Source organism: Salarias fasciatus, chromosome 20 (genome assembly GCF_902148845.1).
Source record: "Salarias fasciatus chromosome 20, fSalaFa1.1, whole genome shotgun sequence".
Lineage (NCBI taxonomy): Eukaryota > Metazoa > Chordata > Actinopteri > Blenniiformes > Blenniidae > Salarias > Salarias fasciatus.
In genome coordinates, this window is record NC_043764.1 from 16885892 (window position 1) to 17021659 (window position 135768).

The following is a 135768-nucleotide window of genomic DNA, read 5'->3' on the forward strand; positions in this document are numbered from 1 at the left end:
TTTCGTTTGGGAGAAAACAAGAATATGCGCGCCATACTTCACGACAGTCCTTTCTATTGCTGTTGAGATTGTTTCGTGGAGAGAGAGAGTCGCTCGCGCTGGATATTTGGCAGATCTGTGATATGTTGACGTTTGGTGGCTGCGGGGGCTGAGACCGATGCATGCACATATGTTGAAGGATTACGACGCAGCATCCCCTCGTCCGAACGGCGCCAAGTAATCACATCAAACACAAATGATGCTTTTCTTTTTTAAACTCCACATTGCAAACAGGCTATTGCACCTTCCCTTGTGTTCATTACAACACTCATGAAGCTGGCATTGCATGAGATGTTTAGTCAAGTGTAAAGGACTGGTAGAGCAGCATTTCTTTTCGCACAGACCGAAATGTTGACGTCCGTATTTCAAAAAAAAAAAAATGTTACCGTTGGCTCCTGATACCATCATGCCTCCTCCTTTTGCACCTTTCAGACGTCAACATTTATTGGCTGTTTCGTGTGATATAGCTGTTGAGATGTCAGAGTCTGGACCCAATATGTGGACAAACTTTGTCAGAGCGGTTAAAAATGACATCGTAAAAGGAGATTGTGGAGATTGTGCCTCCGCCGCCAGGATAACATACTGCCGAAAAGAAAGCCCCTCCTGTGTCTGACCATAAAAGTCTTTTTTAACAGAAATAATAAAGGCAGACATCATCAAAAGTTCATTGTTGTCTTTTAGTGGACAAGTGTGACATAATAACAAGGGAACCACTAGTACATCATATAATAAAGGCGGAAGAAGAAATTACAGGAACCGAACACAGAGGAAGAATAAAAAGACAAGAGGACGTTGTTAAAAAAAAGAAAAGGAAAAAAAAGCAGTCGTGAGCCACAGTATAAAACTTACAATACTTTGAGTCATTGTGCTTGTCAAATCCAATAATACCCAGCTAAATTCTCCTTACTGAAGCACATAAAACCCCCAGAGAGGCAGCGAGCCAAGAGGCGGCTCACAAAGTGCTGAATGGCTTAGATCAGGGTGCATCACAACATATTGCTACTCATTTGTTTGTTTGCAATGAAATTTGATAGACCCATAAAATTGATTAAAGAAGTATTTATGTGCTCCGCTCCGAGTCCAGCTTCCTGTCGGACATGGCGGCGGACACTCCACTGCTCCCGCACTTTTTGGAAAAAAAACAAAACAAAACACACACACACAGCAGAGGCCGCGCGTGTGCTCGGTGTGGAGGTATGATGAACAGCCTGTTGTGTGCTGCAGCAGTCTGCATCCATTTTAGTCTGTTTTTGGAAGCAACGAGCCTACCTCCTAAAAAAGCGCCGGTATATCACAGCCAGTGGGCGGACTTTCTCCGCTATGGATGCCCGTGTGTTTCCCGAGCTCATATTCCAAGTCAAGTGTCCAGTTAGAATGAATTAAGGGTTTTGGGTGACAGTGTGGGTGTCGCAGTATCTGGAAGATGTGTATGTGTCTGCCACAGCTGGATGCCTCCACTCCTGCCTGATGACTGTTTTGACAGTTTAGTAATAGCCTGTGTTGACAGTCAACGCGGGCTTCCACTAGTGAAGGCAATTGAGCTTGCGCTATTCAGAGAAAAAAAAAACCCTCCTCTTTCACTGTAATTAGATTCTTGACTAAGATGATTTTGAATCCCTGGGAGCCCTGGCAAACCGGGAAAAAACAATTAATCTGGGAAGGGAAGTGCATGCTTTAATTGAAGCCTGATGGAGTGTTTTGCTTTGGAGAAGGGCAGCTTTTCAGGCATCAAGAGGTGCTTCCGTCACATCTGGGTAATTTGTTGGAGCAGCTCCGTATAATTTGCAGAAAACAAGACAGACTCGGTCTGGCTGATTCACACCTTTCTGTGCAAACCGGAAATTAGGTTTTAATTTTAGTGTACTTGGTAAGGCAGCTAATCTGGGTGTATTTTTCAGGATACACCAAAGAAGAAGAGGAAGGTCCTGCCTCTGAATGTCGAGGACTGTGTGCATTTTCCCCATTATGAACTGCTGAGTTCTCCAATTTTCAGTAAAGCACTTTTCATCACAATGTTAAAATGAAACGTGGGATTCTAAATGGCATCAGGGCGCTAACTTGACTCTTCCTAAATCTGATGTGCTGTCAGATGTTTTAACTTGCAAATCATATCAGAAACAATAAATCCCGGCCCAGCTGTGCGCGCTATGCGAGCGAGAGGAACCAGATTAGAGGGAATTAAAATACACTGAAATCGACAAAGCACCTGGTTTTTATCCTCGTTGTAATCTCCTAAAACCTAACCCCCACTCATCACACCATTTACCGACTCTCACACACGCGGTCTCTGAAAACACCGGGTCGCCGCAGACGCTGATACCAGCCGTTACATCACACAGGCACAAAACAGCACGTTATGTAATCCCTGTTCAGAAATTTAAATGTTGCTTACCCCTGTGAAAACGGTCAAAACTTTGCTAAATATAACGAGTCAGTAATGACGTGATTAAATAGAGTGCGGCATTACAATACAGTGCTCTCTTGGCCTAACAGATTTCTGCTTAATCCCTGGGAGTTTAATAGTGATGAAACTCATTGCTATCAAAGAGCCTGCTCGTTCTAGTTTCATGCACTGTTGCCCATTCGATTTCAGATTCCCACCTCTTTTTTTTTGTGTGTGTGTGTGAGTGTGTGAATTTAGATTCAAGATGCATAACAATATATTAGCCTCCCCTGGCTTAAAAGGAGTCAAGTTTTAATTAAGGATTTAGAAATAATCAAAGTCTCCGACTCCAACGACATGCTCTGCTTTGTCAGATGCGGGTTTCTGGGGACTTTTCATTGACATTATATGAAGGATTACGTCTAATCCTGTTCGGTCTTGATGCAATCCTTAGTCCCACCCAGTGTTTGCGTTGAGATTAAGCGACAATCTCACAACACTATAGATGCTTGGAGTTAAAGAAATGGATTTGTTTCTTGCGAGGCTGCTGTTCTTTCACTGGGTTTTAAATATCTCTTCATCTCTGACCGTCCATATGGTGTCTTTCATCCCTCATGTCGTCACCTTAATGTTCTCATCCCACACACTTATGTTCCTCTACAGCGGTGCACGCAAATCTGTCATCTGCATCTTTTATCTTTGTCTTTGCACTCTGTAAATCTGTCATTTGAAGCATGTTACCCTGCATTTAGAAAAAAAGAAAAAAGAAAGAAAGAAAATGTAACAACCAAAAACAAAGCCACGCAGAGTAATGCCCCTTTCAGGTTTTGTGTCAGGGCTGCTTGAAGAATTTGTCACTTCAGTTGAAATTTACTGGTTGTGTTTATTCCCCAGTGTTCAAAGTGCTCGGCGGTGTTTGATCAGAAAGATGGCGCCTTTGAAGAGCAGCCCAATCGCTGTTTGTTTCTGGGTTTGTTGACACTCCTCACTGTGATACTTCACTGTTTGCCCGATAAGCACGGCGCAGGAAGATTCACTGTTTTTGTTGCTGCCAGATTAATGCAACAGGTCTGCTCGCGATATGTATGTACATATATATGTATATGATGAATCACAGTGGGATGCACCTCTGCTTCCCGTGAGATAAGAAATTCCTGTGTTTGCTGTGAGCTATAGCTTCTGCGCGGAGATATTTTCAGAGGTAATAACAAAATAATTGCCTTCAAAAAAAAAAAAAGAAAAAAAAAAACCTGAGCAGCACAGCCGGCCCTTCGATTTACAGGGACTGAATCTTTTATTAGGGAAATGGGGAAGCTGAAGTTTGCAGGAGTTGGATTCACTCTTGGTGCTACATGCTCAAGCTACACATTACAAGAGATATGAGCAGAGGATTTCAGGCCGTCTCCAGCTGATGTAGTGCCGCTGCCGATCTCTCACACACTAATTACAGAACCGAAATACACTCTCCAGTCCGTACAATCAGTCTCTGTAGGAACTTTAATCCACGTTAAACAGTTGGTGAGAAAAGTGAGTCAGATTTATTCTCTGATCTCGGGAGAGAAAGTCCCCCAGGTGCCGTACATGAGCACACCGAGAAGTTATTAGCTGATTTTGAGGACAGATAATGGCTCGGCTGTGATTTGGCAGTGTCAGTACTGAGGGTAATAAACCAAAGTTGAAACTTTCATTTCGACTACCTGGCCGTACGACTGAAAAGAGCAAGAAATGGAAAAGGAGATATTGCTTTTTTTGTCGGGATGCCTTTTAAGTGCAGCGGCGGCGGTCGGCGGGAAAGAGACATGACGTTCTTTTTTTCATTTACAGCACTGACACTTGAATAACATCTCACAGGTAGTTCCTGAATAAGGACTTTGTCCAGAGGTCTGCCGTTTCCTCGAGAAAAAATAGAATGAAAGAAAAAAACACTTTGTCCTCGATCAACTTTCCAAAGTCCATTGAGTTCCGTCTTCACCAACCATCGGCTCTATGAAAGCTACGTGCTTATTAGCCTGAATCATCGCCTGCTCTCTCGAGGAAGAGCAGAAGACGGAGGACAGGGCGCCGGGATCGTAGGGCGCGACCGGGATGGCCGGAGGCCTCGGCTGCTTGCAGCAGCTGCAGCGACACGGGGTCAGGTACAGGTACATGAGGATGAGGATGGTGGTCACCATGCAGCCCAGCAGTGTGGTGTAACCCGTGTTGAAAATCTCCGCTGTAGGCAGGTGCACTGTCACATTAACCTCCCGAGTCGCATTCAGTTCCTGTTTAACATCCACCGCTGTGCACACGTACAGACCTGAGTCACTGACCTTGGTTGCTTGGATTTCCAAGGTACCGTTGGGAAAGAGGCTAATTAGCGTGCCGTTGGAGCTGACCTGGGTGATGTACCCCCTGCTGGGGGAAAGCCATGTGAATGAAAGGTCTGTGCTATTTAGAGATGTTTGACAATCGAGATGTATGCTTTCTCCCTCGTAAGCAAACACGCTCGACAGGAGAACAGTCACAGGTTGTGAGACGACCTTCTCCACGGTGCAGTTGTGGAAGAAGCGGCTGTACTGCATGAACTGGACGGACCCCTGCGGCTCCCCAGAGATTGTGCAGACGTGCTCCGCTGTGAAGTGTTTGACTGTGTCGTAACCCCGCAGATCCCAGTGCCAAAACACGCTGTACATGGTGCAGTCGCAGATAAGGGAGTTGTTGTGAAGATACAGCCCCCGCTGCACCAGCCGGGGCAAAGCCTTCACATCCTCCCACGGCAGACGGGCCATTCGGTTGGACGAGAGGTCCAGCATCGTCAGGAATGGATGGCTGTGGTCTTGGATGGAGAAGAACGGGAAGTGCGTGATCTGGTTGAGGCTGAAGTAGGCTTTCTTCAAGCTGCTCAGGCCGCTCAGTGTGCCGGCCTCCACCTGCGTGATCTTGTTGTTGAAGAGCAGCAGCTCCTCCAACCTCCAGAGGCCTTGGAAGTAGTGGTGCTCCACCACGCGCAGCCTGTTGGAGGACAGGTCGATGTGCCGGAGGCCAGATGCGTTGCGAAACACGTCGTGAGTCAGAGTGACGATCTGATTGTGGGACATCCGCAGGTTTTCCAGCCTGGGCATCCTGTCGAAGTTTCCTGGTCCGAGCCAGGAGAAGTGGTTGTGGCTGAGGTCGAGGGTGACCGAGAAGGTGGGGATGGAGAGAGGGAGCTTGGACAGACCGCTGGAGCTGCAGCTGACGGTGTCCGATATGCAGAGGCACATGGGTGGGCAGGTCTCCTCGGAGGTGTGGAGGAGAGGAAGCAGCAGGAAGAGGCGGAGGCCCGGATAGAGTCTGCAGGTCATGTTTCTGGGAATCAGATCCAGCAAGGTGTCTAATCCTTCTTGCTCTTTCCCCCTGGTGGGATAAGAATCAAATACGAAGCAGCATGATATATTAGAAAGCTATTCTTTTGTGTGAGCTTCGAGCTCTTCTGCAGACATATAAAATGACCACAAGGTTAATACTGAACAGGAGCCTTGAGTGTCTGTGGCAGAAGATGATAAATGGTACAATACCAGAACCACAAATCCATTTTTACCCTCAAAAAATCTTTGCCTCTGATTCAGAAATACTCGCACTCGTACAGAAACAAAGGAGATTCTGTGGTGTCATCGTTCTCGGGCTTGAAGTTATTTTCATCATCTATTAACGTGTTTATTGTTGTGCTTTAAAAATCAATGATGCATTAAACTCTCCAATAAAACACTTAAAAAAGGAAATTTGACAAGCCTGACTAAGAGTCTTGAAGCGTTGTTTTTCTTTATAAATGAGACACATTCATTAATCATGACAGAAAACAGTTCATGTTGACAAATCGCTCACAACTTTGGATCATTAAAACTTTTTAGCACATAATGAAAGCTTAGAGTTTAAATGTCATACGCACCGAGGTAAAATGTCAAGATCAACAGATGTTTCTTCTCAGCTGCTTCCAGGTGACAGGAAACATTTCCACCCTGAAGCTCAAACAGATTTCCCGTCACTGATGTGTAAAGTCTGTTTGAATCTGGGGGCATGGAGGGAAAGAGTTCACAGCTCTGCCAGACAACTGAGCAATTGGACTCACTTTGTTAATCCCATTCTCCTCTCTGAAAAACATCTCACAACCACGAATCCAAACAAACTGCTTAGTCCCAACTTCCCGACGTGTTTTCCCCTTTTAAAGTCGCGTCCCGTCGGCGGAGACCCGCAAACCCTGCCGCCGTCTAATCCTTTATCTTCGTCTGGGATCGTCCTCCTCCTCCCAGGGCGCTCCAGGAATAATACGATACTCCAGCCTTTCTCCTCAGCCAAGTTTAAGGTCCCTCTACTGGCTTTCCCTTCGTCCCAAATGAGAGTGCCGCTGAGCAAACATCCCGCGGTGCTTTGCAGTGTATAACAAACAGCACAGAGCTCACTTAATCTCCCTCAATCCCCCCCATCCCGTCCCCTCTCCTCCCTCCTTCTCTGTCGTTTACAGACCAGCCCTGTGTCTCCCGCTCTCATCATTAAGACATGACGCTGGTGGCTTCCCTTCTCCCGCTCCCCCTCGCTCTCATTCAGCATTTAGAAAAAAAAAAAAAAATATCAGTTGTCCCACAATATTTTATTCATATTCTCTTCCATTAAATTTTTAGTATTTTGCTTACTAACAGATTAGCAGAACCTCAGAGCTTTGCTCATGAATATTGCATGTGTTATCTGCTAACCTTTCAATAATCCCAGAGGACTAAAACTTTGCTACACCCACTGTATTTTCCATTTTTCATTAATGTGTGTGTGTGTGTGTCTGGATGGTGCTTTCCCTATAGCTGTAAATATTCTCAAGTTTTGACAAATTCAGTCCACTCTTTTTACATTTTTTTTTTCCATAATTGGTGACATTTTGTATCAAAGGTTTCTCTATTTTTGTTCTGGCTTATACATAAGTGCCTTACGCAGTGCGTCCCCTTCCTCCCCCCCTCTCCACAGCTGGGCTGCGGGTTTGACTGGATGTCCATGCTGCTTGGTCATGGTGGTCCTCACAGCTCTGATTTTTGTCACAGTGAATTAGTTTTGCCTCTGAGACGCCCCCTCCTCCCCGTCGTGTGTGCCCCAGGCTTTGTCTGACTCCCACTCACTCACTCACTCACTCACTCACTCACTCACTCACTCACTCACTCACTCACTCACTCACTCATCAGTTCATTCATTTACCTGCACAATTATTGTCTTCCATTCTCAAAAACTCAACTCTCTCATTCACTCACTCACAGATCCATATGCTGTATTCAATCTCATATTGACTCATTTTGCTCAGTTGTTCACTTCTTCACTCACTCACTCACTCACTCACTCACTCACTCGGCTGAGGGGAGATGTTGGGTGTACGGCTTCAGTCAGTAATGGAATCTCCTCCTCTGCATATGAGAAAGGGATTAAGGGTGAAAAAAATACATTTGGATGTATTTATGTTAAAATAAACAAGCTATCACCATCTTTGGCATTGTGGCGTTACACACAATCTTGTCCCTGGGCTAGTCATCGGCTTGGCTGCAACATGTAAGAAATATATACACCCACTCGTGTGCATCTGAGATATGCTAGAGAGGGATTCAGAACAAGCCCTCCTTGTAGGTGCGATGCTTATGTGGGCTAACGTTCGGGCTCAACTGGCCTGAAAGCCATGTGTATGTTTTCCGCATACTGAACCTTGTCCTGCAGTTAAAAGAAAAACCTTGATCTGTACACTTGCTAAAATATTCATGTCTCATTGATTGACGGTGTTATATAACACGCGTGTTTTTGAATGGAATCCTTCACGAGTGCAGCCTTTCCCCCCCCCCCCCCAAGTCCCCAATTGTAAATGGATCGCATACGACCTATAAACTAGAGGGCATGTCTGCGTGAGGCTGTAACGATTCATGGCTCGATGCGTGACACTTTCAAATAAGGCGTGTGATGGTGCCGGCATGATGTTTTTGCTGCAGCGTAATTGTGCACAGAACATGCTCTTTATCTTCGGCAGCTCTTGTTTTGTTGCCGTTGACGTAGCTCGAGCACTCCGGTGCCTTATTATTTTCTCTATTGACTTCTTTTGTGTAAAGGATCCATCATTTTTTTGTGTGCAATCATTTATCATTGTCCTCAAACATCAATTCAATCAAAGCGTGAAGTGGTAAACAAGAAGACAAAGCAAGTTATGCTTTCTGTGCAGCTTCTCCACTCACACTGTAAGATAATTAATTTAGCCCCTTTTTACACTGATTGGGCCTCATCAGTCTGTGTTGTTTCGGGCCGAGTGGGATTGTTCGGGAACGTCAATATTGCCACCTTCCTCATTTCTTGCGTCTTTTTTCACTCAGGAGTCCATCACGAACCTGTTTTTGTCCCTCTCTGTGTCTGCCGTCTTCAGTGTGTCTGTTGTAGAGCTAACGTGTGTGTGCCGCCTCCAACCTGCTGTTCAGTAAAATCCCAAATGTAATCTGCGTCTTTATATCAAACTGCTTTGCAAAATCCCAGTCGTCTTTTCATATATATATATATATATATATATATATATATATATATATATATATATATATATATATATATATATATGTATACACGTGAAACAAAATATTCTGTGGAATCAGCCAGGTTCGCAGTGGACCTCAGAGCTTAAACCCTGACCCTGACGCATCCTGCCCCCAGCAGAAAGTAATTTTCTCTTTACCATCTGCTGCAGAGGCGAGAGGGGGGAGAAAAAAAAAAGAGAAAAAGAAACACGCAGGAGCGCGGGGAAATGTCTGCTCCTATCTCGCCCTTGAGAAGCAGAAAAGCTCACTAAGAGTTGATAATATAAAGCCTCACATTGTCAGATGTTAGAAGAGTATTTCTGTTGAACACCAACGTAAAGCGGAGATGCACAAACGTGTTTAAGACCGTCTGTGTTATCATTTTTTCCTCCTCACTTAAAAATGCTTATAAAAACTTGCGTCTTGCATTTTTTTCCCTACATTTTCTAGGCAAAAAAAAAAACCTCTTTGAGATCAGAACTCTCGTTCAAGAGCATCCTGTGAAGACAGGCAGCCGCAGAAGAGGAAGAGAGGCAAACAACATTACACAGAAATATCTCAGAAAGACGTCACAGCATCAGAGCAAAAAACACTGCGGAGGAACTTCCAAATGAAAAATATTGCAGGCGATGTCATAAAACATGCTGTAATGTGATTTGCGAGATAAATTGCGATGAACAGGAGACAGGGAAATAAACAACGTCAAACTGGACGCTAACGCTTGAGTAAATGTTTTGATAGAATGACACAGGAGCAGGTTTGATAGCCTCACAAATGCAATGAGATATCCACCAGAACCTCAGCAAACCCTGCAGACGAAGGGTTTCCATAGCCTCTGTCTGTCAATTATGAACCCTTGAACCTGAATCCACGCTCGCTTGTTGGGTGTTTATTCTGCCGCTCAGCAGCTTTTTGTTAGCATGGCTGCCAGCCAGTTTCTCAAATATGAATGAGTCAGTGCCTGGATAAAGATTTGGAGGATTGAGTTTTATTTCTCTGTGCTCCCCGGGTGAGTTTGCAGTCTGGATGAGCTCTTTGTTGAGAGGGAGTTTCAGACAGTATGAGATTGTTTGCTTGTCACGCAGAGCTGCGCTGCACGCTCAGTATGCTTTGTATTTATAGTCATTGCCACGCATTATTTTACAAAATCGCACCCAAAACAGATGATCTGGAGGGAACATGTATTTTTTTTTTTTAATGTTGCACAATCTGAATGTGTACATTGCACAGTGCAACGCTGTCTTCTCCAGTTTGACATTTTCTCTGCTCAATCCATCTCTTGGATTTAATGTGAAGAGACAAGCACACCATCTAGTGGTTCCAGACTCAACTGGAGCGTTGAAGCATCCAATGCACTGTCCTCTTCTCTCTCACAGTCAGTGGCTCTTCAGACATGAAATTTGCATGACAATTTGTTAAATGATTAAATGATTTGAAAAAAAAAAACAAAAAACGAGAAGACAAATATTTCTTAGTCATATCTTTATAAAAACTTGAGCTGATTTTCAGTTTACTGTCCTAAAGGAGTAGTTCATTTATTCTATTTGTGTCTTCTATTTGTTTTTTTTTTCTTTTTTGCTGACAGAACAACAGTGTTTGTTTGTCATATGATAATATATCTTCATAAGAGGGTTACAAACGCTTCCATCCATCCATCTTCCATCCCCGCTTCACCCAAACGAGGGCAGCGGCACACAGCTGGGCTACATCCTGAACAGGCTACCAGTAACACAGAGAAACAATCACTCATGCACACATTTGTTTCCGTGTCATCAACTAACTCAGCATCCATGTCTTTTCAATTGTAGGAAAAAGCCCAGAGAGAAAACACACAGCCTGGATTTGAACCCAGGTTTTTTTACACGGAAGCTAAAACCACTAAGCAGCTTACATTTGTGATGTGAGACGGATATTTGATAAGTGAACCTCGGTGTTCCACGACATTATTTCCCAGGCAATTGAAAGCTGTCGTACACAAACCTGAACTTCCGTGACGCCTCACAACAAGAAGCGCCGACAAACATCATCACAACTTCATCAGGGAAACCTGTCAGAGAGATGTGGGTCAGAGCAACCACAAAGACATCTGAGATGATGAAAAAACATGAAATCACTGAATAAATGATGAACGAAACATTTAAAATGTAACAAGGATTTCTTTTACCAAACATTATTTTTACTAGTGAAGGAAAAATTAAATATTTGAAAATATGATTGTGGCTCTTTGGACATGTTATTTTGACGGTTTCTTTGGATTTGATCAAACTCGGCCTCTTGGGATTAAAACAGTAGGTAATAAGTTGTTACTGGATGTGTTTTCCACCTGCAGGTTAGCTTTCTGCAGCTCCAGTCTTCATGTTTCAGGTCAGGCTAATTAACTGGATGCCGGCTGCGGCTTCACATTTAACGGACACAGAAGAGAGTAGTATTGATCCTCCCTTCATTTCAACACTCATTTGTTGATTGTGTTCATTATGGCATTGACAAGCCTTGGTAATTTTCCCTTTTCACGCCGTCCTAATTCACACGTTTCATAAGCCTTCAGAAACCAGAGCAGATTTTAATCCAATAAAACAGATATTTCTCTGGACAGTAACGTCTCACCTAGACACTTAAATGTGAACTGGGTTCAGCGCTGTGTGGACACTGTTGATTATACTCCAGACCCAAGCCTTCACGCGTATCAGTGCGAAGAGCGCAGCGGGCAGAAAAGGAGGGCATGGGGTACAAAGAACCTCGTGTCTCCTCAGCCTCTATTATCGGAGTTGATTGTTAACGGATTTCAATTAGGACTCACAGGAGTTAATATGATTGCTTGCTGTTTACCCTTTCTTGGTTCCTACCATGGAAGCCAATTATGCATGAGTAGCAGTAGATGAGCAGTGGACGCTGCTAATGGCTCTGCTTCTCCCTTTGTGTTCACATTACTGAAGGATATGGGTTGTGAAATGAGATCGCTACTGACTACTGTGCTATCAGTGATTGTGCTATAAAACATTATGGGCCAGAACATAGTAAATTGTATGACGTGACTGTGGGGTGGCAGGCTGTCTGCTCTTCTTCAGCTCTTTTATCTGTTATCCTCTCATCTACTTCCTCTTCCTCGCCCCGTGTTTCTCTCCTCTGTTCTCATATCTCCTCTTCTCTCCTTCCTCGCCGCTCATCCGCTAAACCTTCTTTCTGTTCCCGTTCTTAGCCTCTCGCCTCCTCCCCTCTCATCATTTACTTCTCTCTTTTCGTTTATCCTCTCAGCTCCTATCTCCCCGCATCAGTTCTTTACACCTCTTCTCTCCGCTTTTCATCTCCTGGCCTGTGGTTATCAACACAGACAGGCAGGACATGAGTCAAGCCTCTTGCCTCCTCCAAATCACTTATGATAGATTGACGGCTCTTAAAAAAGTCCATTATCCTGCAATCAATAAGTATTATCGTATATACCGTAGACATTTTATATGAAATACAGCCATAACATTAATTATTATCTTATTACTCAGGGAATCTGCTGCTCATTTATCATCTGAAGTGTCTGGCTGGATGACTGTGTGGGCCCTCATGCATGGACGTCTCTGTCTGGACGAATCAGTAGAACTGAGAGGAGCGGTTACTGCGCGAAGCAGCAGCTCGTGCTGGTTCCTGCAAAACAAGGCGCCGAGTACAGGAAACCGACGTTGTTTCATGTAGATGAACGACAGAAACACCCATGTCTGTATAAAACAGGTCTATCTGGCCGCCCTCCTGGCCCGGCGGAGACGCCGTGATGGATCCCGCAGCCGGCCGTCACCGTGTCGCCGCTCCGCCGTCAGACTGACACCGGGGGACACGAGGGCTGATGAGCAGTTAGCGCTTCCATCTAGGATCTCCGGGGCCATCCGTGGAAAATGAAACCATCTCTGAACAGGTAACTCAATTTAACTTGTGGCCGCCTTCACTGGAGCTACAAGCACAAATACTTTCCCAGCTGATGAGATGAGGTAACAGAGCATGGCCGGAGCCGGCGAGCGCAGAGGGTGAAGCCCACTCCACCCAAATTGCCTGGGCATGGCCAAGGTTTTCTACTTCTTTTACAGATGGACAGGCAGACACTGAAGAGGAGAAAGAGTCTCAGCTTTTTTTCTTCTTCCTTTTCAATCAATAACATAGACCCGCTTTAATCATGGAGCTATTGAGTGCTGAAGCCAGCAAAGTAGATAGTTGGTCCTCTGGAAGCATTCCCAACTTTGCCCCCCTGCTTCAAAGACATTTTCCTGCACAGGAGGGAAGTACTGTATTTGGTCCGATTTTGTAGCAAAGCCAATGAGGTGGCAAAGCTTTCAGAATGAGCTTTTCAGTTTGAGTTTGTGCTTCACATGTGGAAACGAATGACTTTTTTTTTTCTAAAAGGATGTCAAGAAGAAAAAAAAAATACCATGTGCACGTCTGACAGTTTCAAGATTAGATCCAGTGATAAAAAAAATATTTCTACCCTTGACTTAAATCCTTTGAAAACTAACATGTCGCCTCAGATAAAGATAATTTTGTGGCACATATTTTTCGAATATAATATTGGGATAAGAAAGCATCTATCTATCTTTCTATCTATCTATCTATCTATCTATCTATCTATCTATCTATCTATCTATCTGTCTATCTATCTATCTATCTATCTATCTATCTATCTATCTATCTATCTATCTATCTATCTAATCTTTTCTGAAGGTACTCTGATTGTAATTCTCCGCTACTTGCATTACGTCCACTCTGGTCAAAGGTTTCTGTTCAAGGAGTCACCGGGTGAAGATGAGGGTAAACTCAGGCAGACTGCCAGTCTCTCTCAGGACTAACACAGACAGACAGATGCTCTCTCTCTCTCTCACACACACACACACACCTTTACACTCTTACAAACAATTTAAGGTTGCAGTTTATCCTGACGTTCATGTCTTTGGACTGCTGGAGGAATCAAGCACACCTGAAACTGGCCACATGGAGAGAATCTAAGCAATAATGAGCAAATACTTCAACCAGGGAAGGTAATAAAGATATATTTGAAAAGCAAATTTATAAAAAAGTAACTAGTATACAAGAATTATATAGTGATCTCATATTATTGGGTTTACAGGGTTATTTTACAGTTATAAAGATCATTAAAGAAACACAAGATACATCTGTGGTCATTGTGAGAGCAGAAATCCCTTCTTGGAGGAAGTAGTCTGAGAAAAGTGACAAGAGGGGCAGACGCATTCACGCTTCGGTCCAGGGACACCCTCGGGCAAGACACATTATATTTCCGGGTCGTTTGTCCGTCCATCCATCTTCAGTGCCTTGAAGTAATTGCTTTAAATCTGGCACACATTCATGGGAATTGCGCCCCTTGCTTGAAAATGGCCAAAGGTGAATTTAACTGTGACCTCATGTGTGTTAATATCTCCTGAAAGCCTAAAGGGGGCTGCAAACTTCTATTTGTGTACCAGAAAAAAAAAAAAAAAAAAAAACGCCACCGACATATTTTTCCCTGTGACTTGAAAACGTCTGAGAGCCTCACCGATCTGAACCGGCAGTAACAATAGAGCGGAGGTGAAACAAGTCAAGCCTGAGAAACATGAGATACTCCAAAGAAAACATTTGACTCCATCCTTTGACTTAATAAGTAAAGACCTCCAGGCTGTTATTGAGTGTGGAGTCACGGAGTGGTAGTGAACTCAGGTAACATTGATTCTGAACTCCAGACAACAACCTGCTGGATGAAAACTCCTCTCTCCTGACAATCACACTCCCAATGATCAGATGATTAGTGCTGGGCTCTGACACACACGTTGATTGAGTTCCTGGGATTGATGGACCTTGCTCAAAGTCCAGCCGTGACAGAAAGATGTTGTGGAAGACAAGATGATGCCTGTCTGGTTGAATCTCCTCATCCAGCGAGCATCAGTGTGGAGTGGAGCCTTCATCCTCTGGAGTTATTGCTGGTGATGGATCAGTTCTCAGAGACACGGAGCTGTCGGCCGTGCACTCAGTCTGCCGCTCTCGCCTAAATGTATGTACTCCCAGCTTCCTGTTCGACGTGATGAGGACACTGTCAAAGCTCCGCCACAGCAAAATGTCTTCTCACGAGTGCAGTCTGACAGACCTTCATGTTTCCATCCACCTGCTCTCTCACAACGACCTCAATATGTTGTCTGACATCTGTTTGGCTGTTTTGTGTTTGACAGATGGCGTCAATGACCGCATTGATGTTGTGGTCCAGATTGGTCTCTTGACACATCTGGGGAAGCCTGCTTGGATTCAGCGCTCCGTCTGTGTCTAAACCCCCACACAACATGCCTTTGGGGACATTCTGACAGGTACAGATGAACAGACCTTCCTGTGTTCCACAAACCGCCGTATCGGGAAAACCATCAACCTCCAGGAAGAGGCAGCATGACCCACATCCCACATCACAGCCGACTAACATGCCAAATCCAGGACTGATATATTTGCAAAACTTGAAGTTTTATGAGAAGTTACTAACTTCATTAATGAAGGAACTCTTCAGCAGGAAGTATACTTGTGATAGGCAATGCGATGGAGCCTCTCCTCAATGTGCCCTCTTCTAACAACAGCAAAAAATGTTTTCGCTTCCTCGCAATTACCAATATTTTTATGGCTGGAGATAAAACCAGGAGCCTGCAAGCTGTTTCTAAAGATTGAGGAATGCAGTGCACTCGACGAGGTTAAAGCTTTGAAGTCTGATGCGAATTAGAGGGCTTGCAAGAGCCAAGAGCCTCAAACCTCATTGAGAAAAAGACTTCTCGGAAAAGGAAGAGACAGTGGAGTGCGTTGGCCCAGAAGCAAATAGTGATGGTTCTCCGATAGCGAAAACCACAACACTCTCCATTTCTTAATGACTCTTAAGAGCTTTACTATCAACGGTATCTCCCTGCAACTGTTTGTCCTTTACGTGACCGTCAAGCTTTGTGTTGTCTTCATGTTTTTCTTTTTGCTTTTTTTTTCCACAGAGGTTTACTCGTTTCACAATGACCAGCAGAACCTGTAAATAAAAGAAAACCCTCCAGGAATCGCTTCGAAGTTCAGATCAGTCCAGACCGCTTCCCTCGAGGGAAAACCCCGGTTGTTTCTGAAGGTTTGCATGTTCTGCTGTGCTTCCTCTAGTTTTTTATGCTTTCACCTTGCTGACCTGTTCGGGGTAAATGATGGAACGTTTTCATATTTTCCCCAAACATTCCTGTGGACTCCATAATAACCTTGATTTTGGAACTGCTGTGCTTCATAAAAACATGAATTGTGTTTTCTAAAAATCTGTGTGATTCTGACAAACCATGTTAAAGGCAACCTTTCTGGCTGGTAGAGGCAGGCGCTCATGAGCAAGTAATTCCAGTTTTGCAAGAGGTTATAGGCGCCAGAAAGGGTTTTGAACTGCAGGTTTAATTTTTAAAAATCCTTTCAATTTTATGAGCTCTCGCATGTTTTTTTCATATAAAATTCTAATCCGAAAAGAAACTCGAGCTGGCAGGAGAGGAGGAATAAAAGGTGCAATATTTAGTATGTCATGAATACCAAATGTCTTAAAATGAAAATACATAAGAAGTACAAATAAAGCTGCTGCTCCTGTTGTAAAGAAACATGCCATGCGACTATCTTTTCCAACCTCTGAAATGGATCATTACGCCGTGCCAATTACATTAACTGCATAAAGGAGGAGCTGTCACTCTTGCAGTGCCCATTAGAAACATCCCTTATTAGTCCATTTTGTAATTGTTCTTCAGCTAAATTATATAACGATCGCATTGACCTTTTCACAATTCTGCTCAGTAGCCTAAGTTGTTGCGTATCGGAAAGTCAATTTAATGAGTGCGATTTAATGTGTTGCTCAATATCGCTTCCCCTTCACTACATTATTAATCATGATAAAAAAGTTAGCTCTGTTAATTATTGCAAATGCGCTACAATGAAAACGCCAATGTGATTTGAGAGCCTGCAGGTATTTCAAGAGGCAGTGATGTACGGCGCATGCTTCTGGGATGAACTCCTAATAAAATGGCTGCTGTTAACGTCAGCTGCGACTGCAAATAGATATAGCTTGAGCTGCGGCCCGCTGTCTATCGGTGAAGTCTGCATGACTCCATTAAAACACATTAGATGAAACTTTAATGTTGCCAGCGGGCAAATTGGGTCATTACACCTTCATGTTAGAGGGGAGCCGAGAACAGATAGCATGTATTGACGTAATGCATCTACTATAAGGGAGCAATAAAAGACTTTCCTTCAAAGTCCAGGTTCAAGCCTGTGTCACCGCTGCATTTCTTGCTGAAGTGTCCTTGAGCAGGATGCTCTTCCGCACCAGCTTCAGTTCTCTTGTTCAGCCACTGAATCGGAGCATAATGGAGCCATAGAACAAACACAACAAGCTGACAGACTGGCGTTGATCACCTGCAGTGATTCTCATTGATTATTCACTAACGCAGACGCTAATTCTACTTGAAAACAAAACGCAGAAGCAAAAAAAATGATGTGGTGCCGTGGGTCCTGCAGCGGAGCGGGGCAGGCGCATACATCACGCCTCCCCGTCAGCCGCACGGCCGGGAAAGTCGGGCAGAAGATGAAAAAGAGGAGGGGGGATGGGAAGCAGTGGGGGACAAAAACAGGATTGAGTGAGACTGATTGTTGCCTGCAGAGGGAAACCATTAAGCTCACCAAATATCATTATCAGATTTTCAATAAGGCTGCAGCCATCAGATAGTGAATACAGACAGCGCTGCCGCTTCTCCGTCCTGCTCTTGTTGCACCAGGTGCAACATGTCTTTGCAATTCAATCTGTCTACAAGGCCACAAGGAAGCTTTACTTATTGCTTAGATCCCAGAACAAATCATAAGGCCGGGGAATATCAGGGGCCGGCCTGCCTGGGGAGTGGCTGGAGGCTCTGAGGGACGGGGATGCGTACTGTTGTTTGAGTGATTACACAGTGATTACCACCTGCTGCGCACTATTGTGCGGTGTGTACGCTGTGGTACAAGGGCATTTTCAGGATTTACAGTGTTCCTCATTATCAAAATTTAAATAGCTTTGTTGATAAAGTCGTTCTTAAATGAAACCATATTTCAATAGATAATCCCCTCCTTGAAAAAAAAAAAAAAAAAAGCCCAACTCTCATCACAGGCCCAAAACTAATGAGAGATAAGAAAGTGGAGATAAGAGAGTTTGGGCTTGCGGGGCATTCTTTCCCTTTATTGTAAACTAAGCGCGAAAGTAGCTGAAAGGTTATAAAAGACTAAATAGTCTCTGAAAGCCGGCAGATATCAACTGAGAAGTGCGTTGGTTGGTTTTGGATAAAATAGAAAGGAGGGGTACCGGAGAATAAAAGTGGGAACCCATCTGTCAGTGCAGTCTGGCTGAAGTTGGCCCTCGCCTCTCTGTTTTGATTATTTCCTTATCTCTCTCTTACTGGCTGGCGGTGAGTAACAGTGACCCGCTGGATTGCTTCCTAGACCATATTTCCTGGTCTGACTCTGGCGTTGCAATCCATTCCTAATGTCAGTGGATTTATACGGAGCCTTAAAATCTCACAAAGCAGCAAAAGATTGACTTCTCCATAAAGAAAACATGATAAAACAAACTGCCATGTTGAACATGGGTCTCCAGGCAGTTGTGACAAGGCTGAATGTCAATGAGCGTGATGGTTAATTAGAGGCGAATACCAAATGCTCTGTTTTTTTTAATGACTCTCGCAGCATTATCAAAACTACAATTCAAAATCAAAGCCCTGCCACGCTGCCGCTCTAAAAGCTCCCACTTCCACTACCGCCACTCCAGCAGTCTCGCCAAGTTTATTGCATGCAACACCATGCAACATAAATTTAATAAACTTGGTGCGACATTATGTTTGACTGCATGATGTCAGCTTCTGGTAAATCGAAGGAGACAACTGTTTTCACGTGCGTCAGGGGCGCCCACGCTATTTCATCTGACAAGCTTCTTCTAACGAGAGCAGGTCAATACGAAGCGTTGCTGCTCCCCGACTCTTCGTTTCATACATGACACGTTTCACGCAAAAGGGACTTCGCAAACAAGCAATTATTATCTTCTTGATGATCCTGAGCTGAAAAGAGCGCAGCGTCTACGAGGACATGATTTTCACTCACTTTGAGCGTCAGCAGCCACCGGCGCCGTCTGACTGCGGAAATCAGAGCGAGCGGCGCTGTCACACCTGTTCAACACGTGACGTTTCCCGCTTCTTCGCACAGTTCTGTGACAACCGCACGAGACAACAAATCCATTACGAAATTTATTGCAAACACTAAATAATGTTGAGCAGGCCTGTGCCGTGGCGTGTTACAGGAGAGCGCTCAGATTGATCGCCCTGTAAATCACTGAGATTTACACATGTAGACAGACAGATTTTTTTTTTTTTTTTTTTTTTGAGTGGTTCGCAGTCTTTCGGCTGTAAATGATGGCGACCCCTGACATATGGCGCTACGCAAAAATAACTTCATCGAATTACTCTGCTGGCGCTGTCATGGGACGAATAAATGAAGCGATTCATGAATTGATCTGTTGCTCCTGTTGTACTTATATGTGTGAAAGAAGCTGAAAAGAAAAGCAAATGAAGGACGCGGAGGGATCTCCTACGTGTTGTTTATGTTTATCCACCTTTGGCGCGTTTTGGTTTAATTGGTTGACAGTAGCCATAGTTACAGGCGTAGTGAGACAGCAGTCCTCTTCTTACGCTGCCAAAAGGTTATTTAAGGTTACTTTTCTTTGCACGACCGTGACAATGGCTGTCCACCAACCCCCCGTCTGACTGCATGACATTAATTAGAGCAACACGCCATGACGAGAGATATCGCCGCGATAGCTCATCTATTGTCTGGTACAGGCCTAATCTATCCACTCATCCTTAGAACTCCTGTACAGCTTTATCTGACTTTACACAGCGCAAACACGTCTTAATACCTGGGACCAGTCTTACGAAGCAAAGCTCAGACATCAGGCTCACAGGGGTATATATAATTTGCTGCGAGAAAACCTACAAATTGCCGGTAGACTTTGTTGATAATTAAAATTTTAAGGGACTTTCAGTATGAAATCTATATGAAGTGCAGATTTGTGACAAGGCTCAGTGCTTTTCCAAACAGTTTTTTTTTCAAGAAATGAAGACAACTGCTTTTCTAAAAAAAAAAAAAAAAAAGTTTCCATCTAGATTGAGCGCATCCCACAATTTGGAGCCGGGTTTTCCTGCTTTATTTTCTATCTTTTTCTGACAGGTCAGCAGGTGTCACATACGGTAACCATAGAAACCTGCCAGCAGGTGTCTGCGATTGTTCCCATAGAAACAATGGTCAGCAGGTGTCTCAGGCTGTTGCCACAGAAACGTGACTTGGGTCCCCACACACGTCCTGCTTGAAATGCTTTTGGACGAGTTTCAACGCTAGAAAGTTTTCAAAAGGTGCAAAAAACTGTAAAATGTCCTGAAAAGTCCTTTTTTTTTACTATCGGAAAAGCACATCACGTCTTTTTACTTTTGTCGGGAGCGAATTGTCAGATCTCTGAAGCAGCTGGCAGCTGTAATTAGGGACCAGATGAAGGAAAAAAACGATAGGGGTGGGACTGTATGTTCTACTAAGTTGTGCGCTTTTGAGCTTTTGAATGTCCTGAAAAATACTTAAGAATTAATTTGCCCATACTTTTTTCATCAGTTGCACCAACATGGCTGAGACGAGCACGTCCCGCAGTGGAGAAGGTCTCCATCGCACAACACCCAGATGCTAATCCCTCATTGCTGGGCGTCTTTTCTGAACCCAATACATTCTGTTTGTCGTGACAACAACTCCAGATATGCAACTACAGTCATAAAGACGTAGCTTCGCTGACAAAAGGAACATGCTTTCTAAGATGCACGCTAAGCGATCTGCTAAATATCCTGAAAAGCTGTTAGCGGCGGGGGAGGTGGTGCAAAGGCTGGGACACATTATTCTGAGCTGTGTTACTGTGTGAGTTTGATGTTCACACCCATACCTTTCATTTCATATAGGCTTTTAATATGTTGTACAGAACAGAATAGAAATATTTTATTAAACCCAGGGGGAAATTCTAAATCTTTAATGTCTTTAAAAACAATCTTGTCAGACTAACCTGTTTACTAATGGAAATTGTACCATTTAAAAACATTAAATCTCCAATAGCAGAAGCTGCCACCTGAATCTATTTACAAATTTAGGTACAAATGTTTGAATTCCCATCCAGATGATACAAGGCAGGCTTCCTTCTGCCCAGAGAAATCACCACCAGCACACAACAAAAAACACAAAGGTGAGTGGAGGACTTGAGACAATCTAAGAAAACCGGTGAAATCTTCCCTAAAGAAAAAAGGCCAGCAGACAATTGGCTATTCAGTTTGCTTAAAAATTTATAGGGAATTTATTGAAATACTACACCCCAGAAAGTCATTTCAATCCTTTTAACATGACTGTAAAACACCCATTTGAGCCATTTACACCAGATAGAATGTTTCAAATCATTACACTGAACAAAAATCACTCGCAGTTCATCATTTATAACTGAATATCTTATTTCACTCAAACACAAACTCACTTCTCTGCACTCTGGACCACCATTGCTGCTACCTTAATATCTCCATTTCCATCTCTGCCTTCGTTTCTGTCTCCATCTCTTCACTGTCTCTAAATCAGACACATTTCTCACTGGATTCCTGTGATTATTTATCACATGCCGCTGCATGACACTATATTATACTACTTTAAGTATGACTGACTCGAGGCACTAGGGGATTATTTAAAAACTTGCACATGTTTTATATGTGCAAAGCTTTGCTTTCATACACAGTTTTGTTTGCACATATTTTCATTTTGAATGCTTTAATTACCAAGCAGCTGCTCTTGTTGCCCAACAAATAAATCATTTTAATAATGTGATTCATTGCACAATTATAAGCTTAAAAGAAAAATGAAGAAATTCTAGTTCTAATAAAATATGGTCACTTGCCTGATAAAGTGATAAAACAAGAGAGAAAAAAATAGGAAAAAAAAAACAAGCTGCTGAACCAGACACAAAACTGTGAACTGCCATAAAGAAATTGATACTATTCCCAATGTTTACAGTATATATAAAGTCCCTCTAATGGCCCAGGTTTTTTGAAGATGGCCCAGCAGTGCGCAGGGCTGGTAACAAATTCAAACTGACTGCAGTTTGAAACCTGGTGCGTTAACGGCCGAACCAATCTGCCTCCCACAGGCAGAGAGGCCACATAAACATCCCTTATGACCCAGAGTCAAGAAATAATATTTGCCAATGGAACAGGCAAAGTTTTTCTTCATTTGTTCTTGCTTTTAAGGCCTGAGAGTTTCAGAATAAGCACACGCTTACTAGGTGAGAAACCACAAAATAAAATACACGCCCTGATTTATGTTTGACCCGGGATTGGCATTTCCGCTTTAAAAATACCAGAAACAATCGATTCCTCTGATAACATTTATCTAATTGTTTCCTCTGAGTTGCACGGCACAGCCTGACTTTTACAGATGTCTTGCAGGAGCTGTTGCACACACTCGCGCACAAACAGCACCCATCATTTACCAAACAATCCCTCTCTGCCTTGTTGGTCGGCCGCTGTGATTTTTCTTCACCCAGATTGTGTCCTGTCCGAGTAAACAGTGTCTTTGAAGTATTCTTCCAATGTTAATAGCCACGGTACCTTTAATGATGAGGCAACAGACAAGGCCTGGGAGAAATATTAGCTCAGCAAGGTCAAAGCAGACAAGGTCCCATCTGTCTCTTTGCAGCCTCGGTGGATCCCAGGCCCTTACATTACTGTGGCCCCGGGGCAGGGGAAATGGATCATCAATCTGATTTAGAGTGTCTCCGGCCAATGCTGTCATTCCCAGGCCGAATAACACTAGTTTCTCCTGCCATCACCTTTTGCAGGTAAATTCATAATGGCCAGCGATGTTAAAATGTCTCACGTTTGGCGTCGCCGCGGCCCGGACCGTCAGAGAGCTTCACATCGCGTTACATCACGGCAGCACGCTTCACCTCGGCACGCCGCGGCCGACTCCAGCGTCCGGGTTTTAGTGCGGCACCGCAGAACGAGGCATTAAAATGAGAAACAGAGCAGGAAAAAAAAAAAGGAGTAACAACCATCCATTTTTATTTACTGGTGAATATACAGCTGCTGTGTAGAGGAGGGTAATCCTCGGTGTGAAGTTCAGGTCTGTTGGTAAACTCGGTGGCCAATCACTTTGCTCCAACTTCAGGAGTCAGACGTAGTGGAAAAGCGGATCAGCCATGCCTTTAGTGCAGCCATTTTGTGTGCAGCGTGTGCTCAACACAGACACACACAGACGCACACAGACACACACTCACCTGCCATGGAATTTGGTGTTGTGGCTGACACAGTGGAAATGTGGTGTAAACAACGGGCCTCTATGGCCACACAGCACTGTTGATAATGAGTCTGTAATCCATTTGATAGCCTATAAACAGGGTGAGATTCTTCTGAACCTCAGCCAGGAAAGACTGCCAAACAGCACCCCGGGGACGACATTACCATAAAGGAATAAGCATGAAGTGGAGCACCGGCGTAGTGAAGGCAGGTCACCTCTGCTCGCACCTCGCCCCGCTTTGCGGATCGCGGCATGAGAGACGCTTGAAAATAAAACGGATAGGAAAAAAAAAAAAATCCCACTGCTGTTTTCTGTCATCTCCCTTTTCACACTGGTTTTCCAGTATCCTCCAGTCCCAGCTGTCGTCTTATCAGTCATGCCCACCTATGAAGGCTCCTCTGAAGCAGCTCCGGCACCAGGAAAATGTCACGTTTGTCTGCCAGTGTAAATTTGCTTATCTTATACAGAATGGAGCCTGTGAGCAGGAAAGGGTTGTCTCCACGATACGGGGCCTTAAGGGATCTTTCGAAACCCAGTTCTTTTCTGCTCAGCATCCCTCTAATGTGACACAAATCCCTCTGACAGAGAAATGGCTCCTCCATCCTGAGGTTTGCTCCAGGTGTATAACTTATTTTCTGTCCTGTATGTCATGTGATGTATTTCCGCGCAGCTGACAAACAGCAGGGGAACCCCCGGCTGTTACCCCTGGCAGGGTTTTTAAAAAACCTCGGCAGCGGTCCAGCAAGCAAGCGGGTGGCCGACTGATGCTTGCTGCGGTCGCGCAGACTTTGAACCTGATTCCTGCAAATCCGCGCATTGCTATTCACCTGGAACTTGTGTTTGGTTGACATCCAGACCCAAACAGCATTACCACAGGTCTGTTCCGCGCTCTCCCCAACATTCAGCTCACATCTTTATTCCCTGCATCACATCACGCTTTCATACCGAGTCCAAGCGTCCCTGCGGTATTCACTCCTTCTGCACACAGCGGTAGTGAGCTTTGTTCTCTCTGGCAAGGTGAATATTGTCAAGGGATCGTTTAATAAGAGAAGGATTGCTTGGAAAAGGACAAGAAAGGGCCTCAGGTGGAGAACTTCCTTTTGATGAGGATTAGTTTTATCCCGCATAATGCAAATGACATTGATTAAGCCATAGAGCATCCATCCCCTGCTATAGTGTGGCATTCCTTTTCCTGCAGGTAATCTCATGAGAGAGTTGTGCAATACAGCCTTGGGAGACAATGCTAATAGCCAAAGATGAACTGCAGTCATCATCATCATCATTTGTGGCTCAGAGACAGGGGTAGAGGGAAATTACACAGACATGCCATTGAACAACTGGTGTTTGTTTTGCCTGATCTGCATGCCGATTAGCATGATAAGTAACATGCTTCTCTGTTCTCGACAAAATGCAGTGGATGTTTCCTGCAGTCCGTGACTATACACCCTTATCGGCTCCCCATGCTGGGACTTTTAACGTCTTAATCCCTCAGCATATTGCAGGAGATTATCTTTCTAAAATTAACTAGCCCCTTGAGACTGCGGAGATAGCAGCTGCTTTTTTGCCACTTGGCGAGTTTTCAACAAACAAAGTGGCTTATTGCAAACGAGAGAGCGCGTGCTCACATTAGCTTTTTAAAAGCGGCACGATTTCAGGACAATTATGCAGTCTCTGATGCCTTCGAATAGAGGGAGTGTTTGAGTCCAGGTTGGAGGATTCCTGAGATTTGTTGTTGCACAGGCTATTTGGCAGCATATGTGCTCTGCATGCTGTTGCTGTAATGGGAAATAAGAAAGAAGGAATTCTATAGTTCTCTCAATCCAATTTCAATCCCATTTTGTCTGGGAGTAATAGAGGGAGTCGTTGTAGAAAACTCAGAGGTGCACTTTTCTTCCATATCCTTTCAAATAAAAAATAAATAAATAAATAAATAAAAAATGCCGGATTCTCCATGTTTACAAGTAAACATGATTTATTAAGTCACATTAAATTTATCTCTGTTTCTAAATTTTCCACGGAACTCTAGATAATCCTTTGCATGGCCAACTTTTCAAATCCACTCTACTGACTTATTTCTTTTATATCCACTGATATTTTGCTGCACAGTCATACTTCTGCACACTTTCCTGGCCTCTTAGAAAAGGACTAAGTCATAAATATTGCACATTGTCATGACTTTCTCACTTTATAATTCATCCGGTGTCTGAGGCTAAATGTCCTCTAGTGTAAGCCTTCAAGTCCGGAGTTGTAAATGTTAATAGATTGATCATAAAAAGGATTTTGGACTTTGTAGGTCTTTACCAGGATGAAAGTGGTCATATTGTGCAGTAAAGGAATATTCCCAATAGATTCGGAAGGAGATTCCTGCCGCTTCCTGTGCTGAAAAGCAGCCGTTACTGTCTTTATATAACTTAAAGCTGATCTGGAAAGCATCATCCAAGAACTACAAATTAATTGTGCATTTATAAAAAAAAAAAAAAAAAAAACTTTAATTGACTCAAAATCCTTTCACTGTATTATATCAATATAATAATATCCAATATGTTTCCTTTGAGCTCGAAGGCACCATTTTCTCTAATATTCCGGTGTGAGGTGATATAAAGGTGGAGCTCGGCAGCAGGTTTTGTGACAGCTCGCTGCATTAATGTGTAACTATATGTGCAAAATCCATTCATTCTCTCTAACTTCTCATTCTTATTCAGGTGCCTGAGGAGCTTTTCACAGTATTCACCTGAATAAAAGCAGGAAAAACAACCTGGATAGACTTATTACACTGTGATCGCTGATTCACATAATAAGTCACACTTGCACCTATGGGTAATTTGGAGTCATTAATCCTCCTGATTTGCATGCATTTAGACTGTGGGAGGAAAGCTTCATGAACAGAACAAATGTGTTGTCAGCAGCAACAAGTGAGTCACATATCACAGAATTTATTCAAACACTTTTTGAGATTGGAAACTAATTATGTGGAACTCCAGATTTATCTGATCAGAATGATTGTTTTAGTATGTTTGGAGCCTGCAGAAGTCCCATTTATTCGATTTATGAGAGCAGAACCTTTTCAAGTGCGCAGACTTTAATATTTTTCAATGTGTCTTGCATGATTTTAGAACCTTAACTGGTCAACAGTGTAGCATTCGGCAGTGTGTAACATTCACAGAGGAACTTTTTAACACTAGTCGTCACAGGGGGCATTTTCATACATGATTAACTTCTGATCGTCTAAATTTGTTCCTTCACAACAGGTTAGACTATTCTTGCGTGCACAAATTTGGATGTAACTAACCAGAAAATATTTTCTGGTTACTTACAGCAGCACTTCCATACTGTTTATGAATAATTATGATCTAATCGCACGTGATGCTAAATCCACAGGAGACGTTTTAATCGTTCAGTCTAAGTGATTTGCATTTTTCAATATTCCAACAACACACACAATTTAACCTTACTTGAAGAAAATATTTATCATAAGTGTTTCCCAGAAGCAGCAGTACAATGTAGATTTACTTCACCATAAGCCAAACACAAATTTGTGCTTTTAATCATGAAAATTTTTTCATATATTTGCCCACTGGAGTTGCATTTTAAAGCTGGCCATCCATCCATCCATCCCTGATGATTTAAGTGCTTTTCTCTCAAACGCAGGGATGTTTCCTCATCCGTGAACCATCCTGCAGTGATTAGCCCTCTCGCTGTGAGAATGCTATATGTACAGTATATTAATATGAGTGTTTGCCCCGCGATGACTGCAGACCTGTTCGTTGTGTAACCAGATTATCAGCTGAGTCAAATAAACAATGGATGGATAGAGACGTATTACTTTGTCTCAAATAAAAGATGTGAATACCCTTGCAGTATTTTACAGCCCCACCGTCAATATGGGTTTCTGTATAATAATGTCAGGCCCATTAATTTTCCTGCAGCTTTATTCTCGGGTCCTTTTCTCTGCAGGACAAAAAAAAAAAAAAAAAAAAAAAAAAAGAAATCTGCGATTCTTCCACTGTAAAAAAGAAAGAAAGAAAAATCTGGCACACGGGCAGATCTGTGGTGATTAGAGCTTGTCTGAAGTGGCCACTTTAAAGATGTTAACAGGAGTAGGCAACTGAAGCCAACATAAAAACAACTAAAGTGGACCATCCACTCCAAGAGTAATGAAGGCTTCTACGTATTTTTAACCTGGAACAGTATTTCCTTGGTCCTTTTTGATCGAATTATCATCATTATTCACTATTTGCTGCTGATCTGTGTTCCGCATCATCCCACTCTCTGGTAATATAAGCTATTTTATAGAGTGCATCTATTATCTGTAATCTGATAAAGATTTCACAGCAGTGTATGGCGGCTCTCCTCCAGCCTCCTTTGTGTGCCATAAAGCTAAGACTCAGACAAGTGAGTCATGTTGGAAGTGACAGCAGATATTTATCACTGCCACTGTTTATGGTGCAGCCTGCATGAACACTTTTCCTTTTTTTTTTTTTTCTCCTTTCCCCCCTCCGTCCTGTCAATCTGCAGTCTAAGCAGGAGAGTTGAGCACTAATAAGACAGCTTCAGTGTTCATCTCGCTCACTTCCCTCCTCTCCTCTGTCAGATGAAGGAGAGATCTGAGCGCGTCCTGGAGAGCCTCCCCGGTGATTATGGGGTGGAAATAAAGCCGATTGCTTAAATAAGTAAGAACAACCACAGCCAGCTGGCTGGGAAGATGTGTAGCAGCGGTATAGTTCGCCCTGAGCGATGTTTTAATGTGTGAATATCAAAAACAGTTACAGATTTTGCATCATATACACAGACCAATGGGAATTGGGTTGTGGTGCATGCCGGGAAGTGCCGCTTTTCAAAATTAGGGCTTGCTCCCATATCAGTGTGCTTTTTTTTTTTTTTTCCTTCTGAAAACATGATGAATAATTAAATATTAAAGAGCGGGAGCAAGTAAAATGTCATCAATGCCCGAATTTCATTTATGCACTTTCCTGAAGTGAGAAAGAGAAACAAATATCTTCCTCATTCAGTTTGTTCTTGTTAAATCTTAAACATCACCACGTTTCCTTTTATCTTTGTTGCTTTCCTCCCGTCTGTAATCAGATTCTGTAAGCAGAGGCTCATGTGAGACGATGATGAATGATGTTTACCTGGTTTCTTCTCACAACGGCCTTTGAGCCAGCAAGTGTCCTTCCCCACACATTTGTGTGTGTGTGTGCGTGCGCGTATTTCATACGGCTTAATGAAACCCTGAAAGAAAGCAAGAAAAAAAAAAAAACGTTCACTGCGAAATGAACTGCACAGAAAATTACTGACCCTGAAGGGAATGAATTTCTATTTGCTTTTGGTCTCAGCCTGTGATCATGATATACCCACATCCCTGCAGCGGTGCTGTGATTGCTGAGGTCATCTCCTAATGGTTTGCTGTTTGCTTTCAGCGCACTTTCGATTCACTTGTATCACCTTGTAAACTTCGGCTCGCATGTTTTCTAAAAGCATCCCGGGAGAAGATGCGGAGCTGTTGTTGCTTTGCCGGAGTCCCTCGTGCGCCTCGTGTCTCCGAGGCCCTCATCAATTATGTCCTCCAGGCTCAATCTACCAACATATTTCCACTCGCAAATGAATGGAAATCTCTATTATTTAGCTGCTAATATGGCTTCTGATGGCCCCTGAAGTCTGACAGCGGGGTTTTGTGCTTGATGCTTTCCTGCACTCCGGATCAGCAACCACGTAAAAAGGGGCCGACGGTGGCCGCACCGGTCATTTTATCTGTTCTCCTCGTTTCCTGCTAGTTGCATTAGCCTGCCCGCTGGGCTTTCTTTTGGCACATTAAAACAGATTTGAGTTAATAATTGATGCTGCGATTTATGGACTCCAGCGCCTGAGGTTCAATTGTAAGCCTCCACTTAAAAGGAAAGCATGTCTCTCATTTCTGCCGTTGCCTCAGAGTGCCGCGATTTATAACTCCAGTTTGATGTTGTGCAATTTATTGTACTGGAGTCTTTTGAAGGAAAGAAGCAGGCGTATCATTTTTCATATAATGGTCATTTTGATGTGATTACGTTTGAGTTTTGGATTTCTCATTCACCCATCAACTCCACAAAGGAAAATATTGATCTATGCACCACGGGTAGTAAATCCACTGGTGTTTGTGCAGCGTGAGGCTCGTGGCCTTTCTTTGATTGAGAAATGTTGCCTGCAATTAATGCTCAGTATCAATACCAAGTTTTGACATAATGTGAAAAGATCCATAGGGACACAATCAATAATATGGCTTAACTGATCATACAGACTATGATGTATACGCAGCCATTAGGCTTGGCTTTAATTAAAATTCAACAAAGAGGCTGTCAGGAATTACACGACTCACAGTGTTTGGCTGAGACTGCTTTTCTTTCCACACAGATGTGGGAGTGGGAGTCATGTGTTGCAGCTGAATGTGTCATTTGTCAGATTTCAGCTGAATGTCGTCTCGGTGTGTTTCATGCGATGTCCTTCTGAGAGGAAAGTCGGACTTGCTTCGTTTTATCTGTCACAGTGAACGCTCTCCTCTCGCGCCGATTTCAGTTTGGTTTCTATGTGGAGTTAAGATGTTCTCCCTGTGCGTGCAGGAGGGGGTCTTCACCAGTTGTTCCAGTTATCTTCTAAATATATTAAGGTACTTTTTGTGCCTAGTTACTTGTCTATCTCTGTGTTTTACCCTGTGATGGATCAGCGACCGGCCCAGTGTGTATCCCGCCTTCACTTACACTCAGCCGGGCTCGGCTCCAGCCTGCTGTGGGCCCGACGTGGATGAAGTGGCATGAAATATTGATGGATGGATGAAATACAGTCTCTAGTACTCGAAAGCTAATGTCTTGAAAGAAACAAAAAAACACAACAATTTCTTGTCAAATCAAAGTACAAGTTCTTGCCTGTACTTTGATTTAGCGCACCCACCTCTTCAATAAAGGTCTTTCCTCGCTGTGTGACTCCAAAATACTATAATCTAATAACCTACAAGTTGGAAAGTTTGAGCTGGAGCAGTTAGCAAGCACAGCATCCCCAAGGGCCTTTTTAGTCTCATTTTGCCACTTTTCAGCCGCTGCCTTTTTTGAGACACATAAAAGCTTTAAAAACAGGAGCAGGTACTTACTGACAAACCATATTTCAGGCATCCAGCAAAAAAACTCCCTTCAAAAAAACCTTTAGACTTCAGGAAGAGGGGAACTGGAAGTGTAGAAATGCTGACTTATTTCCTGGTATTAGGGACTATTTTTCTGCAGCACTCGTTATTTACGGGCTCCTCGGGATGAAGCCTGGTTGAGACTTTATTTTCCGTCTTGCGTCAATGTGAGGACCGCATGTCAGAAACATAAACTAAATACCTGTTAATCTTCCACGGACGCTTGCTCATGTTTGGCTCTAATTAGAAATGATACACGGGAATACCTTAATGGAACCTGATAAACATGCTAAATACGAGCATTTCAGTGTTTTTCCAAGAGTATAGGAGCACGAAGCGCTGCGGCGGCGTACAGTCCTGCTGCAGCCAGCTGAGCGGTCACTCGCTCATGAATGGTACTTTAGCTTGTCGAGTGTTAACAATTTAGTTTTCTTAGTGATTGCACCTTGTCGATTCATATGCTTTTATGTAAATTCGGTTCACACTGAAGGTCAGTCAGCAACTTAATTCAGCAGCAATATTTTAGGAAAACACAACCCGGCGAGCAGAGGCAACATCAGATGATAATGTCACTTTTAAAGAGTCTTGAAGCAGGATGTTTTTTTTTTCTGTTATTATTGAATTTTTATTTTTTTTCTTCTACATCTGTCCTAAAAAACCTTTTGGATTTATCAATATATATATATATATATATATTTATAAAGGAAAGTATCAGTCATACATTCTTGGCATTTCACAGACTATAATTTCTTTGCCTTTTCAAATAAATTAATAAAGCGGTGGGAGATTCATTCCCGGCAGATAAGAATATAAAGCAGCGGGAAATGTTAAGAAATGCACCTGTTTTCAATCCTCAGAAAAGAGGGATTGCTAACCATTCCCAGCTCCATTTTAATTTCCTGTTTATTTCACTCTCTGAAGCTTTGGGAACTCTGAAAGGATTTAAATGCCCCTTCAGTCCCCATGTCTTTCTCCCATTGCCTTTGATTTATAGATTTGATTTTCAGCTTGAAAGCAGGAAGGGAGAAATTCCAAAAGGAGAAAAAACACCATCATGACACGGAGGAGCTTAAAGCGAGCTGAAAGGTGGGGGAAATAGAAAGGATATAAAACTCCCATTGCCAGCTCCACGGATGAAATATGAGGAATTGTCGGAAATCATGTAACAAAACGTGATATGCAGCAAATGAACTGGGCTTTATTCAATCCCAGAGCAGCCATAAGAAGCCCCATTCTGCTCCGTCTGTATTGTGCTGTGCCCTGTGTCGACAGGACTCACTTTCACTTGACACTGTCGGGCACCCATTAAATGTTACAATACACAATCATTCCCCCTCCAAACTCTGTAAACACGGCGCGCTCCCTGCTCCTCTCTTTCACTCTGAAATGTGATTCCTCAGCAGGAGATGGCACCCTGACTTTACCGTGACTCCTCTTATCTCCACGGCATATCTTAAACAAGCCGCGGCTAATGTGGCCCCGGTCGATGGCTCCGTATGAATTTATGAATTTCCTCACCTTTCCTCTTCCATGTGTGAGAGATCAGCTGGGATGCTAAACCGAGGGAACCCTGTGTGCCGACAGCGTGTCCCCCCCTCCAGGGAGGGAGCAGCTTTTTGTGACCCACGGTTCCAGCTGCAGTGTTCCTGCGGGACCACCGGGCCGTGGGGAGTCGAAAGGGAGACAGACCGAAGCTGAGAGACAGAGGAGGCGGGGGGACCTGGGGACCATGGAGGCTCTGAGCTCCCTGAACAGATAAACCCTGGGGATTACCGTCAGGCTGTCTCTCCTCGGGCTCGCACACGGTCAAAAAAAAAAAAAAAAAGGGAAACGGTTTAACTCGGACCTGTTTTAATTGTGTATGGCCTCCAGCTAAAGGAGGTGACATGAAGCGCACGGCCATAAGTGCCGAGCTAACCATACGGCTCTCAGACGTAAAGGTAGTGATTTATGATTCCGCCTTATGTGATCCTCCTGCACAATAAGTTGAAACGCCGTTAATTTCCGCTTAATGAGCGAGAGAGATTAATTCATGTGCGTGATGAATTGCACAGTTGCGAGCATTCAGACTAAGCAAATTCCTGCTTGAAATGCTTGTGTGTGCGTGTGCGTGTGTACCTTTGTGTACGCTTTTCAAACTCTGGTGAAGACTGCAGGGGCACTTATCTGAAATAAGTAGGCCTGCCCTCCACCGCAGTCCTCGCTCGCAGCTCCGTATGGTAATGAGCTGTATAAGATGAAGAAAATATGTTTTTTCTTTTTTTTTTTTTTTTTGCAACACAAACAGCACCACAGTTAATTCAAGGAGCAGAGGCATAATCCATTTTCACCGGTTTAATGACAGCAACACTTTTTTTCCCAACGTAAAGTTCATGTGAAAAATGGAACAATGAGCTCATTTGTGCAAAATTACATTTCTCAATTCAGGAAAATCAAGCAGCTCAAATTGAGACGTGTGCAATGCAAATATGAGGCACGTTATCTGTCTGTAGAGGACTGCGACCGGCTGCCAAAACATAAATTGAAATGAATAACGAACTGGGAGACTCGCCTGCCAAAGTGAAAGGCCGATGATGGGGTCATGACGTCCATCTGCAGTGTGTGCAGCGTGTTCATTAGCATGAAGATTGTCTTAATCCGCAAAAATTGTGCTGTTGAAACCAGCTGACATTTCACGGTTCTGCCTCTTGTTGAATTCAGAGAAAAGGAGAGCGAAGATTCAAAGTGCAGCTTTGCATTGTGTCAAACCACAAATGCATTGGGACCATTAATTCAGAGCCGCCGTATGTTCTTTAAAGAGCCCCTGCGCTGCTGGACAGTGTTTACAATGAAGAGGGAAATCAATTCCGAGCAAGAACAAGCCTTTGTTGAATACAAATGGTAATCATATATCAAAACGGCGTAACTGTACTCTTTGTACTGAGGAAATGTCCTGCTTTTCATCCCGGTGCAGGTTGCATCCCTCATTCTCTCCCTCTCTTTACACAGTTCTGTCAGGCTGGTTGTGAAAGAAAAAAAAAAAAAAACAAAACTAAGAAACCCTGGGAAAATAGACGAGGCGTTACGCCATAGCCGCCAGAAATGATAAATAATGATGCAGTGAAAATGATGTCAAGTAAATTTTATCTGCTCAGTAAGTCACAAAAAATGATTGACTATCGGCTGATTGTAATTCATGAGCTGCAGCTATCAGTTTCCTGTCAGTAGGCTATTGATTCTGAACAGCTTCGGAAATATTTGGTTTCAGAAACTCCAATCAGCATGCTGATTTCGAAATTGTAATGAGCTAATTATGAAGTATAATGTCATTAGAAATTATTCAACCGCTCACACAAATTAACTCTTTTGCCGACGGTGAAATGAGAAGGCCAGTGTCGAACATCGGTGTTCGGTAGCTGACTTTAAATTACAGCTTTCCTCAGTCCACACACTTTCTGCAAAATACATCAGAGAATACAGAAATCAAATGACTGCAGTCCAAGACGGGAGCCTTGGTGGCTTAACCCTTAAAGTCATGGAGCTTTTTTTTTTTTTCAAGTTGGTGGAAATTTTGAGAAAAACAGACACATTGCAGCTTTCTGTGGAGTTTTATTTTCAGTATGAATTTTCAATGTGGAATTTAGAAAGGGCGGTACAGAGCCCATGAAATGGAAAATAATAAAACCACTGGTGACTGCAGTTTATACCTTGTGTCTGTGCTTTTTATAGTTCATTTATTTTGTCAGTTCACTCTTTCTTGGAGTTTCATCCAGCTGAGGGTCAGAGGGAATTGAAGATGATCCCTATTGACTCTGGACGGAGGCGCAGGATAACCAGTGAGACAAACAACTGCACACACTCACAACTACAGGCAAATTAGATTCACCAATTAACCAGGAACATGTGTTTGGACTGCTGGAGGAAACCTCTCATCCAGAGAAAATCCACTCACACACAGGAGAAACATGCAAAGTCCACACAGAGAGCTCGCCACTGGACTCAAACCAGGAATTCTCTCATTGTGAGGCAGGAGCGTGAACCACTACACCACCCATATGTGAACATACCGAGCCAAGGTCTTTAAAATTGTGTATGTTTGTATTTCAATTGATCACGAAACATGGTTTGTTTAACAGTGTTTGGGTTTGTGAAATTTCAGATGAGTGTGAAGGGATTCATTTGGCCGTGTTAACTACTTTATGTGGAAAATCCTCTCCAAACATGATTCTGTTCCGGGAACTAAAATGAAGATTTTTGTCAGCTGGAAGAGGCTTGTAGCGACTCTCTCTTCCATCTGCTTCACAACAGCTGACTCTCAAAGTTTTCCAACAGACTGAAGCAAAGTCTTGTGGCCTCCATTCACGAAACCATCCATCTTCTTTTACCTGCTTTATCCAGAGCAGGGTCACGGATGGCTACAGCCTGTCGCTGCTAACCCAGACTACAGCCCGGGCAGATCGCCTGTCCATCGGAGGCTTAACAAGGAGAGACACACCATCACATACGCACGGTGCAAACTGCTGATGGGTGGGATATATATACCCATATACCCCCCTTCTGGTCAGTATATCCCCTCCTCTGCTGAATTTTGTGGATAGTGGTTAATGCCACCTGTAACATATTATATTTCATATTATCTGAATTACATCCTGACACTTATAATATGAAGTTGTGAAGCTTGAGTGTAAAATTAACATTATTTCTAGTTGGTGTTCTTTGTTTTTTGTCTGAATACCTTTCAACCCCCTCACATACCTATTTCAAAACACCCCTCTCTTTTTTTTTCTTATCACATATTGCACACTGCCCACACAGCAGTCACACATCGAGATACTTTATATGCACTAATTAATCCCACAAACGTGTCTTTGGATTTGTTGGAGGATGCTGAAGAGCACAAAGAAAATCCTTTCTGTCTCCTTTATTTGACAAACTCAGAGCGGCTGCTGGCAGGGTTAAAACCAGAAACCTTCTTGATGTGAGGTGACAGTGCGGACCGCTTCTCCACTGCGTCGTTGGGCTTTACAAGAGAGTTAAAACAGATATTAGCTAAAGGAGAATCTCCCTTTAGTTCTAAATTGCCTTTAAACTGCTGCCTGGACGTTATCTTGACCCTTGTAGCATCCAGTGGGACTTTGTTTTTCATTTCAAGGTTTAAATCAGTGAATTAATCAGTGCCATGGAAACTATCTGCTCTCCTGCTCTTCAGTAACCGGACAGAAAAGTGCATGAAGTACAGAGAAGCTACAGAGAAAATACGCTGATCACAGTATTTTTTAAATCATCCTTGCTGCTTGATTGCGGGACGATGTCCCAGCGGTGAGAAGACCAACAGACTGATACCTTTAATCCCGAACAACAACAACAACAGAACTTGTTTTCTTTACATTTCAGCTTTTCATGCGGACAAAAACAAATGAGATCTAATTGTGTGTTCGTCAGATTTAGAGGAGCTTTGGGACTTTGTTACCTTTGGACGGAATAAAAGTGACTGTTTCCAGACTTTATGTTTTGCTGAGATAGTTTCATGTTTCAGCTACAGAAACCAACAAAGGTATCGACTTTTTCCTGTCTTAACGAGTAAAAAGGTGATTTCAACGTGGCCTCTGCTTACTTATCAATATTGTTTGTATCATCCTCGATTCAGAGCTATCAGAGACTTATTGATTTCTTTGAAATTATCTTTCACCGCCATGTTTCTTGGCAAGTCTCCCCGTGTACAGTTGCAAATTGTTAATGAAAAGAATGAAAAGAGCATTTGCTGTGTGAGCGTGATCGATGATTTGAGCTAATGTGTATTTTTATTTATCTTTTTTTTTTTTTTTTTAATATTGTCCCCTTTTTCCCTTTGCGTATAAAGAGCATGGTAATGGATAGTCCGGTGAGCCGTCCTCCTCGCTCTGCTCTCTCACAGCCATGTCAGATCATCCCTGCTTACACACACAAACACACACCGAGAGGGATTCGGCGGGGCGGTGGATAAAATCTCCTCCCTCACACCGCGCCGAGAAGACACTTGAGATAAAATAATTCACAGTGGTCCAGGGCTGCTCAAAAGGTCGCCTAATTAACAGACACAAGGCGGGAGGCATTTGCTATCACAATCAAATTTGTGGCTAAAGTCCTCCTGGCTAACTAACACAGCTGCACCCACTTATCATGTGTGCCCGGTGGAGCGTGAAGTTAGCCATCAAAACAAAGACCCAGTCACCCTCTAATAGGGTCTCTGGAAAATTCCAGGACTGTTGGGTAGGAGGTCAGCCCCGTTGGGTCCATTACTGTCATATATAATTCCTCTAATCATTATCGTTACCCGAGCGGCTCCAATCAGGAGCAGGTACATGTCAAGTCCATAGGAAAGAGAACCAGCAGCAGCTCCGAGGTAATATTTTCTGACGTTTCTTTTTCCCACTTGAACTTCTTCGCTTGTCTCCACGGCCTCATCCCCACATAACTTATAATCCGAGTGGACTCTTTGTCATATAACCCATGCATTTCAAAGACATCCCGGAGAGGAAGAACCTCCTGTTACCAGGCTACCCTCTGCAGTTATGTATTCCAGTGGTCACTTGTGCATTATCTATCTATCTTTCACATTTCAGAGTGTGAATGGGTACTGAGCTCACAGCAGCAGCTTTACAGAGACATAATTAGAAGGGAGAAGGTATGACAGATGGATTACAATCGTAATTGAGAGTGTGGAGAGTCTATCGTGCTAGCTGCAGTGCACCTGCTTTGTCTCTGGCATAAACAGCAGAAGAGGTAAGAATTTGTCTTCCCTTCACAAGCGTGCCCATGGAATTACAAAATGCTTCTTTTTTCCTCCTCAGACACGATTCTGCTTCCAGATAAAGAAAAGCTGAGATGGCTGATTTTATTATTCCAAAGCAGATGGTACAACATGAGACAAGGGGGCCCAGCGGCTCGCTGACCTTCATGTTGCTAATCTAACATTGCCCCTACATTGATCTAACATTAACACTTCACCTCTTGCAGAATATGCATGACTCCAAACAGGCTGGTGGCCTGCGCGGCTTCGAACAAATCACCTCGACACGCAATTACCTCCTGCTCCAAAGTTATTTCCTTACTGTGGATACACCCACCCTTTCATTTAAGTCTGGGAATTAAACAGGTTTCCAGGTTAATTAATTTGACAGACAGAGCCCATTGTGCCCAGTGTCAGCCCAAAAGGAAACCTTATTGCCTCTTGTCCTGCGGGTTGACTTTTTATTGTTGGCTGATGTGCCGTTCTTTCAAGGAGCTCACGGAGCCAGCCCTGTAATTGACTTGAGGAAGACCGCATCGAGTAGACATGTTATTGAATGCTTGAAACAAAAGGTCTGGCTCTTTCATAGGAGGCCATCATTTATCTGGCAGGGTGCCTTTAAATGCCGCACACCGCTGGCATGTTGGAAATATAGCTGTATTCGGTCGTTCGGTCTGCCTGATATTTAAAGGTAAACGTCTGGCCGGGTGCGTCCCCCACTCCTCCCGCTTCCTGCTTCGTCACATGATGAGATCGAGAGGGAATTTCACCGACTGGGCGTGCGCACGCGTGACTCCGTATCGCCGCGAAAGCGAGGGAGGAGACGGAGAGGAGACGGAAACCAAAGTGTAATCTCCGTCTGAATCACACCGCCTCCCTGGGGGAAAGGCCCCTCTTCCTGGGGTTAGTCAGTGAATTAAATCACGGTGAGGGCCCCATTTTTCAAAAGTAACCTTTCCGTTGACAGTGTAAGTGGGAGTCAGCCTCTCACTGCAGAGTCCGAGAAGTGGAATTAGTGTTGTGCGTTGCGACACCAGTCTCTCAGGGTGTCATTTGTTGGGGGCTGTTGCTGCATTTTTCCAGGCCTGCCTGTCTGTCTCAGTGCGCTCACAGCGGAGGTGGCCATCTGCCTCCCTCTCCTCTCACGTCCCTGATTTCTCTCCTCAGCAGTCTCTTTCCCAGCAGTTCCCTCACACTTTTCAATGTATTTTTAGAGCATCTCATGAATTCTGGCCCCAGTGTACTGTGTGTGCGCCCGAAACCACATTATCATGCTTTGGGTTGGATATGCACGATTTGCCTGTTGAAAGATATTCATGTACTCAGTGTGGCTAATGGAGATAAATACAGTACATGGCAGGATTAGGCTTGAATTAATCTCTATTCAACTTAATTAATTAGAAATTTGTCCATCCAAGCCTGTAATGTCAATAGGACAAGTTTCAATTAGAGCTGCATCGCCTTTTCTAATCTTTTAATTGAACAGAAACTAATGAAATGAACATGTTAATAAAATGGAATTCTGTGGCTCACAATCATTTTTACGATAAAACCACTTTCTGAGGCTGTTTTCATTCAGTGATCAAGTAGCTCAGATAACTAATAAAGTAAGTCCCTGTTGTTTCCTGTTTGGCTTTTCCCAGGTTACTTCTTCAAACAGCTGCAGTGCTGCGAACGTGATTGTTAATGCGGCAAAAACCAATCTGGAAGGAAGGGTTTTATCAAGCTCTGCTGAGACAAAGCTTTGCACATCAAACCGAAAATCCAACAGTAGAGAAGGTTAAAGTTCAGGTGATCTAAAGACATTGTAGAGTTGCCACTCACTTCACATTCTCATACAAGTTTAAACAGACTGAGGAAAATCACACTTTGTCGCAAAGAAATAGCATTGTGTTTGTTTTCAGTGGTTGTATTAGCTGCTCTGCCTATTTTGTGCCAGTGCTCAATCATAGAGGGCATAAAGCTTTTCAGAAATAGGTGCTCTGAATCTGCCATTGAATGAAATGTTGCAACATTTAGCTTAAAACAGTGCTGCAGTTGTTTCTGGTGTTTATTTGTTGGCGTGACGCATTGTTCCCATAAATTAGGTCAAAACTTCCACTAACAACGCAACGGCGGCATAATGGAGAAGATGAAACAAGTGCAGGATGAATTCAACGACAACAAACTTGTTTCAGATCTGCATCTGATGTGCGCTCTGAAAGGATAAATTGCTGCATAATTTGTTCAATATCGATCCTATTTGGGGAGAAGCTGTGTGGGAAAAATAGCTAAGCGACACAACAATTTTTTTTAAGACATTAAACATACAGTACATATGATTTTTCTGATAGGACGGTTAATTTAAGCCATCTATACATCCACACTGTAAGGGCTGTGGTCCTCAAACAAATCCTAGTATACTATGAGAATGAAGACAGGCTACAGCCTGGATTACTAACTACTAACTAACTACTAACTAACCAGCAGGTCTCATGGTGGTTTAAAACAGGCTCACATTCCCTATTAGTGAAAAAGGGATACACAACCACACTCACAATCATGCAAACATACAAGTGAAGGCCTGTACTTTCATGAGTTTGGACTGTGGCAGGAAAGTAGAGCACATACAAAAACAACAAAAACAAAAACAAAAACAAAAACAAAAACAAAAACAAAAACAACAATTTCTCTGCAGAAAAAGACTCTCAAGGCCAGACTCAAACCAAGGACTTTCCCTTAATATGGCTGTAGTTCTAACAACTCCACAATGCAGACCATGTCCTTGATCACATGAGCAGACTCTGTAACAGCAGAGTTAATTTGAAAAATTCTGACTCTGAATGTTTTCTATTTCGTCTTTGTTGGTGCAGTTTCACAGTGCTGGTTGTTGTAGAAATGGTCAGTTTCTAAGGATACATGAAAATTATGGTTTTCTCCTCATGAATAATGTATTCACACAGAGCTCAGCTGGCAGCTTTTCTCACACTGAAACCCACCAAACATGTACTCATTAGCACACCGACAATGATCATTGTTCCTTTATTGAATATGAGCTTTAGTTTGCGTTACAAGCAAAAACCACCTTCTTAATTAATGCCTCAAATTGCCAAGTGAGTCCCTGGTTAATGCAAGCCCAGGAATACAAATGATCATAATCTGCCTGTTTGTAAAAGTACCATCTGTGCAATTAAATAGTTTGGTGATGATGGCGTCTTGCTTGTGAGATGTGAGGACTCCTTGCTCCTAAAGGTGTGTGTGTGTGTGTGTGTGTGTGTGTGTGTGTGTGTGTGTGTGTGTGTGTGTGTGTGTGTGTGTGTGACTGTGTGGGTGTGTGTGTGTCTTCTGAAGATGGGTTGCCTGGGAGACCAGCCTGGACCCCTCCAAACGACTGCGCTCTGCCCCCTCCCTCACCTCTCTCTGGTTTTAAAGGTGCATCATTAATCAATCCAAAACTATTTCAGGAAAGGGTGAAAAAAAAAATAGAGGCTCTTCATTCCTGCAGCTCCTCTGTGTTTGCATAATTCCACAAATCTGTTTCATGGGCGACTCTGCCACCGTCACAAGCAAAAGGAAAAAAAAAAAAAGAAAAAAATGGGGGGACACGTCCTAGACTTTCTTTTTTCTCTGCTCGTGTTTGAGGGGGATAAAGGAGGGAGGAGACAGAGATGATCGTGTTGAGACGCAGCGCGCTGAGAGGCACTCAGAGGAACAATCGGTCTTTTACTATTCGCGTCTGTAAATGCATTTGTTGCTCTTGTTTACCTTCTCCCGAGTCTCCGGATGGAGTGATAACTTCCTGGAAGCCTCGCCGTGAAGTGCTGCTGATCTCTTTCCTCCGTCGCACCAGCTGAATGACGTCTGGCTCGGGAAAAAAAGGGGGCTGAAACTCGGCGCGCACACAGTGAATCCTCGCTGTGACTCATTCATTTTGTATAAATGCGACCGGTTGCGGAGGGAGAGAAAGAGCTGGGGATTTAATTAGCTGGGTTTTCTCGGCGCTCTGCTTAGTGGTCGCACATTTGCGTCCACGCTAATCGTCTTTTTTTTCCCCGTCCTTTTTTTTTTTTTTTTTACATCCTCTTTGGAGACTGTGGAGATGATTTGCACCCCTGGGAGACAGACAGCGAGCCGTCCCCGCGCTCCCCCGGAGTTTTTCTGGACACGAAGAATGTCCCCCACTTCTGCGGGTCCTAACATCTGAGATTTCCGAGAGGAGAGCTCGTCCCTGTGATTTGCTGCATGTTTCTTGGTCGGTGATTGCGGCGGGCTGTGAAGATATGCCAGTTCTCAGCAGCGGCTTCATTGTTTCCTCTCGCGCTTTGGATTGAGCTCTAAATGGACACAATTAGGCCAGTTCATCTGCGGCGGGTGTTCGTCTTCTTCCACTAATATTGTCTGACAAATGGATGTAGCCTCCCTTTTTTTTTCCCAGGGAGCTGAATTACCGTCGGGGGCTTCACTATTCAACAAGCTGCACCGCTCACTCCTGGCTGCAAAACGATGGGCGCAGTTTCCCTGATCCTTCTGCTGCGTCTCGCTTCTCCAGCCCCGCTTGTTGAATCTGCTCCCTGCTGACAGGAATGGGTTCGTTTTAAACTCACTTTGTCTTTTTTATTTTTTGTTTTCCTTTATTTATTTGTTCATAATTTTTTTTTTTTTTTGTAACGCCATCTGCGGATTGCACGCTCCAATCCTTCCTTGAAACTTGACCATGGCTCGTCCCGGTGTGCGCGTAAAGCTGAGCTCTGCGTGGAGGCTGCTCTGGCTCATGAGGACTGTGGTAGATTTCGCGCTGCCCCAGGAGACGTATGCGCCCCATTCAATACGGACAGAGGGACACCTGACCCTCGGCGGACTCTTCCCGGTGCACGCCAGAGGTGTCGACGGCACGCCGTGCGGGGATCTGAAAAAGGAGAACGGCATCCAGCGGCTCGAGGCCATGATGTACGCGCTGGACCAGATCAACCAGGACGAGCAACTCTTGCCCAACATCACCTTAGGCGCTCGGGTGCTGGACACTTGTTCGAGGGATACGTACGCGCTGGAGCAGTCGTTAACTTTCGTGCAAGCCCTGATCACGAAGGACACCTCCGACGTGCGGTGCACGAACGGGGAGCCACCGGTGTTTGTCAAGCCTGAAAAAGTGGTGGGAGTCATCGGAGCCTCGGCGAGTTCGGTATCGATCATGGTTGCCAACATCCTACGCCTCTTTCAGGCAAGTGCTCGAGTCGTGTGCGCGTGAGTTTGTGCCTTTCGAAATCGGCACGACCGTGTCTCTTGTGTTTTTTACCTGCAGCTCGTCAAAGCTCCCGTAAGAGCCAGCAATCTGCCTGAGGGAAGAGGGAAAGTGTTGCGCCTCCTCATTGCTACCCACCCAGTGTCAGGAAGCAGGCGCAAGGGGCTGCAAAAGTAATGAGGAGAGGGAGGGAAAAAAAAAGAAGAGAGGGAAAAAAAAGAGAGAGAAAAAACCTGCCTCCCATTCATTATTAGCAGCATGAATCTCCTTCCAGACGATGGAATTAGATTTCATGTGTGGCGTGTTTCCCCCTCTGCTCACTCAGACTTCTCTCCATCTTAAGTCACGCAGCATAAAAGAAAGATGAAATGAGTTTTGGTGTTTTTGTTTTTTGTTTTTTTTTTTTTTTTCCAATCCACTACACTATGTGGATGAGACAGCTCAGTGTGCTGTTGCTTGTCCCCGGTGGTGCTGAAAGAACAGCTCCCGTCTGTTCCAGTCTCACTCCGGAGTCTGGATGAGTGGGCACTGACAGCCTGACACAATCACACCCAAACCCAACAGCCCCCTCCTGAGAATAACAGGCCTGTTCCATGTGATTGCACATGATTATATGAGCCTCTTGTATGGTCGAACTGCGGGCGTTTTTCATGAATTGTTTTGAACCTGAAAGCCTTGAGTTATGGTCCAGTTGGCTCGCCTTGATCTACAGGGGGGCCCCCTCTGCAAAATCAGCTTGTTTCGAACTCTTTGTAACCTAATCGAGCCTCATGACTGCAAGTAAATCAAATCAATTTGCACTCCTTATTTCGAAATGTGCTAACTTGGGGTTATAGGAACACTTTTCTGGTCGTGCTGGCTGTGAGTCAACTGATACTGTTGGCCCACTGCTGGTGGTGCAGTGCAATAGACAGCACAGGGCACCAATACAGCAGATTAATTATTTAAAACACATCTCCATAGCAAAATATCTAATGACTTGAAACACTGCGTGAATGTTTTCGTAAATGAGCAGTTTTCTGCACAGCGTCCTGTCGTGTGAGGACAGCGGAGGAGAACCCGAGCTGCACTGCGTTGCTGATAATGATTTGTGGTTTGCTTGTAAGTCACTGTCTTGTCATTAGTGTTCTGTTTCAGTTCAATTAGACAAACCGTGGTTCTGGCTGTAAGTAGCTGTTTAACTGCAACTGCAAGACCATCAAAGTACTTAACAAGCTTTTAGCCTTCCCCCTCTTCATCCTCTTCCTTTTCTTTGCACTCAGTAACACTCACACACCGCACAATTGTTTATTTATTCATTTTTTTTTTTTTTTTTTTTTTTTACAACAGTTATGCTCTGGGGTTTTGTGGCTCCATTGGCTCGACAGTTATACTGATTGGTCCCCACCACAACCTTCAGCCTGGCTTTGGTTCCTATCCACTCTTTGTAGGCTGAGTTAACATATTAAATTTTCATTAATCCAAGTTGGTAAAACCCTCCAGTTATGCTTTGAAGCATCCTCACTACACTCATTATTTTGTTGCAGAATGCAAGCCTTCTAAGGCCTCCTCTTTTTCATGCAAGCTGTGTAACATTACCATGTGTGCACTGGCGAAATTTAGGAGGTTTAAGGAAGGCGAGATTAGCCCCCAAATTCTCTTTATTCTCTCCTCCTCGCACCAGCTGTACCAGCATGTCTGTACGTGTCAAGCTGTCAGAGTGTAGGTGTAGTCCATGTGCGATGTGGCGCCGGAGCTCAGGCGTAATCAAGCTTGAGGAATCTGTGGATTGACAGCAGTTGTCATGCGGCTCTGTCCATCACTCTGAATTCCCTCTCATTTTTCCCCCAAAGTGTGGAGAGATAGAATTAATCACCACTTTCAAATCTACACACCTGAGAGGAGATAAATTCAGTCTTCATTTGAGCGTATTTGCCCCCCGGCACACTCAAGGTTTTCAGCGAAAGATGTGGCGGTGGTATTACTGATAGTAAAATTACCAAATTAAATGTGAGGCCACATGATAGTGTTTGATCAATACGTATCAGAATCCGGAGCTCCCAGCCTATTCACCTCCATTAGTCAGACAACATTTGGTTGCTGTTTTGCGGCAATTACAAGTTTCTGAGGTTGTTTTCAGCTGCAGTCTGTCAACTTTCAAACTGTTCCAGTCAAACGCTTAAAAGAGAACACCTGGCTGAACATAATTAAAGAGAGGAATCCGACTTTTCCTTTCCTCAAGTGAAAATGAATAGACATTCAAGGGCTTTGGGGCAGAGTGTTTAACTTCTTGTCATAGCCTATTATTGGATATGCTCCATAGTGAAGGAATTCAATGGTCATTGACGTTGAATCATTACACTTGAAGCCTGCAGACACTGACCTCTCCCTGAGCTGTCCTCCTGGCCTACTTCCCACATTGTTCTCAGTGAATATCATCAGGTCATTTGGTGTCTCTCCCCTGTGATAAATGACTCATCAGGGAAGCAAAATAACGATTATAACAGTTATTCCCAGATTCTAAATATCATGACTGTCTATCGAAGACATGAGGAGCAGCTGAACTGTTAATGCTGGGAAATTGACACCAGGGATAGATTTTTCTGAGGGCCCAGGAGAGTTGATCAATACTGTTGCCATGGTGAGGCCGATTTGCTGCTAAGATGTTTTTATTTCAGTGCCTCTCATGCTGTGTTGGAAATGAGAAGCAACAATGCCACAGGAGGAAAAAAATCAATCAGCCCAAACTTTTGGAATTGTTATCGGGAGCCATGATGTGGTGCGATTTTTGTGATGAAGCATCCAGTCGTTACCCTCCGCTTATGAGCCGGAGGAGGAGGAGGAGGAGGAGACAGAGCAGGGGACTTTGTCCATTTCTACGTTTGCGCCTCTCGAATGAATCATAAATTGATTTTTATCCAGATGACATTTACATCAGGGAGTGGAGCCCGGTATTCTCCGTCGCCTCTCCTCTCCCACAAGGCGAGGCAAAACTTGGTATTGAATGCAGGTGAACTCCGTCTTGTCCCCCTGTCTGGGGAAGCGGCCCCCTCAGACTAGCTGTCTAAGTGAGGCATTGACGTCCTCTGCTCTCATAGCCCTGACAGGCTCCGGTCGGCTTTTTATCTCTCCTTTCTCACAGAATCATCACTGTGACTGATTTGAAGGAGATTGAAGCCTTGCCGTGTGATCTATTCAGCTGACAGTGGTAAAGATGGACCCCAAAGGAATATGAAGGCTGCGTGCATGTGCGTGTGTGTGTGTGTGTTTGCGAGTGTGTGTTACAGAGCAAGCACTAAAAGTGACACCAAAACGGGATTGTCATTTGTACATAGTTGCATGGAACAGCTCGGGTGAATTTCTCACATCCCTACGAAGACATTCAGAGTGATCATAAAAGATGTAGTTGCTATGACAAGTATGCAGCATATGTGTTATAATTATATATATATATATATATATATATATATATATATATATATATATATATATATATATATATATATATATATATATATATATATATATACATATATATGTATATATATATATACATATTTATATATGTGTGCACACAAATAGCCCCATTACCATTCCTGAGAGAGTGAAAGCACAACTGTCTTGCAGATACTTAATGATCCACACCAGTGGTTTCTGTGCTCGTATTTTCTTCTCTCCATCACTTGCTAATTGGCTTTTGTTCAGGCTGTGACACGGAACCCTAACTCACTGCATTGTAACTTTATAACAAGTAACTGAAACATGGATGACCAAAAAAAAGGGGAAAAAAAAACTGCACTTCTTTTCAAATTGAAGTTCAGCATCTGAGTCACCTCTAAACTTTTTCCAGACTACAAATAATAAGGCCAAGCTTGCTCTGTTATGAATATCATTGAACAGGGCAGCCGAGTGAGTTTTGTTGTCTCATTACTGCTCAACTTGTTACATGTGTGACTCCTGAATTCATGACAGAAGATGGCAGTGCTAAGAACTCGCCCTTCAGAACGCTTGTAATTATTATAACTGAACAATGGTGGATATTTAGGAAAACAATGTGTCAATACAAATCAAAAGCTCATCTTAGTCCTATTTAATTTTGTCTTCTGGCAAGTGCTTATTTTTTTACCAACCTCCACATTTCGGTACTCATTATTTCATAAGAAAACAACAATCAAAAAAAATACATCGATACATAAAACACCCACAAAAGTACGGAAATTTGTGTTTTGTCTGTGTTGTAGCGCTGCTCCTCGGCTATAACTCTAATATAAATTGAACAGTCTGTTTATTTTTCTTTTAAATGCTGCCATATATTTAGGCAAATGCATTTATGGAACGAAGAGCAGAATGGTGAATGTGCAGAGGAAAAGATTATTGAAGTCTTTTCTGCCAATGTCAAACATGGTAGATTGTGTTAAAGTAAAAATAAATAAACGAGGCATATTGGAAATTGAACAATTTATTCATTTAGCAAAATGGAGGTTCAGCGGTGTGTGTGTGTGTGTGTGTGTGTGTGTGTGTGTGTGTGTGTGTGTGTGTGTGTGGTTTCCAGCCTTCTCACACTGCTGTGAGATAGATCCCATTTTTCACCCAGCATTTATTGCGGATCAGCCAACACGGAGGCGTTGGTCACTCTGGCACATGCAGCACGACCAAGCTGATCCCAAAAGTGTTTAATGGAGTTGAGGTCAGGACTGCTGGCAGGCCATTCATCCTTTTTCACTCCCAAATCCTGTAGCTCGTCTGAAAACCTCTGCTCCGTCGGGGCGAGCGGCGTCTTCTCGGAGGACAGAGTAGGGTCTGATTGCAGATGATGAAGATATTGGTTGCAAAATATCTTGAATCTTCTCGGTATCGAGAGCTGCCACTCATGCGCGTGATTGTCAGTACCTGCGGGCAAAAGAAGCCTCAATCAAGAGGTGACAGCAAGAGCAAAGAAAATCTGAATGAACCCTCTGGCTTTTCACTAACTTTGGCAGAACATCTGATTCCCCCTGAGTACACCTGACTGATGCGCTTTATGGAAAGGACTCATGCTGTATTTAGGGTGTTTTGTGGGAATAAAGCATGTATATTATGGGACAGGAAGACTTAAGGATGCAGAGGATGATGCAAAAGGATTGCAAAGCTTTTTCCAGAAATCCAATGTGAAGAGAATCACATTTACAGAAAACCATGTTTATGGGAACTTATAAACTTACATGGAAAAACCCAACTATTGCATATTCTTAAATGGTCTCAAAAGTATAAGAATGCTTCTTTTTTTGTCCATTTCAATTAGTGCTCTGTAAAGGAGTTAAATATGCTCTCATACAAGCCAGAAGATGCCCACCTTCTTTAAGAATCATAAATTATTCAAATGAAATGAAACAACAATGAAACAGCTCTACTTCTCTCATCTTATAAAGATGAATTTTAATGAGCTAGACATGATGGATTTAAACTAGTCTTTTAAAACAACACAAATTACCGAGATATAAACATGTTGCACTGCTGCAGATACCAGGAGAAGCGGATAAAACACAAAAAACTAACAAGAAGTGAAAATGGTGATGTGACAAAATGTGTTGCCTGAAAGAAGCAGAACGGCAGGAAAGGCATAATGAGGAATAATCCAGAAAGAAATGACATAAAACACTGAGACACTGGCGTCCAATGAAACAACAACATCCCTTTCAAATAAACTCAACACCATAAATTTGGTTTTTACAGCAAACTAAGAACTTTTCCAAAATCTCACCAACTCTTCTCAGAGTCTAAATCAAACCAAATAGCAGCTGCTGAGAATTTAATGCACATATTTATTCTTTATTGTTGACAAAAGTCCCATACAGCTGTCACTGTTTCGCTGTGCCAGTCATTAGGTGTAATGACATGTTGGTGCTGAAATGGGCACATATGGTGATATATGTCTATCACAGAGGGTAGAAATCGATCCGTTTTCTCATTTGTATGTTAGGTTGTCTCAGAATAATAATCCGTGTCTCTTTTTCTCGCACAAATGTACCCTCATTTCATAAATGCTTATAGATTTTCACTAAAAAAATACAACTGTAATTCCTGTCCTGAGTTCACCTGACAGACACAAGAAGCCCCATCCTTTCCTGTGGAGTTCACCCACAGTGTGTGTGTTTCTGTGTGTGTGTGTGTGTGTGTGTGTGTGTGTGTGTGTGTGTGTGTGTGTGTGTGTGTGTGTGTGTGTGTGTGTTGAATATTGGATGAGGATCGGCTCTCAGACAATGTGTGACTTCACGAATCCGCTCGCGGACCCTTAAAAACGAGACTCGGCTGGGAGCACCAGCGTTCCTCCCTTTCAGCAGATGAATGTGAAATCGGCCTCCTGCTTTTAAACTCTGCACAGCGAAGCTCAAACACTCGACCGGAGGAACAAGGAGAGAAGCACATTTTTTGAGTCCAGGGGGAATTAAAGTTTGATCTCACGCCCTCTCGGCACCTTTTCATTGTTTATTGAGTGTAGGAGTCATTTCAAACATTCAGAAGAGCTTTGCGGCGGATGGTAATGTAAATCTGCGTGGAAGACACGGTCGTATTTATAAATGAGCCGCTTGGACACGTCAGGAGTCAACCGTGAATTTCATCATGGATTCGCTCCTTGTGAGGAGAGCGCGTCCAATCATTCAGTCACCTGTTGTGTGCACGTGCAGAATCCTCTGACACAGAGAAAAACGTCACGGGTGAAATGTGCCATATGTGTAAACATTCTGCATTAATCTCACTGTTTTCATTCAGAGTGCAAATTAAACGCATATAACTGCTTTTTTGTTCAACACAAAAGGCCTCAGAAGAGGAGTGACTGCTCAGACACTTTCATAACGCCGTTCTAATTTATTCTTACTATAATACCATCCTTCAGAAATAATGTAAATTGCCCAGCAGACTGTAAAGTGTTAGTGAGTCATCACTTACACAAACACAATTATGTAGAGTTTGTCGTGAAGCACAAGTCATACAGTTCACGATCTGAACAGTGAGTTTCTGTCACACATGGAAACAATGGGGGGGAAATAAAACAAGCTAAATACACAAAAAAATGCATCAGGGAGTGAGTGAATTTGTTAATGCAGCACTTTTAATGAAACAGTTCTTATATAGTGTGTATGCATTTTTTTGTTTCTAATTTCAGCGTTCAACAAGATCATTAATAGCAACATATGCAGAGAGAATCGTGGAACTTGAAATGATTATGGAGCACTTTTTTCTTTCATTTTTTCCCCCCCTCGTGTGAACATACTGAATATATTATCTATTGTAGAGGGAGCGTCTCCTCTGGTCCTTGAATGAGAGCCCTGCTGGTTTTTATTCCAGCCATGTAATCACATGCTGACTTATGGCCGGTTCAGACCAGAATTGGCAGCGTGAAATTTACTCACACGCTGAGACAAAATGCTTGTGGGATGGGAAATAACGTGGGCAGGGTTGCTAGCATCAGCTGTGGGCGTTAACGTCACCGTGGGGCTAACAATAGCGTTCCACAAGTTGAGAATGATACACCTTTTTCTTTTTTTTCTTCCCTCTCCTCCATTCTTGCACTCGTGACCGGCCGCACAACACGATCCTGTTTATTGCCTCTGTTCTTTTAGCATGCGGTTATACAAACGATCAATACTTACTTAAGGATAGGTCAATCCTACCGGCTCTTTCAAATTGGCTGGAGATCGTTGAGTCTTGCCATTTCCCTGGTCGGGGTTCGAAGACATTGACCTCCGGGAGAAGTGAGCAGGGCTGGATCAATTAAAAGACAGGGACCCGGCCTCTCATGTTTGTAAAATGTCAGGCGATGACGTGCGGCGCCGGTGATTGCAGCCACCTGAAATTATTTATTTGAGTGGCAGCGGCTGGGGATGGAGAGCTGCTGCCTCTGCTGAGCGACACTCCGCATAGATTTTCATGTTAAAGTTGGATTTTCGCTGGATTTCCGCGCTCGCACTGCGGTGTTTACAAGAAGAACGTGGAGCTGCTTTCAGAGGCTGAGCTGTACTTGAGGAAAAGATGTCAAACTGCTGTAAAGGCAGGAGTGAAAGTGATAACCACACACAGGAATGTTGCCGAACAGTCTGGTTTTCTTAAATCTCCACCTTTTTTTTCTTCTTCTTCTTTGTCCCGTTTGGAAGAAACAGTGTTTGGAGGGAGAGCTGTTCAGTGGAGCAGGTATAGTATATTCAGACACACAAACACGACATAGCGTGAGCTACTGATGCAATATTAATAGAATGAATAAAATATCCCTGCGTTAGACGCGTCGTCATTGCTGCTGACACGAGGCCGTTAGGTCAGCTGCCTGCCACGGAGAGAATTTAAGAAGCCACGCACGCCTGTCTCTGTTATTCCCTCGGGCCGGGAGCGATGGCGCACTTTATTATTTCCTGACATAATAGTTTGCTATACGCATAAATGTTTCTCAATGTAAACACGGCTAACGCATGCTTGTCCCCTTCATTATTTGTTCTCAGTCACTCTGCGGGGTTGTTATTGCATCGTGACGCAATTTATAAGTGGCGAATGTTGATTCTGCGGCCTTTAATGAGGCGTTATCGTTCACCTCAACACATGTACGGGTTGTCTGCTCCACAGTTTGCGCAGGGCGACTCTCCCGGTGGGGTTGTTACCTTTATTTTATCAGCCTTATTAATGGTGGCGGTGGTGGGAGGGCACCTGCTTTAAAGCTCGTGTCGAGGTCAGGTCACACCCGCGTCTCTGTCCAAACTCATTGCCGGCATGACTGTAAAATGTGACAAGAATAGAACTCCCAGACTTTGCTGGAAGTTTTTCTCCAGTTTATCTAGTGAGCAGAAGGAGCCATGGAAGAGGAAACCCCATTACGTCCGATCCTCTTACAAAGATGAGTGGAGAAGCATGAGGAGCTCTCTTCTGGTCGGTCTCTCACTCATCCCGACGAAAAGGAAAGAAAAGTCCTCGCGACGTCAGCAGAGAACGACTCAGAATGGCGTCGAGGCTTTAGGACGGCACTTTAATTTGTTTTAATGCCCTGATCTGGGATCTGGTGCCTGTGATCTGTGGTCTTATACCTGGGATCTGTTAGATGTGATCTGCGATCTGGGACTTGTGATGTTGGGCTCTGTGATCCACGCGGCGCTCTGCAGAGTCTGAGTCACAAAGTCTTAACAGCCATGGTGGACTTATGCGCCGTTTGACTAAATAACATCTAAGCCTGTTTCTGGTTCAGAAAACTCATATGGGCTCAAAATGTCTGCAGAGATCAATAAGAAATTTGCCTTTTAAATATGATCTGTTTTTGCGCGGCACTTGTCTCGCGGTTCCTCAAATCCTGGTAAATGAGTTAAGTGAATTTGTTAAAAGGCTGCCTTCGGTGCTGCCTGTGAAAGTGTCTGCCGCTTCAAAAGGAAGGCGTGTGTTGTGGTTCCTCTCAGGCCTGGATTCAGTGCTTTGTTCTCTGTTTTATCGCTTTCTCAACACTTTTCCCCCCATCCAGCCCTAAAATCACATGGCACCTTCGAAATTATATTGCACTTAAGACTAATGCCGTGGATTTACTTGTCAGGGAGAATTCCCTCTCATCACATAAAGGATGCTCCATTTTAAGGAAATAGCTGCAAAGCGGAGGTAGCGAGAGAAAGACACTTCTCTAAGTATTTACTATTCATAAGCAGCGCACAAATCTTTAATATATTGTTTATAGCACTTTAAAATCAAGGTACGCTGCAAAATTTATTAATGTGTTCATCAAAGTCTTCCTACGGTCACCTATACGTATCGGCTGGTACATAAAAAGAGAATAAATGACTGTAATAAGCAGCTAAAATTGTCATTACATCTGCTTGAAGTGCATCTTATATAGCGTGTCATAAAGCATTTGTTATGAGGCCTACAAGTTCATATTATATAGTTTAAAGTGGAAGCAGCTTCACAGCACTGGAAGCAGGTTTTAACCATGTTAACATGTAATCATTAAGAAAAAAACACCACTGCAGCAGTAAAAACAATGATTCAGCATCTATTGAATGTGTGAGAAGAAAATATATGTAATTAAAAAAATACTTCAGGAAGGTTTCAAGTGTTAGGATTGATTAAGTGAGGTTACAAAAATGAAAATTAAAAAAAATAACTGCAACTTAAGTTGAATTGGAACGTTGGAATGTTACAGCAAATAAATCTGAATAGGGCAAAATAACAGTAGCTGAAGGTAAAAATGAGAGCAAAGCAAACATTTTCAGACAGAGTAAGTCATATTGTGCATTTCCTGGAAGCATAAACTCCTTTCAGATACTCCACATGAAGGCAAACTCCGAATCAATAGTGATCCCCATAGTGTGTATTATTTTACCATCTGTGTGCATGAAATATCACGGCTGTGTTTTGTGTTTTTATCTGCCCAAGCTCAGAGCCTTCATCCCAAATCTTTTACATTAGCTATAAGTCAAATCCAGCCCAACACAGACAATTTTGCGGCTCATAAAAGCTTAAATAAAATATAAAAGTTCTGAAGCAAAAAACTGTATATTCCCAGAAATATCTAGAGGAAGTTTATTAAAAGGATCCAAAACACATAATATAGTTAATGCTGTGCTTTTATGCATTGTTGTAAGGAATGCCTGACAGTCAGCGAGGAGCTACTGGGTGTTGCTGCCGTGCATCAAACAAGTTAATTTAAAAACGAAGAGACAAGACCTTATTTACTGGCATTCATTTGAAAAAATAATTCAAAAGTTAGCAGATAAAAAATTTTTATTCATACTTCTTTCTGTTCAGTTTTCTCTGAGGGGACTCATCGTGCTTCTGTGGTGTGTGATGTGTGTTTCACACCCCTGTTTTATGTTATACAGTTACTTATATGGGAAATGGACTTCAACTCTGCAGAGCATTTTCACCACTTTAGAAGCCTCAAAGCACTTTGATTCATGCATTCGTACACACACTCACACACACATACACACACGCATGCACGCGCGCGCGCGCGTGCTCGACCTCCATCGGGGCAAACTCCGGGTTCAGGGTCTTGCTCAAGGACACTGTAACATATGAACCGGGGGAGATGGGGGATGGAAGCCGCTGATCTTGGGATTGGAAGATGACTTGCTCTAGCAGCTGAGTCGCAACCTTGTCACAACCATATTCATCATTCCTAAATACTGGAAAAGATGGTGGTCCAAGCAGAAGAAGAAGAAGAAGAAAAAATGTGTCAGTTTAGGTGCCAAGAGAATGTGAGAATAATCTTTTAAACTGCTAAAATGTTTTATCTTGAACCAAATCTGTTGACCCGGATCCAGATTAGATCCCAGCAACCAGTTGACACAATGTCCTGAAATGGGTCTGTCTGCCAGCACGGACAGAAAAGCATATGGTGGGAACCCGTCCTCCTGTCTCTGATCGTAAAGGGTTGTTTTCGCTGAACTGATGAAGGCAGATGTCATTAAAGTTTATTGTCGTCTCTTTACTGGACAAAAAGGAGGCTCAACCGGCAGCCGGTCGCACCGACACTGTTGCTGCATTTGGCTTTTTGCTCGTTTTCACAGGCTCCATTTCACGCTTCGCTCTCATTTATGCCGAAAAGCTAATGCAACAGTATCCTTAAAGTATAATACACTTTGTGCGCGGCGTGCTTTAAAACTTAAAAAGGGACAGGAGGTGCTGGGCTCACATGGCTGTCGCTCGCCGTCCCTGGAGGCTGGTGGCACGAGGCTGTGCTCAGACTGCATGCCCATGTGAGAACTCAAATGTAGGCATGCCACCGAAGAGCTGCAAGAAATAGACAGAGACACGCCACACGGCTGCTGGAGCTGCAGAGGAGGGGAGGAGGAGGCACCGCGGCCCTTCTGCTCCAGCGTTTGTGTTATCTCGAGTTCCCTCGCCGATGTCAAGTCATGCAGTGAGTTTTTTTTGTGGTTTCTTTGTGGAAATAATTTTGATTGAGAGCCGTTATGAGAATTGTTTAAAGCAGTCAGAATTTCTTTCACTTGGTCTGTATTTTCCGGTTATTCGTATTCTCTGTGTTGTGGTTGCGCAGCGGTTTGCATGTTCTCCCCTGCGTGTACGCTGGGGTCCGATTTCTCCCAACTGGCTTTTCAACAGCAAACCGTAGTCTGTTTAACAGCAACCCCACTATAAGGAAAACACACATAATTCATCAAAGTGTTAGTCTTTTTGTTTACATGATTATTTATTCATGATAAGTACATGGCTAAAGATAATTATTCTAATTAAGTTATCACTATACGGTACGTTCACGTGTCAAATATTAAATATCTGCTCAGTTTGGTCCGAAACCAATTTTAACTACTTAATGGACTCAATTTGTTTATGTGTAATAGGCTGATTATATGTTTTATTATCTCACATTATTTATGTAAATGGTAACTCCAGCTGTGGAATAAATACAGCAAGGTAAATTTTCTTTGTGTAACACAATAAAGTTGAACTATAAAGTAGCATAAAATGAGCAATCGGTGCAAATTGACTACGGCGCAGCGCTGTTAGAAATAATAATAACAGCAGCCGTGAATTTGCTCGACGCCCTGTGACAGTGGACGCTTAAAAACTTGACTAAATCAAGCTGAAATATCCTCACCGAGCAACAAAAAAAAAAAAGAAAAAAACAATCTATAAATAATTGGACACCTGTGTTTGAGAGCACCTGTGTGCTTTTTTGCTGTTTGTATCCGGGAGAGGTCGGGAGGCCACTGTGTGTTCGCTCTCACAGTATACATAATAAACTGTCATCGGGATTCATTCCTTGTCCTTCAGCTGTGTTATTACAGAGGAGCCTCGGGGCGCATCGCAACGTTCTCAAACAACGGGCAGTAATATACAACCATTATATCAGCCTGCACAGCGTGGACCTTTACAAGGAGACTAAATTATTAGAGTGCAGCCTGGGTCTAGTGTAGCTAAAGCTAAAATACCTGTTGATTTTACATGTGAGAGTGAAAGAGCGGGACTTCAGTCTTTCATTAGCTTCAATTTCATTTTATCTATATTTCCCTGGAGATAATGTTTAGGGAGACTTTTTTATTTTTTTTTATCTCTGATTTTATATCTGGGGCTGGTTGTGGCACTTGATGTGTGTGTGATTCTGTGCGTTTGTGTGTGTGCGTGTTCTTTTGAGCTTGAAAAGTATTCTGAGCCTCACTCAGAGCATACATGAAGAATCAGCTGACAGGATTACTGTTTTCACATGCAAATCCGGTGGGATTGCTGGAGCGCTCTGAAACGGCAAGCGTGTGACAGTTACATTGATTTGGGGGAAGACCTCAATCACCGCTGACATTTTGCAAATGAGGGAAGCTCTTTCCTGCTCAAACGGGTGCGCTTAAAACCACAATTGACTGCCGGACAAAAGCTATTGACGGCACAATATAATGTTTTTTAACTGCCATTATCAGTATGGAAGCGCTCGCGTCCTGCTCTTAATGAGAACAGGAGGATCAATCGCCGGGTGTGTATTAATAGATCGTGTCCAGCCGTTGTGGCCTCGCTACCTGTAAGTTGAAGGCCAATCAGATATGGTATTCTCCTGTAAATGTAGTTTTGCCAATCAAGAATTACCTGTGCGTTGCGTCATGCCGTCCGGCACGTTTCTTGCTGCCTCGCTGCCAGTGGGCACAATTAAAAAGTGTGTGTAATATTGAACGGCTTGAACGATATTTTTCGCTTCAAGGTTGCTATTGCTGAGAGGCTCGTACAAATGAAATAATTGGGTTGTTTCTGTTTTCAGGGTTAAGCCTTTGTGAAGGTGTTGTATGTAGTAGTGAGGGCTGAGGTAACATGGGACGGCCTTGCAAGGAAATGAGCGCGTCAGTCACAGCGTTTCCCTGTAATTACCAGCACTGGCGTGGCCTTGCACAGTCTAATTTATGCCGCCATAGACTCGCAATCAAGAGGAAATATCATTACAGGTCTGATGATTGCATACAATATTATGTTTTGCACATGCACATATTGTCACATGCAAACCTACACCCGCCCCCTTGTGCACGTCTGTCAACATGCACACGCCTACACTGTGCTGCGCTGCCAAGTCGACATTGTTCATTTACGACACTAATCTTTCAGCATTCACTGTGGACATTTGTTGCTCTACACACAATCATATCATGAACGAGCGAAGGCTCATTCATTTATCCATTTATTCGGCTTCATCCAATTTAAGCCTCAGTTGACGATGTACAAAAGCCGGACGCACACTGAACAACAAACACACGCACGTGCTCATGGACATAGAGTCAGCATGTAAGCTCTTGTTTTTGGAAAGAGATGGAGACGAATGGAGAGCATGCAAACACCAAAATGTCCTGAAAGCCAGCCAAGTCTCAAACTGGAGACCATCTTGCTATGAGGTGAGCGTAATAACCACTACACCACCGTGGAGCCATTTAAATGACAAACAGTAAACTGACATCAGCTCGATTTGGGACATTAACGTCCAAACATGTGACTGTAGACGGACACAGCACAGTGATGAATTTGCAGTTTTTTTTTTTTTTTTTTCTCTTCTCTGAGTCTGAAAACTCGACTGGAAATGCTGCTCACACAACGTGTGGCGTGTTTATATCCCTCAAAATACAACTGCATGCTCCAAAGAGTGAATTATACTGCTGCCGTGAAATCAATGGTCAGAGAGTCTGACTGGAGTCCAGTAGGTCGCAGGCTCGATGTGCAATGCAGTGGATAAAAGTGTTTGCCAAATGAAATCCACTTTTACTGCTGCAGTTAGTTTTAAAAGTAATCGATGAGGAGTTGCAGCTTTAAGATAAACACAATTCTCCCCCTGGAGCCGGATGGGACTGCCTTTTTATGACGCCATCATTTAAATGTTTTAATGTCCTCAGTAAGTAACAAAGCATTGGGGGACAAAAACAATGTTCATTAGCATTTCCTTCTTTATTTCTTCGGAGCAACAACAACAACACCAACAGTGTCCACTGTATATTTTTAGCATTGCTGAGATGCTTAAACCATTAAAAGGTGAAATCATGTTGCATCCACCTTGAAACAGGAAAGCAAAAAAAAAAAAAAAAATGCTGCCTCCTATTATAGAGTCATGTGTTGCCTCAAGTCCTAGTGGGTCAACAAAAGCCTGAAGCCAAAGTGAGTCAGACCTCTATTAGCTCCAGTAATTGTAACTGCAATCCATCGAAAGCAAAGGAGAGGAGTATGTTTATCACGAAACCCCCACTAGAAAATCTCTTTTCCTGTTACTATCAATTTTTTTATCCTCATGACCAAAGTGATTGTCAAGCCTCAGCTAACAGTTTGTGACATTCAAAGTCTTCTCACATTTAAATGTTAATCTAATTCAGATCCCTTGATTAATAGGTTTAGTTTTTTTTTTTTTTTTACCTGTAACACACAAAGTGTTAATGAAGAAAACTGTGTGGAATTCAGTGTTAAAGTGTCTGATCTCTGAACGCTGCTGTGAGTTACGGAGGATCATGATTAAAGATGCATCATGTTTAATTTGGATGCTCGCGACTTTAAGACATTCGTGCACGTTGGCTTGAATTATTCAGGTTATGGTAGGGGGGGGCAGGTGTGCAGCTCCCCTCAGGGTCAGATATATTTTTGGTCTGTGGGCGATGGTTAGACATGTGGTCGTTAGAGCGAAGGTTGGGTTGCGTCTCCAGGGAACCTCTGTATGTCAGCGCCGCGTCTTTCCAGATGAAAAAAAAAACAAAACAATAACAACAAACAAAAGAAAGCCATATGTGCGAGTGGGTGTGTTTTTATGCCTTTACTCTCTTTGTGGGGTCCGAAACGTGCAGAGCACTTGTGGACTTTGAAATCCTGTGAACCAAAACAGTTTTTAATTTGCTAAAAACTGGAGATTGGTTTCAAAGCTGAGGTCGCACAGATTGGGGTTCGACTTACTTCAAATAACGCTCTACAAAAAAAAAAAACGTGTGTGTGTGCGCGTGTGCTTCCGAGTGGCAATAATAAAACTGCTTAAGCAATTTTCCAGTTGCTCGGCACAGTTGGAAACACATCACACCTTTTTTATTTGAGGAAACCGTCCACACGGCGGTTATGATGGCGAGTGTGCTTGACCGAATATGAAGAGCATAAATAAGTAAAGACTGATCTCCTGAAGCGCTCGCTCTGTTGGTCATATATGTGCTACATGGTTTACCTCCATGCCTCGGATCTGTTTTCCCTTCCCTCTCGCTCTGTAAGGTGAATATGTACGATTTAAAGTCGAGGCCATATGCAGTTCATGTTATCCTTTTCTTTCAACCCTGCTGTTCTCACAGCTTCAGCTCCAGCGAGACGGATGCAGGGTCAGTCTTCAGAGGTGTGAAAGTCACGTATGAACTCATAGGAGAACACTTCAGCTTTTTTTTTTTTTTCCGGTGGTTTCAGACTCTTGCTCAGAATATCCGGTGAAGGTGTTTTGTTTGCGTGATTGCAGCTCATTTGACAGATAGTGTTATCAGCCGGCTTGAGATGCACCGGTATTTCGGTGCGCCTGTTGAAGATAAAGATAACCCTTCAGTGGTGATGTGTGACACTTCCATTGTACTCGAGCGGGCTCGCTCCCGTTTCGGCTGGTTAACTCATCTGAGGGTAATTGTCTGATCTGGCGTCTGTTGTGCATCTTTGATTTTGGCTCCGAACTTCGTGTCAATGCGCGGCCTTGGTACGCTTTGTCTCACTGCGAGTGGAAGCCATGTGAAATGTGCGTGTCACAGAAACACATTCCACATAAATCTTCCCGCTCCATTAGCCGGGGAACATTGCTTTGATGAATCATGATCTCGCTTAGAATGGGAGTCTGTTTACACTGAATAGCTCTGTCTGAAAGACTGTGTCCAGCCCTTCCAGAGCTGGCAGGTCATTCACAGTGCAGCGCTGGAAAAAGCTTCTCGCGCTCACTGAGTGGACGATTGTCCATTGTCGCGGCTCCACAGCGGAGGCAGTGTGTAGCTGACAGCGCGGTGAGGTCAGATGCCCTTGGTGATTCACTACACCGGCGGCGCGGCGCAGAACAGGCAGCCCGCGGGCCGCCAGGTCACGAGTGGACACCAGATCAGTCTCATCAGAGTGCGCCGCAGGGCGCTGGAGAGCAGGCGTGCATTTAATGAGCTTCACTTAAAGCTCTGCCTGTTTATACTCCAAGCACATGACGGCTTCGGTTTCACTTTTTTAAACATTTTCCTCGACTTTTACTGCACATCGTGGCAACGGTATCAAAATGTTCTCAAAGGTTAAAGAAGCGTGCTCCTCCTTTTTTTTTTTCTGTCATGATTGAACATTATCATTTTTAGTTCGTACAGATTCAAGAAGCCAGTCAACGTGGAATATTTTCTCTGTTTGAATCCTCAGCCGATCTTTCATCTGGAGGATTCCACACCCAGACTCATATTTGAAGTCCATTAATGAGCTAGCAGTAGGATGAAATCAGGTGTGCCTGTGAGTGACGTTCTCTTAAACCTGTTATCACAAAACAAGCACAATGCACTCACCAGGATGTCACTCCTGTCAACGACGTATCTTGAAAAGGTAGATTAATATAAATACAATAAAGCTTCAATGCATAAAACATCGTAACATTTTACATTTTTTCACTCTTTCCTGCAGATCTTTCCCCAGTATCTTACACGGGTTTAGAGGGAATGTTTTATGGCACATTTGTCATTAAAACCTCTCGGTGTGAGTGTTTGAAAGGTTGCAGATATAAAACTTTCTCTTCTCAGCTGGAGGATATTCAGACTCCCTCTCCTCTCATAGATTTTACTTCTTCGCAGCACATATATCGCCGGAATGCAAATGAGGTGATTTTCCTCCCTGAAGTGTGCTTCCCCTGGATTATGTTGTTCCTGTGACTACATGCACCAGCCCACATGACCAATTCATTCAATCACTTCTGGGTTTGGTGTTACAAAATAAGGCTCCTCTCTCCGGTTTTTTACACGAGTGTTTGAACCGCCTTGCACCTACATGCGATGTGCGTCCGAACCTTTTTCCACGCTCGCATTACATGCATATAGCCTCATGAACACTTTGTTAATACTCAACATTAATTAGCAGGAAAATCAGGTTGGAGCTCTGAGAGGGAAATGTAGTACCTGCAAAAGATCAACGCATGCACAGTGCACAGAGAAAGAAACGCCAACCACTGCACCACAGCTCAGTCCTGAGGCTGTTCTCAGTGTAACTATCGCCCGAACAGGATGGGGTTCATGGAAATGTCATCAATATTGAACAAATTATTGTAAATGTTTGACCTAATGGTGGCGTGAGATAGTGCACTCTAGTCAGGAGATCAGCAAAGTCATTACGTTTCATCCTGCGGGAGCCATGAATGTCCGTACAGAATTTAATGGCGATCCATCCACAACATTTAATTCAGATTTCAGCCTCTGGTGCTGCTGGAGGAAAAGTCTGTGAATCACCGAAGTTAGGACGATTCAACCTCTGAATCCACAAAAGTGTCCTTGCAGACATTTATTGAGATTTTTTAGGCCCTGAGCTGGATTTTTGCACAAACAAACAAACATGGCTCAACTGAAACTGAGGTCTGAAACCAATCTGAGATTATTCAACTGTAACACGTGAAGGGAAATACATAGTTTACACATCATCTTTTATAAAGGAAAATAATGAAATAGATCACATTAATTGAACTATTTGTCAAATCAGATGTGTTTTGATAGGTCACAAGTTAAAATTGAACCATCCATCCATCAATCCACAGGTCTTTCTTCCATTTAACCATTTATTGTTTCAGCCTTTGGAGAAAAAACATATTTGTGGTATTTCTGGAAAAATCAAGGCAAACCAGTTTTCCAATATAACATATTTTGCTCATAATGTTAGACATCCCTTCTCTTTCTGCCCACTTCAATCATCTGAGCCATTAAAAATTCAGCAGGTGTGTATTTTAACCATTTAGGGAGTGTGCATCCTTTACTCCAGCGGCTGAGTGCCTCACAGGACTCAAGGATAATCTCTTATTGACATCTCAGTCACACTGAAAGCATATAGCTGCGGATAGCCGCGGCCTGACTCCCAGCAGAATTTTTATTTCCTCATGAGTCACACGCAACCTGAGCTCCTCGGGCTGTTCTGACTGTCTCCCGTCTAGACAGGAGAGGAAAGGTGACTGGGGTTCTGCCATTATGACCCGGAGACTGCTGGAGAGAAGGGGGGCTTTATTGACCTGAGCGGGAGCCTCCCAGGCAGCGGCTGTGTACCCGCACCAACAGGTCCTCCAATCAAACGCGCGGCGTGACGGATGGTTAATGTGGAGAGGAGCGTTGGAGTCAGCCGGCCTCTGCGATAGCGGTGAGATTTGTACATGGAGTCTGGGTGGAAGGTCTTCATGTGCAACTAAACACGGGGCGATAAAGTCCCTCAGTCAACAGCAAAACGCTGCCCCTTGAATACCAAACTCACTGTTGTCCTTTAAATCATTTTTATTATCAGATTTATGCTTAGATGTTTGGGGATTTTGTTCACTTTTTAGTTTTATGCATACATATTTTCAACTTTTTTTTTATCTGCGTCTGTATTTGTTTGCTCGACTGTTCCTTCATTTGCTTTCCATTTCATTTTGACTGCGTTTCTTGGGTTTATTCGTTTTTATTGCCTTTTCATAGATTTTAACGTTCACTGTTGTTGTGTGAAGCCCCTGGTCGATGGGTGCAAATATCTTTTTGGGTGAGTGGCAGTTTAAGCAGCCAATTCTGCCTATTTCCTGAAACACAACAGTATCGGCTCTGGGTAAATTACTCCACACACCACCACCGCATGCATTTATCAGCGCGCGCTTCGTGCAGCACAACGCTGCAGCTCCACAATGCACAGAATAATCTGCGAAAACAAAGCAGCCGGTATTACATCCGTTTGAGCCCCTTAAACACGTGTGAGAGACTTTTGTGAGAAGCTGCGCTCGTCTCTCCGGCTCGCATAAGTAAATTCCCTGAAACCGACGGCGGATTTGGTTCGTGTTCTGAATGAAGGTGCTGCTGATAAGATACTATAATCTCAACTCCAGGAGATGGTTCAAGGCAGCACTGCAGGCGATGCCTATTAAAATCTTCTCTTCTGGATCTAAACTGGAACATATGTCTCAAGTGCATGGCATCAAGTACAGGCTCAGACACACTACCGGAAAAAATCTATCTGTGATATTTTCCACTGCCATGATCTGTCTGTAATTACAAGGCCTTGCAAAGGAATTCTTTGTGAGGAACAGACAGGAAAGATAAGATCGAGGAGGCTCAACAGCATTGTCTGCACTATTAAGGGAGAAATGGTCCTGGTGATGATGCTCCGTCGAGTCTGGAGAGAGGCGAGATAGCAGAGAGAGGGAGAGAAAGAGAGTCATTGGGATGCAGGTCAGAGAGCTGCAGGTGCACGACTGACAATGCACGTGTCAGACCGGGCTCGCTCCAGGTGGAGGTGGAGAAAACACGCATCCATACTCGCTGTTTGGTGGGTAATATGTCAGCGCGGCGAGGATTGGACACAGCTGAGGAGCAGAGCGCAGATCGACAATTCCCACATCCCAAGCGCCTCAGATGTTTTTCATGAAGGGATACCCTTGTTTTCATTCTCACCTCGGGCATGTAAATTTCTGTATTGAATTTTCATAATCTTCCAGAGGAGAAAATAAATAAATAAATAAATAAATAAAGTTATCGGGCGGGCCGCGAAGAACACAGTGGAGAAAACAAGTCCAGCGCACTTTGCAGTCGGGAAAAATCAATACAGCCGACTGTAATGTGAGATCCTGTGGATTTAAAAGAATGCGTTTGATAACTCTTAGTCATAAACCTGCAGGCTATGTTTTATTCTTACTGCGAGTGGAGCTTGTGTCGCACCTGAAGGGTGCGCACGGCACAGCCGCCGTGATCAAGGCTGTTGTTCTGAGCCTCATTGTTCTCTGCGGGGCTTTGCTCGATGTGAATCCCAAGTCAAAAAGCTTCATGGAACGACTTGAAGAGACACTGTAACTGTACAAAATAACTCTCCTGAGTGACAGCGTGAACGCTCCGCTGACAAGCCGGCTGGAAAGGAAGAATCTTTAAGTCTGCTTGTAACCTTCGCGCGACGCCGCGCCGACGTGCGGCCCGTCCTGGGCGCGCGCTCCGGATTGATGAGGGTTCCAGCTTTATTTGGTGATAGGAAATTATAATTTCTTTGAAACACCAGTCGAGTTGAAATAGCAGTCTGTTTACCAGATGGAAAGATGGAGGTCGGTCGGGTTCCCTTTGTGAGCTATCCACACTTGCCTCCCACGCCTCGGCTTTACTCTACTGTGCGGCTCTCCTGGTCAAATATCTGATTTGTGAGTCATACCTAGCCTCTGTACCCATGGAGAAACATGCTGGTTGTCTTAAAATACACACTGGCAGGGCGGCCATGCAGAGCTCGCGCCCGCCACGGAGCGAGGGAGCTGCCCAGGGGACGGGCACGAGCGAGCGGGAGAGACAGAGGCTGAGGGAGCCGACTGGGAGAAGAGGAGTGGGCGGAAAGAAGGAGACGGTGGAAGGTCGTGTTAGATAAAGAATTATAAAAGCCCAACTTTCTGTCATGTAACACCCGGGCTGGCTCAGCAGTGTGGGCAACTCTGAAAGGGCGGTGTTTCTCATTTCTTAAAAAAATAGAAGAAGAACAGCTGCAACAGTGAGCATCCAGTCCGGTAAACGGCGGTCGTGCAGAGAAACTGCGTGAGAAAATGGCAGGAAGAAGCCGTGATGTGAGGGTGGCCTTGGCGAGCGGAGGGGGGAGAAAGTCGGAGGCAGTGGAGAGGAGTAACCTATCTCCTACAAAACACAGCAAACATCTAATTTTCTTGGGCAACTGTGATGTGGAGGAAGCAGGCCGGCGCTCGGCTCTTCTTCGGTGGTGATAAATCATAGTATTCTTTCAAGCCATAAGTGTGACGTACAGCAGAGTGAGGAAGGGCGTCGAGGAGACATGTTTGGGTGTACAGAGCATGTAAATGAACACCACAAAGGTCAGTCTGGGAGTCGTTCTCTTTTCAGTCATAGCAAGGCGCCTCGGTTTTCTCGTGTCCTGCATGGAAGAGAGAGGAAGATAAATCTGAGCTGTGAAGCTACACACACAGCCAAGTTTTATTCAATAAACGGAGGTGCTTTTTGATGATCTTGTTTAGTTTTTTTGGCTTACATTGCATCTATTTTCCACAGTTCAGATGTCTTGGTTTTAGGCAGCAGAAACTGCTGTGACAAATTATGCTTCTGAGTCAATATGAAAAAGTCAACAGATGCTTTAAGTCAGCAGTGAATGTCAATATTTAACGGTGGCTCTTATTTTCCCTGAATTTTAAAGCTGAGATAATCAATATTTTAATATTAACATTGGGTCAAATGACAGAGTGTATGTGAGAGGTTGTGCTGATAGTGATGAATCCGCAGAGAAATAAAAACCGAGCCTCCGGTTCCCCTTCAGCTCCACAGAGCATTTTAATATCTTTCAGCTCAATTTGGTTTTCTGGCCCACAAATTCACTATTCTGCTTTCATTGTTCTCATCAGCACAGAGCGCAGCCTCAGCAAGCACATTTTTGTGACAATAAATCTGCAAAAAAACCCACAGTGCACTGAGCAGCAGACAGGAAACCGACAGCGAGCTGGTGAACACACACCTACTCACCAGCTGAAGAAACAAACTCTCCTCTCAGGTGTTGGTCCAGACCAGAGCTGGAGCCGAGAGAATCAATAACAGACTGAGAGCTGTCAGATGACCGCTGTTGCAAACGGTAAAAAATGAACTTCAAGAAGCACATTTGCATCGTCTCAGCAGTCCCGGATTTACATGAGCGGTCACATTCTCTCCGTCTCCCACACATTCGCACGGAGAAGATGGTGGCCGATGGTTGAGGTGCTCACACACCGAGGACATGTCTGCAGATGGGCAGGGACAGACTGGCCATCGGCCCACCAACCTTGGAGCTGGAGGATGACGTTTTTGCATCCTATCCGGGTTATCATGAAGGATTTGTATCCATTGAAGGCGATCCCTGATTATACTGGACTCTTCAGCTTCTATTTAAATATCATACGACACACATACTTCTAATACTGTTAATTGTTGGCTAAACTGGATTCTCTATGTAGGCCCTGTTTTATTTAACCTTAAAAACTAGGAGAGATATTTCTTAATATTAATATTATTTCTTAAATATTTAGAACATTGAAGGACTTATGGAATACTTTCGGTTTCTACACTGAGGAGTTCATTATAAATTGGTCATTTCATTACTGAGATTTTCCAGTCATTGTTTTGTGTTTTGCTGTTATTTTTTATTATGAAAGAAAAACCTTTATAGTCATATTGAGTCACTTCTGAGATCTCATTCAAAGTTTGTGTCTTTGGTTTGAGGAAGACATAATTTTCCAATGTTTTCTGTCCGTAGTGGAGTCATTCATTGAATATTAAAAGTATCATGATGATATCTGAGTACTATTTCAGTATTTTGAGAGCAGCCGTGAGCAGAAGTGTCCTTTATTGAAACTTCCTCTCTTGTCGTTTTGTCATATCAGCTGATTTCAAATCGTTTTCTGTTAAAATATGAACATCACCTTCCAAACTGATTTTGAAGAAATATGTATTTTTATATTAAACTGAAATCAAACAAAACAAACAACACAAATCACTGTTTACTAGATTGTTGCTCAGAACATCAGAGTTGTACCAGCGTCAAAGGTCATTGGTATACACATCAGGTGCTCCAACTTTGTTTGGTAACATAAACAGCTTTAAAAGACATTTAAGTGTTACTTCTCCAAGTTATTTCAAACTGCAGAAACCAAGTGAACTTTTAAAATGTCTGTCTAATAACTTACAATGTGTCACTGTTGTGTTTTTAGGTTTAATGCCAGGTTGACAAATTGCTCTTATAAAGTCATTATCGTCTCTTAGTGGCCACAAATTGATATTGTTGTAAAAAAAAAAAAAATAATAAAAATGGAGGACCAGCTGTCAGGAAAATGCTCCACACAAATGATTTTCCATCCGTAACAAACATTTTGCAGTTGAATTTTCAATAAATAGTGTAAAAAACATAGATTTGGCAAATGTCTTCGCAAACACAAATCAGTTGTGTGTGAATGTTTGTTTTTTTTTTTTTTTTTTTTTTTTTTGGAACGAGTGCTGAAAAGGGAGAATAGGAAACAGAATAGGGAGAAAAGAGAGAGACGACGAGGACACAGAGATGGGGAAAGTTGGCTGGCATTTGAGAAAATGACTGAGGGCAGATTGTCTCGGCTTGGGAGGAAACTGGCAGCCCGAGGACCTCTCTGGGCAGGAAGTGTCTGCTGATCATCTGTGTGGGCGTGTCTGCTTTCAAACAGATGATGGGGAGGGGGGAGGAACGCACGGGGGCGGGGGACCAGGCTCGCTCGTCTCTCGTCTCGGGTCTGAAGCATGCAGAGGGTTGGAGGGGCTGAACGTCGCAGGTTGTGTGAGGGCACTGCGATGAAACGCAGCCTTCACAAAGACGGAGTTTGAGTGAGAATGAGAGACACAGATGGGCAGGAAGAGAAGGAGGGGGAAGAGTGACAGAGAGAGCGAGGGAAAGCTGCCCCCCACCCCCACCCCCCACTCCTCCTCCTCCTCGGCTGTGTTGGCAGTGCCACGCTCTGGTAAAGAGAGATTACCGAAGCCCAGCCCGAGGTTGCATGTATGGACACAGTCATTACCTCTGCCCTGCTAACAAATGGCACCGCTGTCTGAATACAAAACCAAAGTCTGTCTGATCCCGGTCCCAACAGTGCCGCTGTGGCTTGGTTCAGCCGGAGAGATGTACAACTTGATAACAGCTCAATATCTTCATAGGCCTGTTTATTGTACTGTATTTTGTTTATAGGATATCGACCGCCGCTGCTTTACAACGCCGGCAAGTGAAGCTGCAAATAAATCTTGTGACGAGATTTTTTTTTTTTTTTATTCTTTTGAGAGCAAAATTTATTCTCCCGGGTGTTTGGATTTTCAACGACGGCTTCTTGGCCGGAGCATGTGATCGTGCTTGCTGTGTGTGTGTGTGTGTGACGGTGCTGGTGTCATGTGGACAATCTGTACATTGGCTTTTTGCCACTAACAGCACGGACTTGGAAGCGGGTCTGCCGGAGCCCGCTGTCATTTCTGCCATCATGGCGGTGAGCTGTTGCAAACAGCCGAACGGAGCTGACTGATGTTGAGATATAGTTAGAAGCTAATCACGCTGCAAATAGAGGCACAGGGATTCCTGCAACACGACCTGCCTGGCTGCCCTCGCTCCAGTTAAAGCCATTCATGGGAAACATTTCAGCTCTGCCACTAACAGTTCATCTGGGACTCCGTGTTTGAGAGTTTCTCTGGGAATAATGGATAGAAAGCCCATTCTGGACCCTCCAGTTTTTGGTGCCGAGTTTTTGACACTGATTGACTCCATTCTGTGCAGAGTTTTGTTGAGAACGGCTCATTGTTTGAGCGACGGCCTTTGTTTTCAGTCGGCGACTTTGTTTAAGAACCCATGGACTGTCATTCCACTCAGATTTGTATGGAGACGGCGCGCCTTTTCACACCGCCACAGCTCACTCTTCTGAGATGGCAAGGATAGATGACTCCCATTACCCCGGCTGAGAGTTGCGCCGCGCCATATGCCGCATATTTTTTCTTCAAAAAGCATTTCCTTTAACATGAAGCAAAGCCCAGGGAAGACAGAGGGGAGCTGCATCTGCAAGAAAGGCTCCCAGCTCATCAGAATAATCACCTTCACATTAGCAGAGCAGACCGGTTCAAGCAAAAACATGCCAGGCTCTCACCTTCCTCACAGCCGCCCATGGTGCTGGTGGGCTGCTGCAGGTGGGAATCCGGCAGAAAGGCCAGGGCGCTCTAATTAACTTCACCTGGCATTCCCACTAACCGTGAACACGTCTAACCTTTGCACAACCTCTCTTAGTCACCTCTCCTCTTTAAACACCTAGGTTGAAATTCTCATTTGATGTCAGTAAGCAGATTACAACTCGCCCACCTCCACCTCCACCCCCCACCCCAACACCTCGGCCTTCCTTTTTTCACAGCCTTCTTCAGACTTCACCAACAGATTTTTATTCAGGGCGGCCGCAGCACTTTGCGGTGGTAAATCAATACAACAGTGTCCCCTATAACAGACCTCTGTGTTTTCCCTCCATCGATCCTGTCAGTCCAGATACATTCAAGAGCAAGCCAGGCGATTACCCTCAGCAATCCTAACTTTGATCTATACTGTAGATGACAGGTGCCAGACATCAGCTTTGGGTAATTGCCATGCTGAAAGTGGGCATCGTAAATCATTCTCCCTCGTCAAGGCTTCAGTTGCTCATGATCAGCCCGTGTTTACCGTCCGCGTCGCTGAAGCTCTCAGGCATCACTGTCGCCGTTTCACCTTGCTGCTGCCGAGTTGTTTCACGTATACCGACATGTTTTACATGTACTGGCTTGAAATGTCACGTTGCCACATGGAAATCGTAAGAAGCAGAACAGACAGAAGCAATTTAGATGGAAAGACTGAGAGAAAACAATTCAGAATTCATTCCAAGCTTGTTATTTGCAGAAAATGAATCATAAATGTTGATAAAACATCTATTTTCCGCGCCTTATTATCTCTGCATTATCAGCTGCTCCAAAGACATTAAAATCTGCTGCAATTTGTTGTAACAAGACCTTATTCAGTTGATGGATTTGAGAATTAATCATGTAACTGTGACCAAAGTGGAAAAGCCAAACTTTGGTGCTTATAATCTAATTTACGGATTGCAGAGAGCGAAGAGAGAGAGAAACACAAAGGTGTTACAATCTAATCAGTTAGTCAGCATCGCCATATATCATAATTCTAGCAGCTTTAATCCTCGCGCCGCAGCTTTTCCCTCTATCAAGGTTCAGCTCTGTTGCTACCTGGAGGTCATTGTGGTAATTAAAAAAAAAAAAGAAGAAGAAGCACAGTCTGAAAATGTGAATGTTTGCACTGCAGGAAGGTGAAGATTCATGGGGGAATAAGGTGAGGAGAAATCATATTAGCAGGATACAAGCCTGGGACAAAGTAAAAAGACCGTGCCATCTTAAATGCTTCCTTGCAGCAAATAAGCTCCAGAGAGACAAATGTTGGAACGGCTTTCTGTCCCAGCTGGGCGGAGCGAGGAGGTGATTCAACAAAACCTCCAGCACCTTTTGACTCCACACGATTGCAGCAGCAGCTCTGATAGATGGACCCCGATCAAACATTTCAAACAGATGCTTCAGCTTTTCGGAGGAAGGCGTCTTTTTAGATTTAGCTCACTGTCGCCCTGTAACTTCATCGCTTTGCCTCACTCTGTCTCTCTGGCCGTGCACTCTGGATTCAGGCAGCGCCAAAGGGGCTTAAGCATGCAACAAGCATTCTCACCTCCACATTTGCTTAATTGCATCACCAATTTGTTGTTGTGCCGATTAGTCGTCGACGTTATTTTCTTCCCTCTTTTCAGTGAGTCCAGGCATATTGAGTTGTCTTGATTCTGACCTCCTCCACGACTCTTCTATTTGTCAGCTTTGTGCAGTTGACCCCCTTTGAGTTGTGGGTCAAAGCTATAACTCACACTCTGTGAGTTGAAGCGATCCCATCAGCAAAGCCACTGTGTCCTCATTCCAGTGTTTCCCCAGTGTCCGACTGCTTTTGATCACTCTAACAGAAATGGATGGCATTCATACAGCGCCTATATTAGACTGTGTGATGGGGTTCTGCGCCGAGTTCAAGAGAAAATGATGTATGTCCCTGCTCGAGAATCCACTTGTCCAATGGGATGTGGACATTCTGAACCCCAATATGCCGCCAGGGGCGACTGCAGCTGGGCTGATGGGATGTTTACAATATTGTGAGCAATCAAATGCTCCATCTCTTCTTGACAACTGACCATTTTTGAGAATTTATTTGTTACTACAAGTCATATAAAAAATGAGATTGGAGTGACGAAGATAAATCGTTCTCCCCACACCAAAGCTCGCTGTTTCAGCCGCACATAGTCTGAGTGCTCAGTGAATGGTTCTAAGAGGGTTTGGTTTGTGCTTTAACTTCTAGCAGGTTATTATTTTTTTGGAGCTCCTGCCATTTCTGTGTGTATTTTTTAAACCAAGTGTTGATTGTTAAAGTTTGTCTCTCCTGCTCATGATAAATAAAGACAGAAAAGTTTGCTTTGGTGTGTGAGAAAAAATTATAAGTGATGCCATGTTTGCGCAGATGCATTCTACACTTGGCTTTTGTTCTCCCATTTCTCATGAGCTGAATTCAAAGATGGAAGCTGTCTATTGACACAAAATGTCCATTTCTCTTAAATATTGTTCAAAAAATTTGTCTAAATCTATGACTGAGCACTTCTCCACCTCACGGGTCTTTCAGATCAAGATGCTGATTAGACAGTTGGATTATTACACAGGTGTGTGTTATGTTAACTACAATAAAAGGACACTTAGTTGTGCAGTTTTACTGTATTGTGGGATCTGACACCCAGTCAGTGTCTGTTGTGGCCACCATTCGCCTCACACAGTCCAGTGAGTATGCTGACCATGCAAGACTGAGATGTTTTCAGCTTCCAGGAGCTGGGTTCAGCTTCTTGCCGCATGGGGTCGAGCTTGATCAGCGTTATCATGCTGCAACATGAGGTGACAGTCGTGTATGAATGGCACAGCGGGCCAGAGACTCTCATCACAGCATCTCTGTGCATTCAAAATGCAATTAACAAAATGTAGCTGGGTATGTTGTATGTTGTCCATATCATAACCCCACCGCCGTCATGGACCACTTGATTCACAATGTTTAACATCAGCAAACTGCTCACCCTCATGACGCCCTCTGCCCTGAACGGCGAAAACCTGGAGAGCACCTCTCCAAAGAGCCAGACTCCGGCGAATGTGAGCGTTTACCCTCTCAAGCTGGATATGATGAGGAACTACAGTCAGGTCGAGATCCCGATGAGGGTAATGAGCGTGCAGATGAGCCTCCCTGAGAAGGCTTCTGACAGTTTGTGCAGAAATGATTCGGTTTTGCAAACCGATTGTTGCAGCAGCTGTCCGGGTGTCTGCTCTCAGACTGTCTTGGAGGTGAAGAGGCTGGATGTGGCGGTCCTGGGCTGGTGTGGTTAGTAGGTTAGTCAAATCAACATCCTGATCTGCCACACCTGTGAGGCGGAGGGAGTATCTCGGCTCACCAACACAGATCGAGACACATTTGTGAACAATGTTTGAGAGAAAAAGTCTTTGAGCCCAGCTCATGAAAAATGAAAGCAAAAGCAAGTGCTACATTTATATTTTTGTTCTGTTCTATGTTGAAAAAAAAAGCTGCATAAACAAAACAAGTCTCAAAAATATCCTCCAAGGAGTGTTTCATGAAGGTTTAGTGTCTTTAATGCAAAATTCTCTTAAGCTGTGGAGTGTTTTTTCGGAGTATTGGGAAATCCAGTCTGACCACCATCACATAGAGCCAGGTGCATCGCGACGGTTGATTTTTTTGGAAATGGAGTCATAACAATACTGCAGAGGTTGTTTTGTCATCTACTTGTTCATGGAGAGGAAACAACAGTTTTTTGTCTGTAGTCATCCTCCATGCAGTGAATAAGATGCCAGTGTTCTGCCTCACCAGTCTGAAGACAAGAAAACTAGACAGAGCGGCTGTTAGATCCTGACCCGTCCCGTGTTCCTGTCTTCAATCATTCCTGAGCAAATAATGAAGATACTTTTGTTTTGCCTCGTGGGTGCGTTCACAAAACAGCAATAACTGAATTGTTTGCACAGATAAATTTCGTAATTATTTGTTGTTGCAGATATTTAATAACCTCAGAGTGAATTCTCTAACGAAGAGCTCAAAGCAACACAACAAAAGCAACAATGATAATTTTATATATCGAACCCTGGTGTGTATCCAGCGGATTGTAAACAAGTTATGTAGACATGAGCTACTCCGCAGCGTTAATGGAAAACACTTCACCAGTGACCTGTTTTAGTTGGTCAACATCACAACCGCTTTCTGCCGCCTAAAGATAGCAATTTTATTCCAAAGCCTTTATTTAACAAAGCGATCTCAGCGAGATGGAGAGCTATTTTCCAGAGGAGGGCAGGCCAAGATCGCAGCAACAGTCATTTTGAAAGTAATAATATTTGAACATTAAAATTACATCCGGACAATAGTCAAACCTGTTTCTGTCAAACATTTACGAGCAATTCCTCCGTCAGGAAAGAGATTCGCCGCTTGTATTAACCACAGTTTAGATGCATTCGGTGATGGAAATTGGTAATTTTTCTTTCCCAATCCACTGTGCACCGTGCAAACAATACGTATTGTGTTGTTTGTGATTAAGAGATGGTGTTCCTCAGTAGAAGAGAGAACAATTAGGAACTCAAAATTGTCCTGTCTGTAAGAGCTTTAAGTGTGAGTCTGGTAATGAACGACTAATATAATGGCACTAATATAACAGCAGTCCACCGGACCACATTTAAGATCACGAATCAGCACACAGCGGAGAAAAAGTGCATTTGCTATTGAAACAGTGGAGGCACTGGATGAGAGAGAGAGAGAGAGAGAGAGAGAGAGAGAGAGAGAGAGAGAGAGAGAGAGAGAGAGAGAGAGAGAGAAAAGCAACAACAACTGCATCAGTGAGCTACTGGCAAAGACTCCCATCATGCTCCTGTGCTGCTTTGTGCTGGACATAAGATAGAGTCCTTTGTCTGTGGAAGATTATCTGTCTCTCTGTCTCACAATCTCCTTTCCTTTGAAAGCCCAGGGATACCGATGTCTTTCCATCAATTTGTGCCATCCGAGCCAACTTCTTGACCATTTCTTTCCAGCGACTTTGTTTGCCGCCACGATTCTTCTTAAGGTCACTTCGGTTTCTGTCTGAACACAGAGGAAGGTTGCTGCCCTGTCTAAGACTGCTGGGACAGCAGCAGTGTGGAAGGATTTGGTTATAATAACATTACCGGAAACCTTAATCCCCCGATGATGAGACCAGATCAGCGGTGTCCAATTCTTCGAAAGACACGGTTCCCGATTCTTTAGATGTTTTTTTGCTTCAACAGTCGTGATTGTAACAAGGCATCAGACGTTCCGCTGAGCTCTGGTGACTCGTTCATCACATTCAAGTGTTTTCAGCCTTTTGATTTCTGCCCTGTCGCTCCTCGCAGGTTTTGGCACGTGCACTGGTCATAGCCTTAACTTCTGGACCAGTTATGATACCTAGAAAAAAAACCCCAGAGACTACTAGAAAACAGGCAATCTGTCATCGTCCAATCAGCCAGTGTATTTCACCAGGGTAACATGTACAGAATCACTCATTTCACATTTTTGACACAAAATGAATCCAGTCACAATAGTACAAAAACTATTAAAATCAATGATGCACCCCAGCATGTAGCATGACGGCCTTCCCGATTATCTCAAAGTCATCCTGAGATTGAATGCGCCAGGATTCGTTACAGTTGGCTCAGTAACAGACAATAATGGATGTTGCTATGACTTAATTGGTATAACGGCAGTTAGATTCCGGTTCGATTCGGTGCTGAAGTGTCCTCAGGAAAAAACTTCAACCCCATTTTGCACCCGGCGGTGTGTGCCTGCGTGTCCGCTCATGCTGAGACTGCTGCGGTGGTGAAACTCGCTTCACATGTGACTCCATTTACCATTTCGGATGACCGTGTGAGCTTGTCAGTCAAGGATCCCACAGCACAGGCGTAACCCCGCGATCCGGTGAGGCCGATCGCCAGATCAGTTGGATTCACGGTCTGGGAAACGTAAATGTCCGTCAAATATTTCATGGTAATTCATACACGATTTTAGTTTTAATAATTCACTCTGGTCCGGGGGGCTGAGCCGACTCACAAATCCGATTGCCGTCTTCACAGCCACGCTGCAAGGATGAGTGAAACCCCGAACACCTTGAGAAGGTTCAAAGGTCAGCAAACACCTGCAGCCTATTAACAGGCTACTGACCATTAGGAAAAAAGACTATCTTGCACGTCTGAGAAGAGCTTGAGTGATAGCGTCTCTTCTCTCTGTAGCCATAAGAGACACTCTTTTATCTTCCCTCATGCTTACAAGACTGCGCCATGATTGTAACACTGATAGTGATAATTAGGCGTGATTACCCTGCTTCCTTTAGCTGGAACAGAGCGCACAGGTAGGGGTAAACAAATGCAAAGTCTATTCAACATCTTCCCACACGAAACTCAATCGCTGACCTTGGAAACTGCTCTGACAAAATAGTCTCATCTTGCTTATTTTTTAATAGAAAAAAGGGTCTTGATATATTTAATTAATTTCTTTTTTTTTTTTTTTTTTTTTTTTTTTGCAATTCAGCTTTTGGCTCCCACTGGGGTGCTTCGTAGTAAGGTCAAGATCTCAGAGTAAAGCAGAGAAACAAAACAATTCACTATTCCCACATGAGCTTCGATGGGAAGAGAAACTCCTTTAATAGGAAGAAACCTTCAGCAGAATCGGTTTCAGGGTTCTTTGACCGGCCGGTGCGAGAGAAACGATCGGCACAGAGAAACGATCCACCGTTGGCAGGTTGGCGAGGCCAGTCGCTGCAGAACAGAAGCGTGCAGATACCTGCAGGAAAGGAGAGGGAGAGAGAGAGGACAAAAGGGTGAAAAAAAGCACAAACTGCAGGAAAGAAAGGACAAAGTTAATGGCCTGCAATGGTGGCACATAAATGCATGCAGGGTAGAAGTGAGGAGAGCACAGGAGAGGTGCCCGGTGCATCATGGGAGGTCAGCCAGCAGCCGCAAAGTGCAGAAGCATAACTGAGGGACATGTCAGGGTCACCTGAGCCGGTCCCCTCTACAAGCTTTATCAAAAAAGGAAAGATTAAAGTCTCCTGTGAAATCGACAGGGACTTTCAGCCTTAGAACCCAAACTGAGAACCTGTTTCTCAGCTTTTAACCTTTCATGATGCTATTTTTGATCATCTGCACACATTTCTTCAAGACCAATTATTTCACATTAATGAGACTCACAGAAAGTATGATTGGTGAGTCGAACATTCAGTAAAGTGTTATTTGTGCAAAACTTCAAAGAATCTATGATATATATCTTTTGAAAATGTTAACATTAAAGAGTGTTTTGCCTCCTTGCTTTGCCAAAGCGTCTTTGACCCTAAGTCAGCGCACAAGTGCATCCAAATGCATTTTACTCAAATATAAAGAATCAGAATCTGTGATTTGCTGTAATATTACTGTGAGGCAAACATTTTGGTGGTTATACCAACTCTCACCAACTTAAAAAAAAAAACCAGGAGCCTTGAAAATATAAACAGTGCACAGCTTTCCAGAGGCCTGTGCTGCGAAAATGCATTTTCTCTTATCAAGGTTACTTGAAGGATTAACCCTGGGGTTTCCACCCTGCAACGCTGGTTAGCTTCTTTCTGCGGTAAATCACAACGGTAACTTGCGGTGGACTGGCTAACCTACTCCGAGCAGGTTGTGTTCTGGAAAAGAGATCAATGAGCATAAAAAACATCACCTCATTACTAATTAGATCTTAGAAGATCTGTTGAAGTTGGTGCGCGGGTCATGAGAGGAGGGCTGAGAAGAGAAAGCGTTTTTAGGGAGCGATACAATCCTTTTTACATAATAAAATAAAGCCTTGTCACTGAGCGCTTTGAAGTATGTTTTTGTACTTGTTTCCAAGTGCGCTTAGCTCCACTCCGGTTGCATGTGAAATAATGAGGTGAATAATAATGGTCGCACATGGCATACTGCAGAAACATGAATTTATGGAATGCACAACTGCTCGTGCTGTCAGTGAGGAATTAGTATTCCAACCTAAAGTGTGCTCACACAAGGCAGCTGAGCCTAAAAAGAACTCAATGCAGAATATAAGCTATAGGAAGGACACTGAGGAAGCACTCGCCAAAAACATCTGGGCCGCAATAAAGTGAAATTGAGTGATCACCGCACTGTTTGTTTATGAATTATATATACAGTATTAATATCAGCAGTCTCACAAAGTTAGTCATTAACAGGATCTGCAGCTTTCTGTCAGTGTTCTTTCCTGATTTTGCTGTGGCAGCAGTGTTGCTTTAGGTCTGACTGAAGTGTTGAAATGGATAATTGTCTGCTCCTCCATTGGTTGAACTATAAAGTTGATAACCAGCTTTGTAGCACTGCTTGCAGTGATCGATCATGTCTGGGTTTGTTAACCCAGATTCCAGGCATGTTAATACTACTTGGTAGTACTGGGCTCTGGTTTGCTCTGGATTTTTTTAAGGGTCTTATTGTGCTGTGTTTTCCATTTGCAAATCTAATTTAAGCCTCAGGCCCCCAATTCCCCAAGAGGGTCCCAGACCCTGGGTTGGAACCAACTGGTGCAAAGATTTAGGTCAGTTTGCAGTCTGCTGGATTCTAAAGAAATCTCAAATATTATATTAGTTTTTTTTACGTCCTCCTGCTTTTGTGGGTTGCACACACTAACATTTGAAAATAGAATCTTGCAGCCAAAAACTTCAACAGCTGCAAAGAACAACCTGAAAAATGAGGATATGAATTGAAACTTTAAGGACATTAACAAAAACTGGAACATTGCAGCCCTGATGACTGCACTATTTAAGTCACAGCAGCTGAAGTGGATCCCATTAGTTTGTATCTAAACACAGGACAGGTGCAATGCTGGGTTCCTTTACTTGGATGTTTGCTGCAGGGCGACAGAAAGAGATTAGGTTCTCACCGGGAGGTAAGTCAGTTAAAACGATGCCCGGCTGCATAAAAAAAAAAACAAAAAGTGATGCAAATTGATTTCCAGCACTGATTTGTAAAGAGTTAATGCGACAACACTGCATATTGCCTGGGTTACGGATCCATTACCGACTGTGCAAAAATATTGGATGCCTGAAAATATTCTCAGATGACCAAGTGACAAGGTAATAAGAAATACATGAAAAAATGTTGTGCTCATTTTGTCAACAGCAGCCAGTCATGTACCTGTGAGGCAGTGAGCATCAGCCAGAAAAAAAAAAAACAAAAAAAACAGCAATGTTTGTGTATTACAAACATTTCCTTCTCTCCTGCCTCACTCTTCTAGTTAATTTGATAGCTTTAAGGAGTAGTTTGACATTTTAGAAAGTGCGCCTACAACAGATAATGTGTTAAATAACCGGCGAGGTTGCTGCCAGGCTGATTGTGTTGCACGCAGCCGGGCCAGCTGTTTCCGAGCCTTTTCCTGGTAATCAGCTGGAAGTCGCTTTGTGTTTAGCATTCAGACCTGCGACTGCTGTATCAATCTTCAAATGTGCTTGAATTTCTTTAGCCCCAAAATATAGCTGATCCCGGTAAACGCTGTATCTATCGTGTGCGGCACACCGCTTAGCAGAATTGGCAGGAAAGAAAAAAAAAAAAATCTTTTCATTCCTCAGTGGGAATTTTTCAAAGCACTGAGCTGAGAGTGTACGGTGCATAAATTTCACACTCAGAATACTAAATTGAGAACACTCAAGTAAAATGGCAGACAGTAAATGTGGTGCACAGTACAGTAAATAGGGAGCAATTTTGGACACGGCCATTGGAAAACATGATTTCTCAGAGCGTGTGGTGCAGCTCGGGAACGGCAAACAACACATGAGTGAATTTTCCTTTCTTCTCGTCTAGATCCCGCAGATTAGCTACGCGTCGACGGCGCCGGAGCTGAGCGACGACCGGCGCTACGACTTCTTCTCCCGGGTGGTTCCTCCGGACTCGTTCCAGGCCCAGGCCATGGTGGACATTATCCGGGCGCTGGACTGGACCTACGTCTCCACCATCGCCTCCGAGGGCAGCTATGGAGAGAAGGGGGTGGAGGCCTTCACGCAACTCTCCAAAGAAGCAGGTGGGGGGCAGCAAATTGAATTCTAATTACTTTATATGACTTTTAAAATACACTTACGCACACACCCAGGAGAAGATTAGTGTTGCATTTCCAATTCATGGTAAAAAAATCTGTTTGGGGCGGATGAATTATTGATCTGTTTGGCATCTTGTGCTGTAGCTCCCCAGCGAGTTGTGGAGTGTTACTGGAAATGTAGACAGAGAAACAGCTTGTAGAGGAGATACCACGTCACGGTAATGAGCATATCTTGTACCCATGTTGCTCTTTTGCTTAGATGTAACCATTTAGTGGTTTTTAAATGCACGGCCAGGTTTGGAGCTGCTTGAAAATGGATGTCTAAATGTGTTCCCACCATCCAAAAACTGGCCATTTTGGAGGAGTTTTGCTTTACAGCCTGGCTTTTCCGTTTCACTCAGCCTCACATGTTGTCGCAGGGAGTGAGAGTGCGCTGTCGTGAGGATGATGATGATAGTCAGTGGGGTCAGGCTAACCCTGTTCGCCTGCAAGGCTGCAGCACCACAGTTTAAACACTTTACTTTAAAAACTAAAAAAAGCAACCTGCTCATTTGGTGAACATTCCTCACATAAACAAAAGTATTAAACTGAGAGAGTCAAACCAGTGGGAGCTCTTTAGGCAATCTGTTAAAATCAGTCATGATTGCAAGCTCTTATAAAGCCACATTAATTGTGATTATTTAAAGGAGTGATGATGGTTTTTTCCCCATCAACTGTTACCCTTATAAATTACTTAAGGGAGGTGAGGATAAGCATCTTGAAGAGTGCTTTAAAAAAGCGTTTTGCACTCAAACAAGGTGTTGTGGTTTCTGCTCCTGACTGGGCTGAATATTGTGCACATGCATGACTCACCTTTTTTCTTCCACACTGCTGCGGTCGCTGGCATGTAGTGGTACATGTGAATCAGCGGTCGCTGCTGTCGCCAAGAGATGCTCGGGTTGGTGTACAGTACAATGGGTCACCAGTTTTATCAAATCATGTGGTGTGCTATGCTGTGCGACAGAAATTCAGTATAGATTTTTCACAGTCGCTGCTGCAGTTTGTCTGCAACGCGGGGTTTATTATTGTAGCATGCTGTGTGATGAGACAAACATTGTTTGCAAGGAGGTCTTAAACCGAGGCTGGATTACGTAAAAAAAAATCTTACTTTTTAAAGCGTCACAGCAAAAGACTTCATAAACATCCCCTCGCTTTTGGTGTTCCTGTAAAACACACATGGTCTGCAGGAGAAAAGGGGCTGGGAGACGCTTATTTTAACAGTGTTTCAATCACATGTAAGAAGACCTCCCGAAAACAAACCAAACAATTACCTGCGCAGCAGAAAAAAACGGCAAAATGCCTCCATCCCACGCTCGCAGTGGTTGCTGTCTCTTAAAAGGCTCTCTGATATCACCTCTGGTCCGACCTCCTGTTTCATTCAAACTGGATTAGCTCGGAGCTTCTTCCAACTCATTTTTCCAGCTTTGTGATTCAGTGGAAGCCGTTGCAGGTTCAGGTGGAGCCCGAATTTTTCTCTGCTTTCTCTGCCATTTCACTACGAATAGCTGCCAGCTATAGCAATAATTAAATTCGGTGTCAGTGACACTAAACATCAGTGCTAAAATTAGTTATTACTCTTCCAGTGACTTCTTTTAAAGATAGTGGGTGCACATTTCTAGATCATATTAATGTAGTGTTGCTGTGAGCAGTCAGTGTAATGACGGTCACATCAGTTCATTTAGATTAGATCAGATTATAGTTTATTAATCCCACAGTGGAGAAATTCAATTGTTAAGAAATAAAGTAAAAAAATATATATACATACAATATACCCTACCCCTGTACCTTATTCATTAAAGATAATGAATAGGCTACAGGGGACAATCTTTTATGGAGTCCAACTACATGACAACAGATTCTAGGAGCCACTGAAAATACTGCTTTTTGAAAATGACTGTCAAGGTGGAACGTCTCTCCTTCTCTGTGTGGACGGGGGAAAGTGCAACTTTTGGAAAGTCCACAGTCTTGTGGTAGTTTTAGAACTGAAAGTCCCTCGTACTGAAAATTCAACTTTGTCTTCTGTCCATATTAATGTTGGTTTGTTCGCCATGCTTGATGTTTATGATGTATTATAATCAGCAGCTTTAACTCGTGACCTTACATGAGCTGCACTGTTTTCACAGTTTCTGTCGTGTCTGTGAAAAACTGCCATCGCTTTCAAAATACCGCTAAATGCAAAAGTTGTTTGACACATAAATGATGCGATTTCACTTGAAATGTTGTCGTGTCGATGGGGCTTTATTTTAATGTTGGTTATTCTGTAAAACAGGGACTTCACATAACCAGTGTCTTTATTTTATTGAGCATTTAGGCCAATATTAATTTCAGTAGCAGTTGTAAATCTTTCATGCTGTTATCACGATTTGTTTACTTGTCTGTTGAGGAGTTCAGTGAAGGAATAACAGGTTTGGCTGATGCTAAATCCTACAGCTACCTTGTGAGCGGGACAGAGACAGCAGCTTTTTTTTTTCTGACTTAAGTAATGACTAACAAGCTGGGAGAACCTTCAGTACTTGTAACAGCTGCATTCATTTTCGATTAGTGATCAATTACTAGCAATTACACTGCCAGGGACACAGACAGGTCTGCCATGCAGGCACTTCATCTGCACGGCGGTTGCACAGGTTTATTGTATCCTTGCTTTGAATTTATTATTTTTGTTGTCACGGTATTTGATGTATCGAGGTCCTTTAGGATGGGAGCAGAAATTCAAAGAGTGTCTAAAATGCATTACATGCTTCAGCTTTGATGCACAGTGACTGAAAAAATCTGTTCTTTTCCGAGCTACAATGCCTTTCCCTCCTTTTGTGTTGAGATCACTTTAAGAGGACTGTCACCTGGCCCGAAAAGAATTACCCCCTCTTCATGGCAAGAGCAATATTTCACTTCCTCACCTCCGTCTCAATGGATCCCGATACCTTTCCTGCGGGGAGTGATCTCTGTGTCTTCTGGAGATAGACTAATGTGCAGGCACCTCCAAAATGAGGAAAGCTAATGAAATCCCACAGGCACTGATCAGAAGTCCGGCATGCATGAATATTTTATCTGCGTGCATTCATGTCCACTGTGATCACTCATTAAAAGTTTAAAAAGCTGTTTGTGGCAGCGTAATTTGCATCGAGAGAGAGAGAGAGACAGAGAGAGAGACAGAGAGAGGTCTGTGTAGGAACAAATAAGAGAAAAAGTCCTGATTTAAGGGTTTTTGTGGAAGTTTCCATTCATCTTACATCCTGAGATAAATGCTGTTTCTTCCAGCTGGTTTTCTCATTTCCTACTGATGATCCTTTTTTTTTCCTTGTGCAAAGAGCAGTAAACACACTGATATTATTATGGCTCCCGAGCAGCTACACAAAGGCTATAGAATTATAAGCCACTGTTGTCGCTCCCTCATCCTGTTGCCACTGAGCTCCAGTCACTTTGCAATATTTTGCATTCATACACAAATGGGAATTATTCCCTCTAAAGAAAAGCTCCCAGTTTGCAGGGCATCGTATCTTTGATAAACACATTAATTATGTAATAGCAGAACTGTACAGGCGCAGGATTCATTGAAAGGCACTAATTCCGAGTCTAAACCGGCTGGAATGGATTGGATAAGACAAATCTTTGTGAATATGGAGCAAAGGTATGGCGTATGGACTGTGAGTGTGCTGCTGGGTAAAGGCTGGGATCAGTGTTGCAGCGCGTGCAGCAGCTGGTTTCTGAAGCCATGAGATGTTTCTCTTTGGCTTCCCTGTTCGGTTCCATTGAAATGTCAGATACATTAGCAGGAGTCTCGCTTCACCACTTGAAGGAGAACCATCCAGCGGGCTAATGCAATATGGCTGCCCATTACCCCAAGCTGAGACTGGAGTGATGGTCAGCCCGTATTGATCTGTTCTTTTTTTTTTTTTTTCTCTACATTTTTTTTTTTTTTGTTCCACTTTCTCTAACGTTTAGGCACCATCCCATTGTGCACCTTCATCCTGGCTCCAGGTGAATCTGGCAGAGATAAATCTTGTTTATACTTTCCTGTCTGTCTGGACCGGAGCCAGAGCGATGGAGTTCAGTTTTCCCATTTGATAAAAAAGACTCGCATTTGAGGAAAACCTCCCACAACGTATCACTGTGGAATTGATTGCAGGAAGTTGCCAACACAATACGTTCTGTGATGTGGTTGGAGCTGTACGGCGGGGAGGAGAGAAAGAAACACCTGCTGGTGAAACGCAGCTCTTCTATTCAGCAGCAGCAGGGAACCGAGAATCAAGGATAATGCATCAGCTAATGGCGTAAAATAAACCCAGCTACTTCCAGATGACCCCTCAACATTGTCAAGTCCCAGACCGGCGGCGGCGAGTGGGCAGCACGCCGAAGGACAGGCGGACGTGGAATTTGAATGTCAGATGCATGTCAGCCTGCTCTGCCGCGCTCCTATGTGTTCAGGCGTGAAGGCTGGAGAGGGCAGGTCCGCCTTTTCTACTGTTGAGGTGATAAATATAATTGCAGCATTATGGATCCCCTGGAGGTTCCTGTTTGGAGGGTGTTGAGTGGGCGGACGGGGGGTAGAATCCATCAAGAGCCTCTAATTTAAAGGGATTTGTATTTCACAAAGCAAAATGGCAAAGCTGGATTGCTTGCCTCATGGTGCATTTCCAGAACCGAGGGCATTCAGGATGAATAATTGAAGCAGTTAATGCAGTGCATGACCTATGGCACTCAGACAGATAAGTGGAGAACTTCCAAGAGCCTGATGAATTTAGCCATCATGATCATTAAGCTGTCTTTGACATATTAATCAAACCTGGAGCAGAGGGCACGGGTTCACGCTGCCTATAGTTTTGGTATTGTGTTGTGAGCTCACGCGTAAATGAAGAAGGTGCAACTCTCTGTGTCACCGCCGGCTCGTCTCACTTCTCCTTCAAGAGCAAATTTAACATTTTGAATATTTAAAAATATAAAGCCTGTTTTCCATCCTCACTTACCTTCCTCACTGACTGTGACGGCTTGAAAGCGCCGTGTTACTATACAGTTCCATCTCTTGGAGAGACTTCAAGAAGTTGGGATGAGGCACTTTCTTCTCCCAAAGCTTGACATTTATCTGTCTCACATCACAAATCTCCAACCTCGACAGACACCCGGCTCTTCCTTTAAAGCCACAGTTCGGCTTGACGACTCTTTAAAGTCCACACAAAGCCTTCGCGTGACAGGTGAAGGCGGGCCAACCCAGGAGCTCACGGCTCGGGAAGAACTGATACAACACTGGCGTTTTCATCATGTCCGCCTCCTCCACTAACTGGCTGACCACCTGACTGACAGACCAGCTTTTCTGCAGGCATTCAATAATTCAGCCAGCGGTGCCGCCTGAGCACATCCACCCCTCCCACCGCCGTCTATCTGCCTGTCTGTCCGTCTGCCTGTCTGCCTCTCTCTCCCTCTCTCTGCCTCTTTATCAGTCTCTCCACCTCCTCCCTCTCTCTCTTGCCCCCCTCTCTCTCTCTCTGAAGATAAGATGGGCTGCTTCTTATCTTCATCAGTGGCTCCTGTGGTTTCTGTCTGTAGTATTGACTGTATGACCTATAATACGTCTCCGTTCAAGACTCTTAAACCGCCGTAACTCTTCACACAAGCCTGCAGGGCTGGTGTCATAATGGAGTTCATGTATTTTCATGAGAAACTGAAAAAAGAGTGCATCTCTCTCTCTCTTCCTTTGCTCTCCAGTTTTAAACTATGCACGCCCCTTTGTAACAAAAGGGTGCCGCTAATATGAGTTCATCAGATTTTACACTACACTTCACTTCTGTCAAACAGAAAACCTGTGCGTTCGGCGTCACTCCGGCCTAAATGATCTGAGATCTCTGTGCTGAAACGGAGCTTTAGCCTCTCTCCTCGGAGACTCCCAGCACTAGCTGCTCCGCTCAAATGACACCGAGCACGTTTCGCTGGAACAGGATACCAGAAACCCTTAAGCAACAACTAGGCCATTGGCGGGATCTCCATTTTTATGTTTAGTCCACTTAGAGGCGGATAACAGCAGCCATCCCAGAGGTCTTTTGGAACACACTGAATGTGTTTCTCGCTTCAAGAGAATCCCCCGTTCGGCTTGCTGATAGCAGAAAAATGAATAGTCAAGAAAAGGTTCAGCAGTCATTTTTTTTTTCTATCTTCTGCTTTTAGAAATGCCACAGTAAACCGTGACTGAAGACGTGTGATCTGCCAGCTAAACGCTGTTTGTATCAAAGTAATGAGCCTGGGGAGAGTGGCAATTAGGAGATTCCTTCCATTTCTCTGTCTACTCAGAGAAACTTGAACCAAAAGGTTATTGGGAAGACTATTAAAATGCTTGAGTGGGAGAAATTTTAATTGGTTTGGGTAAAGCTTTGCTGTTGACTCGGGACACGGGCTGCTGCTTCAGTCTGGGTCTACAGTAGTTAAAATGTTCTCTCACGCAGGTGATCACATTATCTGTTTATTCAAAGTGTTTAAAGGGTTGGCTTGTCCTCTGCACCTGTAATTACCACTGCAGCGTAGAGCAAGGCACTTTATTATTATTATTACATCTTACCTTTTCCTTTAGAAAAAGGGTAATTTTGCCTCTCTGTCCGATGACGAGCTGCTTTGTGAGAAAACAAGGTCCACTAATCTGATGAGTGATGATTTACCGGGGAAACCATAGTATCTACCAGCTATTTACTGACTGATTGATGAAAGCAATCAATACTGTTCATACTGTACAAACCCATTAGTAATGGCCTGTCTCCATTTGATTTATTGCCAGTATTTATATCATCTTTGTTGTTTGTTATTGCCAGTTGTGCAGTTTGATTGGTTCAGGTTCCAATAAGAGATATTTAATCATGACCTTTAATGAAAAATCAATGCAAAGTGATGGATTTTTTTCAAATCCGTAATGTAAAAACCTGTAGCCTTCGATCCCAGTTGGAGTGTGGATTATTGGATTTGTTGAAGTAGAGATGTTTATAACTCCCTTTTCCCCGACGCCGCGGCTCGGTCGGCCAGGCGCAGCTCGAATGTTTTTCTGCACGCCGCTGTGGTTTGCACATCATTGCCAAAATGTAAATGTATATACTGTAAGACTATCATTTAGACTCTACAGCAGGCATGAAAGATTCATCATAATATCACTATTGTGTTCAGATGTGGTTTTTTTTTCCCTCCACTTCCATATGAGCTCGATTTTCAAAGAAAAAAAAAAGGACAGAAAAAGAAGAACTATTGTGACCTGAGGCTTTGTTCTGCATGTGTGTGCATGTGTGTGTGTGTGTGTGTGTGTGCGCAGACGGAATGAATGAGCCAGATCATCCCTGAGGCCTTACCGTTTCTCACTCCTCTCCCATTCAAAGGTGGAATCTGCATCGCCCAGTCTTTGAAAATTCCCCACAACCCCAAGCAGGAGGATTACGACAAAACAATCCAGCAACTGCTGGAAACACAGCACTCGCGGGCAGTCATCATCTTCGCCAGTGAGGAAGACATACGGTGAGGAGCGCGGTCTCATCCATGTGGTTGGGGCGGGCTGATGACATGCCATGTTGAGGTCTTTAATCTCTCAGTAGCAGCTCCTGAAGACAGGCTCCAGGCGCAGATTTACCATCAGTACAGGCTGGGTCTGCTACACAAACACCACCTATAACAACGCAAACACAAGCGTGCCTCGGAGGAGAAGCGGGAATACGGATCAGAACAAAGCAACGGAGATATTGTTTCATTTACAATACCCCATGGGTAATGTTTATGTAAAGAAACGCACTATCAAACATTTAGTAACTGTAAATTCAGAGTGGGGATTCCAGAAGTGGATGAGCATTGAAATTTAAGAGCAGGGAGAAACGCGAGAGAGAGCGCGCCTGCTTTCTTCATATACAGATAAAAGTAACATCGCTGAATGCACACACGTACATATAAACATCAGTGGCCGCTCAAGTTTTCCCCTGATCGTTGATGAGATAAGCTGAAGAGCTGTACATTCGAATGCTGCACTGCCAGCCGTAGCTCTGTGTAATAGATATTAGATTGCACATACCTCCAGCCCTCTCCTCTAATAACACACACAAATGCCCTTGCAGGGGAGTTCTCAATGCAACCAAGAGGGCCAATCAGGTGGGTCATTTCCTGTGGATTGGATCGGACAGCTGGGGGGCCAAAAGCAGCCCCATCCACCAGCTTGAAGACGTCGCAGTGGGAGCAGTCACTATACTGCCCAAGCGCTCCTCCATTAAAGGTACCCGCACACACACACCCACACACACACACACACACACACACACACACACACACACACACACACACACACATACACACAGCTCAGCACGCCGTCTGTTACACACCTCTCCTCTTATTATTTGTTTCTTTAGGCTTTTGTTTGTTCATCATCAAACCAAGGAGAAATTTTTTAAAAAAGATTCACGATTTCAATGAGAACAAAAAACATCAGTAATCACGATTTCTGGGTCTCTCGGGAGCAGCGAGAGCAGCTTTGAACACAGCGCCATCATTATCGGCCTCGAGTCGAAGACTCAAACTTGTTGGCAGTTTTCTGTTTTATCCGCAGAGCATTTATGCACAACAACAGTGTTCAATTAAAGGAATTTTTTTGGCTTCCAATCAAATGTAGCATTTACTCTCTTTTATGTCACATTAATCAAACAGACCTTCAATTAAGCGGTCTCTTCAAGACATTTAGTTAATGATTTCAGCTGGTCCGAAGACGCAGTGTGTGCTGTGTGATGCAGACATGTTTTTCATTTTCTGTTTTCTAAAAGATTAATATGCTCTTTCGGAACGCACATTTTTAGCCCATTAGCGGATATTTAAAGAGAAATATGAGAGGCTGATGACACTCGGCTGTCTGTATGTCTAATTGTTTGATACTTCACCATAGCTTTTTGTCTGCACCCTGAAGAGTACATATTTCACATATTTCACATTTGTCATCGCCAGACTCCATCCAAACTGTGAATGGCTCTGCAGGAGTTTCTCTGCAGTGAAACACTCACCAATATATGCAGATATTGATCTCAGCAGTGGGCCAGAAGACTTTCGTAGTATAGGCATATTGAATTTCTCTTTTTATTTATTACTTTTGTTTGTTTGTTGTTGTTTTTTTGGTTTTGTTTTGTTTTTTGTTTAATAGGAACTGTGGTTCATTGATTAAACAGAGGAAACTGTAAATGAGCCATTTTTCATCTGTTGTCACTTCGCACACTTTACATCCACACTTTCTGCGCCCGGGTATGATTAAAATTTAGAGGAACTTAATTTGAAGTATGATAAATTAGGCTTTCACAGCTTCACATATCTTACTTTCCTCAGCACCGCAAAAACAAATCTTTTTAATACATAATAATGTGAAACTGGGCTGATAACTATTGTTGGAGATGCAAAAATTTTGAAATTTGCACAGATTATGGCGAAACTGCTCTTTTTCAGTTGCGGAAGTCGAGCCACATACATTTGCACAAGATTCATCAGATTTAATGACACTTTTTTCCAACAGGTGCATAAAAGTCAAACACAGAATCCTGTTTGAGAGAAATGTGTGCGCAGTCTGTTGCAGTTCAGTGAAATAGGCGGAGCACCAAGCTGTAAACATCGGCCCGTCCAAACTTTGACTCCCTGCTCGGCGTGTCAGTCAACTTCACCCTCAGTCACCCGGACGTGTTTGGTTATTGGCTTCTCTTCCGGCTCCGTGCTGGTCTCCATTAGCACCCTCATGGAAATGGATTTCTGTAGCGATCGCCGCCGATGCTAAATGCTCCACCGTTTTCACCGTGATGTGAAAAACCGCTGATCAATGCAGCCCGGAGTCAAGCTGGCCGGCTGATGGCGAGATGAGACCGAAACCTTGTTCACAATATTAGTGTGTGAAGATTTCAACAGATTAAACAGATTTAAAGGAAACCTGTGAAGGCAGGATGATATTTATCCCCCTCTCAGGGATTAAAGCTGCTCCACCAGCAGATAAGACAAACCTAATCAAATGATTGCATTTTGTGAATAAAGAACAGCGTAACAGTCACGTACTGACAGAGTGAAACTTAAATTTGAGACTCTCAGATCTCCAACCAACGAGAAAATTCTTTGTTGATGTTGAACTTTCTGAAGATGTTCAAAGTGAAAACATTTCTTTGTGGTAAATATGCCTGTAATTGTCATATTTCCGACAACTGTGGTTGTTTGCTGTCTGTGATTTCATCATTTTATTTGTTCGTTTTCACGTTCACTTTTAAAAATGTGCAATTTATATATGAAAAAATAGATTTTATGATCCACATATCCTCTTTTTCATCATGATTGCTTGCTAAAAGTCAGGAAAGAGAAACACATATCTAGAAGTTTTTAGGGGAAAACAATTGCTTTAAGTAATTTACTGTGCAGTCTTCCAGTATGGCCGGTAGAAAATAAATACTTGTGGAAACTCTGAAATGAAGACTCAATAATAGAAAAGACACATTGCCATGAAATTTTCTGTAAATCCATATCAAATCAACTCGTGTTGCCAAATTTGCTGCGAACGCAGTTCGACGGATGCAGCAGGAACTATAGGAAACTCCCACAGAGAAGACCAGGAGCTGTGAAGCTGAAATAATTAAGTAAGCCTGAAGATGCCGAACCGAGCGGCGGAGCTCTCTCATAACGCCGCGTGTGTTCATCACAATGAGCAACATTAAACATTTCATTCACTGTTAATAGGAGAAAAATTGATCAACGCAGCTTTTTTATATGCATGGGGTGTGAAAACCTGGAGGCTTTGGGGTGATGTACGCTCCAGAAAGCACACGGTACCCTGGATATTCTGTGGAAGGATCTGTGATGTTTCATGTATTTACCCTTTTTCTTTTTTTTTTTTTTTTTGCACCCGCTTCTCATCCCTCTGCCTCGTGGATTTCTACGTCAGTAAGCAATTTCCTCCATTTCTCCGAATGACTTTTTCCCGGTCCTCGGAGATCCGATATGACCTTGTTATTACGTTCCACTATGCGTTGGACACGACCAGACTACACTCAGCTTCTTCTTTTTTTTTTTTTTTTATGTCCAACATTGAAACCAGTGAATGTAAATTATTCACCTTCGGCAGACATTTTAATGTAAATCTTGGCTTTAGTGGTTCTAAATTGAAAAATCCCTTTTCTCTGTGTCATCGCTGAAAAGAGGCACACAATGATGGGATGGAGAAAGGCTTTAATTTAGTTTTCCCATAATAACCATTTGTGTTTTTGACAATTTTTACATTTTTTTTTTTTTTTTTTTTTATTATCATTTATCTCCAAAAGAAAAATCACCACCAACTGTTTCCCTTTAAAACTGGAGCTTGAAACAGGGTGAGATAAAGAGGAAATTATACAGCTGTCTTTGCTGGGCCATGCAAAATTCACCACAGAAATATTCTCAGCGTGTTCCATCTATTTTAAGTTCTGTCCAGTGTCACAGTCCTAATAACCACCCATCATCACAATCGAGGAAATTTAAAGTCTGGCTTTCATGAGGCTTTCCTTAATTAGGGGAGGTCCAGCCAGGACAAATGTACACTCAGGAGGCAGAGAGAATATTATTAATCCTCCGTCTGTCGTTAATGGTCTTTTGTTAGGAAAATCAGCTGAGTCATTCGCCTCTGATTAGCCATTACCACCTTTACCCACCGCTCAACAGATAGGTCCGCAAGACAAAGGGGAATTAAAATGTGAAGCTCAGATTATCCCCCAGACATAAGAGTGTCTATTCAGAAACAAAAGATAGAGGGAAAGGAAAACGCCGCTCCGCTCGAATTCGGCAGAGAAGCTCTGTCCCGGCGCTCTCTGCTGACCCACATTGGGTGGTGAAGTTAGAGAAAGCGGGGGAAAAAAGCAAAAAGAAACACACCACACAGTTTTTTTTCCTCCTTATTTCTCATGAAGCTAATGTTTCATCCAGGCTGGAAACAAGCGTGAAGCCAACACGTGGCTCTCCGCTGAGGTGGCTGTGAAGAAAACCTGTTCAGGACCTGGCAGCCCAAGGCAACAGGCTGTGGCGCCACTTACGATCCCTGCGTTATTTATTATGCATCCTGTTTCTTAATTAATGTAATTTCCTAGATGAAAGAAGTGATTAAACTTCCATGGGGCTGGGGAGGAAGGGGAACCACCGTGGTCAAATTTTGATGAGGTGGCGACTTGCTGGTGAGCTTCCAGCAACCAGCGGCCAGATTCTCCGCCGCCACACGCTCCAGTACGATCGCTCTCACACCTCCACTGTCTGTGATATCCAGAAAATTTCAAGCTTTGCGCTCATTAACAATTCATTGCAGGACTTTTGCGGCATAGTGGTCAGATCTCAAACAGGAAGCTCAGTATTAAAGAGATGTAGTAATGTGAAGTTTTCTTTATTAAGAATGCAGAAACATTCAGTCTTTGCTTCTTTTTTTTTTTTTTTTGGACAATTCTACAGTCAAAATAAATCCGGTCTTGTAAATAAGCGTCTTTCGAAAACCTGCATGTGCAAGACAGCATATCAAGATTATTTCATGTTTTTTCCAGTTGTGACTAATGAGCAGGGGGACGCCTGTCAGCCCCCTGAGGCACCGCCTCCGACGATCAGCACTACCTGACTAACAACATTTCAACATGCGCTCATTTGTTTGGCTTTCACACAAATAAATACCAATCATATTGGTATCACTGTCACTTAAAATGCGTTTTTATTGCTAATTTGAACATTCTATCATAACGACATGTTAAACATAGTAATCATGACAAGAGCTTCACATTATTCCAGCTATCAAAGCAGAACAGTGGTAAGAATTATATTTGGTAAATATTCCAAATAGCACTAATGTGGTGATATCACCGCATAAGACATTAAGAACAGTTTTATAATTTATGTGTTTGGTAAATCTGTTGTGTTAATCCTGTTGTGTTTTTGCTCCTTTTAATTCCACTTATTGTGTCTGAATTCTTCTTTGTTTTTAAGGCTGTAATATATGAGTTTTAATTCTTTTTTTTTTCTTTTTTTTTTTTTAAACCATGAATCAGAAGTTCAGTTTGACATCCTGGTGCAAAATACACACTGTTGTTGGTTAATGCGGTGTTTGGAGGGAGAGGTGATGCTCAGCGGCGTCCTTCCTCCAGCTCTGCGTTTCTCACTTCCAGCCTCACCTTGAAGAGCTGCTGCTGCTGCTGCTGCTGCTGCACTTTGGTCTGAAGTGAAAAACTTTTTGTTTGATGTCTTTCTCTAAAAAATCTGCGATGATAGTCACATTCTTATCACTGTCACTCAGGACCTGTTTCCATGCACTCACCTTCTATATGCATTCATCACTCAGCACAAGCAACCCGCACCTGAAAAGGCACAACACAGAAAATGTCTCATAATAACGACTACAATGAAGATTGTGGAGGGCTAACAGATGAAAAGCCTCTCAACTCAATAACTGAGTGGATTTACACTTTCTCTTCAAACAAGTTCAAAACAGACACAATCTTAAGGAAATGAATAAAAAAAAAAAAAAATAGACTTTTGAATCACACTGCCATGCACGTGAGAGTTTCTGTCACTTTTTTCTGTCACATGTGATTCTTACTCAGATTCCATGTGTGCTCATGCAATATCACCTCTGTGCCTGTTTTTTTTTTAACAAACCTTCAGTCGGTCCTGCCGTTCAGCAACTTACACATTTTCTTACATTACCTCTAGATCACAGGAGTGGTCCTGTGATATTAAGACACAATTTCTGATTTGGGAAAATGAAAAGGATTTATTGTTTTAATAAGTGAAATGCTGTTGTGTTTTGATGCTTTGCATTTTCAAAGTACCTTTTAATTCCCTTTATTGCAGCCTCAGTTTGAAGAATTTAATATAAAAACTTGTGGAAAATCACAAAATCGTATTTTACTTATGCACTGTGCACGTAGGATGTTGTACTGTTAATATAACTAATAACTGTTTTCCATTGTTGATGTGACTCAGTCTTCTGCAGTGTACACAGGTATAATCTTTTATTGACTTTTGAATGTTTCAAAAGTGAAGACTAATTTGAATTTGTTCATTTATTTCCATTATCAGGTTTGAATGTGAGCCTTGTGTTTGTGAACCTCTTTGTTATGTTCACTTTCTTCAATTTCTTCTTTCAATCTCTTTGTTTGTTAAACTGTCTTTCTGCTTTCAGCAGAGCATCAGAACTCTGGTCATTTCACTCCTTGTCCTACGTCCAAATTATTAGTGTCATATTTCTCTGCTGCTGGTTAAAGTCCTGGGGGCTCAGGAGGAAGAAGTGGTGTTCTTCCAACATCTAGCAGCCAACTCTTCCTCCTCCTCCTCCTCCTCCTCCTCCTCCTCCTCCTCCTCCTCCTACACCTTGCTGCTGTGGCTGCGAGTTACACTTCATTTCCTCCAGGTCTGGATTGGTTGATAATTGGTCCGGAACTGAGCCATTCTCCTCTTTCCTCTCTCTCTCTCTCTCTCTCACAGGGTTTGATGAATACTTTACCGCTCTCACCCTGGAGAACAATCGCAGGAACGTGTGGTTTGCAGAGTTTTGGGAGGAAAACTTTGACTGCAGGCTGCTCAGCGCCTCCAAGAGAGAGGACACCAGCCGTAAATGCACAGGTACACGGGCTCCTCCGGCGTGAACTAATTAGGAGCACGCATGTAGTACACCGAAAGAGCGCGTGCACGCAGCGACGTGCCCGGCTGATGCGAACGTGACCTTTCATCCGCATCGGAAGCTGAGGGGAGACTGTTGGGGTTTGACGCTACCCTGCTTGTCTGCAGCGCAGCCAGAAAGTCTAACACCAGGTGTTTCTACCCAGCGGGTGCAGGGCAGCCAGGGTTTATTATTAGAATCGTATTGCACCACGTGTCTGAGTCATATACTACAGTTACAGACCGTCTGCTCTTGTGGCAAATGTCCTGTAACTCCAGTGTCCCACATCCCCCGCCCCCCCCCCCCCCCTGCTCCCCGCCGTCCTCCCCGTCCCTTCTTAACCCAGTCACCTTGACAGCTCAGCACAGTCGCCGCACAGAGCCGGCAATATTTTATTCATTGCTGGGGAAAGACAAAAAGCTAAAGCGAGAATCGCTTCATGCCCCCGTTCTGTTTTAGCAGCATCTTTGTTATAGTATTAATGGTGGCGGCGTTGTTTCCTACAGCGATGCCTGCTCTTATTACCTAAACTCTGGCGCGTGACACTGTGACAGGCATTGCGCTGCATTTATTATCTACGTGGTTGATGCCCGCGATGTGGGATGCTGTATTAATCGCGCTTGCATACGTGATGACGGTAATAACAGTGTGACACAAATTACTGTTTGCTGGAGGATTTTGTTTCCTTTATAATCTCCCGTTTGCCGTCTTTCATCATGCGTCAAAGACAGAAGACGTTCCTCCTCTCAGCAGAGCCCCGCAAACCCTCCGCAAAATGACTGTGAAGCACCTTTTATCTTTCCTCCAAATCCAGCGAAAGTGGCTGTACAAATGTCTCCACGTCGCCTTTCCTTTAAACCTGGAGCCGAGCGGATATTTGTGCATTTTAAATACGAACAGGAGGCTTTCGCGTTCAAAAGACTGTCCAACGACAGCAGTCCTGCGCGGAGCAGAGAGGTTGTGTGTGGGCTGAAAAGTGTGCTTGCTTCTGAGAAATGGGCTGAAATGTCAGCGCAGATTGCATTTGAGCTCCTTCAGTGTGTGGTCGTCTGCCACTTTCTTATATCTGTCCTATTAACATCATCACCCGGCTCAGCTGCAAACACATGAACGCATCTTGCCGTGATCAGAGTTTATGTCCTGATGGTGCGTCTTTGTGTTGATTGGGAGACAGAATCTTATAATTATAATGATGATGATGATTATGATGATGATGATGATCATTATTGTTGGTGGTGTTAAAGGCAGAAGTAGCATTTTGGTTATACTTCTCATCCGCCCTTTGAAATGGGGCTTTTAGCTTCTGGGTGAATAAAACAACCAACTCAGTTCATAAGAAAAACAAAAAACATCCAGCCGGGGCTGTACATTAGGTATTCAAAGTGTGTATCAGCAGAATGAAGCAAAACCTTTACTGCAGCCCATAGTGAAAGGGCAGTGCACTGGGAGGATGATATAAAAGAGCAGGAAGCCACTGTAGGAGGGTGTGTTACTAAAGTTCACGGTGATCTTCATCACCTTTCAGATGGGACAAATGGGGTTCACCGTTAGAAGCCTATTACTCCGTAATACAGCACAGTAATTCAATCTGAGCCTGCTGTATTTGTCACAAACACTTTGTCTCTCGGCTCAGCTTGATATTTTCCACTTGGGAATTAAAGGCGTCTTCTTATTTTCCATGCCACGTTGTCAGTTTACGTGTAATTCCATCAGGATTCGCGAGTGAACTAACAGCGGCGAAACGGAGGCAGATAAAAAGAGAGAGAGAGAGAGAGAAGCAGAAGGAAAGAGAGGAAATGTAATGTCTAATGGCTCATGATGCATTTGGCCATTAGTCCTCCTCTTCCTTTTCTTCCCTCAGGCCAGGAGCGCATTGGCATCGACTCCAAGTACGAGCAGGAAGGAAAGGTGCAGTTCGTGATTGACGCCGTCTACGCCATGGCCCACGCTCTTCACAACATGCACAGGGACTTGTGCCCTGATCATCCTGGCATTTGTCCACAGTTGGAGGCTGCAGAGGGAAAAACTCTGCTGAGGTACATCCGCAATGCCAGCTTCAACGGTGAGTGACACTCTGGAAAGTTTACACTTGAAAACATGTTCTCCTTCTTTGAAGAGTTTTCAGAAGTTCCGTACTTTATGAGATTGACACGAAGCAGATATGAATTGTAAATACTTCTCTGGATTATCAACACATTTTATGGTGAGAAATATTAAATCAATGGGTGTTGATGAATGTAAACTTAGAGGCAGACTGTTGTTTTTAACACATCCTTTTGTCATAACCTCAGATATTTTTGTTGTAGAAGTGATCACTGATAAATTTGCCTTCTGATCAAGATCGCTTTTGCTTCTTGTGTGTGTGTGTGTGTGTGTGTGTGTGTGCCTGAAACTACTGGTCCGGTTCAGACACTAAAGAACAGCACACACAGACAGGAGGCTGATGGGGGTTAATGCAGCTGCAGATCATGAACTTTAGGCAGCACTCCTTCCACCATATTTCTCATTTTACTTGTCAGTTTGACACCGTGTCGACGACTCTTTCTCTCTCACTAATGAAGTTTTCCACTGAGGAAAAGGACATAGTTTTCATGCCGGATAAATAGATGAGCACCAAACTCATTTCATAAAAAGCCAATAAGGACGTCTGTCTACCAACAGCTCCAGGCCCTTCAATTCATTTTGTTTAATCTGTGCAAAAACCAACTTGTAGTAATGACATGTTATTTCTCGTCCGAGAGCAGCGATTTCCTGAAGTCACCGATTGTTGCTTGGCAACAGCTCGCTGTGGCCGATAAATAGCCTGCACATAACTTCCATATAGTGTGAAATAGTCACCAGTTTGTTTTTTTTGTTTTGTTTTGTTTTTTTTTCACGCGCTCCTACTTGATTGCATGAATTAAACAAACGGGATGCAATGTGTTTATTAATTAGCTTTCCGGGCGCTGATAGGAAGCACCTCGGTGTTGATATGAACCTGAACTAACTGACTGCAGTTATTTGTTTTCCGCACCGACGCTACATCAGGTTTATCAGGTGTTAAGAATTGTTCTACAAATGTCAAGCTGTGCCTTTAACTCCAATTTTGCCCCCGACTTCTTCACTTGTAGACGATGAGTGCCGTGTCACACCGAGCAACACACAAACATCCACATAAAAGCCAGAGAGTCTTCGGAGTGTTTAAAAAAAATGAGAAATTGCAACAAATGTGCGCCACCTCTTTTGTTTTATCTGTCTTGTGCAAATTCACCTTGAGATCCATTAACATGACAAAGCACATCCAGAGAGGCAGGGTAACAGTCTGAGTAAATACGACGGGGTCTGTCTGCACTTGAACCTCTACATTATTCAGCTCTGTACAGAAAGTGGGGGGATAGTTAACAATTAATGGCAAACAGCTATTAATGACAACTGCTGTAAAACGCGGGCGGGAGTGGAGGCAGGGAGCCAGCTGGGAGACGACTTTAAAAACAAGAGGAACCTTTGTCGCTACAAATGTGTCTGCATGTATGTCAGCCGGTGATCGTTAGAGGCTTTTCTGAAGAACACTGCGTTTTCACAAAATGTTCCAGATCAGATTCAGACTTCAGCGTCGTCTCCCCCATTAAACTGTCCCGCTACTAACGACTCGCCGTGTCGCTTTTTACTGGCTATTAAAATACCATTCAGCTGTGTTATAGTGTGTGTAGGATGTGGAGAATATGTGCATCTTTGTACCTGATAATTGACCTGAAATCAATCTGTTTCTGTTTCATTTCCTGGTTTCTCACTGAACATATTTCATTCGCCGGTTGCAACAGAAAAACACAAAACTAATCGAACAAACCCACCTAATGTTCCTCTATGCGACAAAACTAATAGTAAATCCAATTTTTTTTTTTCCTAATTTCTGTCATTAAGTACATTCATTAGTCATAAAAAGATAAAAGTCTTGGCAGCAGAGATCAAGTCATGCTGATTTTTCCATCTTTAATGTCGTTATTAATTCATGTGGTGTAACTGGAGGAATTTGAACAATTACATTTTTACTGCAATAATCAGACTAAATTTCCATTTCATTTCTCATCTCATTATCCAGTCAGAGATCCTGTTGTTCACGTTCACTGCTCTCCGTCTGAGCGGGGTCGTTTGTTCTGTGGAAAGTGACATATCCATCCCGCCGCAGTCACTTTCAGTCACAACACAAGCAGTGGGAGCGGCGGCTCGGGATGAGCTCGCTGTTTTCACAACAATCCAATAATTATGCACTTTTATAAGTTGTTATTTAAGTTTCATCGCACGCAGCCACACAGCTCGTCAATCTTGTTCACGGGCTTGTTTTTTTTTTTTTTTTTTTTTTTTTCTTTCCCTTCCTTCTCATGAATTGAGCTTTTTTTTCTGGCTCCGGCATGAAGACATCCCCATTCTTAATCTTGCCGACAAAGCTCTGATTTGCTGTTTTAATCCAAACACACCACACATATTTGAATAGCTGAACAAAAAACATGAGAGATGTGGGCAGTGGCTCAGAGGTCTGGAACCAGCCTTTGAAATTTCTACCACAAATGAAGGAAAAAGGCTGGAAAAAAAAATCCTCTGAAAAGGACTTCTCCGTCCACTCTACTATCAACAAGTTGATATATTCTCACTGCAGGCACTCGTTTTTAGAAAAGGGTTGCAATTAAATGTGTTTCCTTTCTTTTTGAGTAATTTGACAGCCGGACATCGTGGTTTCAGGGGGGAGCGGTTTCTCCACAGGAATAAATTGTGTCGTATTTGAGGACTATTATCAGTTGCAGATTAATTGTCATTTGCTGGTTTAGTGAGTATTTACGGCTGCAGGCTGGCAGTAGGCCGCTGTACGAGGATTAAGGTTCATCAAAATAACATATCCACTGCAGTAAAAATAGTTTTTGGACAGCACTGGATGCCTGTGGCACAGGGGATCAAATATATTATGGTATTAAATTCCAGAGAGCACGCGCTGCTTGTGCGTGTGTGCGTGCGTGCGTGCGTGTGTGTGTGTATGTGTGTGTGTGTTTTTAATGGGATTTGTTGACAATAAAAAATATCGCCAGAGATTTCAAGAATAGTGAGTAACACAATCCCCAAATATGTATCTTGAGCCCCGGAGAGCCACTTCTATCAGCGCATATTTGATATCTGTTGATAGTAGAGCAGACACTGGTTTTAACAGAAAACTTCACTCCACTGGCTCCGTGTGTTTTATAGTTTATTTTAAGATCTTATTGATCAGTTTTGAGCCATGAAGGGCATGAATGGCTACATCCGAGATTTCTAAAGAGGCTTCAATTTAGTGTCGATCAGACAACAACCCTGCGTTTTTAACGGCAGACACCGTTAATAATTTAGTTTCAAGGTTTTGTACTTGGCATATTTTCTCGTCTACATGTGCAGTATTTATGACGTGTTTCTGTTGTCACTTGCGTGCACTGTGTTGCCTCTCAATTTTTCATTTTTATCGATACGTGCAAAATGCAGCATTTTAGTCAGAAAACAGAGGTAGAGGTGCAGATACCTATTTACCCCGTGTGAGGAGACGGGAGAAGTGAGGCGGCTACAATATGCTCAGATCACACAATCCAGTGCAAACGTCATTAGCTCGCTCCCCCTTAGCTCAGAATGTAATGTTTGTAGACATTTTCTCTAAATGTCCTCACTTTCCAAAAGAGTGTTTCATTATGGCCAATAAGATATTTAAACTTGTTCAGCTGAAATTAAGCTGCAATTAAAAACATTTTAAAAAGCAATCTGTACGCCCGCCTCCCTGTTGGGGCTGAACACACACACACAGGTTTACTTAATTTAACCAGTAAAGCTCAGATTAATAATAAAAAAAATATGAAGCCAAACATTTGGAAAGGGACAATTAAACGGTGAATTTGAGCTAATTTACTTTGAAATGTTGACACAAGTTGACTCATCCCTAAACCTGTGGATAGACTATATCAGGTGGGGCTGAAATCTAAAGCTGAATGAGGATTGAATCATGTTTTCAGATTCCATTCAGGTTTTTGTGCTTCTTCTAGTTCTATTTTATTCTCTGCTGTCCATTGAAACTTGATGCCACTTGCTCATGCAAACCAATTTGCTCTTTTTGATATTTCAATTTGTTTTCTTCCCTTTCTAAATTCGTTGAAATTTACTTTATTACCGTTATTTTACAATTACATGTTGCTTGTCTGCCTGGTGTCGCTCTTTTTTTCTCCACAAACTTTGTGAACACATTGTTGTTGTTCTTGTTGTTCCCGGTTTAAAAGAGTAGCTCCCTCTGCATTCCGTCTCCTTGTGGAAAAAAAAAGTGTAAAGTTGTGTCAGTGCAGGAAGGCTCCAGCCGCCTGCCTCTCTCCAACACTGTCGCTATGGCAGCAGTGCAGAGATCCAGCAGGCACGAAGCCTTCTGATTTTAAGGTGGAACTAAAACAACGGCGTTCATCCGGTCGCCCGAGCCGTGCAAATAGCTGGAGGAGACCTTAACTAAGTACACATTTGTGCATTGGATCAAGGATCTGCTGTCCAATCTCAATAACCATCTGGGCGCGTGCTGACTTCTCAGAATTTTCAGCTTTCAAAAATATTTACCTCTTTGTAGAAATGGCAGAGAGGGAGGTTCAAATCACTGGAGACAAATACGAGCTCTCCGCCCACTCCATCTCGTCGGCCTCTCCCCGTCCTGCTGTCATTTTCTCGAGCCTGCCCCCTCCCTCCCGCTCCATCGGGCTGGTATCTCTCTGCCCACCCCCCCTCATTGCATTCAGAGTGGTAAGCGCGTACGTTGCCCCGTGTATGCGCCGCTGCTAATGTATGTTTGAGAGTGAAGGAGTGTGAGGCTCCTTTGTTGATCTCCCCACTGTGCTGGAGTCACGGAGCTGAAAAGCGAGGAGCAAAAAAAAAAGAAAAAAAAAAGAGGAGAGAATAATGATGCGAGAGAAACGCAGCAGTGGATCCCTGGTCCACCCACACTGCTCAGCACAGCAGCAGTGCACTTTTGTCATGTCTTAGTTCAGAGCCACATGCAAATGCATAAATCTTTCATCTTAGACAGCGCTCCCACTAAGGAATCTACACAGACCATTTTGTTCCCTTGAAAATCAGGCGATAGAAAACAGAAATGAATTTCTAATGCCTTTTTATCCGAACACACAGAAACACCACTTAATTATTTGCTCTAAAGCTGAGGGGAGCCAAGTGCCCAATCACTCATGTCACTTTCCTGAATGACTGGAGTGTGTTTGCGCGTTCGGGCTGATATTTTTTTATTTGCTCGGGAGGAGAGTCAGGACGGTAACCCTGCCACAGTTTTTACTCACAGGAGTCAATACCTTGTCAACATCTTTATACACCGTGTCAACAATTATGCGCACTGTTTGGTGGAATCGGAAGTGACAGCACGATGACTGCCACCCACCGCGTCTTAGTTTGCTTTTCACATAGGCAGCAATGGGCTTCACGAGTACACTTGAATTCATTCTGAACACCCGTCCTGCTTCATTTTCCAGCCTGACACCAAAAATATCCATAAATTAGTGTTCTACTTTTAAATGGAAACATGGATGGGTCAAATATCCCCTGTAGTGCCATTCCTCTATTGTTAATGTGGAATATCCGTGATGCTGCTTTTCATAACAGCAGATGAGAGATTTATAGCTTTTGATCAACATGTAAATGGGCACTTAAAAGTCTTACAAACTGACGTTTGCACCACACAATGGTGTCACAATGTCAAAAAAGGAAATTTAGATGCTCGTCTGCAGTGTTTTTTATGAAAAACGTCCCATATTCTGCTTTCTAAAACGAGCTTTTTCTCCTCTTTCCTCTAGCTTCCTTGTTTTACAAGAGACTTTTGGCCCGAAACTTTTGTTGAATGTTCAGTGACAAATGTCCTTGGAAAAAACTGGAGAGAGATGAATTCCCTTCTGGCTGCACACTAAGGAGAAGGTGCAGTGGCCTTCCATCCAAGAGCCACAAGCTCTGTTCTAGATACAAAAGACAACATGTTCCCAAAGTGTTGTGGACATATGCTCATGGTCCTTTCTCTACACTTTTTATAGCCACGGCTATTAAAGTACCTAATTCCCATGCCAAGAGTCACCAGACTCCCCCCCCCGTCCCATTTCAGAGATGGTATCTCCAGCTGTGCATGTGAACCGCTGCATGCGGCTCCAAGGTGAACAGACTTGAAAAAGACAGCAGTTTTTTTTTTTTTTTTTCATCCTCTCGCTGCATAAAGACGACCTCATGAACAATGCACACCTCATGTATAAAACAAAGCACAACCATTTTCTCTAATGTCTCCGGCATCCGCCGGCGCGAGCGGCTGACTGACATCTGCATTAACACACCGGTTTACATACACTCATGAGGCTGAATTACCCGGTGACGTGCACAAATCCACACGTACGCCGCCGCAGACGCAACCGACAGCACGGAGAGCGCCTGCAAATAGACACTGGGAAAAGAAAAAAAGAAAAAAAAAACTGTTTTTGTCATGCATAATATTTCAGGTGTCCGCGGCCCTCCAGAAGCTAATTAGTGAAATCTTGGGGGCTCTGCTTGAGACAGGCTGCAACACGCCGAGAGCAGATGGGGACCAGATGATGCTTTGGCTGACCTGTTTATCCTCCTCGCGTCTCCTGTTGGTGACCACCGCGTGATTGAAAGGCATTACTTTTTGCATTTAGAGGTGTTTTCCGGCTGCAGTCAGAGCAGAGATGAGCGTCCACGTCAGCGACCGTGCTAAGGATTGCGCTGATATATTCCTCCGAGCGGCCGCGATGACGCACAGGAGGCCGGGGAGGGGGCTTTATCGTGGTCAGCTCTCCGCAAGACCACCTCAGAGGTCACACTCCTCTGTCTTGTCTGTCATTTTGATGAACAGGGTTGTAGAAATTCTGTCAGAGTAGTTTGTTGTCTGCCACTTGAGTGTTTTCTTTTTCATTATTATTATTTATTTTTAATATGAAGTGGACACTTTATAGGGCTCAGAAGGCACTGGGAACCGGCGCCCCGTGTATCACGACGCGTCAGGTGTGAATGGGAATTTTGCATTTATTGTAGAGTTGGGAACACGCCGAGTTAACGGCTAAGAAAATCCCATTTTCCAGTTTAGAGCGTTCACAAATCAGCAGATAAATGACCTACAAGATCCTCATCACAAGTCAACACACAGATGAAATCGTGCAGTAAAGTCAGTGTAATCCATCCAGGTTTCTACCCGTTCAGAAATAAGTGAGGTGAAATGAATGCTGGCTGTTTTTATATGCACCCACATTCACTGCACTAAGGTTTGAATATTAAGGAGTACATTGCACCAGTGGCACTGTCCTTCATATGTAATTTATGCTCACATGCTACTGGACTGACTGGCGTCACATTAGCATCCAGGAATTCTCAGAAACTTCCCAAATTGCCAGTTGAAAATTTCAGTCTGCCTTCCAGATCCTCATGAAAGCCCCAGAAGAGCTGACAAACATGTGAAGACATCTGTATTTTTTTGGGAGCATATGAAATGGAAATGTGCAATTAAATGCACATTTTATTCAATCTTTTGTTTTTGGCCATTTAATATTTTACATTCTAGTTTCACGATAAAACCATCAACGGGAGAACACTTAATTGCTTTGTAAATATACAAGTGTTGAATAACCAGAATATATTTTATTTATAAGACTCTTTATTGTCAGAAAGCTTTTGCCTCAATGACAGTTCTCCGTGAAGGAGTTCCTGAATGGGTTTCAGTGAACAATGAAGAGTTGTCACGAGCTGATTTGTGGAATTTTTTTTTTTTTTTTTTTTTGCTTTTTTAAGGTGTAGACGACGGTTGGTGCACAGTGAATAGTCCTTTTAGACAACTGCTATAAATCATACTACGGCGAGAAAAATCCTCACTTTATTACGTAAAGGTCAGGGATTCCAGCAAATGTATTAATGAAAGTATCCTCAAGTGCAGTTGTGAAAACTATCTGATGAACCTGAATGAGAAGAGGTGCACGACTCAAAGCATTCAGTATTGAGTAAAACACTCCTTCTGCTTTGATTTTGCCTCAATAATGTTAAATATATTAAACAACAGAAAGTGATCATGTGAAAACAGAAACTTCTTATGCTATAATATTGCACCATTAAAGTGCATTTGTGCTATTTGTACCCATGTTTTTGCCCTAAAAATGTGAAACATTTTCATGGAAACATTCGTGATAATAAGAGCAGATGCTCCACCTCTCGGTTCTGTGTGGTGCTGATACGAATGCGTCATGACAAGTGAGGCATTTAGAGTTTAGGAGATTTCTTCCCGCTAGCTTCCTAATAATACTGTTTATTTGCTTTTTTAATAGGGTAACATTTGTAAGTGGCATGCCTTTGTGGGATTAGTGTCACAGCTGAGTGTGAGAAAGTCAGCAAAGTCTTCTCTGCAAACGCTAATTTGCATATTGTGCTGTTGACTCGTGTTTGGTGGATTGGAAGATTGAAGTCTGAGGGGGAAAAAAAAAGGCATAAATTTACTGACATGATGTTTTAATGAGCCTTGAGACAGATGGAAAAAGATTTGCAGGATGACCTGTGTGACTGATGGTCAAACGTCTCATTCCCCCTTCTTTGTTGAGAAGGGAAAAAAAAAGAAAGGCCTCCGATGGAAAACGCACTGAGAATACCGGTTAGCGTGTTCTCTGTACTCCCTCCGTCTGTGCAGGATTACCATCAAAGGTTCAAGATACAGGTCGCTGTCTTTTGAGGTCTGATCTGGGAGGAAGTGACTCCCACACTCGGCGTTGTCCTCCGAAGCCACCGAGCATTCAGAAACAAGGGGTTAAGAGTTCATGTTTTTCTCTCGTTAGACGAGGTCCCACCAGCGTCTGACACTTTTCTGATCCGCCCGCCCTCTCTCCTACACTCTCCCTCCTCTCCGCGCAGGCAGCGCCGGCACTTCTGTGGTGTTTAACAAGAACGGCGATGCCCCGGGACGCTACGACCTGTTCCAGTTCCAGATGACCAACTCCTCCACCCCCGAGTATAAGATGGTGGGACAGTGGGTGGAAAGTCTCCAGCTCCGGGTAAAATCATTTACAGACCCTTATACCGCAAACAGCTGACGTTTAAAATGTCTTACTTGCACATCCTGAACACTTCCTGAGTCTGATTTATTAGACTCCTCTACAAAACTGCTCAATTACTGCCAGCCAGCCAAATTATGACCAAGCACTTCCACCACTAAACGAAGTTTGATAAATCAACAATATATATGTTTCTATATGTGATTGTACCTGTTACTCACTTTATAATTTTAATTATACCTAATTCCATTTACATTCTGTTCTAAAATATGTATTTCAATAAAAAAAACACATCAGGTTCACTCTCTAGTTAATCATTTCTTCATCATAAATTGAAAATAGAGAAAAAAAGTTCCTAACCCACCACCGACCTCCAAATGGCACTGTTGATCTGAAGCTGGTGCCCGTGGACATCAGCATGCACGCTCTGCACATCGAGCACTGAGTGAACCCAGGTGGAAATGTGCTTTTTTTTTTTTTTTTTTTTTTCAGTCTAATTGGTGCATTTTAGGTTCAGGAAATAAATCTGTCTGTGCAATTCAACAGAAAGATGGAAGAGTCGCTTTTTACTCTGCAAGTGTTTACAGAGCCTGAGCTGCTGTATTTTCCTTCAGATGCTAGATGAATGCACACACACACACACACACACACACACACACACACACACACACACACACACACACACACACACACACACACACACACACACACACACACACACAGAGAACTCAGTATAAGTGGTTCCTATTATTAACCCAACTTATTAAACATAAATAAGCAAGTCTGTATCAGTAACTGAAATATGGACGATGAACAATGTATCAGCTGCCTCTGATAAGAAGAAGGAAAAGAAAAAAAAACATGCTGTGAAACCAGACGAGTTTGAAACCAGTGTGTGACGACGGATGAAAGGATTTTAGGTGGTCACATACGGGATGTTATTAAAAAAAATCCTCATGTCTGGATGATGCTACATCAGAGGGGACTCGATTTGAGGGTTTGACATGAAAAGGAAGTGAAAGAATTAAAAAGAAAACAGTGAGGTGAGCTCTCGACTGTTGGTGGATATCATCATTATTCTACCGCCGCGGCTGTTGGAGGGCTGACGGTGAAGAGTGGGAGGAAGAGAAGGAACTTGTTTTTAACCCAAGTGTCAGTCCATATAGCAAAACTATGTTCAGTCTTTGGCAGCGGAGACGCTCCAGAAGCTGTTGATGTTGTTGGAAACTGACACCTGAAATACACGTCTCCCATGTTCCTCCTGGAGCTCGTTAGCTTTCCCGCAGGTTTTACTGCACACGACGGGAGCCTATGATCACGTATTTTACCCGACGAAATTTTAGGGCGAGGATGAAAACCTCGGGGTGCATCAGAGGGGAAAGTGAAAGATTTTAAGTCTAAAAATATGTGACACGGTAATTTATTCAAGAAGTTTTGACGCGTCCAAAAAAAAAAAAACAGTCGCACCCTTCTGATTGCAACAAGGATAAGCCCATTTTTCTTTCCATTGGAGCTTTGAATAACTCTAATTTACCTACAAAAAGCGGTTTCTGCGATCAGTTTCAGGTGCAGAGCTGAGGACAGATGCTGCTTCGGTGTGTAGCCACTGTAATAGATTTCACTGTCATGACACAAGCATGGTGCCGGGTGATTCATGCGGACAATAAAGAAACTGATGAATTTAGTTTTATTTCAGGGCAAACATGGCTCGAGATTGCCCCTGCGATGGGGAGGAAGCCCCAGCAGAAATTCTTGTGTATCTCTATGTAATTCAGATTACCAAAAAACATGACATTTACATACAGATGAGGTACCATTTGCATAATGGCTCTCCGGATCACAAGAATTAAACTCCGCCAAATGGATTTGATAGCACAGGTGGAACAGCGTCTGCTACTGGAGATTTGAGCTTCACTCTGTTTTAGTGTGATTACAAACCAAATGCTCCTGCTATATAATTATATTTCAATGCGAAACGCGTAACGTTGCTCAAAGGCACATAAAGAGACGCGGTGATTTAAAGGTTTCCCGGGAACGAGCATCCTTATCCCAATTTGCGATCATCCCAGTTCCTTGTTGTGCTATTTAATCGCACAAAAAACTCAAATTAACTGTGAATTAACAACTAAAGCAAAAAATCCCAAAAGGGAAGTACAGCAGCAGCTCCGAGTCCACGGTGTTAAAATCTTGTTTCTGGTCTCCATGGCAACAGAGCTGTTGGTCTCATTACTGTTTCCACACTGTGTGTAATCGGGAGGTTTTCCAGAGAGCACCATTCATTGTCCAAATAACAAATGGCACCTTCATGCCCCCTGATAAATGGCAGATGATAATCTATCCAGACAGCACAGAAACAACACATTTGTCATACAGGTACACACATCACGAACGCTCTGCAGATGTGCGTGCGTGCGCGTGTGTGCTGCAGGGGTGCAGCTCTGTATCTGCGGTTATTGGCAGTTGCCACATGTGGAGGAGGTGAAGCTATCACCTGAGGTGATGCAGGACCCGTGTGTGCGATGGCATTTGCACCTCGCTGAGCCTTTTTATCCGCTGGTGTTTCTGATAAAGCAAAGCTCGACAGTGAGCGTATCTACAAATGCTAGAAGATGGTGAGATGGTGTTGAGTCTTTCTGTCCACTTCTATTCTAGAATAGTGTAAATGAAAGAGGGAAAAAAAAATTTCGATTGTTTCTTCGGATAAGTGTTTTTCACTGTGCAGACAGATGTGTGTGTGCATGTGTGTGTGCGCACTTATTGTAAAGGTGGCGAAGCCTCCTCTTCGCTCACTGACAATCTGAATTTAAGAATTATGAGAATCATTGTTCAGGTGCAAATCAACTAACACAAGCACAGCAGTGAGGCTGAACTTTACCTGCAGTATGTAAATGAAGCATTTGGAGATTCAGTGTTGCATATTTAATGAATGAGAAAGAGTAGATGTCATTTTAAGCATTATTGCTCAGTCACTGAAACTAAAAACATTTATGGAAAATTCTCAGACACAAATAATTCGCTGTGGAGTATTTTTACATCTCGAGCTGCCTCTAAACTAAAGCTTGCTGAATCTTACTAAACAACACATTAGATCTCACATGAATATTTAAATTATGAACATAATGGATTCTGAGCATCCATGTATTACTTTATTCTTCTTAAAATGTAAAGAATTATACCACAAAGTTGAACTGTTGGTATCGCATGTTCTGTTTAAATTGGAATGAAAATGTACACACATGTTTCCATACATGTTCAATACCTGTTCCATTCCACTGACCCTGGCACACAAAAAATTGGCAATCACAAGCATGTAAAGCTGAAGCTTCCTGTCTTTGGTTTGTTAATGGAAGTCCGTGTACCGGAGAAAACCCACACCCTTGACGTGTTTGTCTTTTCAAATAAAGCATTGAGCATAATTCATGTTTTTGCATTCATTAGCTTGTTATCTTCTTCCAACTCTCAAAATGGAAAAAAAAAAAAAAGAAAAGAAAAGGAAAGTGACGCCACGGGCCAGACGGCACATGCATGTTCACGTACATCCTCACAAGCACACGTGAGACAAACAAAACGGGGACACACTGCGCCACAGAGCGGGCAGAAGACGGGAACTCCGCAGGGAGCCTTTAAGTCAGGAATTCACTTTACATCAAAGCACAGTAGAAAAATAATCGCCAGAACGAACTCCTGCTCATTTCCGATGCGGTTTTACGCTTTGTCATTCCGAGTTTGATGCAGGTTGTTCCCTCGTCGTCCGCCCGAGTGTTTGTTTGGATCCGAACACGGTTTAAAAGTGTGTTTCGCCGTCAGACCAGAGACCGAGGGGCGTCTGTGTGTTTAGTTGCTTTTTGTTTGGTATCAGCTCAATTGATTTAGCCTGGTTGTCTGATGCAGTTGATGATACTGCTGTGAAACCATGTTGGTATATCTTTAATCTTCTAGTGCTTTTAAAGCAATGAATCACTACACTTTCATAATAAATCAAAAGATCTGCCCAGAGTACTATGAAAGGTTTTTTTTTAACACCCTAACAAAATATGTAAGAGCCTTAAAAAATTCCGTTTCTTCATGGCTTTTATAGACTGACTTGTAGGCTGAAACTATAGTTTGAGCTGGAATCATAAAACACCCCGGGGGTCTTTCTGGTTTGGACTTTCACACGCTGCGTGTGTATACGGCACTTTTCATTTTCATGACAAGATCGTAAATAGAAACAGCTCTGCCAAGTCAAACAGAGGCATTTTCCAATCCCAAATCCTATTCTCCTTCCCCCTCATCACGTATTTCATACCTCACTGGCTCCTGTATTAAAACATAATGTCTTTTGCATTCCACATTTCTTTATTTTTATTTCACTGAACAAAGGTAGGCTCTGTTGCCATGGTGATTTCAATTACTTCCAAGTATTAGAAGAGGCAATCCCTCGAAGAATTGGCACGAAAGATCTACTGTATTAAGTTCATGGCTTTTCTCCCAACTGTTTGCGCTGTAGCACTGTACTTTGTTTTTGCAGAGAAAGCAACTTCAGTTGATTTATAGAACAAAAACAGGTGGCTGGTTAATATGTTGCCTGGAAAAGTATAGTGCGGTTATATTCTACCCGCAGAATACAGACGCTTGTTACTGCACATATGGTTTTTCATCTTCAGTCATGCCTCTTGCTTATCTCACTCACGCCGTCTCCTCTCCTGGTGCTGTGTCACATCTCTTTCAGCTGGAGGAGCTTCAGTGGCCAGATGGGGAGCAGGAGGTGCCGATCTCTGTGTGCAGTCTGCCCTGCAAGACTGGAGAGAGGAAGAAGAGAGTGAAGGGCATGCCGTGCTGCTGGCACTGCGAGCTGTGCGACGGCTACCAGTACCAGTCTGACGAGACGTCCTGCAGACTGTGTGCCTACAACATGAGACCCAACTCCAACAGAACCGCCTGCCAGCCCATCCCCATCGTCAAGCTGGAGTGGCATTCCCCCTGGGCGATCATCCCCGTCTTTCTGGCCATGCTCGGCATCATCGCCACCATCTTCGTCATGGCGACGTTCGTGCGCTACAACGACACGCCGATCGTGCGGGCGTCGGGCCGAGAGCTGAGCTACGTGCTGCTGACGGGCATCTTTCTGTGTTACATCATCACCTTCCTCATGATCGCCAAGCCCGACGTGGCCGTGTGTGCCTTCAGGAGGATCTTCCTGGGCCTGGGCATGTGCATCAGCTACGCCGCGCTGCTCACCAAGACCAACCGCATCTACCGCATCTTCGAGCAGGGCAAGCAGACGGTCACGGCCCCCCGCTTCATCAGCCCCACGTCCCAGATCGCCATCACCTCCAGCCTGATCTGCGTGCAGCTGCTGGGGGTGCTGGTGTGGTTCGCCGTCGACCCGCCGAACACCATCGTCGATTACGACGAGCAGAAGACCATAAATCCCAAGCTGGCCCGCGGCGTGCTGAAGTGCGACATCACAGACCTCCAGATCATCTGCTCGCTGGGCTACAGCATCCTGCTGATGGTGACCTGCACCATCTACGCCATCAAGACGCGGGATGTACCTGAAGATTTCAACGAAGCCAAGCCCATTGGCTTCACTATGTACACCACTTGCATAGTCTGGCTGGCCTTCATCCCGATTTTCTTTGGCACGGCGCAATCAGCAGAGAAGGTGAGTCATTTCTCTCCTTCCCTCTCATTGTCGCCACCCTTTTTCTTTGTCTGTCTCTCTCCCTCCCCTCACAAATTTCCCTTTTATTTCTTCGGCCCTGTTTTTTATCTTGTCCAAACACATGCGCACATGCATATTTGTGCAAACACAAAAATGAAAACACAAGCAAGCACATAAAGAAAGCCCAAATGCAAACACACACACTCGCACATTCGGGGACTACATAAGTTATGGATTGATTTTTTTTTTTTTTTTTTTGCAAGGCCGTGACGTGCGTGGAAACCCAGAGCAGGACCGTCACAGCCAGAAATAGGCATGTAAAAAGGAGGAGGAAGGGTTGGCGTTAAGCGCCAGAATCCTGAAATGCCTGAGGAGCGATATGGATTGGGGGGAGCCGGCAGCTCCAGATGCCATTTTTTTTTTCCAGCTCTAACACCTTGGGCTCAGCATCGACTATTATGCCTTATTCTGGAGAGGGAGACAAGCAGGTTGAGGAGGTGGAAGGAGAGGATGATGAGGACCTAGAGGAGAACGAATGAGCAGAAAAATACAGGGAGTTTGATTCAACGCATTCCGTCTCTTGACAGCTGTGCTCTACTCAACAAAGCATTTGACATTGTGTGCTACTGGAGTTGATTGAGAATATGACATTCTGACCTTCTGTGCTAGTCATTGCTTATCTGGCTCGTGATGGGGAGAATACAGATGCATTCATCTGCCCAGCTCGCGTGCGGCTTGGCAGGCCCGCGCGCACAAGATGGAGCGGAGGGGAAGTTTTCCACTGACAGAATATCGATGCTGACAGGAAAGTGTTACTCCTAACCTTTTGAGAGGCACACCGTTCAATATCCTTCCCGCTAAGCTACGGCATGAGATGGATCAGAAACTGATTTTCCTCATCTCAATTTGCTGCTGATTTCATAGATGAATTACACCCTCAGCAGCGATTAGGAGTTCATTATGTTACTTGCGGCGACCAGTGAAGCAGTAATGTGTTTATCTTTCCCCTTTATGCAGTTAACTCTTTGCTCACACTCCCTGCCTCTCACACACTTGTGTAATGGCCTCGGCGGGTGCGTGTCTGCGTAGTCCCTGGCTGGTGCTGGTGAGAAGAGCCTGAGCATGTCTCGAAAACATCCTCTGCAGAATGCTGCAGTGAAGACATCTTATTCATCATCTCGGCCTGCTTATGTTTATATTATATCTTTAACATGCACTCATAGAATCTGTTTTTTTTTTTTCTTTACCAGCTCGTAATTTATCTACATCAATAATTTGCTGAAATATAAGAAAAAAAATCCAAAAAAGGTGTCAATAAATGGGGAAGTGGATTAATTCATCTGCACAGAAAATGACTGGAGGTTAAACGCATCAGACTGTGTTCTCATTGTATAAATGCCTCGCCTTGTTGTGCGTATGTGTGCAGATGTGGCCAAACACCCACTCAGATCCCAGTAATCTCGCTCACCCCAGGTTGTCCAATATCAAATGATTTATGAAAACACAGCGAGTTGACACGATGCCAGCTGCCACTGATAATCATCCCCCCCCCCCCCCCCAAAAAAAAAAAAAAAAAATTCAGCTGCTCCTGTTCGGCCCGATGTTGTTTTGTTGTATTGTCTTGTAGCAGACGTTGTCGCGGCGCTGAGTGGAATTTTCTTTAATGCAACACCACTTAGATGCCCTTATTTTCTACACCTGTGACTCCCTCCCCCCTCTTCCCCCCCATCCCCACTCCCTCTGGCCTGCCCATTCACACTCATATTGAAGGAAGTCATGCGAAAACAGTAACAAAAGATCACAGAGCGTCTCTACGCCTCCTGTGCACCTGCATGTACTCAGTCAACTACTCAGCACTGTGAAGTTAATGGCTGCGAGAGGCACCAGCATCCAGATCCAGCCGTCCTCAGGTCCCGCAGATCAACCGAAGCAAACCTGAGGTCTGTTTCTCACTCTGGAAAAAAGGCAAACACTTCAAAATACACATTGAAAAGAGCAAAGGAGTTTCAAAAAGTCATAATAATTTTTTTTTCTCTCTCTCAGAGATGGAAAAAAAAAAACACGAATGCACTGTCTTTGACCATAAAAAAGATCATTTTTTCCAGCTCAGAGGAGCTGGATGGCGATACAGTGAAACATTTTTCTAGTAAAACAACTGCAAGGTTCAGTCAGGCTTAAAAGAGAACTTAATGTCACGGAAGCTTACATACCTCAATACATGTCGGGAAACCACTTAGGCTCGTGTAAGATGTCACCTCTACCTCTGAAAACTTTCCGGGAGACAGATGGTGCCGACAAGCGTCATTAGCAACCACTAACTATTCTTGGGCAAAAAACTTTCTTTACTCCTGCTTTCAGCAGTTAAAATGAAATTTGCAACTTTTAATCCTTCCTCTGCACTTAACAGGATTTGGACATGACACTCGTTTCAGAGATGCCGAGTGGAGTCTTTTCGAAAAATAATATGTGAAATCCCCCTGCCGATCACTTGTTTTATGCATGAAACCTTGAGCAGCCTGCACCAGAGGCACACTGCAGGCTAGAGCTAAAACTGGTCAAGTGTAATGGAAACAAAGCAAGGTTGTGGTTTTGATTTAAACCTCAGCCGGTGTTTACTTATCATGGAAAAGAGAGTGTGACATCGGTTTTACACCACTCCGAGCTGCAAAGCAGGAATTATGATGACCTGCTGCAGTTTTCCCGACTGCTGCAGTTTGTAGTTTCAGACCAGTGGGAAAGCTGAAATCCATAAAATGGCGAGACAAAAAGAAATAATAACCCTTGATCCTACCGATACTCAGTTTTCATACTCCACTCAAAGTTAATTCCGTGAGTCACCAACCACTAAAACATAAATGTATATGCAAATTAAACCAGAAGGTGCGGTGACCCAGTTGCATGAATCTTACCACATCTGCTCTGCAACCACATCTTATCACAACACCGGTAAGTAATGTTATATCATGCCTGTGCTGAGCAACAGTGCACAAGACTCACCAGACTGTCTGCGCCGGAGGAGGCAGAGATTTGTGGCGCGAGGATACGAACACGTCTCTCCCTGATTGCAGTCCTCCTGTAACTGATATCACATATAAAATACTGCATCTCACTTTGGACCCTGGGATTTCAGTTGAGATAAGTAAGTAGTCGGCATGCAGCGAGCGCAGCATCGCACTGAGGAACCTTGTTATGTGCATTATCCTATGGCACATGATCAAAGTTTGATTGATTTGGTGGAAGCTGCTGCCTCTGACAGAATCATCACTCAGCGTCAGATTGAGGGGAGCTGTGGAGGATTGTGAGCTTCTCCTCTGTGCCAGCACAAAGCCCGTCCCAAAAACGGAGGCCTGTTTTCTGGTCAGAACAGTATCTTTTAATAGGCTTACTGTCTTCCAGCATTTCTCTCTTCTTGCAGATTGTTTCGGCTTTATCTCTTGTTGACTGCTAACTGGTGAGGACACCTCTGGAGCTCACTCAAATAACGGCCGAGGCTGAAGTAATTTCCTGAATGAAAAGTTAAAAAGAGGACGTTAAATGTGTTACTTTGAATTGTTGCCTCATCAGGGCTGATTTTCTACTCCGAGACACTTAATAAAGCTGAGTCCTAATTAGAACTGCATATCGACCAGCGTTAGCCGTTGCGGCATTAAAAAGTCTGAGTGAAAGTGAAATATCCTCAACACCCCCTGATGGATGATAGAGAAACCATAAAGGTCGGAAATACAGTTTCCAAGAGATGGTTTCTGCAATTTCCAAAAACGTTTGCCTTCATAATTGTTGCTCTCTGAGATTTTTTTTAAATATTTTTATTAGAACTATTAAAAACAATCAGATAAACAACTGATGTGACTGGTTCTCGGTGCAGAGGTGCAAAAAGTTTGTTGGGAACCACGATATACAGCCACTGTCCTGACACTCTTACCACAGAATCATCTGCCAAATGGTAAAGCCCGGAATGGGGACCTCCCGATACCAGCGACAGTGAAAGGAAGACCATCCCCACTGAAAGCGCCGTCTTCCAACACGAAAAAGAGCTTTGCAGTACAAAGCCAGACGGAGTTATTCATGACAGGAGCTGGGCTAGAAAGTAGGCCACAAAAACAACAAGAGACATCCAGGTAGTTGAGAGGAGACTGCAAATCCCCTGGATTCATTATTGAAGGCATTCTCTAACGGGGCAGAGAGCATCCTAATTGTCACTTACTGAATCAAGTCCTTATCGCTGTGTGCATTTATAGTACTCAACCATACCCGGCTAAATTGTGTGTGCAGTAAGTATATCCCTGGTGGGTATAATTATGAGAATTAGCCTCAACAGCTTTTTGTCTAAATGGAAGACACATTGTTTGTTGTGACTGGATGCTGGCATTTGGCTTGTCAATGAGATGTAAAATTCAAAAGCAACCGTTTGATTCCTGATGAAGACTTTAATAAATCATTACCAGTGCTATAAATAGAGAGTTGCCAAGCAGTTGTGAAAATGACTTCATGTATTTATTTATGTTAAAGCAACATAAATTAATTATGAATGTTCAGTGACGAGCTACACATTCAAGCGGTGGGTGAGAGGGGCGACGAATTTGGGTCAAGCTGGAGAGGCACAATGAAAAACCCTGTCTCTATGATTAGAGACAGTAAGAAAAAGGATTTGATTCGCTGTGTGCGTGCATCCGTGTGCGCGTTACAAAGGCGCAAAAAAATCCCAAATTCCTCCACAGTTTGCGTGTGATGAGTATGAGCAAGTACCTCACGCTTTTTTTTGCGAGCCAGCTCTCGAATCAACTCTCCTGCATGGTCAATAAATCAGCGCTGATAGGGTCAGCATTGCAGAGTCTGAGGTATCAGAATCTCATTAAAAGCTTATTCCAGGCATGTTTAGCTGCTTGCACCAAACTCAGTAGTGTTGCTATGGATACCAGACAGGTTACCAACCACCAAACATGGAAGCGCGGCGCAGAGGTGGAGATCCTCCGGTGATTATGTTTGATGCCATGTGTGCTCCCTGCAGTGCTTGGACTGCCTGCTCTAAAATCTAATGAGAAACGCCGCAAAGTCACAGCACAGACCTCCTCGTACGCCGCGGCTGCTCACAGTGACAGAGAACAGAGCACACTGAGAGTATTGTGATATTCATACAGTTATTAATGCATGGTGCACCAGCCAAATCACTGCGTCTGATGCTGCTCCATGGAGGAGCAGGAGGGGATGGAGCGAGCTCAGCATATATTGGCATGTTGATGATATCAGGCATCGCGATGATTTCTGAAGATTGGAAAACAAAGGCAAGACGAGCATGTAAATGACTGTTGCGTGCAAAGAAATTACCCGTTACCGATACTCACCAAGAAAGATTGTATGCAAATGGTGACATTTCTTCCTCTCGCTGATTCAGTGAGCATTTGGCTTTTCTGCAGATACACTGCGCTGGATAATGTGTTTACAATCGTTTCCCCTGGCCGGGTCCACATTACCAGTGACTGACTGAAAGGCAGTGTATAAGTGACATTTGATGCTTTGAAGTGCAGTAGATTAGTGAGGAAGCTTCAGTGATTCGCTCTTGAAACAATAATGTCCTCTGCTGAAGAGATTTTTTTTTTTTTTTTCTCCAAGACCCTTGAATGAAACGCTCACCGGCTCCACTACATCTGTGGGAAATCTGGACATTTTAATGAAGCCAATGTTTGAAACTGGTAATCCTGACCACTGTGTGGTTATATAAGCTCACAACTACAGCAGGACGAAGTGAGAGGTGTTACGTAACCTCTGGAAAGGAGGGCTGCGCAGCACGGGCTTAAGTGCACGTACCTGTGCTCATGTCACATGAATGGCCATGTATGAATGAGCCAACCAGTAAAAGTAAGACCGTAGAAAAACACACCGGAGGTGCTGTTTCCTCGACCCGTGCTCTGCATCCAAAACCGCAGAAACTGTCAGCGAGGAGAAGTGAGCGTTACACGGCAGGAGCAGATCCTCATCATCAGACAGTGCAGGTCCATCAGTCTAGTCATGGCTGAGCTGACAGGTAGGACGGAGGCCATATGAGGACATTTTGATGAAGTCCTGGTGAAGCTGTTGTCATTAATACGCTTGAACCGTCTTTGACTTGAGTGAACGGCTGCAGGTCAGGCTTTAATAAATACTGCTGGATTCTGTCTCTGAACGCATGACTGCTCCTTTGCCTAAAGCCACACATAATGAATATCTGCATCACCTACATATCTGATATGTAATACTGGCTTGATTTGAATTGTAAGTCATCATCTGAAGTGAAATCTATGGTAATACAACGCAGAAACATATCCCCCAATGAACCGATTTGCTGTTTTGAAGGCTAAAGAACGGACAGAACAATGAACTTTCTTTACAGACGCTCACATCGTGTCATCAGGCGGTGGTTATTTTTAGGCTTCGCCTCATCTCCAATGCTCAACGGTGTAACTGCTCTGTAATTGGCCACAGATGTTTAGCCATCATTGCTGTCTTGTTCCTAATTTTTCTTTATAAAGGTTTAAACGCTACTCCTCCTAACATATTTATCTGCCTCATAGAGCAGCCAAATCAAAGCTCATCCCGCATTCAGAGGAGTCGCCCATTTTCATTATGCATGCCGCTGTTCTAGTCTTCATTAAACCCGCTCTTTACCTGTGCTTCCTTGCAGCTGTACATCCAGACAACCACCCTGACCATCTCCATGAACCTCAGTGCCTCCGTAGCACTGGGCATGCTCTACATGCCCAAGGTGTACATCATTATCTTCCACCCCGAGCTCAACGTGCAGAAGAGGAAGCGCAGCTTCAAGGCTGTGGTCACAGCTGCCACAATGTCATCCCGTCTGTCCCAGAAGCCGAGCGAGAGGCCCAACGGAGAGGCCAAGACCGAGCTGTGTGAGAATCCTGCTGCTGACCCCATGAGTGAGTAACCCGGTCTCCGAGCCGCACATAAATCACATTATCCATGATCCACAGATCTCTGTGGGAGGAGAGCTCTTTATATACACAAGGTTGTACTTTAAACACACTATTTAACTTTTATAAGCAGCGTACAACCGCTTAATGAAAGCTTTATAAGACCCTGTAATATCTGTAGACATTCTGAAGTGTTAGTTAATGTACACTATTTATGAGCAACAGCAATGCCTCGTACAAAACACATTCAATATTAATTCAACTGTCTTTTACTATATTGTCATTCTTTACCTCTTTATTCACCACTGTGCCCCCAGGACACTTATAGTTGTTGACAAATTCATTAATAGACACTTTCATCTTCTCACAACTACATTATACCACGATAAATCATTAATTAGGCATTTCCACACAGGCTAATTGTACACTGCTGAATAGGAAGGTTACAATAAAAAAAAGGAACAAATATGTGTGTCCTAATATCCAATTTATATTTTATCTAACTGCTACAGGATTATAACCGGTAGCATTTAAATAAATAAAGCAGAATCCACATGATGTAAATTGCTGAAATGTCGCTGATGATTGAAAACAGTGGAAGAACATTTTACACATTTGCACAACTCACACTAAATTAAATCAAATTTAGGGTGCAGTCACGTCATTGTAATCATCACTAGCTTTGTTTTTTTTTAAATTCACTTTCAGAAACGCTGTCTGATGTGCCAAGACACGAACCTAATGATGGTAAAGACCGCATAAAGATTCAGGAGTGGAAATCTGTGTAATGGTTGTAGATTGTTCCGAAAAAAGAGGGATGAGATCTCTTTTTCATTCTTTGTTGGATCTTGCTCTCGGTTTCTTTCTTGCACTTAAAAGTGCCTTTCCATCAATTTAATTGGGCGGCCTCTTGGCGAAAATTATGTATAATGTCCTCTGGAAAGGACCCTGTTATCTTGTATCTTGATAAATGGTTAGCCCTTTAGCCCAACTGCGTGGCAGCGAGCGTGAGGAAGATGGGGGAACTCTGCCTGTGAAGGGATTTGACGAAACAGGGCTTTTGTCGCCGCGAACGGAAGGAGCTAATCTGTCTCTGTTGCTCCGCGTTACTCATACCACCCCTCATCTCAATCTGTAAGCGTGATCCTGTTAGCAAAGATAATGCCGGGTATTAGTACGTGAGTGGGGAGCCTACAGACTCGCACGGTTACGTGATAGACTATTTTGTATTTGGTGAGAACGGCAGAAGTAGATGGAGTTTCAGAGAGGAACAAACCGCGCGAGCAGTATTTAGAGCAACGTTGCCATGGAAGCTTTTTTTTTTTTTTTTTTTTTTGCACGTCTCGATCTGTCAGGACTAAAAAGATTGACAGCTCATGCAAATCACACATCACAGCTTCCAAAGACCTCCTTCTCCCACAATGCTTCTAATCACATAGAGCGATCGCGGCACCCACAGGTGCACCAGCCCCGCAAAACCCTCCTTGAATTATGCCTGAGAAATGACAGATTTTCCTGGGAATTTCTCCAAACAACCAACAGTTGTCACACTCATCTGTCATGAGCCGAACGAGCCTGTTTGTGTGTGTGTCTGCGGGCGTGCGTGCGTGGGGGCGTGCGCGCGCGTGAGTCAGAATGTGTGAGCGACGCACATGTAAGTCTGAGAGCTGATGCAAGCGTATCAGGGGACGCAGGAACATATCCTGTCACACATGTGGCTCATTGAGCAAATACATTCTCTGCCATAGAGGGCGAAACCTCAACATCTGTTCCAGCGGCACATCAAAAGTCCCCCAGCACGGCTCGCGGTCTCCGGGAGACCCTCCCAAAAGTGCACCGAGTCATCTGTTCAGAGCGTCTCTCACCTTCTGTCTCCTACACGGATGTCTTCTCGCCTCGTCTCCCCTCTCCCCGCACACTCTCTCCTCCCCTTGCCCTTCTTTTTTAGCAACAGTGGAAGTGACATTTATTAATGGCGAATTTATGTGCATGACCGCCCCGAAACCTGAACTGTGCCTCGACCATCCCCGGAGACTGTCCGTCAATTCCTGTAACCATCAGAGCGCCAAATACTCCCTTTCAGGCCCCGTCGGCCCTGTATGAGATGACTCCCGGTGATTTATAGGATTAAGAGCATTAGCGATTTCGCAGATTTACACTGGTATTGATAGGGTGTAATATCTTCATGATTACCCCTCTCAGACAGGGGGATTTGCCCTGTATTTCAGATTTGTGGAATTGATTCACTGTTTTTCCCAATAGACACATAGATAGACACCGGAATGCTGCTTAGATCGGATGTGCATAATTAACAACAGGCAGTGAGGTTAGAAAATTAAAAAAAAACATTACTTAACAAACAGGAATTAAAATGGATAATCAGGTATGTCTTTTTGAAATTATGTTGAAAGTGAAAACAAGAAAAACTTTGATCTTTCTGAAGATTGTTTATCGTTCCCAGTAAGAATCTCTTGTACATTCGCTAATGTTTTATTCATAGTACTTTCCGGCCAAGACGACAAAATGCAGCTGTAAAGAAATGGTGCCACTTTAATTGCAGAGCCCATGGGAGTTGGTCACCATAGCAACATTAAAGCAGTTGAATGGGAATTTATAGCAACGTTGATGAGTAAGAGAATGTATGCCGACTTTTTTTCCCACCATCCAGACCGAACAACACGCATGCAGATACATTCCATTAGTCCTGACTCCACTCGCATTACCTTCATAACATCACAAGGAGCTCAAACACTGCATGTGGGCCTTTCCCTGTCTCTGACCCACCCTTAACGGGGTCAATGAGGAATTAAAAACCGAATGAAGAATTACTGTACACGGTGCATGAAATCCAAAATTCTGAACGGCTTAAGGAGAGACACCTACACGTTTCCTGCAATGTTATGGGTAGATAAGTTAAAAGGACACATTGTGGATGTATTATGAGGTGAAAAATGTTAAGATGGCAGAAACATTTAAGCTCATGCTCTTCATAGGGTGAAGATTTCTGCCCATCAGTGCAAATTAAAAATTAATAAATAAATAAAAATATATTTTCAGCAGTAGAATAACAGGCGTGAATGCAGTGTCACGCTCACTGAGATGAAACCCGTATTTCAGCGAAGTCTGACTTTTTTTTCCAGTTCACACTGAATTATATGTCTGCCCACAGATTTATTAGAATTTCAGATGATTCTCTATCACTTGGAAAGATCAAGGTGTCTTTCTTGGTCCCTTTGGGGAAATTCCTGATCCCATCCTATTAGTTAACCCTAACTACACAGAGGCTGCTCACATGAAGGTCTCACTGTTGTGCTGTTTGCAAGTTTTATGAGAACATTATGACTCACATTAAAATACATTTGGCTTCTTAGTAATTTCTTTTAAAGATGCCAGATTGGACCCTCAGGTGGGACGCTTTTCACCCACAGACCATATGCTTGGCACGTCGCTGTTGATTTTTTTTGCACTTTTGTGCATAAAATGAGGCCTCAAGCACAAAGAGCGTCCCTACAAGCAGCACATGTTTCCAGAGGAGCCGTCCTGCTCGAGATGTAACTCCTGCCATAAAACACCCTTTCAAAGAAGTCATGACAAGCCAGAATGACCTCAGCTCGGGGAAAAAAAAAAATGCTCTCACTCCCAAGGTTTGAAAGTGAAATGGGCTTTTATAACCAGAGATATACAGCAGGACACATAAACACACCCAGGCACTCAGCCACGTCCTGATATGTTTCCATGGCAATCCAGACTGGGATCGCATTGCATGCCCTAGCATTTGTTCGGTGCCCACTTGTGTGATGTTTGTGTGTGTGTTTTTTTTTTTTTTATCACTAGTTACCATCTGAAAATAGAAACTAAGCCTTTACACTGGGGCATAGTGAGCCGAAATGATACACTAGGCCAGAAAATATTACTGCTGATTGCACACAGCTGGTGATAAGAATGCAGGGCGCGGCGGGAAGACTTTACCCGAGCAGATGATGTCTGTTTACCTCCGTAAGATGCTGTCTTTTCTTCCTTTGTTTCGGCGGCGCTCAAAGTAAATCCAAAATTGTCTCTGCTCTGTTTTCCAGGTCAAGCAACTAAGAAAACATATGTGAGTTACAACAACCTCAGGATCTGATCTGCTTGGAAAACCAGTGCTGTTTGTCCTTCATCTGTGATTGCGAAATAAAAAAAAATAAAAAATAAAGGGAACGGAGCTGCAAGAGGATCAGAGAAAGCCGAAGACAGGAGGGAGACTGCTGGCATCCCAGCACCACCTGCAGTACCTATGCACTCCAGGGCTGTGGATAGCATCCAACCATCATCCACACATGATGCATGAGTCCTGACAGAGACTAGCACAGCTTTAGGCCAGCGCGGTGGAGGCGGCCTCCCGAACCCAACTGTAGGTTTTAACGTCGTGTTGTGGCCCCTTTGTCTCTCTGCCAGAGGACAACTTGCCTGCTGAAAGGGGGTCACTGTGAACGAAGACAAACACAAAAAAAAAAGGACAGTGGATCTGCTTTTCCAGATATTTTCTTTTGAAATGTCATTAAAGCCATATTCTCTTGGGGTTCCCATTATCTGATTTCTGTTTTGTATCGTTTAGAAGTGATTTTCTTCTGTGCCTCTTTTTTTTTCCTCAAAGTTCATTTAATTACCTTGAACAGCAAGCTCTGCCACATACAGTATTTTGTTTTAAGGAAATCAACTCAGATCAGTCCCAGATGATTATTGCGTTAGTGGGCATTGTAAGTATATTTTTTTTGTAAATATTTGAGAGTATTTTCATGTTTGGAGTACAAAAAAAAAATAGATATCCAGTCTTTGTTCAATTGGATTTGGATGGTTATGAAAAGCACCACAAAGTGTTCACTTTGCATGTGCCAATGTATGTCTGTTCTATTTGATGTAAACTTAAAAAAAGAGAAAAAAAATAAATAAAACAAAGAAGAGAAATAAATTCTGAAAATGATACTGAGCTTCAGCATCCTTCTGCAGTTTGTTTTCTTTACCGGAACTGAACTTCACTGAATGACAGAATATGGCTTTAATCTGTTGTTGAACTGACCTCCCTTGTATCTGCAAGCATGTTTGTTTTATATAGTTTCGTACCGGGTATATTATGCCTAACTATGGTGTGGGAAGCATTAATATCAGAGCAATCATGCAAGTCTGTTGTGATGTCTGTCAAATTATGATCATGTAATAAAATCATTTTGTTATCTTTTATACAATTAAACCAGGCAGCATATCATAGTTATTTATGTGCACGTGCACGTGCATGTGCATGTGCGGGCCTCGTTTTGGTATGACTGGGCATGTTCATGCTTGGGAGCAGGAGACAGGACAGCATGCTTAAGCTGTTGTATGAATAAGTAGAATTAATTGCGGTGTAGTTTCTGGGCTCCTGTGACGCTCGGTGCTGGTTTTCTGCCTCACCCCATGACAGAGCATATTAGCGAGCTCACTGAGCAGCGCTGTCGTGCAGAGGAGATGAGACCCTGCATAGGAGAGGATTTCCACTTGCTGACTCCTTTGCTCACCCTTTGCTCTTTCTGTCTCATCCGTTGTTTCTCCCGCTCGCTCGCCGCTGCCCCTTCCAAGTCTCCACCACCAATCCCCTACATGAATAATATAACATGTCAGATCAATTTGTCCCGCTGATGACCAAGCCTTTACGAGCTAACCGCTCTTTATTCCTGTGCCTGCCTACAAGCATAATGTTACTATTTTCAATATTGATTATTATATAAAAACAGGAGTAGGCCATGCATGAGAGAATTCTGCTTCTACACCCGCTAAGCGTCTCCCCCCAGGCTGTTACATGGGCAAATGATACATGGCCAAGAGACGCCGATTCTTCTTTACTGCCTGTGTTTTTGTGCGGGGGAAAACGAGGAAATGATATCCTTCCCCGCACAGGTTTTCTGTTGTTTCTCTTTCCATTTGTCTGGCATCCCTCCCCGCTCCTGTGGGACCAGATGGTCTTTACTTCTCATACACACAGTCTGTCATTTTCTGTTGCACACAGCCAAGAAAAATCCCACTTATACCCAATTAAGACTAGCCTCTCCCCACCAAATTAATTGCCTGTGTCAGTGTCTGTGTGCAAGTAATCAGTAGGGGCTGAACAGAGTTTAGATTTGCCGCTCAGCAAAAAGAAAAGAAATACCAAACAGCTCAAGGAAAGGCTTTCTGGATCTTCATATGAGGCGGAAAGAAGATCACAGACCACTGAAATGCAGAGGGGAGTTAAAAAGCAAGGCATGTCCAGGAATGTTTTTTTTTTTTACCTACCAAAAATAGTAAGCGGTATGGGGCGCTCCATATCAGAGCTCTCAAGACTCCTACGTAAGGGCCCACCTGCTCAGTATGCACCTGTTCTGTAGGCAGCACTTTCCTGTGAGAATCAAATGGAAAAACATCAAAGGGAGGAAACTAATCGCGGTGGACCGAGAGCGCGGCACACTCCACCCACAGGGCTTCAATGTTTCAGACTTTAAGGACCCATCGGTCGCAGATTATTAGGCGTGGAACACTCCAAGCCGAACAATAGATTTTATAGGCTCTTTAAAAATGTACACAGCCTCGCCAAGAGCTCTGGCTCCTAAGGGCTGTCTTCTACAAAGTTGTCAAAACTGTCCTCAGCATCTGAGAATTACAAGATTGCGTGACCCAATTTGGATGACAAGGTGACACAGCAGCTCAGTAAAATGTGCATTTCACTGCCGCATCTCATGTGACATGTAAAAGTCGAAGCACCAAAAGACTCCGGCTTTCTACTGTCTGAGTTTTCGTGTCACTTTGGTCCAACTCCGCCTTTGAGGAAAGCCTTCTTTATCTTGTCAGAACTCCTGATGCGCTCTTTCACAGACAATTTACTGATGCTGAGTCTAGATTAGCTCTGTTTCATGGCTCCTGGGCCCCGGGCTCTCCTATCGCTCCATAAATGTCCAATTATCCAACTCCAGCCAGAGTGAAACCTTATCTGCTTCCCGTCACTGACCAACGGAGGTCTGATATAACATAGGACCAATGAAGACACCCTTCGCTCTTCTTATTTTCACCCCGCTGCTTCCCTCTGTATTTACAAGCATCTTGTACTCCCTCGGCTTCTCCTTTTGTTCTCCAGAAAGCAGGTCAGTTGCTGTTACCAGAGCTGTGTGACACAGAGATTTCATAATTAGCGGTACAGTAAGATCGCCACTGGTAAGACATGAATCACGACACCCACCATTCGCACACAGGCACTAATTATCATCTGAGGGAAGATCATGTGTATGAATTTTGTGGCTCCACAGCTGAAGCGTTGTTTGTTTTCTCGCAAGTGTTACAAAAGAAAGATACAGTGCATCTTATTCTGCTTGAATAAATTAGTCCGGGGTCATCGGGTGCCATTTCTTATCTTTTCGGTCCACACAGCCACCCCTCACCCTGTTCAGACTGCACAGTGTGTGTGTGTGTGTGTGTGTGTGTGTGTGTGTGTGTGTGTGTGTGTGTGTGTGTGTGTGTGTGTGTGTGTGTGACAGAGTTATTGCATTTTTAATCAGCGGAAGAGACCAGGCATCATTCTCATCACATTAGTGTCTCCTGGCATTTATTCCCCTCCCTCTCCCTCTCTCTCTCCCTCTCTCTCTCTCTCTCTCAGCACTTTTTACCCCTGGGGGGGAGTTGGGTGGGTGGAGAGAATACATTTGAAATTTGCTCCTTTGACAGTTGTTAGTGATATGGATTCTGACAGTACACAATTAGCTCAGTCACCTCCTTCATCTTCACTCATGTTTGGCTCTGGGATTTAGTCTATGCTGCCTGTATTGTGCTTACCGTTACCTTGTCCCTGTCAGTACCTCCCATCTCCTCGCTATCGAGCCTTCTAATTCCAGCTAATGATTATTCGAAAATTACATATCTGACTCCCTGGATTTAATTGACGGCTGTGTTATTAAGACGGCTGAGTGAGACGAATGCTCTTCAGAATTTGCAGCTGAGTAGGTGCACTAATCTGCCGCTTTTCCCCGATTTCCCCCGTCATAAGAAGGCATTCATGAAGAAAGGACGCATGAGAGCTGGCATACATCTTGTGAATATGTTGCATATTTGTTCTGCCTCGCCTCGTGTGAAAGATGCATCTCACTTTTAGACGCTGGTGTGCTTGCACGGAAGAAAGTGGCACAGTTTTTCCACCTCTGAATCACAGCTCAGGTGGAGGGCACAAACAAAAGCCAGCAGCGGTTAAACCAAGGCAGATCATCTGTGCATAAAACAGGAGTTGACAGAGATAAGTGCTGGCTGGCTGTGAAATTTATCTGGAGAGCTGAGCCCTTGATTTCAAGGAGCGTGGCGTCAACAATGCATCTCCACATCCCACACATAACGCAGCTGTTTCAAAGAAAGGTAGATGCTTAAACAGAAGCAAAATACAAAAATGGAAATGAATAATTGGAGAGGAGTGAAAGAAATCCAACTCAAACAAAAGGGGATGGAAAACCTAGGAGTGACAAACTCTGCTCTTTTTTGTACTTTTATTAACTCTATCTTCTGAGCTTATTCCTCATCCAGGAACAGAAATCTCTCCTGAATCCGTCTTCAAAAGCATAAAAATCACAAGTTGTTCTCTGGGCATTGTGCAGGAACCAAACAGCCAGATGATTATGAATCAATTCAAACACTGACATAGAGTCTCACCTCATGAACTACATAAATGTGGATTGTGTGTCTCATTTTTCAGCTGGCGGTGGAGTGTGGAGCACTCTCCATTTGATTAAACTCTACCCAAAGGCTGCATCAATTATGTATCTTCACAATGGAGTTAATGGACTGCAATAGCAGTCGAAGATGACTTGACTAAATTTCCACATGACGTGGCAAGAAAAATATCACTTCAGTATTATAACCCTCCTGAACAGCTTGTCTGGAATGATAAAGGATCGGGTCTGCTGCCGGCTTATTTTATAAAACCACAGTTTCTTTTGTTAATTTTTCTGTGAACGGATAAAACAATGTGCCCTCTGACAGCGCTGTCTCCTCCAGGAGTGTGTGGGCTATTCAACACTCACACTCGTACCTGTAAAAACGTCTGTGTGTCCATGGAATGCGTGCGCGCCAATGTCTCAGCTCAGCTTGCAATGCATCTACCTTATGATCCAGCTTCTGTAATTCTGTTCTCTGGGGCTTCGGTCCCAGGAGTGGACCCTCGCAGAGAACAGAAGGGGCCGCCAAGCCCCCGACTACACAGTCGCTGACCCATCTGGCCATCGGGCCAGCGGGGAGACCAAAGCTCTGCACACATCCTGTGCTAACATGAGCCTGGCAGATCACACAATGTGTGTAAAAAGGTAGAGATGGTGTAGAGCAACCACACACTGTGCCATCCTCATGTTTTATTTTGCGGTGTTGTGTGTTGTCTGGGCTGTGTGTAATAACACAGGGCACAGAGTTCCCGGCTAAATGCATACCGCAGGCGGGAAAGTGCTGTACGGTGCAGAAAGCGACAGCGATCCCGCTGCTGCATCCTGTATAATTCAGAGATGAAACAACATGTTGATTCCTATGTGATCTTCACAAGTGAGGCGGACGTTGTTTCAACATGACAACACACGGAGCAGGGGGTTTCAACCCCGACCTGAGTGCTGCTGTTCCTCCTCTATGCTCAAATGCACAACCATGTAAATATTTCTAAATGACCTCTCACATGACAAGTGTCTGCCGCTGCCCTCAGCCCCTGCAGTAAGCCTCGGCTTAACATGCTGCTCACACCATTAGCGCTGTGCAAGGGGAAAATCTGTCATGTTTTTCTCCCCTAGTTGGTTGTAAAACTTTCCCTCCAACTTCTTAGCTTTGTCATGCCTCTGAAAACCCACAGCGTCCAGGAAAGCGGCTCCTTCCATGACTGAAGACGAGGATTTCCAGCCCAGCACTGGAATGGATCCAATTTATGAGATAAGGGCCGGAATGCAATTACTCCACACAGTCTAAATCTGTGACTGAACGATGGAGTCTCATAGTTGTTCTGAGATATCTCACTTTCTAATTATGAGTGTGACTTAAGTGAAAGCCAGGGTGGGTTTTTCTTTACTTTAGACAAGAATTAACCGAGGATCTCCTCTTTGCTGGTGCACGGTTTGATAAATAGGATAAAATGCATCAGTGGTATTTTCACTGATTCACATGAGCTCTCTCTCTCTCTCTCTCTCTCTAATGAATTGAAACAAAAACAAATATCTCATAATAAGATCTCGCTGCTTATATATGCAGTATCTGATAAATGGTAATTGCAGTTTGTTTTCTATTTGCCACAGCTTAAGGCTACTTGTTTATTTGTCAACAAAAAAGATATGATGATTTCATGCAAAAGGGCCATTTGCCAAGGTGTGATGCTACTGCCATCTATTGATGCTGCAGGGACGCCTGTCTTCTCCACGAGCTCTGCACGCGCACAGGCTCAAAGCCTCACCGGTCCCCCTCAAAAATGTAAGATCTGCACAGCTAGTCGACACATGATACGGTGCAGCTGTGAACAGATTTGCTGCTCGGCGCTCAGGGTGAGGAGGAAGCTCACTGTCACACTGCTGAGCAGCGCTCAAGTGGACTTCCTGCAGTCTGTCACTAGATGGCGCTGCAGGCATTGCGGACGGGAGGAGAAGCTGCAGCGTGAGACGAGGCGGAAGAGCACATTTCTCTGCACCGTGCACCATCTCAGGCTCACTGTACAGTATGTTGTCCTTCACAGCTTCAAGATGTTCCAAGAAGAGAAAAAAATAGCTGCACATTCATTTGAAAATCTTCCTGAAAAACCTGCTGAGTCAGTACATGGAGTTTGTTACTGTTGTTGCAATAAAGGTTTGCAAACCATGTTATGATTTTTACAATCCTCCATAACAAATTCAATGTGAGTCTGAATTAAGTTATGCATAATTTTAACATCCACTTGTTTCTTTTAGACTGTAAAGGGAAAAAAAATCCACACATGCACAGGGAGCATGTGCAAACTCCTGGGAGAAAGAAAACACCTCCAAACCTGGACTCAAACCTGCGATCTTCTGTCATTTGAGCTGATGTGATTCAGAACCATCTGTCCATCTTAACGGTTTCATCCACATGAGGGCATTTTCAGTCAGTTTAGTGTAAAACAGACTACAGGCCACCAACACATCTGAAAAGGACATTTAGACATTCAGCACATCTGAGTGGGCCGGAGCGGTAAAACAGTGGCATAAGATTGTGCAGATTATACATGATGACAATGTTTAAATTTAAAAAAAAAAAAACAGGACTACAGAAATCAGAAATGTATCAAAATCTCAACATAAAGCTCATTTTAATAATACCTTCTGTTTCAAAACACAGTGGAATTTCCAAAATCCAGCTGTTCCATTATGCAGGATTTCAAAAAGTCCCCCAGAGGTTAAAGGTTAATGAGGTACCTGTTCTTCATAGCAACATCACTGATATCTCAGCTCGGACCTCAGTGTCATATTGCGTTTGCTTCTTGTTACAAAATTTGCTTGGAAAAAAAATCTATGCTTAATTTGAAATTTCACCCAGGCTGGATCGGAGCCTCTTTCAGGCCTTTTTTTTTTTTTTGGCCCACGATATAATTTGCAGTGCATTAAAACATGTAATGTGAATTTAAATGCGAACTCAATTATTGCCAAATTAGTAGATGAAAACTAAAGCAGATTGCAGGCATAGCTTATTAAAAAAAGGTCTTTATTAAAATAGCGCAGCAGTACAATATCGCTGCATTTAAAAACGTGTTTTTGTTAGCTCAGTTTTCTGTGAAAAGAGCTGAAAAATAAAGGCCTGTCTACAGTAATAGTTGAGAGAATAAATCAGTATCTGACAGACGCACTTTAGCCACAAGAGAGCCGTCAGTCTGAACCCAGTTAGCCACGAGCGCTTACGTTTCATGAGTTAAGAGGAAAAAGGTTCCTGCTTCTGTTTGAGACAATGTGACATTTAAACATTGTGGGTTGTTTTTTTTATTCAATAAATTCCTGTCCTGTAATAAATTTAAAAGATAGCGGTTGTAACCTTAAAGTGCTGTAAAGTCCCGGCACATCCGGCAGGATCTAACGTCTCAATAAACAAAACATTTTTTATAGATCATCTGTAATAAAACCTGAAATATACACCACTGAAAATCATCCTTCATCATTATTGTGTGTTTGTCATTGTGCTTTTAGCTTAATGGGAAACCGAGTGGCACATTTCTTGGGCTTTGGGCATCTAATGAGGCCTATTACTGATCTGTCCATATTGCACGGTGCTGCCCACCATCGTCCCCTCGCTGCCTCCTCCAGCATTTCCACACATACCATCATTTTCTTTTTCCCCCAATCACAATAAGCAGAAAAGTTTGTGTCAATAATAAAGCGGAAATAATTAGCCTCCTGTCAGCAATAAGAGCCCAGCCTGGCATGACTGCAAGTCTAATTAGAATTAGTTATGACCCCAGGAATTGTAAAGACACTTGCGAAACAGCAGTTTTGATTAGTGTTCTGGCCCCGGTTGGAATAGCGGCGAGACGGCAGGTGCTGCAGAAACACTGAACGTGCTCATGGTGAAATAATCATACAGCAAAGTGTTCGCATGGCTCTGCATCGCTGTTCAGGATGCTCACGTTTCCTCAGGAGAGGAGATTATGTTTTCTATGTGGATTGTTTGTCAAGGGGATTACTGCAAAAAGAAAAAAAGTGGAGGGGTGTAGCATGATGCGAAAGGAGTTAATACTCAAATACCTCAGAGGACAATTTTTCACCTTCATCAATCCTGTTCATTGAAAACCAATTGTTTTCTATATATTTTTTCATCAAAATTAAGTGTCTGTCTCGGTCTCTCTCACACACACACACACACACACACATAAGACATGTAGAATAAAACTGGAGTGTGTGGAGAGATCCATGAATGTACAGAGAAAGAACATGCAAATTCAACAGAGGCCTCAGGTTGGAAACCACTGCTCTGAATGTGCAACAACTGTGCAAACTTAGTGGAAACTAGAATTTTGTTTCCAAAGTCCTGAATGCACGGTGCGTAGAAACATTTGGCGTTGCTATTCGTATCAAAATGGTTATATTGCGAGGATGATAACCATGCAAATTATGACGCATCCCTTCTGCAAACCATGTGAAAGTAAACTTTTCCAGAAGTTAGTGCTGTTTATAGTAGAGTTGGAAAGGTTTTCAAGTGATGTCCATCAGACTCGTCAGCAGCTGAAAGGTCAGTTCTTCTCCCTGGTCCTCATGAGGTTATACATTTTTCATCATCACATACATTAGCTTTCTCTTTCAATACATTATTAATATGCACAAGGTGGGGCAGCTTGATGAAGTGAGAGATTGGCAGGGCATAAAATAGCCTCGGCTCCACCTCCTGACGCACCCTCACACTAACTGCTCGCCGTTATTGATCAGCGAAGCTCCATTTGGAGATTCAAAACTACTCAACTGCTGGTGTGGCATTTGGAGAAAACTTCTCTGGGTATTTATAGCAAACACATCCTTTACAAGAGCCTCGGTACTGCAAGGGCTGCCAATGCGTGCCAGACTCTACACCACTTTGCAGTGAGATAATGAATCTGATGTACTCAGTGGTTTTGTGTTTTAAAGCTACACATGAACTCTTCTATTCAGACTTTAAACCTGATTCAGAGTCTTAAAACGACCTGGATACCTTTAGATCCCATCAAGACTCTTGAAAACATTGCTGGCTCTTTACCAACACACCCAGATTCTTCAATCCAGATCTGGAACGTGGGAGATGGAATACATAAACAAAACTTGGGAGTCTTAAAACCCAACGTGGATACATTTAGAGACGCCCACATTCTGACCCTGACTTTAACTCTTTAGGCTACACTTGGATTTTACACTCTTGGACCAGATGCAGATTGAGCTTGAGTTTTTTTTTTTCCCCAGCAACCTGGACTGTTTGAAGCAGCCTTGGACGATCTGAGGTACACGAGGACTCTGAATTACCCACATATTCTTGATAATAGGTTTGACTTGCTAAACAAGTGCCACTCTGTGAAAGCTGAATTAAAAACACAGAACGTGATCTTCCAAATGTTTTAAAAGGGTTCAGTAATTTAAGTATCTGTACTAGAAAAATCTATTTTCCAGACATTCCTCATGTTCCCAGAACTGGATTTTAACCTTTACAGATGAAATCTTAAGGTGCTGTAGGCAGGATTCGACATCTCCGCCATCTTGCTTAGGGTTACCTAAGCAAGATGGCGATTTGACCCATCTAAGATGGCGATTTGAAACCCAGCAGAGCCAATCCTGTCCTGTTTTCTCTGACATCACGCCCTTACGCAAGTTAAGCCCCTCCCACAAGAACATGCGACGAACGCCCTTCGACTAATCACGGTTAGAGCCTCATGGGCTCTTCTGATTGGTCAAAGATACCTGGAGCAGTTGAGATTCCTTTTCAGCTCAGAACAGAGACAGATGGCAACGCTGCGCCCTCGCGGTAGTGCAATTATGATACACTTGTAAAGGATTATCAATGGATACTCTAACATTTAATCCAAAGAAAACACAAAAAAAATTAGCATTGACTAGCAAAATCCTGCCTACAGCACCTTTAATGTGAGAGATGTAAGAACGCAAAGAAACTGTCTCATCTCTCCTCTTTTTTTAAATCTACATTCTCACTCATCCAGATGAGAGGTGTCTCAACCCAAACTGAATCAGGTCAACAGGACTTGGTCATGTGCTGAAGGGTGAAACGTCTCCCAACACCTTTGACCAGGTCCGGTTGGCATGATTCAATTAGCGTCTTCAAATTAATTCACAATGTTTTGAGCCAATCAGCTGCTGCCTTAAACCTCATACCTCCCACTGTTCCAGCTGTTTAGTCAACATTAAATCTCACATGCAGGCAGTGGCAGGTAACAAAGGCCTCGGGTCAACAACAGTCTGAGGTTACGTCACATGTTTACCCAACCGAGGGGGAAATGTCTTCACTCTGTCTACACACAAACAACCGGTGCCGTTTTTAATCACAGTCAATGTTTGTGCAAAACACCGACTTCATAAGCGGTGTCACTAATATCCTGTAAATGAGTCAAGTCGCCCACAGTTGGACGGTTATTTGCAAGCTGATAAACAATTATTAGCTCCAATCTGCAACATAACCAACTTCATAATTACCAATTATGTGGTATAATAAAGACTGAGGAAACAAGAGCAAGGTAGATAATAAAGTTAGCGCTGACAATAGGGGATTTCAAAATGTAGTTTCTGGTATTCAGACACCCTCTACAGAAACTGATGCCGTAACAATTCAGAGTCAAAAACTTAAATTTGGCTTTCTTCCCCACTTGCACAGCAGTTCAAAGATTTTTATTTTCTAGGACTATGTGAAAAACAAATCAAATAGCTAGTTTGGTCATTTGAAGGCACAGATTTATGAGCTCTGCAAGATGCCGCTAAATAAAACTGAGTTTGACCTTTCTCGAAAACACCATTATAAGAAGCTCAGAGCAGATATTCGTCACACTTGATATTCCTTCAAAACATGTCGAAGCATCGAGCCAATAATACGTGTAAGAGCCCAGCTAACTGCTAGAGAAAGGAGACACCGCTCTCTGAATACTCATTTATCTGAAGGGGGGGGGAGGGGGGGCTGCCTGCTGTGGATCTGGTGTCTGTCATATTGTTTCAATGTCCTGCAGGACAGAACTGTGATCTGCTAGAAGTCATATCAGATTTCACGATAATACAGAAAAATAGTTCAAGACACTTTGAGAGAAAACAAAAAAACAAAAAAACAAAACCTTCAAACCTTCATCCAGATCTTGTAATGTCATCCAACACATTGCATTTAATAGTCCGTTTTCCAATCTCTCAAGATGAGTTTTTTTTTTTTTTTAAATAAATGAGACTTTACACCATTGTTGAGGCTTTACAAATAGTATTACATTTTATTAATATATTTTCATAAAACAAGTTTAAGACTGTATCAAAAACTCAGTAAAAACATTAGATTTTTTAACCATTTTTTCTTATGGTGATAGATATGAAATGTACATAATTCACATATTGTGGTTTCTTTGTTCCCCCATCATACTGAGATAATGCTTTCATTTTTTGTGATGGGCAAGTAAGTGTTCTTTAATACCCTCACAAACTATAAAGTATTTTTTTTCTTTTTTTTTTTTTTTTTAATGATTGTGATCATAAATCTAGACATACAATTAAAAAATAAAATCATTTCCCACTCTGGCCCTCCCTTCCCCCCCAACTGGTTTTTACTGATAAAACACTAACATTATGGAGTCGTTTAATTTCACAGGCACACAATTATGTACATCCCCTCGTCCCCATGCTTCAGCTGAACTGACACCAGACGGCACGCTGAAAAACAACAGTGCACCCGCTGGAGGCAGAGCAGTGACGATACAGAACCGATCCCACCCACCCGCCGGACCAAGAAAAAAATCACCCTAACATAAGACAGTGGATCCGCCTTGTTGGCAATGTCTGCTTTCCTCACCCTGCTGTGAACCACAACACTCCAACGGCCCCTTTTGTTATTGTTGCATCATCCCAAGGTTACCCTCCAACCCCGGACGTCACCGTGGCCAAAGCAAAACCAGACATCTCACAGGCAGGTTTTAGTGTCACGCGTTAGCCAAAAGAAAAGGAAAAAAAGAAAAAGAAAAAAAAAAAACTCAATTAGGCTACATCTACAACAGGCGTGATCAGTGTAATGTCCTTTGTGATCAAGTACCAGAGGAATCTCAGTCATGTGGTGAGTTCAAGGATACAAAATACTTTTTTTTTTTCTTGACCTCCTTATTGGACTACCACTTAATGCTTTCAATTCTGCGCAAGACACATAGTGCAAGGTTTAACAAGAATTTGCATAAGTGCAAGGTTTGCATGTTATTGTCAAGGGGGAGCAAAGCATAGAAGAGAACAGAGAAAGATCAATGTCTAAGAAACAAACTGATTTCTGTGTAAATAAAATGCTCCATGCTCTCAGTTTGGCATTTGTATTTCATTCCCCTCTAGAAATAACAGGTGCAAAATCTTAGTAAACCTAGCTGAAGGACAGATAAGAGTGATATAGAACTCATAAAGATTAACATTGTGAGGGAGAGCCTTGAGTCTGTTGTCATGGTGACATCTGCTCGAAGGCCCTGTAGGCTCCAGTCTTTCCTGCTTCTTTATTATTTTCTATACAATAGAAATAGTACATCATTGAAGATAAAATTGACTCCTCGTGGCAAAAACAGACAAAAAAGAATATGCAAGAAGTCAAAAGCAGATCTGAAGGACAGAAAAATAAGAGTGCTGGAATCACAAAATGTTTTTTATCCATTTGCCCTGTGCCAGTAGTAGAGTTGTACGATAGTCTTATCCATGATGGTCAAATATATGTGTATGGTTGCCTGCTCCTCTACAAAGTCAAAGCCGTTTCATTGAACACATGTAAAGTTACTCCTGTAGTAGTTTGTGACAAGCATCCCTACGCTGCACCTGCTTTCCAATCTGAAAGCTCTAGTGTGCGTTAGGGAGGCACGTAGGGGGGTGGTGACCGGTACGAGGTCATGTTCTTGGGGCGAGAGCCTTTCCCTTCGATGGGGACAGTAAATGGTGGCGGGGGCTGGTAAGGTGGGGCATTTGGATCGTCATCTTGATAAACCGAGTACTCCTCCAGCAGATCCTGGTTGAGCAGGGTGCTGTGGGGGCCAGCCATGTTGGGGTACTCTGGAGGGGGGAGAGGGGGCTTTTCTTCCTGAAGGATAAGAGGGATGCTGGAGGACGGGGGGGATTTCGAGTCATCCAACTCGTCGGCAAATATTATAGGAACTCCTTTCTTGATGAAGGTGGCTTGCTCCTCAATGGTCATTTTACCTTTGCGCTTCTTGCGGTAGCAGACCATGGCGATGATCCCAGCTATGAGCAGCAGGGCGGCTACTACAACAGCAGGAATGACCGTGTGCAAATAAACGTCATCGCTGCTAGTGCGACTGGTCCCGGCAGAAGGTGGAACTGTAGGAAGGACAGGTGGGGGTACCTCTCCCGGTGGGATGAAGATGTAATTCTGGCATTTATTAGTACCACGGATCAAAATGTTAATGGGCTTGAATTCAGGCTCCATGGCTTTGATGAAGGCTAGTTTAGGTGTTCCTTGGGGGTCTGAGATCCTGTTGCTCAGAGCTGTGATCTGTTCTTTAGGACAGGGATTCTGCTGCAGACTGTTATTGGTCCATTCCACTACAATGGAGCCCTTGGTGATACTTCTCAGGGTCACTGTACTGCTGTTGCGGTCCCCAAGAGCATACGCCAACTTTTTGGTCAAAAGAATCTTCTTATGAACATCATTACTCAAAGTTTTAGGGTCACCGTGAAAACGAGCAGTAAACATAACCGATGGCTTGTCATTTGTAGACCAGCGGTTGACCCGAACTTCAAATGCATCCATTGCACTTTTCCCACCTTTGTCAGTAGCCAACATGAAGTACTCATGAGTCCCCTCATGCTCCTCATCTGGAAGGCCGTACAAAAGCTGGATAGTGCTGTTGAATTGAATCCACGATGTTTCATTCACCGATTCTTTGGGGGTTCTCTTCAACGTCAAACGTAGCTTGTCTGTCGTGCCATCCTCTTTGTCATAGAAGGCGTCGGAGGCGATTTTCACCTCGAAGTAGGTGCCAACCCACGCAGTCACTTGGTCAATCGGGTTACTGATCTGTGGATTGTTATTCAAATCCGGAGCCAGGGAGAGAGGAGTGGTACGCTTTGTTGGCTTAGCAGTGGTGGACTTTGGTTCCCTTGGAGATGGCGTGGTAGTTCTGGCTTTCTTGGGTTTCCTGGTGGAAGTCGGTCTGGGTCTCTTGGTGGTGCTTGGTGGCGTTGGCACTGCAGTTGCCTCCACAATTGTGGGACGAGTCATAGTGGGCTGAATAGGCATGGTACTTGTAGTTCCAAGTACTCTGGTAGGTTGAGGAGGTCCGAAGACGGGTGTGTGGGCAATCTGATCCCTGACCCTCATGGTGGGCTTTACTGGAAGAGGCAGAGGGCCTCTGACAGGGGGAGCAGAGTTGTCAGTTGCTGGGGCAATAAAGGGCGAAGTTGGTGTGGGAACAATACGTGAATGGGGCTCTTGGTGGACAGTTGGAGGAAGTAGGGAGGGCACTGGAGTGGGCGTATTATACAACTGCCGTCTGACTCGTTTGATCCCATGAGGCTTCTTGTTGACAATGTGCCAGCCAACCACTGGGTATCCCAGTCTGGCTGACATGTTCCCATCCTTCGCAGACGTCTG

General features: G+C 43.5%; 3 protein-coding genes across 5 annotated transcripts in view; 1 reads left to right on the top strand and 2 right to left on the bottom strand.

The window, feature by feature from the left end:
- Nucleotides 1-4359: 4359 nt before the first annotated feature.
- Nucleotides 4360-5745, bottom strand: LOC115408340 (amphoterin-induced protein 3). The gene has a single exon (XM_030119043.1). The coding sequence runs from the start codon at nucleotides 5743-5745 to the stop codon at nucleotides 4360-4362; it is 1386 nt and encodes a 461-aa protein (XP_029974903.1).
- A 36121-nt stretch (nucleotides 5746-41866) lies between these two features.
- grm7 (glutamate metabotropic receptor 7) lies at nucleotides 41867-120985 on the top strand. The gene is made up of 10 exons (XM_030119514.1): nucleotides 41867-42420; nucleotides 78006-78222; nucleotides 85617-85752; nucleotides 86340-86494; nucleotides 92716-92853; nucleotides 94752-94952; nucleotides 103802-103941; nucleotides 108653-109588; nucleotides 116247-116499; nucleotides 120567-120985. Exons 1-10 carry the CDS (start codon nucleotides 41917-41919, stop codon nucleotides 120614-120616), a joined length of 2730 nt encoding a protein of 909 aa, XP_029975374.1. The 5' UTR covers nucleotides 41867-41916; the 3' UTR covers nucleotides 120617-120985.
- Nucleotides 120986-132617: 11632 nt separating this feature from the next.
- LOC115407847 (dystroglycan-like) overlaps nucleotides 132618-135768 on the bottom strand; it is a 12725-nt gene continuing 9574 nt past the window's right edge. For all 3 annotated transcript variants that reach the window (XM_030118372.1, XM_030118371.1, XM_030118373.1), the window contains exon 3: nucleotides 132618-135768. This exon is cut by the window's right edge and continues 549 nt beyond it. In XM_030118372.1, the coding sequence (XP_029974232.1) occupies nucleotides 134008-135768 (1761 nt within the window). In that variant the 3' untranslated portion in view covers nucleotides 132618-134007.

Coding starts and splice junctions, on each gene's coding strand:
- LOC115408340 (XM_030119043.1), bottom strand. CDS start 5,745: ATGACCTGCAGACTCTATCCGGGCCTCCGCCTCTTCCTGCTGCTTCCT.
- grm7 (XM_030119514.1), top strand. CDS start 41,917: ATGGCTCGTCCCGGTGTGCGCGTAAAGCTGAGCTCTGCGTGGAGGCTG. Junction 42,421..78,005: donor ACATCCTACGCCTCTTTCAG/GCAAGTGCTCGA, acceptor CTTCTCGTCTAG/ATCCCGCAGATTAGCTACGC. Junction 116,500..120,566: donor TCCTGCTGCTGACCCCATGA/GTGAGTAACCCG, acceptor TCTGTTTTCCAG/GTCAAGCAACTAAGAAAACA.